This window comes from Oculina patagonica, chromosome 8 (genome assembly GCF_052425735.1).
Source record: "Oculina patagonica isolate OP01 chromosome 8, crgOcupat, whole genome shotgun sequence".
In the NCBI taxonomy this organism is placed as follows: domain Eukaryota; kingdom Metazoa; phylum Cnidaria; class Anthozoa; order Scleractinia; family Oculinidae; genus Oculina; species Oculina patagonica.
The window spans coordinates 28,885,452-29,007,347 of record NC_135765.1 but is presented as its reverse complement, the minus strand read 5'-3'; the positions used below and the strand labels follow the sequence as shown (position 1 = coordinate 29,007,347).

Genomic DNA, 121,896 nt, shown 5'->3' with positions numbered 1-121,896 from the left:
GGGTTACCACTGTGATGGACTAGCATCCCATCCAGGGGGGAGGTGAAATACTCCTAGTCGCTTCATGCTACTGAAACCGGGTAAAGCTCCGGCCTGTATGGGCCACTAGGCTCGACGCAGACTTTATGTTAAATTGCAAAAGTAATATTTCTAACCATTTTCTGATGCAATTTTATTGAAACAGAACTTGCTAAACTCACTTAAGGCTTTCTTTCACTGAGAAAATCGTAACTTAAACTTTTAAAGATACAATATCTTTCACATGTGAAGATAACGATGGCGTTACGTTTAATTTGCTGACGAGTCTGCAATGTTTTTTTCATGATAAATGAGCTAAAACTAGTTGATATTTAGTTGAGAAATAATCGGATCTTCCATGGAAGTTTTCAGCAAACTTCGGTAATCAGTCCCAACAATTCGGAAATGTTCGTATGGCCTTCGGGAAACATTCGGAAAACTTCCGAATATGGTAAGTGCAATTTAATACTTCTTCAAGGCGTGACAATGCAGTTAGTTTTGTACAGGGGGGGGGGGGGGGGGGGGAGGGAGAGGAGGGAACTTCGCATCTTGCAAAGTTTAGGTGAGAACTCAGAAGATCCGTTCGCGTTCCTTGCTGGAACCATCTTACACTCTAAAGACTCCCGTGCTTTTCACTTCAACTGTATTACAGAGCTTCCTAATGTTTAAACAACCTGATCCGCCATACATACCATATGTATTACTTTGAGTTGACAGACACAGTGATTATGGCATGAGCTTGCACTTTTATCTGTCACGGTTACAAAGCTGTTTAAAGCTAAAAATCTATGTGTGTGACAACATGTCACGCTTCAAAGAAAACTGTCAGAACAACGTGACTAAGATGCTCTTACATCCTCCAGGCCAGGAATACTAAGTTACAATACTGTATTAATTATAATTCCATGCTGATCTTTTATTTCCAGCTAAGAGATAATGTCTTCTTCACTCTCAGGGAACGCAACGTCACAGACTTTCTGCAGCTTGTAAGTCACACGATCTAAAAAACAAAGTAAGGTGAGTCACGAAAACTTCACTTCTGTTTGTATATCTGTCAGCCCCTTGTCGGCTTGGTGGATACGATAGGTAAGGTAAAGTCTGCGTCGAGTCAAGTGGCCCATACATTCGGAGCTTATCCCGGTTTCCGAGGCATTAAGCGACTAGGAGTATTTCTACTCCCCCCTGAATGGGATGCTAGTCCATCGCAGGGTTACCCAAAGCATTAAATTCGCTGGCACCCATTTATACACCTTGGTGGAGAGAGGTACCATGAGAGTTAAGTGTCTCGCCCATGAACACAAAACAATGACCGTCAGGCGTGGCCAGGCCCGAACTCGGACCGCTCGATCCGGAGTCCAGCGCGGTAACCATTTGTCCACTGCGTCTCCCATACGGATTGGTGCGAAAATCGTGACTCGAAGAGTACCACTAAAACAAATGATACGTGTCGAGTCGGTGTTGCATAGAAGTAGCACGCGCGAGGATGTACATTTCCTCTCGTGCGCTCCTTGAAAACTCTTGTCCCCAAATGACGCCCACCATGCAAGGTATCGTTTATATAGTTAAAATTTAAAATTCTGATTTGACATTTCTTTCGCCGAATGGGCTATCTGCAGCAGCATCGGGAGAAAGAGAAACAAGGGTCGAGCGTTACGTGGTAAGAAATAGTTAAATTTGTCAAAATTCATTCAAGTGCTTTTGTGTCTGTCACGCCCAGGGAAACAAGTAAAATATAATTGGGCGGGTCAAAAACAAGACCAGGGGAGAGGGGGTGAAGCATAATGAGGGAGGGGTGGCAAGAAGTAGGGGCGCTCCTATTTGCCTTATGATATGATAAAACTAACAAAAACAACCTCTAGCTCTACAACAACCCGAACTTGTCGGTGTGGTTTTTGTCAGTTTATATGCAAAATAACCATGAACTTACCAACAAAGCAAAGGAAACTTTGTGGTGCCACCTTAAACCGAACAAACACCAAGTAAAATGGAATCCCAGCAGAAACAAACAGCAGGCAGTAAAACGATTGAAGTGGTGCCTCGTAGAACGGTGCAAACACCAAGTACGCTGAAACCATGACCATAAAGATAGGAATTCCGATCCATACCTATAAAGAAAAGCAATCTTCAACATAAAACAAATTACTAACGTCATGCGTTTTCACTGTTATTTTGGTAATTACCGTATTTACTCGAATAAACGCCGCCCCCGAATAAGCGCCGCCCTCGAATAAGCGCCGCATTTGGGACAAAAAAGTTAATAAGCGTCGCCCCCGAATAAGCGCCGCAGTCCTGATGCGGCGCTTATTCGATGAACTTCGTTGAACTAGAAATTGGCACTGCAAAGCAACAAGCTTGAACATTTCTTTTCATCAAGAGCGATGTTTTGCAGTTCAAAGTTTTTCTACTCAACATTCTTGCAATACGTAGTTCTGTGAATGTTTTGAACGCCGCAAACTTTGTCAAGGCAGCTAGCGCCACTTCTGTTGACGAATACTGACAATCAAAAGACGCTTTTTACAATTACTGTAAAAGATAAGATTTTTTGTGCCGTCCAAATTTTAAACAAGCGCCGCCCTCGAATGAGCGCCGCACTTGAGGCGCGAAAAATTAAATAAGCGCCGTGGCGCTTATTCGAGTAAATACGGTAAAGAAAATCGCAAACACATTAGCAACAGCAACGAGAACGTCGCTAAACAGGAGTTTTAACGATCAGGACAGTGGCTTTGTTCGTGTGTATTGTATCTTTGATACATTTCTTTGCCGTCTCCCTGTGAATTATTTTGGATAACGCTAACTGCGAAGGTGAAAGTTCTTCATGTTTCCGTTGCGTGCTGGTGAAATTCAGCTAACTAACTGATTCCTAGTACGAAAAATTGTACAACCAGTGCCATGTGCGGAAAAATGCGCAACCAGCGCAAAGGGCGGGAAAATATGGTAAGCCAAGTCACGTGTTATTTTTCATTGCTCCTGATTGGTTGGAAAAAGAGCTCATACTCTCTGATTGGTCAGAACACGTGGCATGAGTTTAAAACTTCCTTTTTAATTGTTACCTTATATGGTCGATGGGCATCAGGTCTTTTGTACCTCAACCAAAGGATGCTGGAGATTGAAACCCCATAACCCAACCAACCAAAGAACGTGAAGTAATTCAATAACACTTCAAAGGTGGTGGAATCAGGAATTAACATCAGCCATGAAATAATACTCTGAAATAAAACCAAGGAAAAACCACGTAAAAACCAACCTTCATTTTTACAAAAGACTTCATGTCTCTTTTCCCGCAATTTCGATCAGTCCTTGTCACCCCTCGAATCGTTCCTGTATTTTCCTTTTTGTGCGTAGTTTCAAGCTTAGTAAGGCACCGAAAAAGTAATTCTCTCTTTCTATTAGACCCCAAATAGTAATTCATTTTCCTCATGGTCATTAAAGGAGGCAAGCACTCAAATACACGAGGAATCGCAAATCGCATTTCCTACTAGAGAGACGGAGCTTACCGAGAAAATCAGCCCTGGAAGCGGTGTTCTTCTCTTGGTGTGAATCATTGCGAGGAATCGCGGAAGTTGACCCTCCCGAGCAGCGGCGAATGTTAATCTTAAACGTAGAATAACAATGTATGCGTAGAACTCAGAAACACTGCTACAGACATAGGGCACTAGATAGATATTTGGAAGTTTGTTTGACCATTTTGAAATGAGTGCAATCTTTTGACCCTTAGCCTCGTTTTCGCTTTCAGATTTGACTTTCGGCGTTAAAAAACGGAAGACTGAAATTAAGGCTACATCGACTGCCTGTTGCATGTAATGTTGCAGCCTACTTACGGGCCTTTTAACAAACCTAATTTCTTGTTTTATCTCTAAACTCGGCTGAATTCCTGCTCAGGCTTCCTAAGGTTATGTTACCCACAGTTGCAATTATTGTATGTCACGTGACGTTATTATCTGTGGGTCTTTAACCTCTAGGGATTGTTTGCAAACAGTTAAATCTAGTTGCATACCTTCCTCCTGCAAAAGCATTTCCATTCGCAGTTCCAAACGTGGAACAAGCAACAAGTATTGGAATGGTCCATGCCATGACTCCATATAACCGGTTTGCCAAGGTCTGTTGAGAGAGAAAGGGCATGGAAAAATTGCGCAGAAAATGAGAGGGTTAGTAAGTAAGGTACTTTTTCCGTCGAGGCTATTTTAAAACCGCCATGAAGGGACAAAACAACCACTCAAACAGTATTCAGTATTAAGGTTAAGTCTGCTTCAAATTACATCATGTTTTTTCTTATCCTCGGATTTCAGAGTAGCTTGTACAGCTAATATCTCCGAGCACTTTCAACAGTACACACTTGCACATTGATTGGGCAAAGACCAGACCACAACACCGGGAACTCCATGCCCTACCCTTTACGATAAGTGTGTGGGTTCTTTTACGTCTTCCCTGTTGACCATAACACTAAAGATGCAGGAGACGGGGCCTACGGTTTATCGTCCTTATCCGAGAAGACTAGAATATCTAACCATTTGCAGATGCCATTGCATTGCTTCGAGCCAATTGGCCCATACCGCCGGAGCTTTAATATCCTGGTTTCTGTAGTATTAAGCTATTAGGAGTATTTCTACTCCACCTAGATGGAATGCCAGTCCATCCGGGGGTTAAGGCAAGGCATTTTAATTAAGAACCTTCGATTAACGTGTGCAAACCTTTAATCTTAATCTTAGCCATTGCTGACATAACACGGCCACAAAGCAGATTATATAGATGTCTCACAAAGTGACTTCGGGGGGAGGGGTACGCTTGGCTGTGCTTACCACCGCGACAGCATCAGAATCCAGAACTTCCTGTGGTGTAAGCACCGTGAAGTATCCAATATTACCAGCAAATAACATGACGTCACAAGGGGAATACCGATCCAGACAGTGAGAGGAAGATTTCTGAAAACAAAACATCCAAGGGGTTTTGAAACATTCATTTTTTTCTGTATTTGTTAATTCATTAATGTTTTCTGTCAGCCTCACCTGTTGGGATTCTTGATCTCCTCAGTAACAAAGTTCAACTGATTCCTGAGAAAATATGGTAGGAATAAAAAATTGTTATCCGTTGAATGCTTTGACGTTTTCTCAATTGATTGTCCGTTTTCTTAGCATTAGCTGCATTTTTTGCCTTCGTTTATGGACTGGTCAAGAGGGCCGTTAAGGGTTACTGTGTAGCAATGAGACAGTAATCTAACTTTTGTTTTGTAATATACCGAGGAAATTTTGCATGCTCTTTTAAAAGCAAAAGCGTCTAGGAGTAAAAAGAAATGGATGCGAACTTTTCGTGATGTGCACAGAGCGGGAGAGGAGAGAACGTACTCTAACCTAGTCAGAAAAAAAAGGAACAAAAAACCCGTCACTCTGTACATAACGCGAATTTTGCATTACGACTCAGGAAAATCCAGGAAAGTTGGATCTGGTGAAAACACGAAGAGTTTTCGACTCGTTAGCCAATCAGGACACAGTACGAACACCCCCGAAAGGTTTAATGATGGCTCATAGTTAGGGCACTCTGAGAGCGAATTACATGTAGCCGATAAAGCGGTTTTCACTTGGGCGTCGAAAGCAATTTTCGTTTGCTTTGGTTTTGCATTACTACGCTTAGTGATTGGCTCAAAAACATCGCGCCACTTTCTCAGCCAATCAGAAGTAACCAACTGAACCAATTGTGTTTCGCTGGCGTACGTTTTCCCGCGCTTCAAGCCGGCTTCATGTGTTCGCTTTTAGTTTTCATTGGCGCACTGGAATGTATGTGTCCTTTGTGATTGGCCAGAGTGAGTACCTTGGTTTGTTTTTACGACACTCATTTGAAAACTGCTCTAAACGCTACGCTGGTTCGCGCCTTGTGCTAAAAGTTGACGAGTAAAACTGCTTTGCTTTTTATCCACTTTCTACTCACCATCCATCGTACGGAAACAACCCATTGTAGAAAGCGTAGGCGAGTAGTCCAATCTTCGGACTGGTGCCAGCAAATCCGTTTTCTAAACTAGAAGTGTGGCCTGAAACAAACACAGATACACTATGGTTTTATGCGGGATACTGCCAGCCATTCAAAAAGCGCAGGGAACTATGTTACAGCCAACCGACGACAAGCTGGAGAACTAGAGAAAAACGCGGGAAACTATGTTAACGCCTACCAGCGACAAGTAGGGGAATCGGGGAAAGTAGAGAAAAGCGCGGGAAAACATGTTAGCGCGTGCCTACCGGCGACAAGTAGGGGAAAGTAGAGAAAAGCGCGGGAAAACATATCACCGCCTTCCGGCGACAAACTGGGCCGGAGAAAACGAGTAATTGGAGAAAGCGCGGGAAAGGTGTCAGAAGCCACGTATGTTTGGGGACTACCGTTACAGGCAGGGGAAAGTAGAGAAGAGCGCGGGAAAACATTTTAACGCCTACCGGCGACAAGTAGAGGGAGGTGTAGAAAAGCGCGGGAAAACATGTTACCTCCTACCGGCGACAAGCTGGGAAATTTAGAAATATATGTAAATATGGAAAAGCGCGGAAATAGTGTTAAAAGCTGCGTATGTTTGGAGACCACCGTTATTGGTAAATTGAAGTTTTTAATGCAGTCAATTTAAAATTATTATTTTCAGTAGTTTTTACCTTGTGCTAAGCGAACCAGCCCTGTGACTATCAGCATCACAATGGCGATCATCTTGGCAGCAGTGAAAACAATCTGCACTCTAGTGGCCCACTTCACGCTTGCGCAGTCAGTTGACGAATAAGATTACACCTGTGGATTTCAAGAATATTCTAAGAAATTATGTTAAACAGATATGCATGCCAAAGTAGCGATGTGCCTGTCAAGAATCCTCTTTTATAAGACTCTGGGCTCTTAGCAGGGGAGTAGCCAGTTTTCTATAGAGCTGTAGGCGTGGCTGCTTCTAGGGGGTGGGTGGGTATGTTCCCGATAAAGACCTTCAATAGTGCAATTCTTCAGCACCTAAATTTTGACATTTTATTACAAAGAAAGGGCCAGGTTTTCACTCATCGCTAAATATATAAACGCACTTGTCTTTAACAACTGTCACGTTCACCCTATTACTTTGCCTCTATAGAATTCTCCCGATTTTCTAGTTGCAAGAGACTTGATCAAGAGGGTCTCAATGGGGTTAACCGTTAGCCGTAAAACGGCCAAAAATTTAGCCGTTAGGCGTAAAAATTGGAAAATTTTAACCGTTAGCCGTAAAATATGTTAACCGTAAAAAATCGGCCAGTAATTATAAATAAAACAAACCAGATTACTTCATCGTCCCAGAATGGTCCTAAGGCCTAAAATATGTTTTTCAATAATGGAAATTAATTTTTAACTTTTAAAAACAATGGAAATCAATGGAAATTAATTTTTAACTTCTGTTAACCGTAATGGAAAAAATTAACCGTTAGCCGTAAAAAAGCCCAAATTTTAACCGTTAACCGTAAAAGCCACCACCCCATTGAGACCCTCGATCAACCGCGAAAGGATACTTATAATACATACTTTCTTCTTTCGCATCTTTAAAATGTTCCAGCCTTACCGGTAGTTACTTTCTATTGCGCATTTAAAAAATAAGAATGGGCTAAGCTGTAAGCCCGGGCATACGGGCCTATAGGCTAGCAACGCATCTGCTTAGGACTTTTTGTGACAGAGCACTCGTAGGACCCTTGCTGACAGGGCACTCGAAGACAGAACAATTTTTTAACCCTTCTTGGCAAGGCACTCTTAGGACCCGTCTTGAGAGGGCAGCTGAAGGGGCACTCTCATTCTTCTTCAGGGAGCTTTGCTCCTCCTATGAAGCGTTTTTCAATTTACTTGATCTCTACAACTTGCATGGTTAATTTATTCAGAATCATTTTCTTTTTTCCCCGCTCATGAACTCTTCTAGATCCACTATGACAAGCTGGATTCAGCACGCAGCCCTTGCACTGGTTTGAGTTTATATGGACAGGAGGGTTACCTCACCTACCCGGGGTCCCCCACCTCCATGTAAACAGGCCCTTAGGTAGTAAGCGAGATATTGCGTGACATGCGAGATTGTGCGTGAACGTACCAGATTATCTCAGGGCATTATAATTCACAAGCAGGGCGTACAACTGTTTTGAAAAGTTTAAATATAATCCTGCATGAGAATTTAACACAAAATCAACTTTTATTAAACCTACCCATTGCTGCTGCCACTATTAGCTTTACGAGTGGCATAAGGTCTTCTCGACCACCACAACCTGGAAAGAAAGGCTCGATGATATACGCGCCAAACACCAGTAGAATCATCACGCCAGACGGCTTCGAAAACAACACAAAAACCCAAGAGTAGAGAAATGCTGGAAGCGCTCCGTACGCCTCAAGGAGGTAGGGGTATTCGGCGCCTGATTTGGGAATCAGAGTTCCTAACTCGCAGTAGCACAAAGCACTAAATAAAGCAATCATTCCACAAAGAGTCCACATGACAAGAGACATTCCTACAGAACCGACGTACAGGAGAACCCATTTTGGAGTTGCGAAGATGCCTGAGCCGATTATTGTGCCAACGAGAAAGGAAATTGCTCCTGGGAGTCCCAGGGAACGTTTTAGGGAGATTGGCGTTGCCTGCGAATCGCCATCTTGGTTATCCGTTAGCATGTTTTGACGTTGTTCTTGCTCAGCCTCCGCCATGACCACAGCTGAAAATTAGTCAGCACTGTGTAGTCAGTGTAAATAGAAGCTTGTGAGTAGGTCACCTCTTGACTTCAGTCTCATTCCATGACATTCGCAGTCACGGAGGGCCACTACCCGAAATCTTCGTTGTATAAGGGTGAACCGGGTAGTCAGTTCTTATCCACAACCCAACGTAAATTTGAGTGAAATTTATAGTAATTTATAAAAGGAATAAAAGGAAGAAAATTATTATTAGGAACACCAACAGACAGTTGACCCCCACGCAAGAGCACTCGAGGTTGTCAGGGGACTGTTTGGTGTCCGTCTACTAATTTTAAACTTTAAATTCTAATGTTATATCAAATCTTCAATATTTCTTATTTCTCTAAATTTTACAACTCCTTTAAGAAAAACGATCTCCTCCCAAAAATCACCCAAATATTTACACAACAGCTCTAAACATAGTTTTATGGGACGAGCACAGACTTTTTGCATTGCTTAAAAAGCGAACTAGATATTTCCCAAAAACTCATGAAAAGCGGCAGAAAAAGAACCTTTATGTTTAAGTCCTCGCCTTAAAAGGGCTTTGTCACGAATTTGAACAGTCAAAATTTATACTCGTGATCTAGAAAACCTAACTGGGATGGAAATGGACTACAAGAAGAACTACAGGACCCTACAGCCAAGTATTGGTTTCAGTCCGGTTTCCAAATCGCGTCGTTGGTTGTTTTTCTTCTCCGTGCAAAATGATTTTATTTTTTCATGTATTTAATAATAATAATAATAATAATAATAATAATAATAATAATAATAATAATAATAATAATCATTTGTATAGCGCCCTTTCCATACGTTCAAGGGCGCTTGACAATGTTAAAAAGTAAAATATTAATTAAATAAATTACAATTTACTTTGAATTTAAAAAATAAAATATGATTAATATAAAAAGGCCTCTCTAAGACTTGATAATTTTAAAAAGCATTTCTTCATGGTCTCATGATAAAGATGGAATCTACAAAATAACCTGACTCATCGCTACATTCCAGGAGGGGGGTTACTTTCGTAACTTTTTACGGTTCTGCGTCATAACCTTTTGTTTTTGAGGGAGCGAAACTAACTTTTCGCGTGCTGTTCACAAAGTCTAATAATTAAAGCTCTAGACTTGCTAACAAGTCGAGCACACAGAGTACCAAACCGGAAACGAAAAGCGAACGCTCGATTTTTTTTTTTTTGCTCTAAAATTAATCCATTGCGTCACCACACGACAGACAATTTGAATATTCGGCTATACGGGTATTAACAGTATGTTAGTTGCTGGCAAGGGATTTTGACGTCCATTTATTTGACCGGTCATGAAGAAATATTTCCATTCCTTTGTTTTCACTTGGTGAAAAAGCGTATACTGCTTGCAGTCTAGTCTAGGTCCGAAAGGTTATGACAGGAGAAGTCAAAGAGGGAGGGGTTGCAAGATCAACAAGAAGTTGGAAAAGCAAAAAATCAAGGAATGAAAAAAGAATGTATTAAATATTAGTACATACTGTACGAGAAAAGTAGATAATAACACTAGGAACCCGAAAATGCCGAGGATATAAATAACTTCCGTTACCTCCTTCTTGTTGCTGATTTAACGCGTCAGTTACGTTTTCGTTTTCGTTTCATTGCACCGCTTAAGACTTAGCACAATAAAACAAGACGGGGAATCGTATCACAACCTACACTCATTGGTAAGCAACCATGCATTACTTAACAGATAAATGCACTCTGCAGCCGGCATTTTGTTAGATACAACAGCTTGCTGGCCACGCCGCTTTCGCAACAAGAATAGAGCTACTATGATGTCTGTGATGGATATTTATACTAGCTCTTTCTGTCAGTTTAGGATGTGCAAGTTGATATTTGTAAGCGTCCTTCTTTGCCAAACAATACTTTATATCCAGGGTGGTTTAGCGGATACACTATGGCCCAGAGATACTTATGGTGAGTTCAAGAAACTAAATTTATGCAGCAAAGGGGATTAGGAAAAATCAATGTGATCGATCATCCGTACTCTAAATGCTTCAAAAATGCGACGTTAAATCGATGTTATGTAAGTTTGTGAACAGCTCTAGAAAAAAGATTTTGTTAGTTGCGTGGGTTGCGTGTTCGGCAAGGTTGCCGTAAGCTCAGTAGCATATGGGAATTCGATCTGTTTCGTTATCCAGCGGTATAAAAGTCAGTGCTCGCAATTTTTCAAGAGCATTATCTCATATTTTATAAATATACGCGGCTGGTTGAAATATGAGTGATATATTTTGCTTTCCATAAACGCTAAAAGTAAATTTGAAACTTATCCGTCCTGAAGTGCGGTTATCCAGACCGCTAGACGTCTTTAATCGAGCGGGGAGTCCTACACTAAAAGGATCGAAAGGACGATTTCATTGCTTCTTAAACTATAATTGCCTTATGACAAATCATTTTATTTATTCTCAGATATAAATTAAGGTTTAGGAACCCTGTGTAACAAGCCGCTTTTAAAAAGACACAAACTTGAAGCTGAGTTTCCTTGTTGGTGAAAGATCATCAGACGTCTACTGAAAGATTTTTGTACACCCCCTTATTGACCGCCTTGACTGATTCCCCATTCGCCGATTCAGTTTCGATCCATCAGTTCGTTCACATTGATATAGCAGAGCGAGACAGAAAGTATAACTTGAACGTAAACGTTTTTAACTAGCGAAGCGCGCGAGCTCGAGGTTTAAAAATAGAATGCAAATGACTATACCCTAGGCGTTTTCTTTCGTTTCAAAAAAGTGTTTTAGGAACACCGGCTTCCAGTTTGTCTGTCTGAGTCTTGTATGAGTCATGACATCACTAGCACGCTTCGCTATTGGCTGAGACAAAACACAGTGCGGACCGGTAATTCTTTATTGCCAACGAGACAGCCGAGCCAAGAGGTGAGGCTGTCGAGGCGGCAGAATCATAGAGCCGTGTGCGTATGAGTGTATAGGCAGAGAAAATCTTACGTTCTGCGTAAGGGACTTTTTTTTTGACCATATTTGGGTGTAAGTAAACCCCATATTTGGGTTGTATTGTTCTTCCCAACTGGTTCCCAGTCTCTCACTCCTTGCTAAAGAGCAAATGACCAAAATGGCGTCCACGCGGCTCGCTGTTAAAATTTTCAATGTGGTCATTCATCCCTTTACCGATAAATACACCTTTAGGGAACTATAAATCGAAAGAGAATGCCCTACAGAATATTCGACTGCCGAAAAAATGGACATCAAGGTCTTCAAAGCGATGAAATAATCTTTCGACTTTGGAGTCCTTTGATTTACGATCGAAGAGAGACATGAAAATCAAAAGCGGACTGTTGACTTCAAATAGAGTTTTCTTGACTTATGAGAATGCTGAAGTCGGGTAAATGCTTCCTTTTAGTGTTGATTGTGTTAATAGTAATTTTTGACCGATGATTTATTCCAAATCAAATACCGTTTATATTTTATTTGGCACGCATTTCGCTCCGCGTAATAATAACAGCCAATTCAAAGCGACGCTCACTAAAATTACTGCATGTCATACACACAAGAAAGTCAAAAGTTGTTTGCTTCTAACAGCAAATGTAATGTTAACTTGAATAAAAATTTTGTCTCCAAATAATCCTTGACCATTCAAGTTAGCGTAGCAGACATCTGTGTACGTTTTTTAGTGTGTTTAAAAGAGCGCGCGATCGCGAGAATACGCGCGCTGGAAACTACGGCGCCTGCTACGCATGCTATCAAGCCTGTGTCATTTATGAACACCAGAGAAATAGCCCTTTTATTGTATATTACCTAAAATACAATGTAGTTCTATCAAAAACCATTCAATATCTGTTGTTATGAACAAACATGAGTATTTCGCTCATTGGCACTTACCGATAGGTACAACTAGTTTAGCTTGACAAACACCCAGTTCGTAACTCAGTATCCTCTTGGAACAAGGGGGGGGGGGGGGGGGAGAAACTTCCTTTGTTACACGACTCAAAAAGTAATCATAGCGGTGCCGGGCAACCGAGGCTGCGCAGTAGCTATCGAATGATTGCTAAGGGTGTAGTGAATAGCTTAAAAAAGGTCATTATTTAGTTCGCATGATTTGGTCTTGGCCGTGCACAAAACACAATAGTTATTTGCATTTTGATTGCTGCTTTGAAGTCTTCCGGACATCAAAACAACAAACAGTGATAACGGTGACCAGTCTGGCAAAAGTAAGGCTTGTGAATTATACTAAATCAAAAATAGCTCCAATGGTTCTGAAATTATTTCCCATTTTTGGTTGTTAACTTTCAACTGTGACAAATTTTTCGCTTTTTATTCCACGCCGCCAAAACATTATCAGTGATGTGAGACATTAGGTGAGAAATCTGGCTGAAAATGCCAAAAACATCTCAGCGGCGTAAAAAATCAAACGCAAACACCGCGACTGTATCAACTAAAATACAAAAGAATGCCATGCAACGCTGAATTCGCATACAGTCTCGTAATATAGCCTTATTTATTTCGGGCGTATTTATTTGCAACATACGCGTATAGCCGTCGCGTTTGCTCGTTGGAATTTTTTATTGTTTTTAGCTCGAAAACAATAAAAAATTCCAACGAGCAAATGCGACGGCTATATGCTTACGTTGCAAATAAATACGTCCTTTAGACTAGCTTCAAATCAATAATAATAATAATAATAATAATAATAATAATAATAATAATAATAATAAAAAATAAAAATAATAATAATAATAATAAATTATAATCTTCCAGATTTGCAACTGTTCCTGAACAACGACGGTCAAGACTGTTTGAAACGCGTTAATGGGACTGGGGCGTTTCTCATATACGATACTTCATTTACACCGGAACAAGAAAGACAAGTTCTACTCGACATCTTCTCATCAACAAATGGTCAACAGTGGTACGAGAGGCGCGGATGGAATAGTTCGACATCTCACTGTTCCTGGTATGGCATCACTTGCCACAACAACACATACATCAAAGCTATTGCTTTACCTTACAACAACTTGGATGGCATTCTTCCTTCGAATCTGTGGAAAATCCGTAACTTGTTTGCTCTGTGCATGCCTGGTAACCCAAAGCTACGGGGACACATTGGCGACTTTTTGTTTGGAAATATGAGCAAATTGCTGACCTTCGTATTCTCCGCTTCTTCTGTTGCTGGACATATTCCTCAAGATTTTGTAAACATGACAAGTCTCCAGGTCTTCATAGGCAGTCCCATGGACGGTGAAGGCTTCACTGGCCATTTACCAGAAGACTTGGGAAATATGGCAGAGTTGAGATTTCTGAGTCTTGGTGGAAATAATCTAACTGGTCAGATACCAAGAAGCATTTCTAGACTACAAAGGCTATGGTATCTTGACCTAAGAAATACGCCTGCTATGATGCAAGGACACCTAAGTGACTTATTCGCAATTCCTTCGTTATCCTATTTGTTCATATCCGGAGTTAAATTAATAGGAGAGATGCCTAACAATTTGCCAGAAAAATTAATGTATCTTGTTCTACCTGGAAATAACATTTCAGGAAAGTTTCCACAAACATTTCCGAACACTTCCCGTCTCTGGGTATTAGATCTTGCCAACAATCACCTGACAGGGGATATCCCAGGTCAATTGCTTCTTTTGCCAAGTATTGGTATCATAGACTTGTCACAAAACAAGTTTTCTTCAATTAACCGAAGGGAGGCCGTGGTCTAGCAAATGCCAACACAACTCTTAGATCATACGTTTCTTTGGCTGAAAATAGGAATTTGACAATTAATTTCACAAGTTTTATGAGTCTTTTCAAGGGAAGCGGAGCAACTCCATTAATTATCAATGTAAGTTTTTGTAACATAAAGACCCATTTTCTTCCAGACGTCTTCTACCTGCCAACACTTTCCACCTGCGATTTACGTGGTAACAATTTTTATGGCCCTATACCCGATATCCTTGCAGATTTGACAGTGCTGTCTTATCTCGATGTTTCTAAAAATAACTTGTCGGGTGGTCTTCCCGAAGGAACTCAAAACTTGATCGCCCTCCAATACCTGGATATTTCTGGAAATCCTCTTAATGCTCAAAGGAATCAGCATATCGTCCAACTTGTTTCTTCCTGACTTTTTAAGAATGACAAGACCGCCTGAAGGTAACAACTTTACTTGTCCTCAAGGACGACTCACATTCAACAATGGACGCATTCGCTTGGATCCAACATTTTACGAATACAGATATTGCGTCTGCGATGCAGATTTCTACGGAGGGAATGGCTTGTGCAAGAAATGCATGGATGGCGGCAATTGCCCTCAGTTTGCCTTCACTGAATCAGACGATCTCCGCCCAAACATCATGACATTGCGCAGTGGCTACTGGCCGTCACCTAATCCTAACAATGCCACTCATCTTGTCAAGTGTCCTGTATCAGCTGCATGCAATCCATCAGGTTCCTGCACCTGTCGCCTCGACACATCATCAACACACACCAACGTATCCCACAGGCCTTTAGTGTCGTCTCTTATCACAACATGCAATCACTCCTGCATCTGTCATCCAGGAAACACAGACAGATTTTGCTCTCGTTGTGAAGACGGATTTTACAAAATTGGTGGACTGTGCTTTAAGTGTAGCAAAGGCGATCACACATACTGGCTATGTGTTTATTCCTGTCTTTGCCGTGTCTTTTCTTGCTTTGCTTTGGTCATATTTTTATTTTAAATTGAAACCTGTCAAATGGTTTGCTGTTACCGCGGTTCATTTTCTCCTGATGTTAACCTTTATGTTGTTGGAATTCCTACCCGCTTGGATTTTCAAATTAAACCTGGTGGTTTTTGTGTTATGTATGACTAGCAGAGGAAAAGCTGCCCGATCTCTCATCAGCATCGCAGTGTTTTACATTCAGACTATGGATTTCATGGTATCCAGTGCCAACGTTTGGCCTCAACAGGTCGTAGCAGCTCAAAACTACTTGAGCAGCTACTGGAATCTGTATTTTCCTTCCCTTTCCTGCGATTTACCATCTCTTTTCACTCCCGTTGGTAAGTTTGCTTTTCTGTTTCTCCTCCCCGTTGCCTGCATGGCAACAGTGGGTCTGTATTTTATGATCTTGAGGACTTTCAACAAGTTCCGTCCACACGAACGACGCATGGAAAACGTTCGTTTCAAATGTCGCTAAAGTGCCTTCTTTTGTCTCAGCTTTAGTTACTTCCCCATTGTCAAGCAAACTCTATCCGTTCTACGCCCTTGCCACAGTGACCGTGACATCCTTTACATGCCTAACTCCCCCTGGATAGAATGCACCTCTCACACTTACAACATACTGACCGCACTTGGTGCCGTCTCTGTTGTGTTCTATGTGATTGGCTTTCCTTTGCTTCTCATCTCTATGATATTTGTTTTCTTTCGAAAGCGAAACATAATGAGTCCTGAAGAGCGCCAGAAACTTGATGCTTGGCTTGGCCCCGTCTATCTACCTTACAAACCAAAGTATCAGCGCTACTTTGAGATTTTCATGCTTCTTCGCCGCCTAATTCTCGCCATAGCGTTGTCTATAATTCCCTCTTCCTCCACTTTGCAAACCTTTGTGGTTTGGCTAATACTTATGGTTTCAGCCATGATTCATTTACGTTTACAGCCTTATAAGGAAAAACCCAGTAGACCATACGCTCAAGAGAATTTTTTCGAGCCCCTGGTGCTTTTTGTGTTGGCCATGTCTTTCATGCTGTTGAGGTTTTTAGACAATTCGTTCACAGGCGCATTTGTGTGGGTTGTAATGATTGTCAATACATGTGTTTTGGTTGTTCTAGTGGTAACTATTTTCTATGTCCTTATTTCTACTGGTAACGGTCGCGACAATGGTAATTTTGACCAAAGTGGTAATGGCGAATGCGATACGAGTGCAAGGGAAGATGAAAGTAGCGGTGATAACGATAGAAGCCATTTGCTACCAGTTGACGTACCTATGGATGATGCCGCTTAAAGTATTAACCTAAAAGACTGTTTCCCTTTTCAAAGTTAAACTTTAGATAACTGAACAGGGACTACATATTTACAAAATAGTTTTAAGGGTAGATATATTGCATATAAATTATGTACGTTATTCGGTATGGAACAGATTTTTCTACTCCTAGATACAACACTGTTACTTATGGAAAGCACTCTTTGCGTTATGTAGGACCCAAACTATGGGGAAAACTTTCTACGGCTGACAGATCAGCCAAGACACTGCAGGCTTTCACAAACCGTATTCGCAAAAAAGATATAACTCCCTTAATGGACAGCGGCTGTAAGGGATGCATCCTATGCTGCACATAGTGCCTCTCAAGTCAATTCATTATTATTAGATTTTAACATTTTTTACACCATAGATTATAATAACATTTTTATATGACTCATATATATTTTTATTGTATTTATATTTAGTATTAGTGTAGCTTTTAGTTTTTAGCAGTTTCCCCTAATTAGTATGGTATTTTTCCAGGCTATAAGGCTTTGACTCTTAAATAAAGTTTTCATTCATTCATTCATTCATTTTCGTATAAATGTTGTTTTATGCATGTGTAGCTTATACAGTGCAGGGCCGGGTTGTTCAAAAGACGATTAACGCTAACCCAGGATTAAAAGATGATCAAGATTTTATTTCTCTTGTTTTAAAGGGTTTCCCAAAGCTAATATTTTGTTAAGTTTGAGATTGGTCCATGTCAAAACTGTGGGACAGAAAATATTAACAAAAAACCTCAACGAAATTATCTAAAATTGAAATCAAATTTCACGCTATTTCTGGATTAGCTTAATCGTGCTTTAAACAACCGGGCCCAGGGGCGCAGGCAGCTTTCTGAAGAGTTGTAGGCCTGGCCGCTTCTAGATGGGAGTGGGGTTCGGGGAAACCTACCGATAAGGACCCGGACCCTCAAAAATGTAATTTCACAGCACCTAAATTTTGACATTTTATTACAGAGAATGGGCCAACTTTCACTCATTGCTAAATATGTAAACGCACTTGTCTTTATTACATAAATAAATAAAATGGGAATGGGAATTTACAGTGGGATCTTCCACTAGGTGGCTCTATTACTTGGCCAGTCTGGAAGTCTCCCGAGTTTCTACTTGCTTGAGACTTTACCAATCGCGAAAGTTATTTTCGATATTTATAATGCATATTGCTTTCTTTTTCATCTTGAAAGTACTTCGGCCTGAATTTCTCTCTGCTACGCATTTTAAAAATACGAGCGGGCTAAAACAATTTGTAGGCCCGGGCCTACTGGCCTATAGGCTAGCTACGCCCTTGCAGTCGCAAGTAGCCAATCAGAAGCGCGATCTAATGTCCTGATATCCTACGATATCAAGTCACTGACCTGATACGCCACGATATCACGGACACTTTTAAGTAAAGTAGTGTTACCATACGATAAATTAAAAAGAGGTTTTACCAATAAAGCAGACCCTCGTAAATTAAGATAAGCTAGTGTTTACCGCTCGTAAAAGAAGAAAAAACTTTCCCGCCAAAACTAAACTCGAGCGCGCTACACGTCGGCAAACATCGCGCAATTTTGGCGACAACTGAAACATTTAGACTGAAACAATAGAGTCGGTGTTCCCAAATTTTTCGCTAAACTTTGAATTTGGGTACGGTAAATACCTAATCGTACCTTTTTGGTAAGCTTCGGCGGCATATCAGGATCGTTTGGTCTCGGCATTGGGTATTTTGGCTCGACTGTCTCGTCAAAATACGAGCCATGGCTCAACCAAACTCGCCTGATATGCCGCCGAAGCGTACCAAAAAAGGTACGATTAGGTATAAAAACTTAAAAAAGTATAACACTCCTGCTCTTTCATTGATGTGTAAAATTGCGCTGGGTAAACTCTAAAATCTGTAGAGGCTTGCATGACCGTTTCGGAAGCCATGAATTGTTTTCGAGTTGGTACAAATTCGTTCAAGGTCAGTCGCTTCAACTACGTCAGACTGTGTATGAGAGCCCGAGTTTTCTATGAGCAAATTGCAATTGCTAATAGAAAACAAAGGCGAGTAGTCTAATTAAGTAGTCCCTCTAAAGGATTGCAGTACAAAACCAATTTGTATGCGTTTGTATGCTTATTCGTATGCTTTTGTATGCTTATAGATTTGTTTGCTTTTGTAAAAAAAAAATATAAGATGTAAAAAAAGCTTTGAAAATCCAAATTGTAAAGTTAAAATTCTATTGTAAATCTTCCACTTAAATTTCGTTAAGTGTTGATTTTCAATAAAAAAAACAACAACATTTTTATGGTAGTTTTTTCTTTTAGTTAAGGCAACATTTTCTTTCAACTTGTTTCGCAACATCGTTGCATTGCAAGTTGATTCGTGCTGTTGCACATATTACCACTCGTGTTGCAAGTTGCAGCAACATGTTGCACAAAGTTAAACTTGCTATCGCGCAACATGCAACACGGGGAGTAATACGCGCAACAACACGTTACAACTTGCAATCAACAATGTTGCGAGGCAAGTTGAAAGAGCTTAAACCGTGGGAGTTTTTTTTACACTTTATTTGAGGTTTTTAGCTATAACCAACAATTTTTTCAGGATTTTTGGACCGACCCCCCCCCCCCTCCCCCCCATCCAAAAAAAATAGGGCCCCAATGGGTCCATGTGTTTTGCTGCTAGAGCAAAGTCTTAGGGAACATGTTGATGAAAGACAAGTGAGTCGAGATTGAAATCCAACGTCTTTTATTGTCTGTCACTTGTGTGCAGGTTAATAATTGCACTATATTGTAGTCACTTTGTGTTAATTCAATCCTGATAATTTTACTGATCAAAATTCAGAAATTATAAATAATCGCACGCGCACCGGCGTACAACAACAGAAAGACGGCGTTGAACGTAACGCAAAGTTCATTTTGAAAGCGAAAGTTTACAAATAATTATTATCATTCGTCAGTCATCCCTTCACGCATGAACACTCGTCGAATTTCAGTGTCTTCACAACAAGATCGGAAGATCGATAAGGACCAATTTTTGATTCTGCGAAAGTTCGTTTTCTTAAAGTTTTAGAAATTTGTGAAGTTGGAGGATTCACTGAGGACTGCGTAGCCGAAGATGCAGTGGCTCGCTGGACATCAAATTCTATTTTTCACGGCGTTTAATTAATCTTCACAAAATAAACATGTGGCGCCAGCGCGTCTGGCAGTCAAAAATTCATTTTTCAAAAAACTTTCCCTTTCCAGCTATTTTAGCGGGGCTTATACTATAGTACCTACCTGTCAGTCGTAGAAAAGCTGAAATTTAAGGATAAACTGTTTATTAAATGAAGACCGTATTATTTTTTAATAACTAGTAAACAAACTGGTCGCCACGCATTTAAACACGAACTGACGAATGTTGCATCTGATGCAGTGAATCTGGTGAATGAGAACTTCCTTTAATATTTCTTTGTTTTCGACGGTGTGCACCACTGAATAAGTTTCTTTCCCATTGTGATGTTACTAGTATTAATTCGTTTCTAGCTGTCTTTTATATAGCTCGAATACAGCTACAATTAGCGGTGCAGCCTACCAGCTGTCTTTGCGTGACAAGTTACACGTTCATACATTTTATTTTAAAATATGAAGTTCAGAGTTAATACAGTACTAGTATGCTGTAGACAGTGTAGACAAGGTGAGGGTAAGTTTATTTTCAAAGCGAAAGTTTACAAACTGTGCACTAACCGGTCCTTTGGAGAAAATATTTATGACCTTCGGCGAGGTTCCAAGAAGTCTTCGCTCTTTTCGTAAATGATGAAAACTGCAGAATAATTTTCTCATAAAACTGGAGTGGTCGCGCCACAGTTTGTTTTCTTTCCCAATGCGATATACTTTTAAATCGGTTTTCTGTTTTCCAACGTGTCCAACGTGGTTTGCGTTCGAATACTTTGGCCCGTAACTTCGAATGCGATCAGCGCTACGGTTCATTGGTTTCGATTTTGTTTGTTCATGGATTTGATTGACATCGGTAGTTCAGATTTCTCCTCTGTTACGGCACTTACACCTTACACCTTACACCTTACGGTCCTTACGGCACAAACTTCAGCTCTCAATGTGTTTTGCTTGCAGCCATTGCGGCTGCAGCAAAACACAAAAATAATGGTCCGTCCCTGATATTATAAAACCGATCAGATCAGAGGCGCTGTTACTGCCGGTCAGCAGAAACACGAAAGCGCGTGTAGATACTTCATGTATGGTAAAGCGTGTGGTCGAAATTTGGCGTAAGGCGCGAACGCTACGAACGTTTCTTTGTAAACAGTGTTGTTTTTGACCATCGTTTTAGCATGTTCATGTAAGATGCGACAACGAAAACGATGTACAAGTAAGATGCTGACCGAAGGAGCAATTCAGGTATTTTGCTGCCTTCTTCATTTCACCTCACGTTGAAGTGTAGTAGCTTCGCCTTGTTTGAATATTTTCCGCGCGATTTTCAATTCTAAGGGCCTGTTTACATGGAGGGAGGGTGCCCCGGCTAACCGAGTTACCCGGCTAGAAAGGATAAAACCTAGCCCGCCTTTACATGCAGAATTCACAGCCCTTCTACCCAAGATGAGACAGCGTCATTGAAGCGTGTCACGGCGTGGGAAAACAATGTAGCTCCAAATGATTGAAGAAAAATATGACTTTTTACTGAATAATCAAGGCTTTTCGTCTTCTAACCTATTTTAATTTGATGTGCAAGTTCTCAGAAATTTATTGCGTTCATTTTTGGCGAAATTCAATCGAAATTCAACGGTATTTGGCCGCCAAATTGAAATTAAATTTGCTGTGTCGTGAATTAGGATAATCATTCCCACGAAAATTTCGAATTTGCTCAAAGAAATATTTCCAGCCGACCGATGAAACTAATTTTGATCAAATAGCACTGTTTGGGTCCAGAATTTATACATTTTATGCCATTAACTTCAAATTTAGTTTAAAAACCGCGCGAAAACTTATCCTGGCAAGCCGGGATAGCTCGGCCATAACCGTTTACATGGCAAAAAGCTATCCCGCCTAGAAGGGTGCCCCGGGCAAGTAGACCGAGTGCCCCGGCAAGGGGGGTTACCCTTCTAGCATGTAAAGGCTTCAGTACGTTTTCTTAAGAAACGTATGAAAAGTTGGCCCGCCCAGGGTAGCTCGGTTAGCCGGGTAACTCAGTTAGCCGGGGCACCCGCCTTCCATGTAAACAGGCCCTAACTTTAGCTTACCTCCAATACAGGACATTTTATCCAAACCAGCGGAACAGCATCCTCAAAAGCCTGTTTTTCAAATTCTGGTCGGTATATTTTTACTATTTTTTGTTCAAAGTTCAATACAATCCTCTTCATGTCCCTTCGTTTGCCCTTTTGTGTTGAGGATTGGAGACGGATTGGAGCACTAGTTTGTCCACAGGGCGCCCAGGCTCACGCTTTGACAACTCGGGGACTCGGGTCAAATGGCGGCGTCGAAATTCTAAGGATTTGTATGAAACTTTATAGCAAAAATTAATATCGAAAGAAAATATAATAAACAGTTACTAAAGTTCACAGTTAAATCATATGCTTTTTTCTTTTTTTTTTTTTACTTTTCTAAAGCATTTTAACCGATATTTTTAATTTTAGTTAACACTTTCCTAAATTTATTCAAGGGTGAACACTTCCGATGCCCGATAAACACCACTGCTTGACAAAAACAAGACAAAAATTGCTTTTAATTTCATCCTCTCACTCCAGAACTTCGCATGGGTATTGTTTGAAGACCATACTTTCGATACAGTAAATTTTTGACCCGGCTGCCTAGAGCTGTCCTTGATTTAAGAATTCGGAAGAAATAACCAAGGTGTGTACACTTCTGGCTTTCTCCAACACCTTGCCTCCAAAAGAGTGGACGCATTTTTAATTAGCCTTACCTTTCACGTGCAACCTCACGCTATAATTGGGCGATATTGTAAATATTGTAAATAATAATCTTCTGTATATGAGGGAGGTTAATAACTCTTTGCTAAATTTAGGGTGCTTTATTTGCGCAAGTACACCTGCCCAAGTAGCCACTCGGTGTGAAGCTCTTCCAATAAAGCCGTTATTATTATATATTATTATTATTATTATTATTATAGTAGCTGTTTATTTTCTTTTCTTTCGATATACATTTTTCAATATATATTTTAAGTTTCATACAAATCCTTATAATTTCGACGCTGCCATTTGACCGAGTTGTCAAAGTTGTCAAGCCTGGGCCTGGACTCCCTGTGGTTTGTTGTGGGATGTTCCATTTTTTATCCGCACCCCCTCCCCTAAGGCTGGCGTGTTTTTGCAAAGCGGGGTTCTGATTTTTTTCTTAAAGAAGCCAACAAAATTTGGACCCTTCGGACATTTTTCAAAGATGCTGACAACAAATCAACCCTTCGGTTTCATTTTACAACGGTCCCCAACAAAAACGTGAGGGTTTGGATTCTTGCCATCTTTGGGGGTGCCAGGTGCCGATAAAAAAATGGAATGTCCTTGTGTAAATAAGCTTCTTTGCTAGAACATGTGGATAAAAAAGCTTGTACATTCAAAATTGCCAGGCATAGTCCACCAATAAACTGATAATCATTCAATTATAACAATTAAAGCCAACCGATTGCCAATATCATTCAATATCAATCACTATTACATTGATATTGATTGTATCGGTTGATATCGAAAACTGATTCCTATTTCACCTGTCAGAGTCAAAAGCAGAATCAGAACTCTGCTTACAACTCCACTGGTTTGAGTTTCACTCAATCACTGCACTCTGTGGTGGGTGGGGACAAGGGGGTCTGGACCTCCCGCCTCCTGTACCTCTTACTCCCACTTCCCGTACCTTTCTGTAGTGGTTCCTTCCTCTTTGTCCCATATCTATTGCAAAATATAACGAACATTACTAAATTTTACTCGTCTTTCTCCCAGTTCCCGCCACCTTAGGAATCCCGCTTCCCGCCCTCTCTTCTCTTGCTTTCCGCCCCTTTTCTCCCAGTCTCCCGCCCCGCCTGGCCCCCTCCACTCCAGGCTTTTAGCCAGGTGGGAGTCCAGGAGTCCTGTGGACGCCACTTTTCAGAGAAAATTAATATGAATAACCTTATACAGAGTTTTTTTTTAAACAATTTTGGATATGTTTAGATACCTTTGCACTCATAACTGCAGAAAAACACCTTGAATGCTTCTCAGGCCCTCCTATGGGGACAAAGTCAGGCCTGATAAAAATTTTGGGACTCCCATTTTTTAAATCCTGGCTAAAAGCCTGCTCCACTCTCTGTTTCTGATTGTGACTCTGACTCCGACTTCATCACCAGTGAAAACCAGTCGTTAGAATTTGGCACAGCAGAAGCTAACATGCAGACTGATGCATGACCATTCAGCAAGGCATGAGATCCTTTGCGGTTAACCAAAATAGCACTTCGGTTTGCCTAAATGGCATTCTGTTTAGCCTAGAAAGCACTCTGGTTAACCTACAGTTAGCTTAGGTAGCTTGCGGTTAGCTTTCTTATTTGGAGTAGGGATTTTTGCCTTGCATGCCTCGCCTGACACGCCTCGCTGCTTCGCACATTTGTAAGACTTGTGTATGCCATTCCGCGCAGCGGCAAAGCCCTTCCACTCCAGTCTGTCATTCCTTTCTCTCTTGAACAATAACTCCCCATCTGCAATTATTTTAGGGTGTTCAGCTTAAAATACCAGATATGAATAAAGTAACTTAAAGAGATAACCAAACATTCAAACTAGTTAGTGATCTTAAGGGGGCAGTGTCACGAGAATCACTTCGAAAAGTCAAAGTCAAAAGAAATATTTATATTAATGGAATAAACTTTTTGCTCTCCTTTGAAATATTCATGTAATATCTTCACCTTCAGTTGGTGTTCTCTGCGCATCTTGTGAATGAGTGAAGCTATTGAGGCATAGTTTTAGCTCCGTTATGGCGAAAATGCATCAAAATCGCCATGATACTGCCCCTTTAAGTACTTTATATTCTAGACTTGTTAAACTAAGTGAAACCATCTGTTTTTGCAGGCAATAAAAAGAATCCAAACAAAAGGAGATGATGGAGCCACAAAAGATCGATACAGGTCTTGTGAACTGATTGACTTTATTTTGATTCATTGCTTGCACCTTTATTCACATTACTACAAGCACATGCTTCACTTGACATTAACCTATTGTATAAGAATTTATTATGCTGTGTTTGATTGCAATGAGTGGTCCATGTGTATTATAGTTTATAAAAGTTACAATAGAATACAAAAAAAATCCATTAGTCGTACTTATGTTTTATTCAATCACTGTTTTATACAGGGTTGCAATATCTGATGGAATCATTCTTTTTACATGTAAGTTTAAAATGATAATGTTTTGGTAAAAATGATAATAATTATTATTAATAATAATAATAATTTATAACTAATAACAAACTTTATTGAGTACTTTTCATACAAACTTGAATCTCTTAACCTACATAATAACACTCTGAAAGCTTTTACATGCTCTAAGCTTCTATGTACAAAACTTATAATAATAATAATAATAATAATAATAATATTAATAATAATAAGGGACTTCAGTGTGCGAACAGTCCATGAAATAGGGGCTAGGAGACCGTATTTGGTGATCATTGACAAGAGAGAGAAGAGCTGTCAGATTATAGATGTGGCAGTTGCAGAGGATGGTAGGGTGAGAGAGAAGGAAGATGAAAAAGTTGAAAAGTACCAAGATCTAGCGAGAGAAGTTCGAAAAATGTGGGGTGTGAGGACAAAGGTAATTATTCCAGTGATAGTGGGAGCATTGGGATCAATACCAGTGAGATTGAATGACAATCTAAGAGCCATTAAGGTGGGCATTCCTGTTGAACTGATCCAGGGATGTGCATTGTTGGGGTCGGCAAGAATTCTTAGGAAGGTGCTGGAGATGTAGAAAGAAGAGAAGAAAGCAAACAAGGGGTGTTTCTTGGCTTCCCTAGACAACTTGTTGTTACCCAGAACCAGTGAAGAAACCAGCTTCAATAGATCATCAATAGCTGTGTGAATCTACTACTACTAATAATAATAATAATAAAATTAATAATAATAATTGGACTGAGTGGATAACAACGATAACAAGTTTTGTGGCATGTTTACAATTCTCAGTATGCTTTAAAAAGTAATGTCTATTCATATTTATCCCATGAGAAAAAAACAACCTGTCAGTCTACATGTATTACACAGTACCCCTTGCATAAACACTGTTTTTATTTTTATATGTGAGTCCAAGTGATTTGCAAGATAAGAGACTTAATAATTGGAGCATATTTTTTTAATTTATTTTGTTGTTTTTAATGTTCTTAGCGGTCATGCTTGGTACCCCACTTAATTAATAGCTTAGTATTATCAAAACAGATCCAGGAGAAAGCTGTTGTTCAACTTAATAAGTATGTTTGTGTAGACACCACTCCAGAAACAAGGTAACTTATAAAGATTTATCAGAACAGTTAGATGTGTTGAAGGAAAATATAGTGTGGTGGTTGCAATAACATTACAGTTGAACCTCTATCAAGCAGCCATTAAAGTGCATATGAAGCGATTTTTTTTTTGCGTAATTTTACCCTCCAACATGTTAATAAAATGACTGCAAAGTTTAAACTTCTCAAAAATAAAATTTGGTCGTTATTTTGGTGCTGCAAAAAGCCTTATTTTCTGTTAAAAATGTCCAAGAGACTGGGGCGAGTTAATGTGCTTGCGACGTATTGTTGTGGATGGTGTTTGTTCACGCTATTGGTCGCTAAGAAGGTTTTCTAAGGCAAAGCAGCATATCGAGCGACTCCGACATTGAGAATCTTGTCCACAGCAATACGTCATCAGCCCAGGTGACTTGATATTTTGACCGTGCGATTTTAAGGACAGTTTTGAGGGCAAAATAGCACAACTTTCAGGCCTTATAAAATTGCGAGTTTTTTCTCGAAATGGTTCAAACTTTGGAATCGTGTCTTAAAACATACCCACCTTTCGAAATATACAAAAGTTGATTTCGCTTCATATGCACTTTAAGTGGCCACTCCCTATTGAATGGTCACTTGTCAAAGTCCAGGAAGTATTGCCAGTATAATACTGTTAATAGACTCCTTATTTAGCGGCCACCTTTATTTAAGCAGGTGTGGTCACCTTTTGGCCATCCCAATAATGATTCATCTATTAGCTTTTACCCAGGCTTTTAGCCAGGATTTAATAACTGGAAGTCCAAAATTTTTATAAGGCCTGACTTTGTCGCCATAGGAGGGCCTGAGGAGCATGCAAGGTGTTTTTCTGCAGTTATGGGTGCAAAGGTATCTTACGATTTCCAAATTTGCGAAAAAAACCCTCTGTATACAGTTATTCTGTTAATTTTCCTGAAAAGTGGCCGTCCATAGGACCTCTGGACTCCCACCTGGCTAAAAGCCTGCTTTTACCTCTATTAAGCAGGCACCAAGAATTTGATACAGTCACATAATTTGGCCTTGCTTTGAACAATCTAATGACTGATAAGTGATAAGAGTCCCAAACTTGAAGTGATGACTGATAAAAAACATTCAACACATGCTTATATTGTCTTGATGTGAATACATTTAGTAATAAGCTTTTGATTTCCTGGCTACAAAGTCATGTTTCTACAGTACAATACAATACAATGCAATTTTATTGTCCGTACGTGGGACGAGGTCTCCCTCAATGAGCCAGAGGCTCATGTATAGGCTTATGCTAATTTTTGACAAACCCCTATTAAGCAGCCAACCTCTTAGCAGCCACTTACCATTTCCTTTAAGGGTGGCTGCTAAATAGGGGTGCGACTGTGTTATTGAGCACTTATTAAGTTGGTATCCCATGTGGGATAAGAACAAGTGAGATAACATTCATGCCCCCCCCCCCTCCCTCCTTCCCCTTAAAAAAAAACTGCAAAGTGTTCAGAAATCTATTGTTGTCCATTTTATTCAATGTTGCATGCTCAACAATGTTGACTACTAACTTGGAGAAGAGATTCTTCAGACTCATCCTGTCAGAAAAAGTTTTCTTTTCCTTCTTCCCTTAGGGTGTTGAATGGTAAATGCGAGACTTTGCCAGATAGCGCGACTGCATGATATCTACTCTGCAAGCCCAGGAACTTTTTAGCCTTGCAAAAGAAATCAAGTCTCCGAGAAGGCGTCAAAGAAAAATTCGAAATGACGATACCCCTGAAATCTGGCTGAAATTTTGCTAGACACACATTTTTTGAAGGACCATTCACCACTCCTTAATTCCCTAAGTAACCCTTGTTTACTAGAACCACTGACTTGAAAATTACTTTGCTGCTTGCTAGGAAAGTCTTGATAGTGTTGGAGGTGACTGTAATAAAACTTGGAAGTGAAGTGTCTGTGAGGATTGGAAATCCCAAGAACATAAATGTAAATGAAATTTCCAACAGTGATCACCAACCACAGCAAAATGGTACAAGTGCTCAGCAGATTTTGTCAGGTAAATGCAGTGATTATTATCAAGTGCAAACACAAGTAATTAGTTATTGTTGAATTCAGGAAAAAGAATCGAGAGAGAACTGGATGGCAGTGCAAGATGAGAGGCGCTAAAGGGTGTGTGTGGGGGGGGGGGGTGTAGCAGCATGTGAAAGGCATGTGAAAATTGTTTATATATTTTAATGTTGGCAATATTAAACTACAATTTAAAACAGTATGGTCCTGTTGCCTTTGATTTGTATAACTAATTAATTTCCACTTACAGTCAGTCTGCCATGGGCCAAAACTTTCCAAATATATGCCTCTGCCAGGGTTAGGGCTTTCCACAAGTTGCTCGAGATTTCCCAAAAAGTTGCCCGTAAATTCTCAAAAAGTTGCTCAAAAGTTGCTTCAAAAATCCAAAAAAGTTGCTTCTGATAATAAAAGTTGCTCGAAAGTTGCTCCAAAAAATCCAAAACGCTGCTTCTAATTAAGAGAATTTCTCTAAATATATGCTAATTTCCCTTTGAGGGTAAGATTTCTAAGCAGTTTAATGCTTTTTTACAGCAAGTATCTAGATAACAAAATTTGTTAAATTACAAGGATTTCTTTAACTGAGAAAAATTGTGAAGATATCAATGACGTCATGTTTGCTGACGAGTTTTGTAACTCCTTAATGCAGAATGAGCCGAAAGTTGAAACGTCTTCAGATGTTCCTCGAAAGTCTTCGGCAAACTTCGTAAATCTTCGGAAACGTTCGTATTACCTTTAAACAACACTCGGAACACCTTCGGAGATCTTCCGTCTGGAAATTTCTCAAAATGCAACAAGTTGCTCGAGAGGAAAAAAGTTGCTCGAAGGGGAAAAAGTTGCTCGAATCATGAAAAGTTGCCAAAAAGTTGCCGAGCAACTTGTGGAAAGCCCTAGCCAGGGTGGGGTGGGAGTTTAAGACTTCTGATCAGAAAGAACCCAGAAACTTCAATCTTGGATAATTGAAATGAAAAATTATACAACCCCTCTTGTCATCATTTCAATGAGGGAAGAAATAGCACGTTTTAGTGCAAATTGTGTTGTTCCAGAAAATATCCATCCCCTCCCACAGAAGGTTTTTTGGTTAATTTGAACCACTACACCCCTCTGGAAATTCCAGTTAAGCCCCATACTTTTCTTTAAAAATTTTGGCTTGCAAGATCTAGACCACACCCCCTCAGAATTTTCCATTGACCTTCCATGGGGTGGGTATGGATATCTTCTGGGCATGGAACTGCATATTTCTGTTTTCTCTTTATATTTCGTCCAAGATTATAGGCTGGCTGTCAACAGCAACATAACAACACAAAAACAAAAACAACAACAAGAAAACCTTTATTAAAGTGTCGGGGGGGGGGGGGCAGTTTTAGCATTGCTGCTGATTGGGGACCCAATATAAAGGAAATACAATATCTTATTGTTACTTATTTTTGGGGGAACTTAATTTCGCGAAGATGGAACGGGTACATTTCACGGGACTTAATTTTCGCGATTTGGCCAAAAATACGAAATTAACATAAAAAATACAATAGAAAACGTTTTAAATAAATTTTCGCGGGTCTTTTATTTCGCGATTTTTTAAAAATTGCGAAAATTAAGTCCCGCAGAAATAAGTAACAATAAGGTAAGTAAATATGTAGAAATTGTACAAATATTTTAAAAATGTATCCTATAAACGCCTAGTGGATGGTGGAAACAGACAAGAGAAGATTTTCCTTTCCTTTCCACTCCTCCCTGCAGGAATACGCTTCTGCTCCCTGCCCTTTTGATCACTGGGGGTCATCACTCCCTTTTGTATACTTTTTCCCTTGGGTGGGGGGTCTGTGGTGTACAGTGAACCCCGGAGGGTGAACCTTTGACATAAAACCAGTTGAGCGGAAAATTGGTCTTGCGTGCACGTGTATTTCGTCGATAAGCATTTTTGTGTAAACGCAAACAATTTCCAGCACCTCTGCTGTCTAACCACTTGCTTTTTCCATGTCATAATAAGGTCATACGCATTTGAAACTTGATCTATCTGGTACTTTATGAATTTTCTTTCTTCGCGCGAGTGATTTTTAGGGTCACCGCAATCGAATCGACCAATCACAGAACAGTATCCATGACACGCCTTCCTCTCCCGGGTCCCCTTGAGCGAAAAAGTCCGCCATCTTGTCCATGTTGACACTACATTCTTGTGGCCATTTCGCATACGTGTAGCATGTTTTAAAGATTTATCCTTGATGTTGTATGATAATTTAGGCTTCAGCAACGATTATTACTGTTGAATTAAGGCCGTAGTGCTTCATTTGTTCATCAACATAGCCCTAACGCTTTGGTCGGTCGTTCGTTCGGTCAACAGTACGATGCCTAGTAATCCTCGCAAAGTCAACGGCCACAAAGGTAACCTTAGCTTAGATTTTTGGGGGAGCAAGAATTATGTGTACAGTGTCGTAGACTTTATAAAGTTTATCTGTGTTTAATTCCCCAATTTCTTGGTTATTTTAAATCCAGGCATGCCGAAAACAACAGTAAAAGCGAGCGACAGTGATGAAGATAGCGACGATTTACCAGACCTCGTTGACTGCACGGATGACGAGGTAACATTTTTTTTATCACATTTTTTTTCTCGTAAATCCATCGATGCTCTGTTGATAACAAGAGATATTTATTCTGTTGTACCAAAGGATTCTGATGAAGAGGAATACCGTAAAAAAACAACAACTAAAGCGAAGGGAAAAGGAAAAGATAAACCTGCACCCAAGGCAAAAAACAACGGTTAGTTTTATAACGAGGTCATATATTTGTTCGTTTTATATTGATAATGTCGCGAAATGAGTATAGAGGTGTAGAATTTGTTGTTTTTCTCATTGAGCTACTCAATCACGTCATTTAACATATACAATGCATTTAATTAAGAGTTCAATTAGTTGCGTTTTATGAATCAACCGCGTTTCAACTTGAGACAGTTTGGGAAGTGATTGAAAGAGGCCCTTTATAAGGTAGAGAGAGAAAGAGTGAGAGAGGGGGGGGGGAACTGTTGCAGATTAGTCGTTATATGTAAGTTCATGTTAAGTTTAGTGGTCGGTAGATAGTGGGGAGCACAATTTTTTCTTGCCCTACTGAATGAGAAAAGGTCAGAAGGGCAAGAAAAAATCGTGCCCCCCCCCCCCCACACACACACACACACACTATCTGCAGGACCCCTATCTGCCCTTGGGCTTTGAGGATGGGCAAATGAGGAAATATCCTTGAGGAAACATCCATGAATTTCAGTGTTTCTATGTTTGCTCATATGTACAACATTTGTTACTGAAGCAGAATTTCTTCAAAGAAGTCAAAAATGTTTTTGGTCTATAGTAGGGTATCAATTTTGGGGTCAGGTCTGAAATTGGGCATTAAGGTTTCAGGAAGCGTGCCCCACACCCCCACCTTGAATAGGAGGAGAGTACCCCCCTAACCAGCTTTACACTATAATGTCTAGGTTTTTCCACTTTCATTTACAAATAAAGAACCCTTAGCCATGTTTTATACTGTAATAAAACACGACGGGCGTTTGATAACACGAGGGAAATGTAGAAAACATGAGTCGCAGACGAATGTTTTCTACATTTCTCGAGTGTTCTCAAATGCCTGGAGTGTTTTTTTGACAGTATAAAACATGGCTTAGGCTTCTTTCTTTGCTTTATGATATAGATTTCAGACGCCGCGAGTGAAAAGCAAATTCAAAATACAGTACTTGTAAATGTTCAACAAGAGCGACTGAACGAAGATGTAAAGCAGCAAATAGTTTACGGGAAGACCAGAAAACTGACACAATTTCATTCAGTGTTTGACGTAAAATAAGGCTCAGATAAGTTTGTTACCTTTCAATCTTGATCTTGTCTTTTTGAACTTCACCGACTCTGAGTGCAATTTTGTCTCAGCATAACACATTAGTCTCGATGTCAGCCGTCCTATTGCTTCGTTCGACTTGCACAAGACGTATAATTTCCAGAAAAGCTATTGCTTCAAATCTTCCCGTAATATTAATTGTTGTCACAATTTTCCATTATGAATAGACGATTTAAGAGGAGATTTTCGAGGAAAATCTTCAAAAGAAAAGTCTCTCGCTTTCCTTGCGTGTTTCATTCAACTCAAGAAGTGAACACCGTGCCACAGTTTTTCCCGCTTCCTCATGCTATCACTTCGTTTACATCAAAATGAAATGTCCAGTGGATTTATACTTAAAAAGGAATTTAATAAAACAATAATTCCATTTGCCCTTGTTGGATATGAGTGGTTATAGCCAACAAACAGTCAATGATGTGCAAAGCACTCGAGGAAAGCTGACGAAAAACAATAAAACATGATTTTTCTGTGTTTTATACTCTGATAAAACATAGGTTTTTAGCCAATCAGAGCGCGTGCAGACTCCTATCTATATTATAATGTGTTGCTACGACATAACACTGTCAGTCACATGGTGTGAAAAAATCAATCAAAATCTTCAGATTCTTGCAGCACAGGAAGTGTGAATATAAAATAAAAGATTTGCAAAAAATATCACAGCTTGCAATTGCCATTGTGTAGTGTGTGCTAGACTACAACCATGACAAGATGTAAGTTATTATTTTTGAGTCCCCCTTGGTATTCCTACTTTTTCAGGCTGGTTACTAGGAATAATCGCCGCCAAGGAAATGGCCATGTGACTGGCAGCAAAAAATAGAAAGTCATGCATATGAGGCTAAATAAGAATTTTTTAACTTGGCAATCATGTTTGAGATTTTTTTAATTACAATCCAGCACTAAAGAACTTTTTCCATTTGTTTATGGCAGCTGAGTGTGCAGATATGTGGTATAAACTGAGTAAAGATGACAAAGAAAAGCACATCCATGTTATGAGGGTTTATTTGCTGTCGCCATTCCTGTTTGGTCAAGTCTATCAAGATGATAAGGTACAAAATTAATGATAGATTCTCCTGACTGTTAAAATCTTAAAATTAAGACATGGCTTAAGACACAGCTAAAATAAGACGCGAATTAGAACTATAAATTTATACATGCGCCTTGGTTTAGCCACTGTTCTAGTCACGAGGTGGGAAAATGTTTGTACATTTTGTACCTCCAGTTTGCATCTTATTTTAGCTGACTTATTTAGCTGTGTGTTATTTTTCCTCGTATGATTGTCCCTAATGTTTGTCTTCTTTTCTTGTTTTCAGTGGATAAACTGGGCATACGAGTCCAAGCTGTTACCCTCTAAAAGGTACAACATTGGATGTTAATTAATGTTTTTCTTTGCAGCCATCTATCATCGAATAACATCAATTTATTCATTACTTTTTAGCTCATTTGAGATAAAAGCTTTGGATGAAGAGCATTTTGATGCTGTGGATTTAGTTGAAACAGCATTTAACAAACTGGCTGAAAATGTGGTGAGTATATATCTTGTGTTTAATTTATCTTTGATTTAAAATTATTTTTTTCAAACTAGTTTAATTTTTATTTTTCATCAACTCATATTCATTATCATAATTCTGAAACAAAAGAAAATGAAAATTGTACTGGTTTAAAAAATTTAGACCAAAGATAAATTTAAACCACAATATACACACTGTTTACATAGAAGTTGTTTTATTTTTGTACACATGAACAATTCAGGAACTAGTTCTGATCATGAAACCTTTCAGTGTCAAGTATAAAGTATCCCTTTTGACTAAATTTAGCTTAAGATTTACTTGTGAGAGGTACAAATAAGTCAACAAAAAAGTACATCATATTTAAAATAATTTAGTGACACGGTCACTGAATATTTGTAGGTATAGTTTTTCAGAACAGGATTTAGCTGATCTAGAAAAGGCACCGACATTCATTTCAGTTTCATGACTTGTTGAATGATGATTTCTGTAAATACACATGTATATTTACATTTCATTGTTGTCTTGACAATGTCAAGACAAATGCCAAACTGAAACTGAAAATTCTTAGTGAGTAATTTGTTTCCAAACATTAAGATCAAAACCCTTGATTGCTTCAAATTATGGGTTTATAATTATATGAACTACTACACAACTACTTCATTATTATCATGATATTATAGCAATTAATCCAAACTATCTAACTGACTCTGCTTGCCATGGTCAAATGAAAAATCATCGTAATAAGCAGACTTATTATAATTCTTGAAAGGAAATCAAAGGATATGAATGTTGACTGAGTATAATGATCAGTCTGTAAATCAGATACAGAATTCTTCCAGATTTAGATTAGCTTTTGCTTTATTTTTCTTTGCTATAGTAGGTGGTATTTGAAAAGGGCCAAATATGTGGCTTGATACATGTTGATGTTTACATTACATGATTAACATAGACACTTTTCTGGTTTTTTTTTTAGCTTTTAAAGAATAAAGATGGATTAGTTAAAACTCTCGACATCATTGGAAATGCCAGAATGACAATGGTAAGGACAGGGTTGATTACAGTAGAAACCCGCGTCTAAGAACCTAGGGATTTAAGAACCTTCTGGCAGAAATTTGCTTTTTTAATACCCCAAAATATAAGAACCTGTTTAGCCAAACAAATTCCAACAGGTTCTTATATGTAGGGTTAAACTATTTAATTTATATACTTTTTTACCAAAAACCAGAAAGGTGATGTTACCGGGGTATATACAGTACATGTATGTTGTTGGACTTCTGGCAACATGGGTACATTAATAAATATTTATAATGAAGAACAGACCACTTTTTCTACTTTGTAGAAATTAAGAACCTGATTAAGAACCCACTTAGCCTAAACTGTCAATAAGTACCCCATGATACAAGAACCTGTTTTGCCAAACTCTGAAAAAAGTAGGTTCTTACACGCAGGTTTTTACTGTATGTGGTTCAATTTACCCTTGGTACAATTTTGTATTTTCCTATGTTTTGGTGTATGGTAGTAAAAGATAGTAAATATACAACTGTAAAACAAAGGAAAAAACCAGATTGTACCAATGGTAAAATTGAACCACGACATGGAAATTGTAAAACAGTGGTGTATAAAAATTACTGTCATTACCTGATCTTTTTGTTTGTGAAACAAAACTAAAATCATAAAATCAGTAATGTTAAAAATCTTCTACTGTTGTAACATGACATTTATTTGTACAACTGCACTTAATTAGTGTTTTTTTTTTAAATGCTCCCATTGCATAACCTACTTTATTTTTGTGAAACAAAACTGAAATCATGTAATGATGAAAAAAATGACTCTCATTACACGACCTTTCTTGTACAACAGAACTAAAATACATACTGTCTAAAACTAATGTCATTACAATGCACATGACCTATTTTTGTTCAACAAAACTGAAATCAGTAGTGTTTAAAAATGTTGCCATTACATGTATGACTGGTATATATTTTGCTGACTGTTTTTTTGTTTTTGTTTTATTAGTCCCAGCATCTTGACAAGGCTGTAACCTGTGCTGAGAGCTTTCTTGCCTTCACCAATTTAAGGTACACAAGAAAAACCTATTTCTCTGTGTTTTATTCTTTTACATGTAGAACAAAGTCTTGTGCTCCATGGTGTATAATCTGGAGGAATAATGATAGCTATTTAGCATACAACATAATTATCTTGATATTAATTTATACATCATGCAATAGTTACAGATTATTTTGTACATTCTGTAAAAGAGTCACACCAAAATTTGTAATATCTCATAATGAATTCTTGTCATTTCATCAAGCAAAAGTCAAATGTTTTGATATCTCATCAAGTCTCTACACCTTTTCATTTAAATCATATAAATTGCAGACAGTTGTGATCCTCTATGGGAAAACACGCATCAACAAACGTTGGGGGGGAGGTCCTCCCTGCCCGTTCGGGGTGACCCGACCCATTGGACCCTGACCTTGCCCATTGACCCTGACCCGTGACCTGGCCCTGACCCTGGCCCTGGCCCGTGACCCGACCGGTTCGGGGGGCCCCCGTCCTCAATGAGACGGTCGGAGGGTCAAATTTTGGGTGATGAGGGGAATGTAGATGAGGGGATGCAGGGGAATTAGTTACTCATTGTTGTGCTAATGTTAACTAAGTGTTTGTCAAGATCAGAGCTTCCACATAAATTAAAAGTTGCAATCTTTTCAGAGAATCTAAACTCTTGAAGACAGGTTATGTAAGAAATGTTAATTTGAGGTTAAGGGATCCATGATGGTTTTTTTAGGGATAAAATTAAACTGAAGCCAGGAATAAGCAAGAAACAAGGCGACGTGGCCTTGCTTTTAGCACATAATCAAGGTAGTGTTCTTGTCTTTGTTTAAAAATATTTAGAATCAGTTTGATTTTTATTTTCCTTTATGAGCTTGAAAAATGAATGTAAGACAGAAAAAATAACAAACTCATTTTAATTTACAGTTTCTGAACATATAAAACAACTAGCAGCAGGTGTGGATCTTCTTGAAAAATTTAACAAGAGGTGCAAACAGGAGGAGGACGTAAGTATCTATATATTTGAAGAGAGTTACGATGAATAAATGGATTAGATTCTTTGGAAAGAAAGCAGACCTTGCTTTTAACATCATTTCTTCATGTGTGGTCTCATACTGTCATTTTTGCTTTCCTCTGTTTCACAGCAAACGGCTGACAAAAAGAAAGAAGGGAACGACGCATTTTCAAGTGGAAAATTTACAGCTGCAATTTCGGTTTATACTAGAGCATTACATATGAGGTTTGTTTCAGTCTTCATATGTCAAATACCTTATTATAGGAATTAACGCTGTGGTGGCCCGCAGTCCCCCCGGGCCCCAACTGGAAACATGCGTATTCTGAGACGGACAGTTCCACTGGGTAGCGGGTCCCTCCCGTCCGCATTTCCTGGTGACGTCTGACTGTACAAGGGGCCAAAATAGGTCGTGGATTCGCTCCACTAAAACGCGTGGAAACGTACCACGCGACTAAAACGCAAATGATTCGCGAATTCATGAAGCGAATTCCTATAATAAGTAATGGTACAGTAATAACTCCCTCCCTACAGAAAGAGCCCAAAAAAGATAGGATTTCAGAATAATAAGTCCAAAAAGCCCTGTCCGGTTCAGGGATTTCAAAATGCTTTGAAGTAGGTGTCAGCAACAGACAAGCCAAGCCTGTTTCTCACAAGCTAATTCCTATAGCCAAGGTAACCGTTGACATAAAATCAAGTAGCCGGTGGAACTCTGTGCAGGTGCCAGCTTGTTTTGGAAAACCCTGCCGGTTGTCTAGGACAAGTAGATTTTCCTTGGGCTAGCTTCTTTGGGCATATTCTTGTGTTGTAGTTCAATGTTACCCTTCGTACAATCAAGTATTTTTCTTTGTTCTATATTCGTTATTATATACTACCATACACCAGAACAAAGGAAAATGCCAAATTGTACCAAGGGTAAAATTGGACCACAACACCTGCGGCAGTACTGCCATATATACTTTAGGTGGACCCTGGGGTTGGGGAGGGGGACTCCCACATGAAAGGGGCAGGGATGCTTGTTGGAGATTTTAAAAACAACCCCTAAAAGAGACCAATCTGGGTGTGGCTCAAGCTTTTTTTGACCCCTGTAAGATACCAAAAACCTAAGAATAGAATTTATTTTTGTATATTTCTTCGTGTGCACCCCCCTCCCCCCGCACCTGAATTAGAATTTAATTTTGACATCGTTTTATTTGCAGCCCCTACAATCACGTTCTTTATGGCAACCGTTCTCAAAGCTACCTGAAAACTAAAGATCTATGGTTAGTACATAATTTACTCCACTTTTACAGATCATAAGGCCCCTAAACCACTGGGCCATGCTCCTCCTTACAAAGCACTCAAATATTAGAAGGAATGAATGTTTAATTTGTTTGTCTCACGAGAGAATTGCTTTGAGGTGTTGATCCCGATGTTTCGACTGCAATACTGCTAGTCTCCTTTCCTGATGAAGACTAGCAGTATTGCAGTCGCAACATCGCGATCAACACCTCAAAGCGATTATATCATGAGACAAACATATAAACGATCATTCCTATCTTACAACACGATGAACAAGATTCACATCTTTAATGACATTACTCAAGTATTTTGCTGACAGATATAAATTTCTCTCATGCAGTGAAAGTAACTTGCAGTTGTTTGTTTTGTAGGGATGCTCTTACTGATGGCAGGAGAGCAGTGGTACTGAAGGCAGACTGGCACAAGGTAACCTTTACAGATATAATTCTACAGCTGTATTACCCAGCAGCGGCCTCTAATCAGTTAAACCTTTCTGGTTAACCCCCGAGTTATTTTCCATGAGGTGAAATCGTTCATTGTGATTGTCTCCTTGGTTTGGTTTATCCCTCCCACCTCACCCCAATAAACCTTTCTCCGCCACTCTGTTGTGTGACTGTGCTGGGCTGTGTCTGGTTGTGGCATACCACAACCAGTTCCCCAAGCACTGGGAGATTGTAGGTCCAAGCATAGCGCAGTTGCCAACAATACACAACATACGTGAAGAATCATTTTAACTAACAGTTGTAACAAATAGAACAAACAAACATTTCAGGTGTTGATGTGTTTATTTTCAGGCTCAATACAGATACGCACAAGCATTTTTTGAAATGGGAAATCTCACAAGAGCCAAGGAGGTGAACAGAGAGGCTTGTAAAATATGCTCAGACAAGAAGGACTTGGAGTCGCAATTTGAAAAGTTTGAAAAAGGTATGCATGTTATTATGGGTTGGTGCAGTGGCCATGTGGTTATAATAAGGGATTGTCCAAGCCATGCCATAGGGTCATTGTGATGTATTCTTGGGTAATGCATGTCCATGTTTCTTTTCACTCGCATGTAAAAATGAGAACAGGTGTACTGTTAAGGGTTGACCAGACAAATCCCTGAGGGAGGGGAGGGGGGCAATGCTGCAGTGGACTAGCTTCCTAACCAAGTCTGCATTCTAGCCTAGTGGCCCATCAGGCTGGAGCTCATCCCAGTTTCCGCAGCATCTAGCAACTAGGAGTATTACCAATCCTGCTGGATGGGATGCTAGTCCATCTTCGGGCTACCCCCAGCATTAAATGTGCCAGTACCAATTGCACGGCGAGAGTTAAGTGTCTTTCCAAGGAGACGGAGCTGAGCCTTGGCCAGGGCTCAAACCTGGACTGCTCAATCCAACGTCCAGTGCACTAACCATTAAACCACTCGTCCTCCCACTTATGTTTTATTGAGTAATATATGCATGCATAATTGCTTATTGCTTTCTTTTATCTGTTTACCATTGAACAGTTACTGGAGGAGCTAAAGGAAAAACCACTACAAGTAAGAAAGGATCCAAAGCAATAACAACTAAAAGAAAAGGTTCTGGGGGCAGGTGAGATTTCCAAATGTAGAATGATTTGTTATGTAGATTCATACTTATTGCGCTTATTGTGCTGTGCCCAATCAACTGGTTTATGGTTTTTGCTGCCATCAATCATTCAAGTCTAAAGCTGACCTCTCAGGGAATAGAAGTTCACTTCACCAGGTCAAAAGGTCACATCTGTCAGCTGTGATTGGTTGTCAAGGTTTGCTGGTTGTTGCCATAATTATAATTGTTGGCAGCAAAAAACAATGGAGTAGCAAATTTGAACAATTTCTGGTCTGTAATCCAAACATATCCATGAACTTTGCCTCCGCCAAGGGGGAGGGGGGGGGGGTGCAGGATTGCAGAAGATCATGCTGCAGAGACCAGATCTAAGTTCTGATGCTGTACATAATGTATACTATAGGCCAGTCAAGCCATTGGCAAACTTTCCTTTAGGTCCCAAGCCATTTGCCTTCTCTTCTTGTTTATGACACTTATGTTTGTCTTTCATAGTGAACTAGAAGACCTCCCAGACTTGGTAGATCCTGACTCTAGTGATACAAGTAGAAATTATTCTGACGATGATTGTGTCCCAGAGCTGGTTGAATTAGCTACCTCAGAAGATAGTGATGACTCTGACGATGAGGAAAGTGAGGTGAGAATTAAATGGGTTGTGAACACGACAGTATATGCTTGCTGTTTAGTGCAACCATTTGCAGGTTAGTGTTCTCAGATAATTAGTCGTAACTTTGCCTATAAGGTTAACAAATTAAAATTTATTATTTTCAGGATCCTCAATCTGACAGTATGGATGGTAAGTTAGCAACAACTTTTATTCACTTGTGAAACCATATGTGACCTTCCATAGGAAAACACATCTTATCGATCATTTCAATTTGGGCCAAACTGGGTTTCAAAGCCCAGCAAACCGGGTTTGCGAAGGGTTTGAAAAGGGTTTTCAAACCATTTGCAAAGGGATTGCAAAGGGTTTGTAAGGGGTTTTCAAAGGGTTTGAAACCCTCTCAAACCTGGTTGTTACGACGGCTCAAACCCCCCCCCCCTCCCCCCCCCAAAAAAAAAAAAAAGAAAAAGAAACGCTTTTTTCAATAGGACGTGTTTTCCTATGGAGGGTCACAATATAACAATATTCAGGGCTCGAGACTAACAGTAGCCAACTAGCCACAGGCTAGTAGAAATGCAGTTTTGGCTAGTAGGTTCTGGGCTTTCACTAGCCAAAATGGCTAGTTAAAATTTCAGGAATTTGATTGGAAGAAAACCATGGATTGAAATTGACTCTGAGAGAACAAAACTCACAAGAACACTGCTGTTACGTATGAAATATTATCAGACTGTGGACAAGCAGAAATTTTTAAAAAGTAACTAAAAATCAACACTAAAGATAATGATAACAGAGTCAGTGAAGAGACCAAAGTGCCTCTGCCCAAACCTAATTTAGCTTGAGGATTCTGGCTAGTAGAAAATTGGTTTTGGCTGGTTAAATCAAAGCTGTCACTAATCAATAAGCTTGCTAGCAAAAAAGTTAGTCTCGAGCCCTGAATATTATTGTAGTATTTTTTTTTCAAAATAACCTTTTAGCCTTAGTGTCAACTGTTAACATACATGTACTAATTCTCCTTACATCATCCTGCATTGCCTATTATAGGTAGTGATTTGCAAACTGATATCATATTTACGCTGATGAAGGGGTAATACCCAACATGTTTTGTTTTGTTCAGCATTTAAAGCACTCTGAAAATACCATTTACCACTTATTGTTTGTTAGGGGAATTATGTGCCAGCAAAGAGGCCTATGATTAAACAGTTTCAATTCCCAGTGCTTGAAAATGACAAGTCCTGTAAATGAAATTTTAATCGACTGACAACATCTTTGAAGAACTGTATCAGTTTGTTTGTATTGGACAACTATACATTCAGATCTATGTATGCAGGCTTTTAGCCAGGTGGGAGTCCAGGAGTCCTATGGACGGCTACTTTTCAGAGGAAATTAATATAAATAACTGTATACAGAGGTCTTTTAAGCAAATTTGGAAATCTTTTAGTACCTTTGAACTCATAACTGAAAAAAAAACACCTTGCATGCTCCTCAGGCCCTCCTATGAAGGCAAAGTCAGGCCTGCCTTATAAAAATTTTGGACTCCCACTTTTTAAATCCTGGCTAAAAGCCTGTATGTATGGTGTTAGTTTTGTTTGGTCTACAGCATGTGACTGTAACATGATAGCAACAATTAAACCAACATTTTGTAGGTACCAGTAAACCATTCTTGTTTGCTCATTGTGCATATTTTGTTTTGTTTGTTTCTTATTTTTCCAGGATGTGATTCAAGTGACTCAGCTGCTCGGTCAGTAACTGGTTGATTAACTGTGCTTAGAGCGGTTTTCACTTAAGTGTCAAAAGTAAATTGCGTTGGCTTAAAAATCTTGCGCCACTTTCTCGGCCAATCAGGAGTAAAACCAAAACCAATTGTGACTCACTCTCGCACAATTTCCCGCGCTTCCTGCCAGATACATGTATTTGCTTTGAGTTTTGATTGGTTCACTGGATTGTCTGTCTCCTTTGTGATTGGCCAGAGTAATTACTTTGGTTTTGGTTTTACGACACTCAATTGAAAACCGCTCTAATTGATTATGTTTAATAGGTTTAATTTGTGCTATAAAATGCTGTCGAAACACAAGCTTCATGTCAGCTATTTGGTGTCCTTAAAAACAATGCAATAAAAATTCTTGATATTTACAAAATTACAGGACTTAATTGCTAGGCATCTGCTATGTTGTTGTCCTGTATTAAGTTGTAACTTGTGTTAATTTATGGGAGTTACTCTAGGTCTAAGCTTTGTTGTGTTCGTTAGTATTAGACATATCATCTAAGGACTTTAATGAGACTTTACAGAAGCTAAAGTGCTAAATAATCTGCTACTTGTTACGACAAATTGGTGTTTTGTTGTTTGGTTATTTTGACTAATTGCATAATCTTGCATTGCAGGAAGAGGAGTTCTTCAGTTTCAGGGGTAAGAAAGTTAGAGGAAAATGTCCTGTTTATAGCATGAGTGATTTAGCGAGGCTGTTTTTAAACTGTTACTCTGATTGGCTGCTAAGGCACTGTCTAATTGTATTAATGAAGTCAAACCATGGGTTCAAAGCTACAATTTTAGGGGACAGACCATGAACGTAATGGTGCTCCTGAAATGTATATAAAAAAGTATAAAAACAAAAATACCTGTATCAATAAATAAAATTAAACTCTGTTCTATTTTTAATACAGCGCTTTAATGTTTAATAGAAAATAATAACAACTGGCTAATAACCGTTGACAAACTTTACATGAGTCTTACAGCCAATAACATCATGGCTAAACTGACCAATCAACTTCAATGGACCAGACTTAAAACATTATGGACTGACAGTCACTTTTCACATGACTCTGAAGATGATTTACGCTTACCGGTAGTTTATCAAACGTCAGTCACCAACAACAGTTCTTCTCAGAACTACTCTCACCTGGACGATCACACTATACAACCTAATAATAATTTTGTTACCTAGTCCTTGTATTTTCATCCTGAAATAATCACAAAGTATGTATAACTAATTGCAATTTCTTTGCAAACACAGTGTAAGTTTGCTGACACCTCCATGTTTAGCTTTTGATATTTATTGTCTCACCAGTCTAAAAAGCGTGAACCAAGTACAAAAGTAAAGCAACTTATTAGAGAATCGGTGCAGGATAAAGCTAAAAAGGAAGAAAAAGACAAGAAAACGGCAGAGCTGCCAGCTAAGAAGGAAATAAAAAAGCCAGAGAAAAAGAACAAAAATGTCAAGGTATGGCTCTTAATATTAAAAACCAACAGGTTCTTCTACAAAAATTAAAGGGCTTTCCTAAAAATGCAGTCCACTCTCTCTAAAACGGACACCGTTGGAACCAGCTGCAGCTGTCCATCTAAGACAGGTGTCCAGCTTATAGGGAGTTTAGTTACAGTAAAATGACTAAAAAACGGCAAGCGCTGGACCAACACCAGTTGTCTGTTTTATGGAGGTGTCGGTAAAGAGAGAATTGACTGTAACACTAATTCTTGAAAAGTATGGGCTTGTTATTACTGTGTAAGTGCCATTTAAATCCAAAGGAATAAAACAAGAATTACCACTGCACCCTACTGGAAAGCAGGGGTACAAGATGTTAATACCTGGTTTGAGCAACCTGCGAAGCAAAGAATGACGCATAAACCGCCGACCCAAAGTATTTCCTAAAAATTGGATTTTATTTTGATAGTTGAAAGCCGTTGAATTAACCAAGAGTGTGAATCATGTATTATTATAAATATTTATGTCTTTAAGTGTACATGTTAAAATGCTGACATATTTGCCAGCTGGTATATACTACTCCTTTGTGCCAAGAACAATGGAAAGACCTAAATACCAGACTAAACCAACACATTTTCAATACATTATGGCTATTTTATGGAGAGACATAAACACATAATGGATAACTTTTAATCTTAATAATAAGGGCACTATAGCCTTGGTTCTACCATGTAAATGGTAAAAAATAAATTAAAAATTATTCCTGAGGGATAACAACTGCAGTCAACTGCAATGGCCTTCTTGTGCTTTTACATCATGGCACAGGTAATGTGTAGGGTTTCCACAAACAATTAGAAGTTGTGTTGCATAAAACTGACTTTTTGTCTACATCTTTTGTTGATTAGCCCAAGGACTTCGGACAGTGTCCTTTTGTTATGTGATGGTTAAGACTTCAGTCAGCTGTTTCCACCTAAAACACCTTTAGCAAATAAACCATTATTTCTGCTGAATAATAACTGAGTTATGGTGAAAAATTGGGTTTTTATTCTTATTTACCTGGTTGAGTTATTTTTTTCAAAAATAACCTCTTAGTCAGTGTGATGGGCCATGTGTGGGTCAGTGGGTCAAGTATGTTTGTTTGTCACACCAATCAGGTTTGAGGTACTATCAGACCCTGATCAGAACCAATCAAATTGTAGTTTATAAAGGGGAAGCAATCAGACACAGTTGAAGTGAGCGATTTCGTTAGAAGATTTTAGATTTGTAGGAAGCGGAACTGGTGAGTTGTGAATAAACCCTAGATTAAAAATGTGTCTTTCAAAACGCTCGCCTGCTTATCAAATTGTAGTTAATAAAGGGGAAGCAATCTGACACAGTTGCAGTGAGCAATTTCGTTCGAAGATTTTAGATTTGGGGGAGGTGAAACTGGTGAGTTGTGAATTAACCCTAGATTAAAAACGTGTTTTTCGTATCGCTCGCCTGCTTACAACGCACACGCCGTCAGCAAAAAGGGCAACACAAAATTGTTATTCATCTTATTCGAGCGTTCGTAATTAAGCTCGAAATTAGCGGTTGTCCGCAACCAGGGAACTTAGATAATAATAAACAAAAGAAGTTATAAATTTAAAACACGAAAATAGCTAATAGCTCTCTTCTAATGGATGGAATCCATCCACAATTTTTATAAAAAAGAAATTGAAGGTTGTCAAGTTTATAAGCTTGCCGAGTTGTCTTCTAACACGTACAGATCTCGTCAAAATATTTTGTTGCACGCGTGTTGGAAGTGACTTATTAATTATGCATGCAGATTTGCATGACTACAAAATTCACAATACCTTGGCGCTTTTAAATGCATTGCTTGCCTTCATCTTTAATGGGATTCAATTCTTAGCAAAGTTTAATTGAAGTTTCTCTCATATTTCAATCTTTAGTTTCATTGGAATTTTTGGCTTTTTTAAGCAAACAGATTTGTGTAATCCGATACGCATCTTGTCTGGGAATAATTGAGTTATTTTTTTTTTCAAAAATAGCTCTTAGTCGTCATGCTGGTTCGTGTGTGGGTCAGTGGGTCAGTAAACTATGTTTGTTTGTCACACCAATCAGATTTCAGGTACTATCCTGGGTACTATCAGAACCAATCAAATTGTAGTTTATAAAGGGGAAGCCATCTGACACAGTTGTTGTGAGCGATTTCAATAGAAGATTTTAGATTTGTAGAAGGCGGAACTGGTGAGTTGTGAATTAACCCTGGATTAAAAACGTGTTTTTCGTGACACTTGCTTGCTTACAACACACGCAGAAGGCCAAACACAAAATTGTTATTCGTCTTATTCGAGCGTTCGTTTTGGAGAGGCTAGCTTTCCTGACCGTAGTAAAAATTACATAAAACATTTGCACAAAGCAGAATTGAAGAATAATGTTGTCATTATGATGTTACAGCTGATTTCAGTTTACTTTGGCTGCCCGCTTTGCGAAGTTCGTGGCGAAATTGGAAACTTAATTAATTGGTTGCAAAATTTGCGAATTAAATTGCCAACTTCAATACAAAGTTCGGCCCGAAAGTCATGGCGATATCTGAACTCGATGATTTTAGAACTGGTCAAGAAAAGTTGAAGTGTTTAAGACAACGTTTCGCATCAGTGATCATGCAAGTGATTTGCCGATAAATAAATTCTGTTCATACAGATATTTGATCAAATTTCAACTTTTTGTATGAAAATACGTATTTAACGATTTTTGTGAGGCATAATCTTCAATTTCAAGTCACCTTCGTTTGTAAGCCGGAGAAAACTGAATGGTTTACCCATCTAAATGTAAAATTGATTTAAATCAAAACCGACGCGACACGAAAGGGAAGACTTATTTGTCGAGATGTTTACGGCTCGCTGAACATTGAAGTTTTTTAACCTTTTATATTTTTATTTCGCAACGAACTTCGCAAAGCGGGCTGCCAAAGAAAACTGAAATCAACTGTAATACTGTGGGTATGTTTACAAAGAGTCGAAGAAACTGAAGAAATGGAAAGGAATTTTCTTTAGATTGCTAAATGTTACTGGAGACTTGCAATTAATTTATTTAGTTAGTCTCTTGAGCTTTTTGCTAAATTCACCAAAGTGGCATTTGTGTTTTTACCTTTAAAACATCTCGTTCAAACATTTATGAACCGGTATAGGTATTAACTTTGCTGTTAAAAGCAACTACGATCGATAGCAAGAACAGAATAAGAGCGTGCCATTCCATGATAATTTGATAACTCAATTAGTTCTTGTTTGCTGAATGAAAATTTATGTTGTGAATAAACCAAAATCTTTGTTGAACAGTTCTGAAAGGAAACAAATACTCCAGGTGTACTGCACTTTAAAGAACTATCCCGAAGAGATGGTTTTTGATTTGATTCGTTTATTACTTCATTTATTACTTTTCGTTGAATGACTATTGAGCGTGTTAAATGGAGACATGGCTTTTTTGAGAAAAACATAAGTATCGTGTTACGTTTCTTTTAAAGAAAAACAAAGGTATCATGTTACAAAAGTGTAAAAAAAACAGTATCATGTTACAGTGTTTGGCAAAAAGCCAAAAGTATACTGTAACAAACAAAAGTGTCATGTTACAGTTGTTAAAAAGCTAGCAACAAAATGAGCACTTTAAACAGAATAAGAACGTGTCATTTCGTGCAATTTGATAATTAAATTAGTTCTTGTTTTTCAATTAAATGATGAAAATTTACGTATTGAATAAAACTGTTCTGAACTATCAAAGTGCACATAAAAATTATTTTGTTTGCAACAAATTCGGCAAAAAAGTGACTCAGTGGGTCGCCATACACAAATAGCTGAACCATGACATACATGTAAACCATCCCAGCAGGACAATCACTCAGTCTCAACCCAAGCTACCCCATAAATTGAAATTGTCAAAATGACATCAAGAAGAATTGCACAAAAAAGGATCATGGATAGGTGGCAGAAAGATTAGGTGAAAACAAAAAAAACCTTGTATACAGTTGAACCCCGCTATGTTGTCAACAGTTTAACTTTCAAGTCTTGATGTCAAAATGCAAGTTCTTCTCACTTGTCTTCATATATTTCATGTAACAGCAGTAGAGAGAATTTGATTTGATCGGTATTTTACTTCCAGTGGAAATGGTGTTACGGGTATTTGTTTTTTCTCTTCCCAAGTTATTCCAGTCTAAGTGATTGTTTTTTTTCCTTTCCATACAGAGTGGAAAATTGGCTAATGTGGAATCTGATAAGCCAAAGCGTGCTCCTACAGCTTATTTCATATTCCTTGCTGAGTTCCGAAAGGAAATGTCAGGTAAAAAACTCGATGGTGATCAGAAAATTCCTGCCCTTGCTGGAGAGAAATGGCGAAGCATGACTGACAAAGACAAAGAGAAATACAAGCAGTTGGAGTCTATTGCGAAAAAGAAGCATGAAGTTGAAATGGAAGAGTGGAGAAAGAAGGTCAGTAGAAAGTTGGACAGCGATATTCAAAACCTTATAAAAAGCAGACCTTTTTGGCTTAATTTAAAATTGTCACAAACAACTCCAAATTTGGCATGCAAGTTCGTTTACGCGTGCTTAACATTGTTCAGTATTCTTGGTTTTCATGACTTTGTTACGTCATAAAATTCTGAAATCAAAATTCACTAGGCCTGCTAAATTTTCGTTGTCATTAGGCGAAAGATAAACTTAAAATATATGTTAATATTTTTTGCAAATTTCCAGATCGATAGTGTCATTCGTTTTTAAAACAGAGCATTTTGAATATTTGAGTTCTCCGTCGTATGTGACATCAAGCTGAGTGCCGCGACAAAGCTGTTTTGTTTGAAAAAAGGCCTTTCCTTTCCATTTTGTGCAGAATGAACATTTCAGATATAATAAGTGGTGTTTATGTGAAAGTGTACTAGCTCTTAAGCCAAGGATGGCCGCTGTTGTAAAAAGAATTGAGTTCCAGATGGTTTCTCTGACATCACGGCGGCCATTACTGTGTCCCTCGGCAGGACACAGTTATGGCGGCTCCATACTAAGCTTTATAAATTTGCGTGGAAAGGTTCGGAAAATAACTCGCGAACGGTACACCGTACAGACCCGAAACTTGGAGAAATTGTTTATCTATTTATCATCTATAGTATTTAAAATTCATAGCTTCTGTAGTTGAATGGTTTCGAATTTATTTTTTGATTGCGTGACAGTGAAAACCAAACAATTTTACTTCGCTGGAATTTTTTTCGTTTTTCAGAATAATGTATGCAAAAAGGCATTTTGCAAGCTTACGTTCTCCCAGTCAGCCAGCAGTCTGAGTTTTCCAATGCATCGCGTGCAAATCAGCATTCTAAAAGCCTGTCTTAACTTGCGGCCATGTTGTCTTGTTGATTTGAGTAGAGTAGGACTGGATACTGCATTGTGACGAAAGGGGTCACATGTTAGAGGCGGTAGAGTTCGAATTGAACAAAATGGCGCCTTTGAAAATAAAATGTTGGTGTTTATAGTTTTAGCACAAGTGCGACCGCTTGGCGGTTGAAGGACATCATTAAGTCTGGAAACCCGTAAGTCCCACAGCATTTTTCGAAGAAATGAGCGATGTTCGGCCGTTTGCTTTGTACAATAGTGCTTTTTAGCGCTCGATGATTGAAAGTTGTCTGACGAAGGCTGGCGGTGCCAAGTGGTAACAAAATCTAAGACCGTTGTTTGTATGCTAACTTTCGCTAATTAAATTTCAACAAGGCAAGGAAAATGTTTATGCTCTCACTACGGTCTGGTGAACACGTCACACGCTCACTCAAGCATGAAGCCGAGAAGGACGTAGTGTGAAGATTTCTTTCAAGAAATGTCGAAACCATCACGAAAGCATGTTCGAACACTAAAGAGTTTTTCGCTTCCACACGAAGCCCCTCTCAGGCAGAGGTTTTTTCAAAATAATACGGAAGTTAGTTCAACCGATGGAGAACAAATCAAAGTAATGGAAGTGACGGATGTAACATGACACTTTTGTTTTTCTCTTAGATCACCGTGATGCCTTTAAAGTCTAATTAAATTAACGCCACGGATTCTACAAGAATTCTACCGCATTGAAAAGCACACCATGTTAGGCTTAATACAAAATTTCTAAACACGTCTCTGCTATTTTAAGTTTCGTTAGTTTGAATTTTAGTTTTATATTGAAACAACAAGCGAGATAATTTTGTGTAAAAAAGTGACTCCATGGGCCGCCATACACAATCCATGACATAAACCATCCCAAAAGGACAATCACCCAGTCTCACCCCAAGGCCCCCCCCCCCCCCATAAATTGAAAAAATAACTCCCGCACGCTTAGCGTGCCTATGTTTTATTTCTTACATGCTGATTTAATCTCTGACAGGCTACACAAATGGACCAGAATGGCAATTCTCAACGGTTAAAAGAATTCAATTCCTACCTTAAACAAGTGAGTAAGCCAATACAGTGGTTTTAATAAAGCTGGGTAAATAAATATAAACATGTCTTGCAAACTAAAAGTTGTTGTACATTTTTTAAATATAAATATGTATTTATCTTTAATCTGTAGTACTTATGTAATTAGTGTTGCGTGTAAATAAAGTTGCATTATTAAAAAATAAAAAAAAAATAAAAAAAGCTGGGTATCTAGTTTTTTAAAAACACTTCCCAGCTGCCAGGTATCTAGACACAGCATTTGAAGCTCGCATCAACAAACTTGCCATGATTTGTTGGTGCATGTTCAATGATTTGTCTGCAAACATTGGAAGTTTTGTCAGCAAAATCAAAGAAAGTCACACATACATGTAGCTTAAAACTTTTCAATATGACAATGAATCATTGAATATTAGTTGCCAACAAATGTAATTTTGTTCACTGTTTACCGTGTAATGAAAAGATACATGCATTAGCCAAAAGCAGAACACTCCAAAGTTCCAGACAAGATTAGCATTAAAGCAATTTTAAATCCAGTATCGTAAAACAAAAACCAAAAGTTATCACTCTGTCCAGTCACAAATACAAAAAAAACAGTGAACCAATCAAAACTCGCGGCAAATACATGTAGCTGGCACAAAGCACGAGCAAACATGTATGAGTAAATCATGATTGGTTTTGGTTTAACTTGTGATTGATTGAGAAAGTGTCATGAATTTTTTAAACCAATCACTAAGCAACGAAATGCAAATTAAAGTAAAGCAAATGCATTTACTCCCAACAGTCAAGTGAAAATCTCTCTAAGTGCCCAATGTAGAGGAACATGTCTGCCTTGTCTCAACAAAAGGTGTCCAGCAGGCAGACAGAAAGGCCTGAAATTCACTAACAGCCACCCCCCTCCCCCCTGAGGGCACCTGACTTGACCAGGGGCTAGGTGGAGTGCCTAGTTACCCCCGATGGCAGCCAAGCTGCCGCAGGACTGCAGCCGGCTGCCAAAAATATGACAATCATGAGTAAAATACCATGACATTGCTCTGACTGGCAAAGTCTGTTGAAATTGACCCAAAACTTGACTATGCCCACCCTCCAATGCCTGACCCTGGGCTCCCTGTTAAGTCAGCTACCCGGCACAACCTTCCATGACGGAGCCCCCCTCAATTTTCACGCGTGGGACTGGCTTGTAGGCCTTCCTACCGTCGGCCTTCAAGCAAGGATCCCGGAGTCTACCTTTTGTCAAATCAGTGTAGATGTATATGTTAGGTGACGAAGCTAGTCTTCATGCAATTTCAGAAGTGCACATGACATGTTGGATCAAACCACAGAGATAATTACCATCTTATGTCTAATAAGTTCTCCCTTGTGAAACAATAATGCATGATAGTAACAGTGCTTTATTCATTTTGTAACAGGGCAGCAAAGCCATTTTGGAAGAGAAGTTTGAGATGGCTGTTAACAGCTATGGAGAGGCAGTCACTGAATTAAAACACCTTCAATATCAATATCAGGTGGGCAGGGCAGATTTATGCAATAGCATGTGTGACCATGTGTGTAATTTATACTGGATTACACTTTGTTGTCCCCCCCCCCCCTCCCCTTAAAGAAAAAATATCCATACCCTCCCCGAGGAAATTCTCTTGGGGTTAAAACCCCTCCCCCCTCCCCTCCAGAAATTACCGTAGGGCGAGTACAAATCACGGATTTGTACTCCTCTTACCCCCGATGACAGCTAAGCTGCCGCAGGACTGCAGCAGGCTGCCAAAAATATGACAATCATGAGTAAAATACCATGATATTGCTCTGACTGGCAAAGTCTGTTGAAATTTGGATTTGGAATGTTGGATTTGTTCTCCTCTCCAGAAATTATATGTTGGGCGAGTACAAATCACGGATCACTCGCCCGGTTTGGCGAGTAAGATTTTCATATCCAAAATATATTATTCAAAATAAGTGTAAATTTTCTTTTCACTTCAAAATAATCTACACTGTCCACAAGACGATAGCTTACCAACATTTTAAAATCTCCAACAAAGCTGCGTTTCGAGTTTGTAAACAGACAAAAATGGCTTCCGTTTGGTGATTGTTACATGATGGACGTACTTGTACAAAGTAATACCTCTGGTCATAAATACACTGCCTCGTCCACCGAGCCGCGAAACGCGGTAAGATCACTATTTCCCGAATTTAGCGCCTCTTTTTTTGTACAATTTCGACACTTTGCCTGCAAACTACAGGAATTTGGGAAGACGTATCAAATTAAAAACTGTGTTTCAACTTTTGAAGTAAGCATGCTCGTGGTTCATTTTTGGCGATTTTCCGTTAAAGAAATAGATTGCAGTCTGTATCGCGATAGACCACCACGGTGGCATGATGACTATTAACATGATTAAAAATTTTGGTGATTTACTTATTGGAGTATTAATTTGTTTGTTCCCAACAGATCTATGAAATGAAGGAAATTGATTTTGTTATATTACTGTATAGTTTTGGTGCAGCCTGTTTGGAACTTGGTAGTTTTGAGGTATACATAGATATAGATTACTTCATAGAAAGTGCGACGTACAGATTTTTATTCACGAGTTGCAAGACTTTGGAAAACGAACGAATGAGCGTAGCGAATGAGTGAGTTTTCCAAAGTTTTGCAAGGAGTGAATAAAATACGTACAAAGCACTTTCTTTGCTGTATTTTGTTTATTATATATATCGAGAATTAAACCATTGTAAACTTTACACGATTTTTCTTGTTTGTTACAGTTAGTAAAATTTCCCAGCAGTGCGAGGAAAAATAAAGCTGTAAAATGAACAACGCTTTCCAAGCGAATTCGCTATTTATCAAATTGGGTTATCCCAGAAAAAATACACACCTCCCCGTTGGATGGCAAACTGGAAATTCTCGCGAGAGAGGGGGTTAATGCCTTGGGAAATCCGGGCGGGAGGGGTGGTCTGAACCTAAAAATTCTTCCTCGGGGGTCACTTTTAACTTAAACCCGATCGATATGTTTTACCACTTAAAAGAAGAAGTTTGCATCGGAAAGTCTTGTAGTCTTCTAGTTTATGGTGTTCTTACCTCATATGCTTCAAGTTTACCTTCATAGGTCCTTTTATTCCTGAAGAACCAGCACCTTAAAATGGATAACAACAACTTTACGATCAGAAAAAACACTTTCGACCGAGCATGCAACGCCTGGAACATTTTTACGGTACCCAGGCCACCCGAGCCCGTGCTTTGCAACATCCTCGAGAAATGTGAAGAAAAGACAATCGGTCCGGCTGCAGGTTGTACTTTTCTGTTTATTTTAGCCAACCGAGAACTGGTTTTGCTGGCTAACATGCGTATACACAATTAATTTTGTGCATTATTTGGCTTCTTCCACTTTATTAATCCATGCCTTGCGATCGATATGTAAACAAGTTTAGGGACGGGAGGGGGGTCCTTGAGCTTGGAAATCCGGGCCCGAGGGGGGTCTAGCGATCTGGGAAATCCGGGCGGGAGGGGGGTCAAAAATTTTTGCCATCCGTCGGGGGGTGTGTATTTTTTCTGGAATAACCCATTAAAAAGAAAAAGTTACTGGCGACAAACTCTCCTAGACAAAAACTTTATTTAAATAAACACACTGCGTTATATTTCAAAAGAAGAACCTTTTGTATCGCATCGAGGAAACTTCGCCACAGGCGAATGAACTACTGGCGGATCAATTGGCGAATTTTGAACAAATTGTGATAACACAAGGAGTCAGTGATTTAAACAGTAACTACGACGTAAATGCACATTCAAAAATGCAATTTACTTTACCAGGGTGTTCCCAAGAGTGCTTGAATATTCTTAGAAAGTCCGCTGATGCGTTGTCCGAAGAAAGTCTTGCTTCCGCTTCCGCTTTAATATCGACACTTGTTTTTCTTCACTTCGCCTTTGCGGATCGATTCAGTATCATTACTGTATTTTTTAGGTTTTCTGAGCATGCCAATGGAAGCTTGAATTGCCTTTCCATAAAGTTCTTTATAAAAGTAAGTTTTGCAAAGAAATGGAAACGTGTAGCCATGTTTTCAAAACATAAACTGCCTTCGAGATCAAACTTACTGCTCGCTGTTTCCTCAACCTCGTTGGAAACCATTTGAGTTCTCGCGAATTCTCGCGCTTTAATAGCCCAATTTCGATATTTTAAAATTCAGCCTAAAACAATACACTTCACAACGAGGCTCTGGGGAATAAACCCCACAAACTCTATAGTTTAGTCCCCGGAGCCTCTTCCTTAGGCCTTTGGTTAAGGCTGAATTCTATCGAAATTGGGCTATTGGTCGAGTCGTTCTACTCTAGATGCTGATTGGTTATATTTTTCACATGTGAAGAAAGCTATACGTGAAGCCGATGGGACGTATCGCTTTTCTCGCATGTGAATTAAAGCAAATATAGAATTCTATTTGAAAGGTTTATTCCCCAAAATTCTCGCTATATATGTGATAAATACTGGTATCTTCTTTGCATGAGTTGAATTAAAAAGAACAAACATGTTGGTTGTATTAGAACTAGGAAAATAGTGTCAAATTACTAAGATCCATGGTGAAGTGAAATCTTATTGCATTGCTGTAAGTTGTTTTACTGGAAGTCTGTTTAATTACTTTTAACAGTTTCACAGTGAACTCTTTCGTTAAGACACGCTCCGGGTAAAATATAATACCGAAATTCTCGCATGTAAACAAAAACAAAGGTGAGGCTGACGAGGGTCCTTTAACAAGCTCAGCTGGCTTTTCTGGCCTGTGTACCTTCAAAATTACTCCAAGCCTTTGTTTGCAAGTGAAATTTCAGCCAGTGATAGCTTTTTTCACCTGGTGAAATAAGCCGGCAGCTGGCTGCAAAAGTCTACAAAAGGAGACTGATAATTCAGAGAAATAATATTATCATTTAAGGTGGCTCCATAGGGTTTCTTGACCGCGCGAAGACTGGGTACGAAAGGGCGAGCTTGAAATGCCGGCAAATCAAAACAAACATGGCGGCTTCACGCGAGCGTGAAATTTTCGGCGTGAAAACGCGAGACTTGCTTCCTGCCAATGAAATAACACCTGTACTTTCCTGTGTTGAGCAGATTAAAGAGTTTACAACACCCTAAAAAGGTTTTTACAACGTCCGCGGTGCTTCTGGCCGCTTTTGCGAAGTTCGTGCGATCGAAAGCAAAAGACAAAATAAAAAATAGTCTCCGCGATTGTGGGATACTTTGAGCAGAATTTCAGAGATTCTGCTACATAAAGGATTAGGGTATGTCTCTAACTAACCTTGGGGTTAACAGATATTCGCACAAAAACCGACAACAACGGGAAACGCTCGTCTTTACACATCAACCCGTATGGTTCGAAAGTTCGCGCATGCTCAAATAGCGATCTTGGACAATTTCTATTCTGATGACGTAATTATTTCGGGGCGAAAATAGAAAATTTCGCCTGGGATTTACTAGAGTTTCCTTCGGTGAAAATCCTTAAAATTTGGCAGAGATGTGATACCTTTTTAACTGCCCATTTTGCCGTTTTTTTAAAAAAATTTGTAAGCCAGTTTTTTTGCTTGGTCAAAAAAACACAAAATAACCAAAAATGAAAAAACGACCTGGACAACCCCCACTTTTTTTGTTTTTAAAAGTTACTTCTCATCAGATTCAATTAGTTGGGAGATTTTCAAAACTTTTCACCGAAGAAAATTAAAGAAAATTAAGATCAAAGCCACAAAAACACCAAAAATAGGACTTTTTAGGAAGATGTAGCTCAAGAGCAAAGGCTGTTATTTTAAAAAAGAATAATGCACAACATATTTTAGTCCTTGTTTTTAATATTTCATCAGCTTTTATTAAGCTAGTTTAAAAAATAACGCGAAAATGATCTCTTGATGGGTATCACTTGTGCGCGCGCCGTAATATCTCAAAACCCTACGGAGCCACCTTAAGATAAAATTAATGTTTATAAAGCCTATGGGCTTAAGGTACTTACTTATCCTCATCGGGCCCATGAGGACTCTTGAGGCCGGATGGGCTTAAGTTAGAGGGAGAGTATTACTAGAGTGCTGTTAGCACTCTTTTTTGTGGGGAAGGCAGAGAGTAAGCTTATCGTTTGTTTTAGTATCTTAGACTTGGGGGAATATTTTTCTTGGTAGCTGACAGAAGTCTTGTCAGAATTTTATAGTATTTTAACAAGGTGAATTTTACCTGTCTTTTTCTTCAGGAACTTATAGCAGCCAAGAAACACTTTGAGATCATCGTAGTAGAACATAAAAATGTAGTATTCCCTTTAGCATACTTGGGCACTGGAAGAGTGTTCTATAAACAGAACAGGTAGGAGATTGAAGTTTTAATTTGTTTATTAGAGCAGTTTTCAATTGAGTGTCGTAAAACCAAAACCAAAGTAATCACTGTGGCTTATCACAAAGGACACAGACAATCCAGTAAACCAATCAAAACTCAAAGTAAATATGTGTAGCAAGTTTTACTTCTGATTGGTTGAAAAATGGCACAAGATTTTTAAACCAATCACTAAGCATAGTAATGCAAAACCAAAGCAGCTTGTAGCTCTTGAGGGGGGCTGAAAAGAGAGAAGGAGAGCTTAAAAGAGGGGAAGTTAGTATCGGAGTGGGGGCAGGGAGCTTATTAGAGACATGTCACGGATTTTACCAGATTTTTGAACAGCCAAAGTTTATGTTTGTGTCACATTGAAACCTAAAAATACATTTTTATTTAAAATTGCTATAATAATAAGAGCACTGGTAGATTGTTTGTTTTGTATGCAGGTTCACTGAAGCCTTAGAGCCCTTAGAAGAAGGCCTTGCATTAGTCAACAAATTGGGTGATGAGAAACTGGCTGCATATAGATGGCCTGGCTCACAAGTTATTATTGATGACACCAAACCTGGAAAGTTATTGGTAATGATATTTCTAACTTATTGTAAAATTATGCTTGAGGTGTTACGCCAATATTTTTAGCCATAATGGTCTCGTTTAGGGCTACACACGAAGAAATATACTAATATAAATTCTATTCTTAGTTTTTTGTTATCTTTTAGGGGTCAAGAAAAGCTTGAGCCACACCCAGATTGGTCTCTTTTGGGGTTCTTTTCAAAATTTCCGACCAGCATCCCCGTCCGTTACATATAGGAGTTCCCCCCCCCCCCCTGGGTTTGATATACTTTGCAATGGAGTTTGTAGTGTAGTTTAAAGTGCCTGTTTTGTATTTCCATAGCCTGGCAAATCTCCTGAGTTAGGAAGAACTTAGCTAAACCCCTGAGTATGCTGTCTCCTAACACATGTCCATTCCTGCCTGTCCTGGAGAATACTGCTACAAAATTGTTGTGTTATTTCTGTTTATACAAAGTTGAGTCAATCAACTGTTATTTCATTTACCATACTTTCTTTGTTCTCTTTTCAGAGTGCCCTTCAGACGTTAATTAGAATTTGTCGTCATCCTCCTCGGCCTGACGCCAATTGTAGATATTCTGATTGTTCAAATAAACCGCAGATCTACCTTACAGACCCTGGTAAATACTCGTTATTGCCTGATTAATAACACTAATAGGAAAGCTATCCAAGTTACCTATATTCTGCCAAGTCAGTTTAAACACTGCAATCATTCCCTTTCAGTTTCTGTAGTTTTATGTACATGTATTTCTTTTTAGTAAACTTTGTTTTGACAATATAAGTTGTACAGTTGCTTGTGAAAAACATAAACTACCTGGTCTGACGCATTGTTTTGTCAAAGCCAAGGTAATCTTCAGAGACCTTTCTCAAAGCTGTGCTCTAAGAACAATCGCAGGGTGCCGAAGGCTCTTATGAAAGAAATCTTGGGTGCCCAGCTCAGTTGTTCTCAGCTCAGTTGTTCAGCTGTTTGTTTCATGTTTTCTTTTTTTTAACAGACTACAAAGGATATATACGGCTGATCTGCGATGAAAACTGTAAAGTAGACTTCCACCCAGTTTGTTGGAAAAAGCAAAAGAGCAATGAAGAAGAAGGAAAGACTGGAGACAAGGTAACTTAAAATTGAAAATTTTCTGAACTGGATTATGTTTGTGAATCAACTTGCATATTTGAGTATTCAGCTAGTTTCCTTCAGTCTGTGGTGTAATAAAGAAGCTCTTGCGATCTCAAATTCTTGTAAGCTGTATTTAATGTGAGTAGTTTTACCAGCAGCATTGAAACTGGGAAATTGGGATGAGCTCTGGCAAGATAGGCCACTAGGCTCAGTGCAGACTTTACTTAACGACAGATAACCTGAAGTTACAAAGGCAAGATGTTGATCATGCAAACAGTTTCTCAAAGGTTGAATTGAGCAGATGCGGGAAGTTGCAAAATGAAATAGCGTGAGCTTGCAAGATACACAAGTTTCAAACAAGTTTTTTTTTTCAGTATTTTGTTGTTAATGACAACTTCAACCTCTGCAGGCATGTGGATTATTAATAGATACATGTATGATGATGCCTTAGACAAAAATAAATAAATAAACAGACAGACAGAATGTTTGGGCATATTGTGCTATTTTGCTTCTCATTACTGATTGATTTGTATTTTTCTCTCCTGCTAGGACTTCCTTGATGACACGTGCATGACTCCTGACTGTGTAGGCTCTGTTATCAATGTTCAGATCTATGACTCTGAAGGTCTTAAAACAGAGGTACAGTAATTTGCACAGTTTACCTTTGTCTGAAGGGTGAAAATTTCTTATCGACTCACCAGTATGTTGCATGGGCCATTCCATTTTATATCCACCCCCCCCCCCCCCCTCTGTTGAGGCGGTGAGTCAAAATCCCCCCAAGAAAAAAAGAAGGTCAAAGTGCCGACATGATGCCCCCCTCAGAAAAAACTCGATTTTTTTTGTTTACCGATTAGAAAAAAGCCCACTTTTTCCATAACCCCTTCAGAAATATTCAAAAGAAATGATTTTCAAAGCCCCTTCAGAAAATCTTGTAAACGGGGTGGAGGGGGGGGGGGTGGTGGATATAAAATGGAATGGCCCTATACATGTGACCTTTTAGCCCTGGCCCCAGTTGCATTAGCAAACCAGTTGGGTTTGCTAACGCTGATTTTCCAAAGAAATCGATATCCACTTAACAGTGGTACTTCCATTGCACAGTGTTATCTATCCTTTGAACAAGTATTGATTTATCAACTGGTGGGTCCTACTGCTAATCTTTTAAAAACAGTTTTTGTCATGGGTTTGATTCCTGTAGGGAAATCGGGTTGTTCTTTGTGCCATGCTCTTTCCAACAGAAAATTGTATTGTTCTCTTTCTTAATTTATTCCTTCTTATTTGTTTCAGTTTAAAACTGAGAAGCCAACTGCAAAGCTGGAAACAAAGCCCAAAGCTCCAAAGCAATATAAAGTCAAAGCAAGGTAGCCACACTTGTGATTTCCCTGTTTATATCATGCAAATATATCATTTATTGTATCAGGCTTCTAAATAAAGTCCGATTTACACAGTACAACTTTTTCGAATGCGACAAGCTTACAACAGGCCTATGATAGGACTTAGGACCATTTTAATGTACACGTCTGTTGTAAGGATGTGGTAGGTTGATTTACACAGCACGATTGGCGTAAGTGTGCCACATGCATAAAAAACTTGTACTGTCTAATTCGGTTTTGGGGTAATAACTACTGATAGTTGAATGGGTTTTTTTTATTCATTGTTAGTGCTGCTGGAATTAAACAGAAGAAGAAAAAAGAAAAAGATGAACTTAAGATAGAAGAAGAAGCAAAAGCTTCAGATTCCGGGGAAGAAAAGGTGGTCAAGAACCCCCCACCCCCTCCTCCCTTACCAGGTAGGTTCATGCTTTAGTGTACCATGGCTGAAATGCAGCCACCTATGTATCTTAATCATTGCCTAGCAAGGGAGCTCCATGCCAAAATTTCCCTCTCGCACACAAAAAAAATAAATTGCAATGCAATGATAGTTGAACATTGAAGTTGCTAATAGATCCTTATCTGTCTTACTGATTCTTTTTTCAGCCTTTTTGCGGCGACCTTTCATGTATTTAATTTTTTACCCTCAGTGCTAATATTAAATTTTTTCACTCCCAAATCTCAAGATTGTCTTCTGAAATCTGCCTCAATCTTGTTGAATTTTTTTACATTGCACCCATGTTTTGCTTTTGATTTTGATGTTGCAGTGCAAAGAGAAGAGAAGCCATCCAAGGAAGACCACAGTCTTGTGGAGAAAGTAAGAATGAGTTTGACAGCTAATGAAAGTTTTTAAGCAGGTTGTTATATATTGAAATTATATTAAGGTTGTTGTTACTTTACATGATTTAGTGAAATCGTGTTATCTGTTCTTTTTACCCCAGGGAGGATATAACCCATCAGATTCCAGCATTGCACAAGGTAGGTAACAGGTGCTTAATGACTGAGTGGGCAGGCCAAAGGGTTTTGACATGCGAAATTTTGTTTAATCCCCTTTATGTTCTGTTATTGCAGTGTTGGTTAAAGTGCAGTGTTGCCAGTGTCTTTCCTTTCAACCTTGTTGAGGTTTAGAAATAGCTGACTGAGCACTTAATAATAATAAAAAATAAATAAAAAAATTTATGTGTTTATAGTGGTCATACACTTAGCTTCATATCTCAACGAGATAGCTAGTTTACAGGCATGCCACTGAAACAGAGGAAACAAATAATTTATGAATGAACATAACAAGGTTAAAAATCCCAGCTGGCAGGAGGCAGACCAGTTGGCTATATACAAAGCGGGGTCGAGGATTTGGCAAGGGCAGGCCTCGAACCGGTGACCTCCGGATTACAACACCAGCGCCCTAAACCACTCGGCCACGCTTGCCTCCGTAATGTTTTAAACATGATTTAAAATAATGTTTTAAACAAGATTAGTGTGAACACCATAGAGCTTGTAATCACCAAAGGGAACAAATGCAAAATAATACACTTTATAATTATTATTCTGTTTTCAAGGCGAAGGCGTTTTCATCTTGAAGAAAGAGGAAGACGAAGAATCAAACAAGGTACGAAGACATGCTGGAAGTTGTTTTCTTTTTGAAGAAAAGAAAGTAAAAAGACAAACAAAAACAAAACAGATGTTTGTTAGCAATGTTTCTAATAATAATATAATAATTGATTGCCTGTTCCTTTCTTTTTTTTAAGGGGTTGCCACTAAAAGGAGTAGGCAAAGTTAAAACCAAAAAGAAGAAATTAAAGGTATACATTTACTGCTTTGTTATCTTTAACGCACTAGATATGAATGTGATGAGATGATTCTTTACTGGCAGGGTAAAAAAATACTCCAAGTTGCTTCATTCCTGGGGGGGGGGGAGGGGTAGACTCCCATGTGAAAGGGCAGGGGATGCTTGATTTTGGTCTTCCCTAGGGTTTTCAGAACAGAATCCCGAGGTTTAAGTTGTCAAGGTCTCCTTTAGGGTTGCCCATGAAGAAATAAAAACGCCATTGTATTATGTTGACAGTCTATGATCAGGCATGAGAAAAGGGTCCCTTCTAGGGGTCAAAAAAGTTTAAGCAATGCCCAGATTGGTCACCTCTGGGGCTTAAATTCAAATTCCCCCACCCCCTCACAGGGCTTCATTGTGCATAAAATGATATTAGATACTGGCGCTGAGTAAGTCCTAGAATTGGAAAAGATTTTTGCATTACGCTAGATACCAAGATAGTTTTGAAAATTAAACAATCTTGCCCTTGTTAAGCAGTTATTCTCTACTATCCAAGGTTATACATCAATGGCGAAGTAATTATTGTTTGTATTTGTTCATGTAGAATACACAGACCTTGGATGAATTCCTCAAGGATCGTGGTGGACAGCAAACATTCAGACCAGCCTTGGGTGAAGATGGTGAAGACTTGGGTGAAATTCCACATCCTAAATGGTGATTACTGCTAAACTACCTGTAGTTAGAATATTTATACTAGTCGATAAGAGTCAATCACCAGCCATAATCTTGGAGGGAGGGGGAGGAAGGACAAGTCTAAACCTCAGAGCACAGTGCAAATAAAACCTGTTAATCTGGGTTTGGAAGCTTGTTTTCTGGGAGGCACGGTGGCCTTATGGTTGGTGTCAGGAGGTAACTATTTGTTTTCTCTTTCTTTGTAGTAAATTTGACCTGGTTCCTCCACCGCCTGGCTGGAGTCAGCAGGAGATGGAAGCACCGTTCGCCATCCCTCCACATTTACAGGGTGACGCAGCTGAGTTTGAAGCAAGCTACAGAGCTATGGATTCAAATGTGTTTTCATTTTCTCCAGGCACAGCTCCTGTGCCAAACATTGACTTGAAAGCAGTCACGGAATACGTAAGCTCGTAAGTAGTTCAAATTGTGAGGACACTAGATGCTGCTTCCCCCCATTATTTGGTAACTGATATGGGAGAAATGCGTTGAATATTGAGCAGACACATGAGATATTATCTAGATAGGTGAAGGTTTATTCATTTGTGACACAATGGAATCAATCTGAGTATTGATTACGAGGTTTCAGTTTCTATACTTCATTCTTTTAAAAATGGTCAATTTTTCACGTTGTATGCATGGCTGTTCAGCTGTGGCCACGGCAAAACATACGCCTGCAAGTTTTGAATTGATCGTTTGAAGAAGGCTGGGTCAGGTAGCAGTTCTCCCAGAGTCTATTGCTATCCTTTGAGGAACAATAGAACAACAAAAAGATTGCACCTAGTCCCAAAAACAATTATAGCAACTGTTAAAATAGAGGACCAGACAGTAGAATTACAAGTTTACGAGAACGGCTACATTACCGAACAGGTTTGGTCCCCTTAGGTTCAAACCTGACACAATAGCTAAATTTTGTATCCTCTTTAGTAATGCCGTACAGTTGAATAGCCGCTTACACCTTTCAACTTTGGGTCCATGGCTAAGTGTCCGCTTAGTAGGTGTCTGCTTATGGAAAATTAAAAATGTAGCGTTTGTATATGGATGAGGACCTGACAGAGTGTCCTCTTAATTAAGAGAGGTGTCCACTTATGGGAGGTTAAAAATGTAGTGTTTGTATGTGGCTGAAAGCATGCAAAGTGTCCACTTAGGAGAGGTGTTCTCTTATGGGAGGTTAAATGTGTAGTGTTAGTATGTGATTGGGGCAATGACTTAGTACCCACTTGAGATAAGTAAATAGCAATGGTAAATAGCAATAGAAATAGCAATGGTAAATCACATGTGTATAACTGACCAATAAGAAAAGCCAGTGGTAAACCATGTGATACTAAACTGGCCAATAGGAATAGCAATGGTAAATCATATGTTAATAACTGACCAATAAGAAAAGCCAGTGGTAAGCCACGCGATACTAAACTGGCCAATAGGAATAGCAATGGTAAATCACATGATTATCATGTCGTCTACCGCTCCTATTCCCACTGGACAGTTTGAACTGACCAATAACAAAAGCCACTGGAGTGGTAAACTACAATTTTGACAAATTTGATCTTACTGAGACTAAACACACAAAAGATGTTTTAGAAATAAGGTCCCTACCTTACTTAGGAGAGGTGTTCACTTATGGGAGGTTAAACATGTAGTCTTAGTATGTGATTGGAGCAATGACTTAGTGCCCACTTGAGATACTCACTAGGTGTCTGCTTATGGGAGATTAAACATGTAGTATTTGAATGTGATTGGGCCGATGAGGGGAGAGGTGTCTGTATATAGGGAGGTTAAAAAATAATGTAGTGTTTGTATGTGACTGGGACAATGACTAAGAGTCTGCTTACGGGAGGTGACCATTAGCGACAGTTCAGCTGCATTTTTTTATGGGGTCAATTCAGAAATGCTAGTTGTGAACCAATGACACGAGCAAAGATAGCCCAATTGACGTTGTTTGTGCTCTTTTCCCATACAGAATGTTGCACGAGATTTTACGAGCCAATGGAGCTCTGGAGCTGGCGGACCCCAACATCATGCAGCCTTTAAGCATGTTACCGGACAGTTATCAGGACATTATTTCAAATGCAGGAGGACTTAGGCCAATCCTGGAACAATCTGGGAAATTTTTGTTTGACGGAAACAGGGTTATGCTTCCAGAAGACAAAGAATTTGAAGACTTTGTAAAAACTTTTAAACCTACACAGAGTAACAATCCTTTCCTTGACAGAACGATAAGCGGATCTAAGAACAACGATGAAAAGTTGCAAAATGGAAATCATGATGGTAAATCGATCTGGGACAATGATAATCTTGTGGATGAGAAAAGTGAGAACGGAGTGGCAGACAAATTGTGTGTTTCTTCTTCGTCTACTCCGATTAATCCCAGTGCAAAGGAATTTGTTTGCTCGCCTCAGTCGGATTCACTTACAGCTTGCTCTTCAAAGACATCTTTAGCCAGCGACGCCACTTTAAAGGACGTTGAATTAGTCGATGATGAAATTGAGGACGAAAAAGATGCGATTAATGAACAATCTAAGCAAACTTCAAACGGGAAAATTGATGTTGAAAGCGCTTTGGCAAGTGCCCTTATTGAAACTATGAAATCAACCCTTGAAAGGGAACAGGAAACTTATGCGGATATGTCACCCAGTGATTTCAAAAGTCAGCCAGCCACTTTAAAAGTCGAATTTTCCTTTTTTAATGGCAAAAATTTCGAAGATTCGAGCGGCGATCTCAGTCAGGCTATTTCTACCAAGTTGTCTGAACAAGTTGAAAAGGGGACAGTCGCGCCAGCTGTGCGTGAGGACATTGCCCCGGTACAAACTAGTCACAAACGCAACAGCAGTGACCCAGTGATTACTAGCAAGACCAAGTCAGTTCAGACACAGCCTAATGTGAAAAGCAAAGGCGTGGGAACGGAACCCGTCCCTGAACCTTTTAAAGCTGAATATCAGAGAGCCGTGTCTGAAAAGGACGCATTGCAAGCCCGGTTACAGGAGAACACTGAAAGGCATAGCGCTTTACTTAATAAAAACAATGCAGAAGTTGAGAAAGTTAAGAAGAAGTTGGCAGATGCACTGCAGGAGAAAGAGGTAAAAGTTTGAATGGTCATTACAGCAAAATCGCGTGGGTAGCAGCTCTTGCGAGGTCTGGCATAAATGGCTCGTAACCCTTCGAGAGAACAATAAAACAAACAACAGGAACAATGTCATTAAAGATTTGAATATTGTTCATCGTGGTGTAAGATAGGTAATGAACGTTTATTCGTTTGTCTCACGATAGAATCGCTTTGAGATGTTGATCGCGACGTTTCGACTGCAATACTGCTAGTCTTCATCGGCTTTTTTGCTTTCTGATCGTAGGTATCCATGCTTCAGGAATTTCAATTCCGCTATCTCTATTGATGTTATTAGAATGAAGTCTTATTTGGATAGCCTCTTTGACCCTGCGTGTGTATCGGTGAGGGTCACGATCGATAAACTTGACTTGATTCCATAAAGGAATATGCCCTGTTTCGTTTGCGTGCTCCGAAACTGCGAAGGTTTGTGTATCACGACAGAGACATAAGGCTTGCTTACATACGTGAGACAAACGAATAAACGTTCATTACCTAACAGGAACAATGTCGCTGGCCCAAAAAAACTAGCAAGTTCTACACTAGAGATCCCGCAGAATTACAAGCTTACGAGAGCTGCTACACTATTTCAAAATATCTTTGCTGATCAAACCTTGTCTTAGTGGCCACGATGAAAGGGGACCTCCCAAATATAGTATGGTGCCACACGAACAACATCCTGCTTCCGTGGAAATTCGTTTCTGGGATTTGACTGAGTGCACGGGCACGAGGCCTGCGCAAAGCAACGCTACTGGGCAGACTTGTGACTAAGTATTATGTTGTTCTTTTTTGCAGAAATATTCCAAAGAAGTGCAAGAAGTAAAACAGAAGAATCAGGAGGAAATACGTAAACTCCGTCAGACGTGTGAAGACAAGGACGATAAGATCAAAACCTTGAACCATAAACTGCTACAAGACGCACAGGAAAAGTGAGTTCGTGTGAAGTGAACGTTAATATTGAACATGTGAAGGCCGGAAACATTTTGCTCCTTGTCTTGAGTGCACCATAGAAGTTTGACTGTATAAACTCTGGCTCCGAGTGGACTTAATCAAGATTTTAGCTTTACGTGAATTGACTTCTTTGTATTATCGTGCGCTCTCGCGCGCGCGGAAACGTGCGCGAGCATTTATTTAAATGCGCGTGTGATACAACAAACTTTTTAACGGCTAAATAGTTTTGTCCCCCTGAAGAAGGCAGCATTGCCGAAACGTTGGGAATAGTTTTTTTGACTACAGCGTAGTATTTACATTTTTTTTCATTTATACATTCAGCACCTACGCTGCGCAGGGTTTCAAATTTTTATCACATAGAAGTTTGACTGATTCATTGAGTGATCTGCATTGATTGGCCACACATGATTTCTGTACTGCTGCTGTCTTTAGAAAGCCACTGTCTCACAAATTAAGTTGTCTGCCATGCCATCACAGTGGCTTGTCGTTTCCTGTCTTGTCGTCTCACAAAAAAAAAACAATGCTATGTTTGCATCGGACAAACAAAGTTGGAAGGTCAAGACTCTTCAAGTAGCTCTCTGATTCTATTCTTAGCCGAAAATGTACTTGAACGTGTATTTTGATGTTGTTGCAGATCCAACGTGGTTAGCAACCTTAAAAAGGAACTCTCAGCTTGTAAAGGACAGTTCACATCAGAGAAGTAAGTTGATCACTGATGCATTACAACATAAGTAGTGGGAGGTGCAGTGGCCTAATGTTTTGTGTGCTGGACTTCAGGTCAAGCGGTCCGGGTTCAAGCCCTGGCCAGGGTCATTGTGTTGTGTTCTTGGGCAAGACACTTTACTCTCTTAGTGCCCTCTTCACCCCAGGTGTATAAATGGGTACCGACGAATTTAATGCTGTGGGTAACTCTGTGATGAAGTAGTTGCTTAATGCTACGAAAACCGGGATAAGCTCCGGCCTGTTGGGCCACCAGGCCCGAACATTAACTTTACAGGATGAGTAAGTGGACAAAACGAATGCACATAACTTAGTCGAATGTAATGTTGGAGGTAACCTTGTGATGGACTAGCAACCCATACAGGGGGGCATAGCTCCATCACAGACCTGACAGGAGAAGTAAGATGGCCAAACAAATGCATGTGACTGAAGAAGTTATGCTGTTCTGTCTCAGGCTACGTTTACATGGGACCGGTCTGGAACAGATCCGGTCTGATTTTTGGTCCGGATAGGCCTTCTGTTTACACGGGACCGTTCTGGAACCAGTCTGGAACGGATCAATAGCAGGTCCAGTTATGGATCCGTTCCGGACCGGTTCCGGAACGGCCCCGTGTAAACACCTGGATCGGTTCCAAATGGTTCCATGTAAACAGGTCCGGTTCGGTTCGGAACAGTTCCGAACTGGTCCCGTGTAAACGTAGCCTCAAAAAGCTAAATTGTAAAGCTTTAAACTGTTTTCTCTCTGTCTTATCGTCTGTTAGGGACTCTTGGAATAAAGAACGCGCTGAGAAAGATGAGTTGGTAAAAAATACCAAACTTCAACATTTACAGCAACAGGCAAGAGCACAGGATGCAGAGGTAAATAATGATTGCATTTTCGTCTCTTTTTCTGGAACTGCAATATTCAACAACGACGGCCGGCCTTGGACTCTTAGCAAAAATAAATATGATCTCCCACAGAAAACGGTAGAAGTAGTGCCACGAGACAAACAAGTCATGATGTAAAGCTGTTTTGCCTTCTTTTTGCAGATCAAACTGCTAGAACTTCGTCGTGATGTTGGGTTAAGATTTTTGGAAAGAGCTTACCAAGAATCACACATAACGATCAACAACTTGATACAAGCTGTAAATGCCAGGTTTGATAAGTGATTGTTGTCTGTCTGATGTTAATTGTGTGCTTGCATAACTTAAATTCACGATCATACTGATTGTTTATCACAGTCTAGGCTTAAAACTTTTCAAGGTAACATGCTTAAGGCTTAGTCATCTGCTTTGAAAGGCAGAATCCTTTTTTTTATACCAACTTTGTCAGGGTATAGTACGAACAACACTTACACCATTGTCTGTCTTAACACAGGATTGCAGGCCCCAAAGTGGAGGAGTTGATTACCACATGGAAGAACTATGCTTCTGAGTGCCATCAAAGAGTCCTGCAGTGCAAGGTAGATAGCACCACATGATTCTAAACTGTCCAATAGGAATAGCAATGGTAAATCACATGATAATGAACTGACCAATTAGAAAAGCCAGTGGTAGACCACGAGATACTAAACTGGCCAATAGGAATAGCAATAGTAAATCACATGATAATGAACTGATCAACAAGAAAAGCCAGTGGTAAACCATGTGATACTGAACTGACCAATAGGAATAGCAATAGTAAATCACATGATTATGAACTGACCAATAAGAAAGCCAGTGGTAAACCATGTGATACTGAACTGACCAATAGGAATAGCAATGGTAAACCACATGTTAATGAACTGACCAATAAGAAAGCCAGTGGTAACCACGGGATACTAAACTGGCCAATAGGAATCGCAATGGTAAATCACATGATTATCATGTTGCCCACCGCTCCTATTACCATTGGACAGTTTGAACTGACCAGTAACAAAAACTCCTATTTTGACAAATCTGTTCTTACTGAGGCTTAACACACAAAAGGAATAGGAATAGCAATGGTAAACCTGTCCAATAAGAAAAACCAGTGGTAAACCACGTGATACTGAACTATCCAATAGGAATAGCAATAGTAAATCACATGTTAATGAACTGTCCAATAAGAAAAGCCAGTGGTAAACCACACGATACTTAACTGGCCAATAGGAATAGCAATGGTAAATCACATGTTAATGAACTGACCAATAAGAAAAGCCAGTGGTAAACCACATGATACTAAACTGGCCAATAGGAATAGCAATGGTAAATCACATGATTATGAACTGACCAATAAGAAAGCCAGTGGTAAACCATGTGATACTGAACTGACCAATAGGAATAGCAATGGTAAACCACATGTTAATGAACTGACCAATAAGAAAGCCAGTGGTAACCATGGGATACTAAACTGGCCAATAGGAATCGCAATGGTAAATCACATGATTATCATGTTGCCCACCGCTCCTATTACCATTGGACAGTTTGAACTGACCAGTAACAAAAACTCCTATTTTGACAAATCTGTTCTTACTGAGGCTTAACACACAAAAGGAATAGGAATAGCAATGGTAAACCTGTCCAATAAGAAAAACCAGTGGTAAACCACGTGATACTGAACTATCCAATAGGAATAGCAATAGTAAATCACATGTTAATGAACTGTCCAATAAGAAAAGCCAGTGGTAAACCACACGATACTTAACTGGCCAATAGGAATAGCAATGGTAAATCACATGTTAATGAACTGACCAATAAGAAAAGCCAGTGGTAAACCACATGATACTAAACTGGCCAATAGGAATAGCAATGGTAAATCACATGTTAATGAACTGACCAATAAGAAAAGCCAGTGGTAAACCACATGATACTAAACTGGCCAATAGGAATAGCAATGGTAAATCACATGATAATGAACTGACCAATAAGAAAGCCAGTGGTAAACCACATGATACTAAACTGGCAAATAGGAATAGCAATGGTAAACCACATGTTAATGAACTGACTAATACGAAAAGCCAGTGGTAAACCACGTGATACTAAACTGGTCAATAGGAATAGCAATGGTAGACCACGTGATTATCCTATCATCCACCACTCCTATTCCCACTGGACAGTTTGAACTGACCAATAACAAAAGCCACTGGAGTGGTTAACAACAATTTTGACAAATCTGTTCTTACTGAGGCTAAACACAAAAAAGGAATAGGAATAGCAATGGTAAACCACATGCTGATTTTGAACTGACAAAAAGGACAAGCCAGTGGTAAACCACGTGATAATAAACTATCTCATAGGAATAGCGATGATAAATCACATGTGAATGAACTGACCAAAAAGAAAAGCTATTGGTAAATCACGTGATACTAAACTGGCCAATAGGAATAGCAATGGTAAATCACATGTTAATGAACTGACCAATAAGAAAAGCCAGTGGTAAACCACATGATACTAAACTGGCCAATAGGAATAGCAATGGTAAATCACATGTTAATGAACTGACTGACCAATAAGAAAAGCCAGTGGTAAACCACGTGATACTTAACTGCCCAATAGGAATAGCAGTGGTAAATCACATGTTAATGAACTGACCAATAAGAAAAGCCAGTGGTAAATCACGTGATACTGAACTGGCCAATAGGAATAGCAATGGTAGACCACGTGATTATCATGTCATCCACCACTCCTATTCCCACTGGACAGTTTGAACTGACCAATAACAAAAGCCACTGGAGTGGTAAACTACAATTTTGACAAATCTGTTCTTACTAAGAGTAAACACAATGGATTTTTTAGAATTAAGGTCCCCTTCCCTACAACATACAATTGCAACGGCTATAATAGCCTGCGTAGCTGACGGGATTAGCACGGGGGTGAGATGTTAGATGAGCGCTTGGGGCGAAAGAAAAATCGCGGGCAAAGCCGGCGTGCGTGAGCGACTCCGCTCCAATCTGCTCGGAGCTCCGCGGCTCCGTCTCTTCCATTCGCCATAAACAAAGCACTCGCACTCGGTCGCGAATCCCGCCAGTTACGCAGGCTATGGCTTTAAAAGGTGGTAAAGGTCCTGGTTTCTGCAGCATTAAGTGGCTAGGAAAGGTAAGTAGGAATATTTTTTACTCCCCCCTGGATGGGATGATTGTCCATTGCAGAGTTACCCCCCAGCAGTAAATTTGCTGGTAACCATTTATTCACCAGGGTGGAGAGAGGCACTATGAGAGTTAAGTGTCTTGCCTAAGAACACAACGCAGTGCCCCGACCAAGTCTCGAACCCAGACCACTCAATCTGAAGTTGACGCACTAACCATTAGGCCAAAAGGGGACTGGAGTGAAAGTCTACGCTCTCATGACTTCTTGTCGTGACTGGCCCAAGTGCGTGTAGCGTGACATTAGTACGTCTCAGTGTTCCTCGCTCAGAAGCTTTTGTACAGCTAGAAGATCTTTAAGTCAATGAAATGAGTCCGTTTCGCCAGTGGCGGAACGCGTTTATGGAGCGTTTTATAAGTTTGCAAGGTTGTTTTACTTGTTGCGTGACACGACCTGGGTAGCGTGACTATAATTAATTGGGCGTGATCTTGACTGAGTTTTGATTGTTTGCAGCAAACGTTTAATGAACAGATTGAGCTGCTGAAAACTGGCAGGACTCTGGCAAGTGTGCCTCAGTTGACCATCCCTGGACCACCACCATATCCAGCCATCCCAGTTTTACAATCTGTGGTGAGTAAAAATACCTGATCGATGCTGCCAGCTTATTCTCACTAACAACTTGTTCTGTTCAAATAAATTCATCTTTCGCAATGATACAACTAGTAATAGATTTTTAAGACTAGGTTAAGTAATTTCAGATAAGAGTGAGACACGGCATCCGTGAAAAGCAGTACCTTTTTGTTTCTTTGATTTTATTTGAATAGCTAGGTAGTTAGTTTAGTTTGGGTCATTTTTCTTGTAATTTACGTTTATATCATAATAGTTTTAATTTTTATATTTATTAATAGATTTTTTGCTAAGAGGAACTACCGTTGATAAATGAAGTCATCTATCTATCATTATTGACGTTTTATTCTCTCGCTTGTTTACCAGGTACCAGGACAGCCACAAAACCAACCCCAGCCCTCTGCAGAAAGCAGTAGTTCAGCACCCAGGACAACCGAGCCTCCTGTCCCTACCACCTCTGCTGGAGCTAGCGCAGGGGGCTCTTCTGCTGTGGCTCCGCCTACAGGAGTTGCTGCTTCAGTTAACGGAGACAAGCCTCCAGTTGCCGGGCTTCCTCCCCCTGCTGCTGCTGTATCTTCAGCTGCTGCGGCGGCCATAGCCCCTGATAAGGCACGGCCCTCTAACAGCTTTGAGAAGATCATGCTGCGCCTCTCAACCATGTACCCGAATTTTACCAGGTAAGCCTTTTAAGTACCAAGATTGACCAACATCAAATTTCTCCTCACAATATCAATATGAAATTAAGAGAAACGGTTTTAAGAATTTATAAAATGATCACCAAAGTATATACGAAAGTATGGAGATCAGTCAGCAGAATTTGTATGTGGATATTGGGGCTTAGAAAGATGATAATCAGTCAGTGATCCAAGCTACTAGAAAAAAATCCAAGTTCTCCCAATAGGAGTCGAACCTATGACCTTTAGGGACGAACCATTATTTTCTTGGAGGGGGGGGGGGGGTGAAAAATGTTCCTCTGAAAACTTTTTTTTTTTTGGTTTATGCACCTCTGCAAACATTTTTTTTTCGAAATTCTTACTATTTTTTGTTATACATATCGTTTTTGCAAACAATTAATTTTGTCTTTCCAGGCCCTGCAAACAATTTTTTTCAATATTTTTCATCCCCCCCCCCCCCCTCCAAAAAAATAATGGTCCGTCCCTTAGCACACCAGTCGGACGCTCTACCACTGAACTACAGAATACTCGTGGATCTAGCCAGGGTTGAGATGTGCCAAACTTTTTTCATAGTATAACATTATTGTCTCGAGGTCTTGCTCGAAGGTGTCGTTTTGTACAGACCTTATATATCTTGGTTTGTTTTTATGTTAGGTTGGAACTGACTGGGTTTATCAAGGAAGTGCGACATAATAAACATGGCTCCCTGACTGGGCTCTCGCTGGAGGATATCGTTGCTAGTGTATCGGAGCTCGTGGAACAGAAAAAGAAGGTATGGAACTTAATATCTTTGCTTGCGTATTAAAACTCAGTTAAATCAGTTCGAATTGTTTTTTCTATTTTTAATTTCCCTTGGTGTCAGAAGTCTCATTAAGCTGCGTTATCCACACTAAATTGTTTTCAGAAACTGTCCGAACGTTTTGCAGAGTATTTCTCCATCCACGGCAATCCGACATTCATTATCAGGTCCTTCTCTCGGTGGGAAATAAGACAGATAAAGCGCGAGGGAAGAGGGGGTGGGGACTGACTATACTTGCGTCACTGTGCAGCGAACAACGATTCACGAGGGTTTGCCGAAAGTCTCTCTCCTCTTTCGTGGACATAAGTTATAGTTGTGTTTCTCCGTTTTCCATGAGAGTAATAGGGGTTTTCACCTTTTAGGATAGACCACTCAGTTTGTGTTTTTTCCATTTCAAGGCTGGTTTATTGCGTACCGCCCCAGTGACACCAGCCAACAGCAGTCCCACCATACAGCGAGCAGCCAATGCCACCGTGCCACAGAAGACCCAGCCCATGCTGTCTGCCAAGCCTGCAGTGGACGCGTCCAAGATGGCGGCGATTGCAAGCGGCAGCTACGAGGAAGATCCGTGCGTTATTTGTCACGAGGACATGAATGCATCCTATGACATTGTTACATTGGAGTGTGGACACAGATATCATTCAGGGGTAAGATATTTTGACAGTTACGAGAACCGCTTTTGACAAATTCATCGGAAAACCGATTCTTTTTATCCAATTGGAACACTGCACGGGCACTGCGAAAGTTGTTTGGCAGCATGGTGCGGTCAGCGGTCTTGTTGCTAAGCAACTTCCCTTCTGAAAACCGCTGCCTCAGTCAATTGTTGAAGCCTATATTTTGACCAAAAATTTACTTGTTTCTGATTCTGCGGGGAAAAAAATTAAGATTTGCTCAGTGATAACTTTTTGCCTCCTGCGAGGCCAATCCTGAAAGATAACGTCGACTGAAATAGTAATAGAGTGTTAACGCTTGACATGAGTAAATCGAAATTCTAACGTGAGACAAACGAATAAACGTTCATTCCTATCTTACACCACGATGAACAATATTCACATCTTTAATGACAACATCAGAAACAGTTATACTTAACCCGGTGACTAATTCTGTGTTTGTCGTAAGAAAACAAGATTCGCTTTTGAGAGCAAAGAGTAGAGACTGAAACACCATAACAATGTAGAATGTTTATGTATTGACTGATTCAACAGGACAATTTGACTAATAGAGAATTCTGTTCTCGAACAGAGCGGTTTTCACTCGAGTGTCGAAAGTTATGCGTTTGCTTTGGTTTTGCATTACTACGCTTAGTGATTGGCTTAAAAATCTCGCGCCACTTTCTCAGCCAATCAGGAGTAAAACCAAAACCAATCGTGACTCGCTCGCGCACGTTTTCCCGCGCTTCGTGTCGGCTACATGTATTTGCTTCGAGTTTTGATTGGTTCACTGGATTGTCTGGAGTAATTACTTTGGTTTTGGTTTTACGACACTAATTGAAAACTGCTCTAATATTTATGTATTGACTGATTTGACAGGACAAATCTGACTAACAGAATTCTGTTCTCGAATATACCGGTCTGGCCGGCCAGTTCTGACAAAAGGAAAGCGCCCTAAGTTGTAAAAGAGCATAATTTTCTAATGTGTATTTTTGTTGTTCCAGTGCATCCGAAAGTGGCTGATGGGAGAACAGAGCACCTGTCCAACTTGTCGTGTACACGCCCTGCTTCCAGACGAGTTCCCCCGCCTCAAGTGAAGATCATCGCCATTTTCAGCCTGAAAAGTCCGTTTCGATGTACAGAACAGACGACCTAACTTTGTTTAAACCACACTTTGCATCGAAGATTTTTGCATATACACACGATAGAACATTATGAAGTTAATTTATCTTGACGGCTTAAGCCAGTTGATTTACGCCACACCATAAACCATTTATGGATTATTATCATTACACCATTTACTGTTGGATTATCGTTAAGTCATTTAACAATACAGGGAAATTATAGTTGTTGTGGAACAGTTTTATGTTGAGCTTATCTTCGCCGGGACTCTGGTACCTTGCCTGCGAACGCTGACGGAATTTGGCCGCAGTAACAGGTGAAAAGCCATCTGCGTTTGTAAGCTAAGAGGCAGGGGTAATTGGACTGAACGAAAGACTGCCCGCTCGCTTGCCTCGACTCTACACCCCCTGGGCCGCCGAAGATCTGCTTGGACAAGTTTATAAGATATTCCCAGATTAGAGAGCTATATTTTTTTCTTTTTATATTGATTTACTAGATCGATATGTGGCCTTCTTATCGGTTTATTAAAACTTAAATTATTGTGTGAATATTAGTGTTTACTTTAAAGCTGAAGACCATGTTAATTACTTTTTTAGAAATCATTTTTTTAATTAATAAAACGTAGAAACAATTTGTTTGCAAAGAGGTGTGCGATAACAATAGTCAAAAGTTGCCGCTTGTCGCAGAGTTAGTGCCGAATAATAATTGAAACACTGGATCATTGCGTAAACTGAGAAGGCGGATAATGGAAAGATTTTATTATAATGAGATTAACTTTTTATAGTCTTTATGAACAGTATAAAAAGCTTTCGGCGCTATTACGCTTTGTCACACTCTTAGTTCCTCTCTGAAGCTAATAACGCGCTTAAGTCCTGCTGAGCAAACAACCGACCTTTATTTGAAAATGTTGTAATTTTGTTATTGGGGGGGGGGGGGGCAAAGTAGCTCCTTTCTTTTCCCTCCTCTACACTCAACGCTAGCCTTTCGATTAATCTTAGTTGCCTTTGATCGTTTGTCTTAGCTTCTCGACATTTCTTTCAAATAATTTACTTACTTCAAGTGACTAGTCCGCCTCCCCAATTGGAGAAAGGTTCCGCCGTCCCTACCCCCGCCCCTCCCTCGCTTCAAACGCGGGGGGAATAGGGCCTGGCTGCGACTGTGAAAAAGGTATACACCTCCCCACCCCCGCAAAAGAAAATGAACACTCCACTTTGAAAAGATCCGCAATATTTTTCTTTGGTTCAAGGATGGCTGGTTTTGACCCCCTTCCGTTTTAAATATTCACACAAAACTTCTAGTCCGAAATAAACCAAATCCAATAGAAAAAACCTCGAAAGCAGATTGTTGCTGAGCTTACAACGGGAAAACACTCCTTTTTGAGTGCGGTGTTGTTGATGCATTTCCGCCATAAATAATTAGTTTTGATTCATGCAATTGTAGAAATCCACAATCACCGTCTTGCTTTCTTGCGGGCAGGAAGTGAAAAATCTATGCCCATTTTTTGCCCGACTTCCGGTCAAAAAAGTTTGAAAGAACAATTTAGTTCCAAAAAATTTAGATCACTAATTACTTTTTGCGTCGAAAAATGCCAAAACACCTAGTTTTAGCGAATTGAATTTCATTTTTTTCGCTCTTCCTAAAGTTCAAGTGTTTTTAACAACAACAGCAACTTAAAGACGCAAGTGTGTGACACACGAATCGTTCAAATTTTGATTAATTATTCCATTGTAACATGAAACCAGACGGAAAAGGCAGGTACAAGGTGTCCCATCGTGTCTGGTTAACGCTATTCTAAGGGTATCTCATCTATCTAACCGACCTCCATTCTTTAAATGTTTTCTTTTTCCCTCCCGAAAATTCCAAAGCGAAGCCCGCTTTTGATGGTCGCTTCCGGCTAGTTGTTTGTTTTGTGTCTTTGAATCTTAGCTTTCTGCATGTATTAAATGTATCAGAGCTGCTCGTAAAGTGCACTGAATCTGTTAATTCGCAGTCAAAACAACTTCCTTCATTGCAGATGGTTTGTTTGTGAATTATCTTTTTAACAAGTGATCAGATTTCAATTACTCAGTCACGCTATGGGTTTGAGGCGCTAAAACCGAAAACTATTGACCGTAAAACCACTAAGTTTTACTAATTAGATTTCCATCGACCTCATGTTCTCTGATTTTCTGCCAAATGATGCATTTCTAAACAGTGGAATAAATTTTTGCAGCATTCGGACCCGAGTAAATATAAATCACGTGCACACGGATAAATTCCCAATAGGATCATTGATAGCGCTTCTAATTATTCCAAAGAATGTTAATAAATTAAAACCGACCAATCAGGTGGTCCCATGGGAGTCGCTCTTGAGAAAGAGGTCTTGAAAGTGACATGAATAGCGTTCCGACAGAACGTGAGCTTTTGAAATTCATTGTGTGTGATTGAGGCTTCGAACGAGCGCCAAAGATCTTCCACTTCGCGCTACAACCACTCGAGAGAGAAGGCGTATATCTGTTGAAGGGTCGCTGTAGAAGCTAAAGGCATTTTATGCCGAAGAACTGCTTGTTAATCAGTGATTTTGTTGTTAATTTTAACCATGCCGAGAGGTGAACACCACAGATCTGATCGTGATAGAGACCGAGACCACAATCATAGGGACCGAAGGGACCGCGAAGAAACGGGCAGCCAAGAAATATTAGATGAAGGAATTATACAAGTGCAGGTTATTCCACAAGACGATAACTGGGGCGAAACAGCGACTTCTATTACCGAAACTGCAACATCGATCGTAACACTTAGCGAGACAGACTTGAGCGATGTTGTCAAAGAACGACGTCGAATCTCATGCGGTAGCTTCGGGCGCCATGTTAAGCTCGTACCGCAAGCGTTTTTGAGCTTGTTTGCTGTCGTTTCGCCGGTTCTTTTCGTGGTTTTTCCCGTTGTAACATGGAAACCTACACCGTGCGGCTCAAACTGTGACGGTCTATTCATCAGCTTTACTGTCAAAGAGCTGTTGTTAGCGATCGGAATATGGGCTTTATATTTTCGAAAGTCGCGGGTCACCTTGCCTCGAGTGTTTGTTCTTCGAGTCGGGATGAATGTGCTTGTTTTTGTGGTTCTAGTTTGCTACTGGCTGTTCTACGGTTTGAGAATCATCGAAAAGAAGACTGAACAGTTTTCTAACATCCTTCATTTTGCGGTTACTCTGATTGATACGTTGCTGTTTTTGCATTACGCGTCTCTGGTTGTGTTATGGATCAGGCAGACCGATCCTTTGTTTACACTGAAAGTCATTCGCAGCGCCGACGGAATCAGTCGATTTTACAACATTGGCCCTCTGTCGATCCAGCGGGCGGCCGTGTTTGTCTTGGAGCAGTATTATAAGGATTTTCCCGAGTTTAATCCCTATCTAACGCAGACGCCAGCGAGGTCATCGCACAAGCAGTTCTCGAGTCTCAAGTTTTATGACATAGACGGCAAGCAAAATGACAAAGTAAACCCGCGGGCTAAAGCAATCTTAACGGCGGCTTCTACTCGCCGACGCGATCCAGCGAGAAATGACCGCTTTTACGAAGAAGCAGAGTTCGATCGAAAGGTGAAACGGCGAAAGGCTCGTTTGTATAACGCCTGCGAAGAGGCGTTTGGACACATCAAACGCGTCCAACTCGAACGCGGTCCGTGTGTTCCTATGGATCCCGAAGAAACCGCTCAATCTCTGTTTCCGTCATTTGCGAGGCCGCTTCAGAAGTACTTGAGAACAGTTAGACTTCATCATCGTTTCACAATGGATGGAATTATCAAGCATCTTGCACATTGCCTTACTTTTGATATGACCCCAAAAGCCTTTCTGGAACGTTATATGAGCGACCAGCCCTGCGTGGAATTTACCACCAAAAAGCGAACTCAAAGCTGGAGTTTAGTCTGCGAGGAACAGGTTACGAAATCACTTTCCTCTTCAACAGTGTTTCAACTTAAATGCGAGGATCTTTCCCTGGTAGTTACGATCCGTAGACTCCCCTATTTTGATATTTCAGAGGACGAGTTTGACTTTGAAAGCAACAAGTTTGTTTTGAGGCTCAACTCCGAGACCTCGGTTTGAGCAAGCGACAAACAATGTGGACTATATATTTTGTAAATATAATTACTACCTATACCGTTGTATTTCTCAAGTGTGTGCTCTCAAAGAGAAACAAACTTTAAGTTAAGGACAATTTTCAAGAACCTGGATATTACAGTTGAATGTTTATTTCAACATGAAATGTACAAATTATATTGTTTTCCCGTTCGTACTAGCGTTTAAGTGGCTTCGAATACAATCATTATTGTATAGAATTTCTTTAGAAAATGTTACAAGCAAAGAACATTGTTCATTCTTTTGCACTCGCTAAGGTAATCGTGTACAAAGAACAACATTTGAATTGAACGCTACAACATTTTCGAATGGATTGGTAGTTTAATTGCAATAGATTGGATCGTAGGTCGTGCAAAATAAGTTTGATCTTCGTTTATTATATTTTGCCTTAAGACACGACCGAAATTCCAGCTTAATTTATAAACTGCAAAATAATTAAATCTTCTGCAGCTGATTTTGATAGTTACTTGCGGGTTGAAGTTGCACGCCATTAAATCCAATAACACAAACAGAATTTTCTGTTCTTGTGTTATCTGTGCTTGTTTGTTTGATATTGTTGTAACATCTTGCAGAGGTAATTTGCGCCCTGGAATCTGTACCGGTTTGCGAGACAGAAAAAATCATGCGACTTTACCCTGTGTTAATGGAATTAAGACCTCAGTTAATTTTCTCGAGAGTAGAAATCGGCGGGGAGCACAAGTGTTTGATGGACGTGGCGTTCTCTTTTAATCCTTCCTGGGTTGTAGATCTTTTATTTATTGCGGTCGCAAATGGGCCGAAAGGTATGCATGATTAACTCTCTATTTCAATATGTTTAACAAACGATCGAATATCGTCTGCTGTTTGCTGCGAGATCAGAACTAAACCACATTGAGAGAGAAGCTGGGAAGATTGTTTACATTTTACAGAGCTGTTAAAAGCTGGACATAAATCTGTTTAGAAGAGAATTTACAAATTCCACGCAGTTGAATTGCTTTGTTTGAATAGAATTCTTTCGCAGATGCGCCTTCCAGCCCCCTTCGGCAAACTTCTTAATAGAGCCCTTTACAATACTTTTCCGTTTTGACTGCATGAGATATCGGCCTGAATTGTCTTTTATAGTTTAACATATGAGATTTAATCAATATGCTTCTCCTGTGATTGTCTATCTTGGATTTTACCGCCTTGCGAACGTTAAATCATTAGATCTTGCACAAAAGAGCTGTCACGGAGCGTTTGAAACGTTTAAGTTTCGTGATCGAAGATAGCGGTTAACAAAGCCCCTACTTTGACCCTTCGGAGATTAGCAATTTTAATAACACGAACCAGACTTACTGATTATAAATCGCTAAGATCAAAATATCTTCGCGTATCAACGATTCTTTAAATGATTCGGCCATAAACGGTGAATGAACGTGATTCGGATGTGCTAGCCAACGTGTTTGTAATAATTGATAGTGTGAAATGGGTGTGAAATGCCTAAAGGGCTGGTTTTCGTCACAGCGGGAATGTAAACAAATCTACCATGTCCGGAATAATAATTAGCCTACTTCAACGGAGCTTTACAAATAATCTTCGATGACTTTCAGCTTTCTCGAGAGTACGTGACAACAGAAATGGGAAAACTTAATTTTGTAAATCCTTAATCTTGTAACTACCGTATTTTAAGCAGCTCCTAAGCGATTTTCACGCGGGCAACGAACAGCCGATTGCGAACTTATCGTCTTCGGTATTGTTCGGGTATTCGTGGCACGCTCGGAAGAAATCGTTCTGTTAATTAATCTGTCGTGTCCATATCGGAAATAATAAATTACTTGGGTGGTTGAAGAAAATGAGTGAAATGTTCATTGACTTTTGATAAATATTTATTATGGTTTATTCCTTCTATAAAATTGATATTACTCCGGTCGCAAATTGTCATTCATTTTGAACATTTCATGATCATCTTTCATTCCTTTAAACGGCCGCTTTTTTTAAAAAAAAATATAAGGTCATACTAGCACAGCATTGATCGAAGTTTGTTTAAGTCTTTCAGTTCCGGAACCAGAGTATTTCTATCTCCTGCAGATAGTATGTGGAAGTGTTAATTCGTACTTAGAAAGACCCTCCGCTAACAGACTTGGTGGAACCTTGATGTTCCGGCTTGGTATTCGATAAAACCCTTACCAGGGCAGCGGTTCTTGACCCCGAAAAATAGACGACCAAAAAAATAGAACATGGCCGAAAGGTAAAAGCCTTTGAATTTCATGGTTTCATTTGTTTCCGCATACACCACCCTCCAGGGTGAAATGAACCCGATTAGGGAATCTTTTCATAATCTACGAGGAATAGGAAGGTAAAACATTTCGCGCACCAGGGGTGGGAGGAGGGGGTGTAAATAGCTCTTTAGTCCACGGGAAGGTACCGAAAAGTTTTCGCACCCGGAAACCCAAAGCAAAGTCTCAAAGCACTTGTGATTATACAGAGCAGTTTATTCAAATATTTAAGGTTCCCTTCATACAAAGTTTCAGGACTATACACCTTTCTGTTTTTAATATACAGATAACTAAATACCGTATTTTCTCAATTAAACGTCCCCGGCGTTTATTTCAAACTTGGTCTGGTGGACCCGGCGTTTATTTGAAGCCGGCGTTTAAATCGGGCCCGGCGTTTATTAACGAAGTGAAACTTTCTGTTATTTTTCAAGTTGATTTATTATCACCCATCCTTCGATACCTAGGGCCAGTTTGTCAAAGCAGAACAATTTTTCCCTTTGTCCCGCCCGGACAAACTGTCTCTGGGTCCCCGAAGAAAACTATTACCAAGGGTTTCAGTACTGCATACGGCACGTTGCAATCAAGATTTTAGACAAATAGAATCGAAACACTATATGAACAAATGGGAACAACTAAATGTTACGGATATAAAGTTTTAAAAAAAGTCCATAAACGGCAACGCCTAGCCTGGACCTCGATCAAACGTCCCCGGCGTTTATTTAAAAATTAGCAGTTTTGACCCGGCGTTTAAACGAGGCCGGCGTTTAAACGGGGTCCGGCGTTTAATCGAGTAAATACGGTATATAAATATGTCTTTGCATGCCCGAAAAGTTTTCGGGACTTTCGAGAAATTAAACGGGCCCCAGGTTTCATCAAGCTCTGAGTATAAAACAGGCCAAATGAAATTATTTCAGACTAACACTTCCGAACCAGCTGAAACAATATTTTGCACAAAAAACAATTTCTTTTTTTTTTTCAGATGGGTCAAGAGTCTTAATTCCAATCTAAATTTTTTTTTCTTAAATTGAAAAGAGTACTTTAATATCATGCTTATACAGCCAGTTAAAGGCTGGTAGCCATGGGACGACCTGTGACAACTGGGAAATTTGTTTCAAAGCTGAGAAAAGAAGTGAAGTAATCCCAACCATATGGTGTACGATGAGTATCATGCGTTAAAATCTTGAAAAAATACATAAAATCTTGAAAAGCTACGTGAAATCTTGAAAAAATACATAAAATCTTGAAAAGTGACATGAAATCTTGAAAAACGCGAAAAAATTTTGAAAACGCGAAAAACAACTCTGAGCCAGTCTTGTCAGATGAGATTTAATTAATATTTTAACTCTTTTATCTCAAGAGTCAAGTTGAATTTTGACAGATCGGAAATGACCCATTGAAGTGGTCTAAATTTAATTTATTAGTTACAATAGACAGAGCATTTCTTGTACTAAACAAAGAAGTAGACTTGACAGAAGTACAAAAATAACCCAAGGAAACGATGTAACCACAACGGATGTTGTTGAATCCTAAAACACAGCAGGCGTCCCCTCCTTCTCCGTACCGCAATCATGATAATGATTCGATTACAGCAAGGCGCCTAAAAGTGTGACCACTTTTAATTTATTCACATTCTTTCGTGCAGATTTAATCCAATCAAAAGCCGTGGACAGCTTGCAGTTGACTTCTGATTGGATTAAATCTGCACGAAAGAATGCGAATAAATTAAAAGTGGTCACACTTTTGGGCGCCTTGCTGTAAGCCCTAAAAAAAAAAAAAGCTCCTTGTGAAAGGAGCAATGTTACGGTATATTAAGTCATTTTTCTGATTCCTTATAAATTGAAAGAAACCTCAAAATAATAGTTTTCTAACATAGAAAAACAACAAAGGAGTAATAAAAAAGCGAAAATAATCAAGGATGGTTTTGGCTGATCAAGATTAAAACAAATTTCGAACGACAAATTTGAAAAACTTTCCCGATTTTTTATTTATTTATTTATTTTATTTATTTATTTAACAATTCTTTATACACGGTAAAAACATCGGGTAATACTAGTAAGTTATAATAAAAATTAATACAAAATAAACTATTAATTAACAATCCATGCAAAATACTAATTAATTATAATAAAATTAAAGAAATTCTAATTTAAATATTAAACTAATCCTGTTTTCCATGAATGCTGTGTCTAACTTTGCTTTTAAATTGATTCAAGGAGTTTATCATTCTGAGTTTGCTGTTCTAGAGAGTTGCATCACTGTAACTAAAGCTATTTTTCATATAGTTAGTTCGTGGATGAGGTACAACCAGTTAACGTTTGTTTTCGGAATCCCTTTATAGAGAATAATGCGTTCCATTACGTTTTAGAAATTTAGACGGATAGGTATTCAGGAACCAAGCCATTAAAAGATTTATATACCATTAAGGCTTTCTGAATTTGACGCTGGGTACATAAATCTTTCCAACCCAGTTGTCGTATTAGACCTTTGGCATCGGCTAAGAGGGACAAGCGGCGCTGGAGACGAGAATGGCGCTCCACTGAGGTATGAAAGACTCGTGGTGAGCTGGAGCATTTACTAGGTTCATATATGACACGCGTCATGCATATTGTTAGGATCAGCAATGTCGAAAGCATCATGTGTGTAATAAATCAAAGTCTCTTCGAGATATCGACGTTTTTGCATGAAGTATGAGTCGAAGGTTTATCCTGTGCATTGTTCTTCGAACTTATCATTACAGTTTCTTTGTAGTTTAGTTTAACAATTTCCTATCTTCGCGGAGGAAATGCAGCCATATAATTTTGTCAAAAATGGCTCGTCCGCGCCGGGTATTTATACACATATTCCTTAACATTACACAAATAAACAGTGCAAATTTCACCGAGATCTGACAATTCTATACTTTAAAATTGCAAGGACCTTTCGAGGCAGTCGATTACGGCAGCGAAATTAGCAAATGAAACAGCAAAATATGCGTTCCACGCTTTGTTTTTGCGACGCCCTTCCTCTCTCTATCTTTTCTTCTCCTCTCTTCTCTCTCTCTCCTCTCTCCCCCCCTCTTCTTTTCTTTTCTCTCTTCCCCTCCCACTCCCTCTTCCCTCCCCTCCCCTTCCTCCCCTTCCCCTACCCACCTCCCCTCCCTCTTTCCTTCTTCCCCCCCCCTTCCTCCTCCTCCTCCCCCCCCTCCTCCCCTCCCCCATCCCTCCACTCCCACCCTTCTCCCCCCTCCTTACCCTTTCCCTACCCACCTACCTTTCCCGTCCCTCCTCCACCCTCCCTCCCCCTCTCCCCCTCCCACATTCCTCCCCCCCCCCCCCCTTCCCACCCACCCCTCCCCCACCCTCACTCCCCCCCCCCCCCTACTCTCCCCACCCCCCCCCCTCCCCTTCCCCCCCTCCCCACCCCCCCCCCTCACCAACCACCCCCCCTCCCCCCACACCTCACCCCCCCCCTCCGCATCCCACTCCCCCTCCCCACTCCCCCCCCCCCCCTCCCCCCCGCCACTCCTACATCACACTCACCCCCCCCCCCCACTCCCCCCCCCCCTCCATCACCCCCCCCTCCACCACTTCCCCCCCCCTCCACAACTCCTCCCCCCCCTCCCCCCCCCCACTCCACAACCTCCCCCCCCTCCCCTCCCCCCCCCCTCCTCTCCCCCCTCTCCCCATTCTCCCCCCCCCTCTCCCCTCCCTTCTCTCCTCAACACCTCCCCCCTTCTCCCCCTCCCTCTCCCTATCTCTTCCCTCTCCCTCTCCTTCCTTCTCCCTCTCCCCACTTTCTCTCCTCTCTCTCCTCCTCCCCCCTTCTCCCCTCTTCCCCCCCTCTCCCTCCCCTCCCTCCCTCTCTCCCCCCCTCCCTCTCCCTCCCTCCCTTTCCCTTCCTTCTTCCCCTCTCCTCCCTCAATTCTTCCTCCCTTCCACTTTTTTGCCTTTTCCCCTCCCTCTTACCTTTCTCCTTCATCTTCTTCTCTCTTCTCTTCTTTTCTTTTTTTCTCTCCCCCCCCTCCCTCCTCCCTAATCACACACAGCCCCACTCCTCCACTCCTGTAGGCGGGCCCGGGGCCCCCCTCAGGGGTGGTGGGACGGCTCGGTTGTCCTGGGTGCTGACTACTGCTTTCTGGGGCGGGGTGGGCTGTCTGCTGGCGCGTCTTTGTTGCTCTTCTTTTCTATTTTGCTACTTTTTCCTCTCTCTTTGTTTTTGTTATTGGTTTTCTCGTTTTCTGGGTGGCTGGTTGGTGGCGGGGGTCCTGAGGCCCTGGTCGCTTTCTCCTCTGCCTCCTATCGTCCCCCATTTTTCCCTCTCCCGCCAATAACCTTCAACTATCGTCTCCTTCCGCCACTGCGACGGACTCATTTCTTGACTTGATCTTCTAGCTGTACGCTTCTGGCGGGAACATGCCTATTCCCTACACCACTGGGCCAGTCACGACATCTGGGCGTGGCTTTCTCGTCCCCTTTTGGCCTTGTTGTCGTCAACTTCATTGGGTCTGGGTTCGACTTGGTCGGGGCACTGCGTTGTTCTTCGCCTCTTAGTCCTCTCTCCACCCTGGTGATTGTTCCACTTTACTCTGGGGGGTACTCTGCTGGACATCTCCTCGGGGGGAGTATATTCCTACTTCCTTTCCTACCACTTTCTGAACGACCTTTACCACCTTTTAAACCTCCTGCGTGCTGGCGGGATTCGCCCGGTGCGGTGCTTTGTTGCGTGGCGGCCGCGGGCTCCCGGCGGTCGCTCGCCGCTCCCCGATTTTCTTTCCCCCCTCTCTCATCTCCCCCTTTCCCTCTCGCTGGTTTTTTTGTGGGGGGGATATTTACTTTTTTCTTAGTTCGTCTCGTGGCTTTTTTGTGTTCCTTCGTGGGATAGGGTGGTGGATGACTGTCGTGGTCTACCTTCTTCCTTTGCCAGTTCATTCCGTGATTTACCTGGCTTTTCTTATTGGTCAGTTCATTACATTGATTTCCACTGCTATTCCTATTCGTTAGTATCCGTGGTTTACCCTGGCTTTTCTTTTGTCGTCATTCTTCTTTTTCTCTATTCCTATTGGCAGTTTAGTATCGTGATTTCTTTTCTTTTGTTTCTTCTTGATTTATTCTATTCCTTGTATTTTTATCTGGTTTACCTGGCTTGTCTTTTGTCATTCAATCACTTGGTTTACCATTTATTCTATTCCTTTTTTGTGTTTACTAGTAAGAACAGATTTGTCAAAATTTTCCCTCATCTTTTTCTCCTTCTTGTGTCTCCTCCTCTCTCTCCTCCCTTCTCTCTTTCTTTCCTTCCTTTTTCTTCTTTTCCTCTTCGGGGGCATTTACCCTCATTCTGTACCACTCTCTGTTCTTTTTTTTCTTTTCATATCTCTCCTGCTTTTTTTGACCTTCTTCCTTTTATTTGCTCCCTTACTTTTTCTGTCCTGTATGTTTTTCGCTACCTATTGTCTCGTTTTTGTGTTTGTGTTCTTCTTTTTTTTTTTTCCTTTCCCTTCTTTCTCCTTTTCTTGAACTTTCTCTTCTTTTTTTCCTTTTTCTCTAGACTTTATCTTTTTTTTTACCGTACAGCTATTCTTCCCCGTCCGTGCCACCTCTTTTTCGGTTTTTACTTCGCAATCTGGCCTACCGCAAACACCACACGTCACACCTTTGTCGTTGCGGTAGTACACAGAGAGCAAGGTTCTGAAAATATGCGTTGATCCCGAGTGCTCAGTCTAGGGGTCGGTCTGCTCCCCCCCACCCCTCAATTTCTCCTGGTCCGCCCACTCCATCCTTCACATGTCGGCACTCTTTCCCGTCGCACCTCTCTCTCCTCCCTCCCCTTTATCTCGCCTGGGGGCCCCTCCTATCATTCTCACTAGATTCTCCTCCGTCCCTTTACCTCTATTTACTCTTTCTTTCGCTCTCCTCCTCCCTCTACTTTTTTTCCCCCTCTCGTCTCTTTCTTCTCTCTCTGTTCCTTTCGCTGTCCCTACAGACATCTCTTTGCTCGCGACTCGACTCACTGCACATCATCAGTGTGCCGTTCCGGACCGGTCCGAACATCAACTACTCTTCCGTTCAACTTCAACTCCCTCCACCATCTTCCTCCCCTGACCTCTTCCTCTTCCATCCTCTTCGTCTGCTCCTCTCCTGCTCTTTCCACTCTCCTCCTGTGCCACCCTCCCCACTAGTCATCCGAGCCAAGCTCACCCTTTACCTGGCCGGTTCCCCAGAGGCCTTTTGTTTGTCCTTCCTGGGACAGAAGCTCAAGTGTATCGCCCCCTGGTAGAGGTAGCAGATGCTCCTCTGGTCCCGTCACCCCTGTCCAGTCCATCCCCTGGCTTTGACGCCGTTAAGCAAGCAACACCCTATATCACAGGGAGGGTGGGTGACCTCACCTCTCCTTCTTGGCCGCTGCGGCCTTCTCCTCGTACCACTCTTCGCAGAGACCTCATCTCCTGCATCTACCTCCTCTAGTCTGATGTCTTCGCCTATCATGTAGATACTGCGCTGCTATAGCACACTAACTATCTGTCTTCTCTGCCTTCCATCCTGGGCAGTCTTTAACATAGATGTATTCCTGCTGCTTTGGGCTCCTTCCGGGCAAATGCTTCTTTTCTTGCCTGAATCCCTCAACCCCACTCCGTTAGGAGATGAGTCTTGAGATGTACTCGGGAGAACAACTTCCTGGCTGGGTGACTTGGGCAGAGCTTAATGCGTGTACACCGCCCAACCCTTCGCGGTTTGCTCGGCGATTTCGCCAAACTCCACGCGCGGCGGATCTGACTACGTCTGCCGCGGCAGGCCGCGGGCGCCGGGCTAGCCTCCCGTTGCCGTCGGCCTTTTCCCCCTTCGCCTCTTCTTCGCCCCCCGCGCGGCCGCCGGCTGCTTGGGCACGTCGCAACCGGCGGTCCCGTCTCTCCGCCGCCGCCGGTCGTCTCCCGGTCGCCGGCTCCCCGCGGGGGGGGGCCGCGCCTGCCCGCTCCGCGGGGCTGCTCCTCTCGCGCGCCGCGGCAGTGGCCGCCCCGCTGTGGGGGCTCCGCCTCCCCGGGCGCCCCCCGCCCCTCCTCGCCCGGCGCGGCGGCCGCGGGGCGTGCGGCGGGCGGGCGTGCCTGGGGCGGGCGTTCGGCTCTGTGCCCGCTCTGCCTGTGCCTGGCGGTTGGGCGTGCCTCTCTTGGGTGCTGGCCCCCACGCGCGTCCTCGGTCGCCAGTCCGCCGGTCCTTTTGCTGCTGTTCGGTCCCTCGGCTCTCGGCGGGGTCTCCGAGAGTCGTCTCCGGGGTCCGTCGGGCGGACTCCGCGGAGACGCGACAGTTCGGCGGGGATGGCGCGCACGGTCCTTCGCTGGGCTGTTCTTCGCGATGCTCTGGGCGACTTCGCGCCGTGTCCCGAGGATGCCTGAGGTGCACGATGGGCATACCGTGGGTGGCACGGAGCAGCGAGGATCATGGGTCCGCGGGACGGCACGGGCCGGGGCGGCCCGTGCTGGGGTACCGCGAGTGGTGGCCTGGGTCTACCATTTGTTTCTTCCGGGGGTTTGTTCGCTTCCTGGATGCTTCTGCTTGCACTGGGCCCTGGGGTGGGGGCACTGGAGTCCCTGGCAGGGCTCCCGGACCACTATCTGAGTCCAGCACCCAGGCCACTGCAGCTCCCACTACTTGTTGTTCTAGTGATCACCTTCTTCTGGTGCTGTCCCGCTGGGTTCCTGGTTGCTCCACGTGATCTGCCACACACATGTTTGTCATTTTCGGCGCAGTCGGAGCTACTGGAGTCTTGACCTTCCTGTGTCCGGCGCTGCATTGTTTTGAGATGGGCGATGACTGGCAGGGACAGATCTGAGTTCCCTGCGGGTCGACCCATGGCCTTCCGTCGGTTGGGCGCTCTACCAACTGAGCTACGGCTTGTGTGAGCTGGGCCATACTGATGTCTGCACGCATCCTGCATACTGCTAGGATCAGCATGTCAGTCAGTGTGTAATGATGGTAATTTGTCGTGCTCAGTATACCATCTTTTGCATTGTTTCTCTTCGTGACACATAGGTAGACCGCTGTTCAATGTGTTCAAGGCCGTATCGTTACGATTGCTCCACGAAAAAGCACGAAAAAAAATACGGATATTTCCGACTACTGTCGGAGAAAACATTGCGCATATAATTGGGGCGTAAACAAATCGTTACAATCAAGCTGCGTTTTGTCTAGGCTCTGCGAGGGTCGGATATAAAGCCATATATACAGTTAATGTTTCAGTGAATGCTTTCGAATTATATTTGAAGATGAAATACGAAAGAATTTTGCTGTCTTTGACTGAAATTCCACTCGAACTGCGTAGATACGATCGCATGTCGTAAAGCCGATTCATGCAACATTGCTGTCAAGCGAAATCTCGTCCCTAACGACCTAGGCTGATGACGAAGTTTTAACCGCTCCGAAGCTTAAAGAAGCCCCCATCTCTTGCATTTGTTTTAACTTCAATAATATCTTTGAAAAGAGCGAGTTTTTTGGTATGGTTTATTTTTGACGTTTGTAATTTTTAAACGATGTAAGTGCTAGTGATTATTTATTCGTGTTTTAGTTACGCGATCCATTGTTTGTGCGACGCTTTTTATAGATCGCCTTTTAGACACACGTGCGTTGAGATAAGAAAGCTGACATGTCACTTTTAAAATTGTTATATAACGTTTGTAAATGTGACAAGTCACGTTTTTTCCCACGAGATCGCAAGTGATCACCCACAGCGGAAAGTAATCCCTTGAGAAATTAAAACAGTCCCTTGAGAAATTAAAAAAGTCCCTTGAGAGTTTACAAATATGTGGTTCCAAATTTTGTTCACATAACCCCTATTCTACGTTTTTAGCTTGTAAACAAGCAAAAACGTCGAAAAAATGAAGACTTTTTTAGTGTGTAATAAATACCGTATTTACTCAAATAAGCGCCGCGGCGCTTATTAAATTTTTCGCACCTGAAGTGCGGCGCTTATTCGAGTGCGGCGCTTATTTTAAATTTGGCCTGCGTAGCTGGCGGTATTTTGGGGTTTTAAAACGCGTCCAAGCAAACGGCGAAGCCGCGACAACGAGCGGCGCAGCCGCGAGTGGCTTGGGGACGAGGAGTTGACTTGCTTGGACGCGCTTTAAAACCCAAAAATACCGCCAGCTACGCAGGCTATTTAAATTTGGACACCACAAAGAATCTAATATTTTGCAGTTATCGAAAATAGCGTCTTCTGATGTTCAGTTTTCGTCTCTTGCTGAAGAGAGAAGTGGCGCTAGCTCTCCTGGCAAAGTTCGCGGCCTTCATACTTCATAGTGCATTTACAAAACTACGTATTGTAAGAATGTTGGATAAAAAAACTAATGGGCGAGCAGTAAAACCATCACTGTGAACTGCAAAACATCGCTTTTGATGAAAAGAAACGTCCAAGTTTGTTTTAGAGTTGCTTTATAGTGCTGTTTTTAGTAAAACAGAATTCCTCGAATGAGCGCTGCATCTAGGCCTTTCTCGATTATGCTAGTAAAACTGGCATTTAATGCTACTAGAAATTCTCGCATAAAGCCAAAAAAAATGCTAAAATAATGCCTGATTTCTTTAAAAAATGCCACTTTAATTCCAAAGAATGCTTTGTTTTATTAAAAAAAACCCTACGAACTCTTACATTATATGCTCATATCAACAACAGGTGTAGCCTGAATTTCAGACATCCCTCCTTGGTCGCCTACTCCCAGAAGAGACGTCTGAACACATTTGGCTCTAATGCCGTCCGGTGACGTCACTACACTTTGGTTTTAATTCATGCGGAAAAGTTTCTGTCGAGGCCATGAAATTGTGAAAGAAAAATCGCTTCAATAAAGGATTACAGGGCAACAAATTGTTTTAATAGTAAACTATTGAAGACTTGCGACAAATGAATGAGATTTTAATCGACTGCAGGCTATATTCTTTTACGGAACCGATTTAATCTGAACTGACTTGCTTTATCTCAGTTATCTAGCGATCAAAATATAATATGTGACGCAGCGGACAAATACAACACACTCGTGAGTACTTGAATGAATCAATTTAGACGGTTACAGAGGCATCAAGAAACGGAATTCAATACAAAAATATCCTACTTGACCGTGGGAACTGAGTTCTGAAATCACTGGCTCATCGAGGCTGCAGGACATAGGCGTCGAGTGGCTTTGTTGACAAAACAAGAATACATGTACGTATAAATTTGGCAAATTTATCGTAGATAAACTAATAAAGTAATAAACTTAAGGTAAATGACTAGTAAATTCATTTCTGGGAAGGTGAAATCTTTCGAGCTCTTTCCAAACGTTTTCAAATTACTATTCTCGCGCGGTAAAATTCAGTCATAATTTCACATAATTATGCAAATAATTTTTAAATCAACCAATCAAAATCACTACCCGGTTTTCGGGTAGTGACGTCACCGGACGGCATTAGAGCCAAATGTGTTCAGACGTCTCTTCTGGGAGTAGGCGACCAAGGAGGGATGTCTGAAATTCAGGCTACAACAGGTGATACTTAATAATTCTTTGTTTATAAAAATAAGAAATAAAAAAAAAATATATTAAAAAATTTGTAAAAAAAAAAAATAAAAAACACACACGTGAATAACACAACACAAGTACACAAGTAACACAACGCACAAACAGTCTAAACAGACAGAAAACTATCAAATAAAGTAATCAAAACTGTGAAACTTTAGGATTATTTATCCTTCTGAGTTCTGAGTGCTGAAATCTGGATCACAGTCATGAAAAATGACAGAAAATGCTAGCAATTCTTTTTCAAGAAAAAACGAAAAAAAAGGCTCGTTTTCCCAAAAAATGCCGAAAAAAATGCTAGCATAATCGAGAAAGGCCTAGCTGCATCAGGACTGCGGCGCTTATTTGAGGGCGGCGCTTATTCGGGGGCGGCGCTTATTCGAGTAAATACGGTAGTGAAGATGGTAAATTTTAATCGATTTAAGCTCGTGATTAAAAATAAAGACGTAATGTTCATTGAGCAGCGTCATAATGTACATTTATAGGATTTGTTGCGTCAAAATTAACCCTTGGACGTACAAGCAAACTCAAACCACCATTGTTGTACAAGAAGTGGGGGGGGGGGGGTGGAGTGGATGGAACCCGTTCTCAGGGTTTTCGTTCTATTCTCGGGGAGGGGGGTACTCCCTATAATGGCCTATACGTGCATATACGTGGAGACTCCGCCCGAAAGGGGTACCTTTTTTAGGCTTCAGGCCCAGAGGGGTACTCCGGGATCCAAGTGACGGGGATGTGCGAAGGATTTTTTTGGGGTCGAAATTTTCGATTCCGGGATTTTTTTGGGTAGGGGAATTTGGCAGGTATTTTTTTGGGTATTAAAATCAAACTTTAGTGCCTTGGCGCGGCCTTGGCAATTTAGGGGTAATTTGACTAGGAATTTTTTGGGCGTTTTTTTGGTCCAGGGATTTTTTGGGGTAATGTCGGGAGACTTAGGGATTTTTTTGGGTCCTGAGTTTTGCCTCCATTCGATCATCCCCGTCACTTTGATCCCGGAGTACCCCCCCTGGGGCTTCAGGCATATAAGAGGGTAAGGATTTCACAAGTTTAGGTATACGAAAGGGTATGGAAATCTGTCATTTAGGTTTTTAAAAGGGCCTTAAATTAAAATATTTCGGACTGTTGCAATTTATGGCTGTATTTTTTTTATTTATTAAGCACTACATGAAAATGACAAGAAAACGTCAAAGTCATGTCAGGTCTTTTAGGTATATAAAAGGGGTACCTTTTTAATCGGGCGTGGCCGATTTATAGTTTACCCTTTGGTCGTCCTAGAGCGTAGTCTCCTGGCGCGGCCAAAAAGACGGGGATAGCTTGGGGTTGCTACAAAACCGCTACGGGTGACGCATACCGCAATGGTTTTCATTTTAGTTTTGACAGGAAATCGTTGCAGGCACACTTGGTCGACTTTTGGGTTAATGTGTAATCAGGTTGTGTTTTTTTGCTTCGGCGGAAGGACAGAGAAAAAAGCTTACGGGGCAAAGTACGGTATGGGGCCCAGTTCTCGGCCACTTTTGACGTAAACTTGTATTTCTTACCTCAGAAGAACCGCAGGAACTTGAAATTTCTCCCAGAGCTAGCTACATTATTCAGCTTTTTGGTGTAAAGCTATCGACCGGTCAAAAATTAATTTGTCCGAGCAATAATAAAAATAAAAGCTCCATTTGTGGGCCCAGTTCTCGGCCACCTTGGCCCAGTTCTCGGCCACTTTTGACGTAAACTTGTATTTCTTACCTCAGAAGAACCGCAGGAACTTGAAATTTCTCCCAGAGCTAGCTACATTATTCAGCTTTTTGGTGTAAAGCTATCGACTGGTCAAAAATTAATTTGCCCGAGCAATAATAAAAATAAAAGCTCCATTTGTGGGCCCAGTTCTCGGCCACCTTGGCCCAGTTCTCGGCCACTTTTGACGTAAACTTGTATTTCTTACCTCAGAAGAACCGCAGGAACTTGAAATTTCTCCCAGAGCTAGCTACATTATTCAGCTTTTTGGTGTAATTTTTTATCGACCGGTCAAATATTAATTTGCCGGAGCAATAATAAAAAAAATCTCGATGATTTGGTAAGTGCAGAATGCAATATGGAACAATTGAAAGTATGATGTTTTATATATGTTCGTGTTTATTTGCTTTACTTTACTTTCGGAAAAACTGTTCACAGGCTACTTGTATTCTTTCCTAGGTGTTCCTTACGTTAATCTTTGCAAACGTAACACGACACTTTTGTTCGTTTGTAACAAAATACTTTTGTTTTCCTTGAAAATGCCGTAACATGAAACTCTTGTTTTTTGTTTGTTTTACGGCGACATCGATGACATTTGTTTAATTTAATTAAGTTACGGTTTAAACTGCACGAAAGACGATTCTCAAAACTAAAGAACAAATCTATTAAAAAAACATCTTTTTCGAAAGGGTTTTTAAAACGCAGTACAGCTAGGATATTTGTTTCCTGGTTATCAGGTGTTCACGCCGAAAATCCCGGTGCAAGTTTTTGCATACCTAATTACGATTTACGAAAGCGCTGTGAACACGTCACACGCTCACTCAAGCATGAAGCCGAGAAGCACGTAGTGTGAAGATTTCTTTCAAGAAATGTCGGAACCGTCACGAAAGCATGTTCAAACACTAAAGCGGCAGAGGTTTTACAAAATAAAACGGAGGTTAGTTCAACTGATGGAGAACAAATGAAAGGAAAGGAAGTGACGGATGTAACATGATATTCTTGTTTTTTTCTCGCAGATCGCTGTGATGCCTTTTAAGTCTAATTAAATTAACGCCACGGATTCTACAGGAATTCAACCGCATTGAAAAGCACACCACGTTAGGCTTTAATACAAAATTTCTAAACACGTCACTGTTATTTTAATTTTCGATAGCTTGAATTTCAGTTTGTTATTGAAACAGCAAACGAGATACTTTTGTTTTTGTCAAAAACATGTAACATACTTTTGTTTTTGTCGAAAACGGATGTAACATGATGTCTATGGTAACGTGATTTATTTTCTGCAAAGAAGGCGACATTGATTATAACACAGATGTTATCAGGTTATCAATTAATTATGAGATGCTAGATCACCTTTTCTAAGAAAACAGCATTGCCATATCAAGAATTATTTCACATGATCTGCTATGACGCCTTACTGTCTAATTCAATTAATTTGTGGTTTTAACTTGGGGCCACGGAGTCTACACGAATCCTTCTGCAGAAGAAAAACGCAATGTTCGTGATGAAGACTGATCTGCGCATGCGTTTAGCACAAAGTATTTTTTTCCAGAAAGAATTGTACCACAAGGAGAGCATAGTGCTTTCTGAAACAAATATATACCTTGAGTTCTTCAATTGTAAGTATCGTAATGGACTCCCCGATTTACCAAGGGCACACGGTCAGGTGCTCTCCATCCCCTCCCCCCTTTACAGAAATAATTAATTAATTGATATTAATTAATTAATTAATTGGTGATTAAAAGTTTACACCGCGTTAGCGGTTTAGTGGCTTAGTGGTTTAGTGGTTTAGTGGTTTAGTGGTTTAGGGGTTTAGCAAACGCCAACCCACCAAACCATCACAATAGTGCATTCTGCACTAATAAAAGCTCCATTTGTGGGCCCAGTTCTCGGCCACCTAGGCCCAGTTCTCGGCCACTAAAAAGCTTGTGCGTAATTATCTGTAAAAGAATGCTCAATTAATTTTCACAGTCATAAAATCACTCTGTAAACCTATTTATACTATATCGATCCCAAATTATTTTTATGATGCTTTGTTTTACTTTAGAAAAGAAGGATTTTAACGCGCCTAGTTGCCTATGTGCAGGTTCTGGCAAAACCGCATTGTGTGACCCGTGCATTTAGATGGTTTATTTTGCAGTGAAAAGGTCTTGAAAGATTTAGGTGTTGTAGAAATAATAGACAAGACAAGAGTCAGCTCAAAACTTAGAGATAAGATTGAACTTTATTTTTAAAACATTTATTTCTTTCATTCTGGCAGCAGCAGATGAAATTATATTAAAAACCAAGCGCTAAGCTGTGATAGCGAGCAGGGTGGCCGAGAACTGGCAAATACGCAAACGTCGCAAGAAAAAATTTCGAAGTAAATTAAGACCAAAAAATACAACGGTTCAACGAAAAGTTAACTAAAGCAGAAAGCTGAATTATTCTACGTTTCACATGCCAAAAATTAGCTCGTATGGTGGGGGCTTTTGGATAAAATACGAATTTAACTACATCCATGAATTTGGAGCCGTAAACAAACAACTTTTTCGGGAATGCAAATTCACCTACCTCCGCGTAAACTCGACGTGTGAGCTTTCTATATCGAATTGAACGATCAAACTCAAGATACTTAAAGCACATGAATCAGTCTATCGTTTGAAGGAAATACCTTTTTCTTTTGATTCAACTGGAGTGTGAAAAAACGCGTTAAACACAAAGTGGCCGAGAACTGGACCCGGCCGAGAACTGGGCCCCATACTGTACTGATATTCACCATTGTGAAATTGCACTTACTTTGACAAGTTAAAGTTATTTTTGTAAATGAAAAAGGTAACGTCATTGATGTCACGCAGTGTTTTTTTTAGCAAACTAGATGGTTTGCTGGTTTCTGACTATGAATGGGGGTGTGATCTTGCGGTATATTTTTTGAGCCTGACTCCGCCGTAAAACTTTTTTTTTATTTAGCAAGAACTGTGTCGATTTTCATTTCTGAACAATTGGTTGTCAAGTCGTTTGTCACAAAGAGTAGAATGTTTGTACAGCATGTTTTGGAATTATTTTAGATTTGGTTAGTAAGACGCTTCTGAAGACCTGAGCAAAACATTGGGAATGTACAGTATTAATAGGAACTTGAATGGAATTTTTCACAAGTTGGATAAAGGTATCAACTGAAAAAAATGGACTTCAAAATGAGAACTTGGATTTTGTTGTAATTAAATTTTATCGCGGATTGGATGCATAATATCACGGCTTTGAAAGTCTTCAAATAATTAGAAAGGTTCCTTTCTTCCTTTTGATCTTATTGTTATTTTCATGTATTGATTATTCGAAAGTGGTTTTCGTTGATACGAAAAAAAAAACGGGTTTTCACTGAATTGCTTGAAGTATTTTTAGACGTGATAATATTGGCTTAATCAAATTACATTGTGCACGAAATATTTGTTATTCTTTTGTCTTGAAACTTTGAGGAAATTGAAATTTTTGTTTGACAGTAGTGTATGAAAGGCATTTTATAGAACTGAATAAAAAATAAGAAACATTGATAAAGGTTATTTCAAAGATTTATTTTGCCTGATTTTGAAGGGTTTCAGGAGTTTGAAAGAGTGCTGGTAAACGGCTGTATGTTGTTTGTGATTACGGATCTTATTTAGTTTCGAACGCTCTAATTTTTGAAAGGTTAAAACAGGTTAAAACCGGGCGGTTTCATGAGTTTTTTGGGTAGAAAGGTACGGTGGTGGTCAAAAAAAAATGTTTAGAAAGGAATGACTGTAGTAGCACGTAAGTCGGAGGTTTGCGTGAGTCACGGGGTATAGTATGCGTGAGCTGGATTTCCGGCGTCATAACGGCATGTTTTGTTTACTGAAAGATACACTCGACGTTTAGTTAGCTTAGTCGGCTTGGGAAACTATTTTAAAAATGAATGTTGTAATAGTTAATTAATAGTAATCTAGAATTAACCCACTCTCGATTGGAGTCTGTTCTGGATTCGCGCTACCTTTTCGCCGCGAAGGAATTTTGTAAAATTTCGCTAGTGGAAAGAGGTACTGTAAGAACAGTATCAATAACTCAAAAGGAGGAACTTCTTTGTAGCTCTGAATTAAGACGTATGATAAAATTTTAGAATAAGAAACTTTCGATATATGGTTTTCATATTGTTTTTGTCAATTTCCTTTTGTGGCAGATTTTTTGAGAATCAGCTTTTCTTTCGTGTGATGACAGACACAGGACAGAACGAGAGGTGGATGAGAAAGATGCCGAAGATGAATAGGCACCGAAAAACGACAAGAACCGTCAAGGACTTATCTTTAGAGGGCGGGGAGTTTTGGCATACTGTATTTCGAGGACTGGACTGGACTAGTAAAACGCGGACTAGTAAAACGCGGACTTGTAAAACGAGGACTAGTATAACGCGGACTAGTAAAACGCGGACTAGTAAAACGCGGACTCAGGTAAAACGCGGACTTGTAAAAGGCGGACTAGTAAAACGCGGACTAGTAAAACGCGGACTTGTAAAACGAGGACTAGTAAAACGCAGACTTGTAAAACGCGGACTTGTAAAACGAGGGCTTGTTAAGCACGGACTTGTAGAACGCGGACTTGTAAAACAAGCGCTTGTAAATCGGATAAAACTAAACGGTTTAGCGAGCGAAACAATTTGTGTTTGAAGCTCTTGTGTGTTTCTTCGACGGCATATTTCTAGCTTTTTTGAGCACTCTATGGTCTGTTTTAGCGTGGAGATGTTTTTGCAGTATAGCACATGTTCGTTCTGCAAACCCCTACTAAAACAACGGGATTGATGCTATGAGTTGTGTGCATATGTTTCTTTCTTTCCACTACTTGACGTCTGTTGAGTGCAGTCGTTTGTATTGCTCGCACGAGGTAGAACGGGGCCCGTCCAGAAATCAACAGTCAATCGTAAATAAAGGTGACGGGCCTACACGACTCCTACGTTCGTGACATTAGAATATTTGCCGTTATATGTTCAAATTCGGTCTTTCGACCTTATTTGCTTCTGACTTCTTTCTGAGGGTACTGTTTTAATTTGGGGGCAGTATGTGGTAAATAAAGGTAACGGGCCTACACGACTCCTACGTTCGTGACATTAGAACATTTGCCGTTATATGTTCAAATTCGGTCTTTCGACCTTATTTGCTTCTGACTTCTTTCTGAGGTTACTGTTTTTTTGAGACATTATGTATTGAAGAGAGCCGTAAGATGATTGTGGCCAAGGAATTCGAAGTGTCTAGAGGCGTTTTACAAGTCCGCGTTTTACTAGTCCGCGTTTTACTAGTCCAGTCCAGTCCACAAGTTAAAGACACATCAAGACCACCCCACTGTGAATTGCCATAGCACAGACAAAATTATAGTCAACATCTTATGTGTTTTTAAGAGAATTACATAAGAACCAAGGCATGTCTTGTCTTGCCTTACATTGACATGCAATAATTTGGAAATACTAAGCTCGTAACAGTTTAAGACAGAATCCATCAGGAATTTGAGTAACATTAATTTTAGTTACGCAAAAATTGAGCACCAGAATAATTTAAATCCTTGTGTTCTTTCATACCTTGTTAAAGGCTTGACATGTGATAACACCAACATAACACCAACAACAGTTCTTTATCAGTGGGGATTGAAGAAAAAAATGGAAACATCATCACACAGTTGACCCCCATGCAAAAACACTCCAGGATGTCACGGGACTGTTTGGTGTCCGTCTGCCAATTTCTAACTTCAAATTCCAATGTTAAATTCACATTAAATTTTCAATATTTCTTAGTTGTCTAAATTTTACTAATTCTTTTAAAAAAACTATCACCTGCCAAACATCCCCAAAAATCACTCAAAAAATTACAAAATACCGCAATACATAGATACATGGGATGAGTGAAGTTTCCTTGGATTCCTTGAAACACCAACAAGATATTTCCGTTTAAGGTGGCTGATAATGGGTTTCAGTATTTCCCAGTCCTTATACTTTGGTTCAGGACTAAAAGCCTTCATCAATTGCTCTTACAGCAATGGTATGAAACAAATGTTCAATCATTCATCAACAAGTTGTGATCATTTTCTTGACAATAGTAGTTCCCCGGTAAACAGTTGTAGTACTGTCCCATCAAAGTGCAATGCCTGGAAAATACCGAAAAGCACACGACCTTCAGGTGAAACCGCACCTTACAGTATTACCAATACACTGCACTTTGCTAAGTCTTAAAACTTTACATTGTCTAGTCGTCTACTTCAATCGTTTATTTGTATTGTGTGAGATACATTTATAAATTGAAACCATCATGTCATTAAGTAATAATGCAATCTCGACAACGTTCTAGATATTATATTATGCACACTAATACAGCTCGTGCAAGCCCTGTGACTTACACAAACACAGTCGGACTGAGTGCTACTTAAGTAACTGCTTCGTGGTTTCTGCTGTACTGAACCCTGCCTTTCAAGGCAAAGCGCCCGATTTTAAGCTTCTCAAGCTTCTCAATGTTCTTGTTCAGTAAAAGGTACACGAAAGGGGTTCCATTTCTGTCAAAATGGTATATAAAAGGGCAAGGGCTTAGAGCTCGGGGCGGAGCCTCCCCGTATAAAATTTTTTTGGGTACCTCCCCCCCGGGGGGGGGGGGTTCTATTGAGGCACAGCAAAATTATTTTGTACCGAGTAATAAGTAGGGCTTTCCACAAGTTGCTCGAGATTTCCCCAAAAATTGCCCGTGATTTTTTAAAAAAGTTTCTCAAAAGTTGCTCCAAAAATCCAAAAAAGTTGCTTCTGATAATAAAAGTTGCTCGAAAGTTGCTCCAAAAAATCTAAAACGCTGCTTTTAATCAAGAGATTTTCTCTAAATATATGCTTATGACCCTTTGAAGTTAAGATTTCTAAACAATTTTATGCAATTTTACAGCAAAAGGAGTATCTAAATAACATATTAAGGGGAACTTTGTTAAATAACATGGATTTCTTTATTAAACTGAGAAAAATCGTAAAGTTATCGGTGACGTCATTTTTGATGACGAGTTTTCAAATGTTTTAATGCAGAATGAGCCGAAAGTTAAAACGTCTTCAGCTGTTCCCGGAAATCGTCGGCAAACTTCGTAAATCTTCGGAAACGTTCGTATTGCCTTTGAACAACACTCGGATAATCTTCGGAGATCTTCAGTATGGAAATTGCTCAAAACATATTGATGAGTATTTGATTCCTTGCGCCTAGGTTTCAGTTGGCGATTTCTTACGTTTCGTTAAAAAAATTTTACGCAACTGTTCTCAAGAGTCTCTCCATTTGAACTGGTTCGGTAAGAGAAAGTGCCCAGGAGCTCTCCCACTTTTGGTGTAAACTTTCGCCGGGAATCCGTCGTCCCGATAGGCTGCCCGTCGTCCCGACTAACTGCCCCTGGGATTCCGAGGATGGAGAAATAGAGGCTTATTAAAATTAATTACATAAGCATTCAAATTAATAAATACCTTTAAACCAAAAATGTACAATGTAGCTATAAATAATTAACTTGTATCGGTAGATTTCTGTCAAGGTAAGCCTACATTTGTCAGCGTTTGCATTTGCAACATGTCTTCTAGCGTGCGAGCAGGCTCTCTATTCGGGGGCAACGTGAATTAAACTCTTCGAGCGCCGAAGGCGCGATCCCCTGAGTGCCGAAGGCGCAAGTCGGCGAACGACGCGATCCGAGATCGCGCCTTCGGCGCTCGAAGAGTTCAATTCACGTTGCCCCGGAATAGAGAGCCTGCTTGCACGCTACATGCATGTCTTCTCTCTGTTGTATGTTTCGGAGAAAAAGAGCGTGAAAAACGCGCTTAGCAATATACAATTAGAACTCTTTTGAATTTAGATAGCACAGTCAGCTACAATCTCTGCCGATCTATGGCTTTATTGAATTCACTTGAGCAAAGACGTGCTCAACAATCACTTATTTTTTGATTTTTATATTTCTATTTTTTACACTTTTAAAACAAATTATGTCTAGTGTCCTCTCTTAATGCACTGTAACCTTCATTTAATAACCCTCTTAAGCATAATATTCCTTTTTATGTTACTTTCCCTATATGGAACAGTAAGAATTACATCTAATTTTAAACGTTTTATTCTAATTTTTTATTGACTTGCACGCGTGCCATGACACGCGTGTAATGACACGCGTGCGATGACACGCATGCGATGACACGCGTGCGATGACACGCATGCGATGACACGCGTGCCATGACACGCGTGCGATGACACGCGTGCCATGACACGCGTGCCATGACACGCGTGCGATGACACGAGTGCCATGACACGCGTGCGATGACACGCGTGCCATGACACGCGTGCGATGACACGCGTGCGATGACACGCGTGCGATGACACGCGTGCGATGACACGCGTGCGATGACACGCGTGCCATGACACGCCTGCCATGACACGCGTGCCATGACACGCCTGCCATGACACGCGTGCCATGACACGCCTGCCATGACACGCGTGCCATGACACGCGTGTTATGACACGCGTGCAATGACACGCGTGCCATGACACGCGTGCCATGACACGCGTGCGATGACTCGCGTGCGATGACACGCGTGCCATGACTCGCGTGCGATGACACGCGTGCCATGACTCGCGTGTTATGACACGCGTGCGATGACACGCGTGCCATGACACGCATGCGATGACACGCGTGCCATGACACGCGTGTTATGACACGCGTGCCATGACACGCGTGTAATGACACTCGTGCGATGACACGCGTGCGATGACAGGCGTGCGATGACACGCGTGCCATGACACGCGTGCGATGACACGTGCGATGACACGCGTGCGAAGGCACGCGTGCGATGACACGCGTGCCATGACACGCGTGTTATGACACGCGTGCCATGACACGCGTGTAATGACACTCGTGCGATGACACGTGCGATGACACGCGTGCGAAGACACGCGTGCGATGACACGCGTGCGATGACACGCGTGCCATGACACGCCTGCCATGACACGCGTGCCATGACACGCCTGCCATGACACGCGTGCCATGACACGCGTGTTATGACACTCGTGCGATGACACGCGTGCCATGGCACACGTGCGATGACACCCGTGCGATGACACGCGTGTTATGACACGAGTGCGATATGACACGCGTGCGATGACACGCATGCGATGACACGCTTGCGATGACACGCATGCGATGACACGCTTGCGATGACACGCGTGTCATGACACGAGAGGAAAAAAGTTGCTTGAAACATGAAAAGTTACCAAAAAGTTGCCGAGCAAGTTTTACTTGTGGAAAGCCCTAGTAGAAAACCCCTTAGCTAACTCAACAAGATTACATAATTTTTGCGATGACACGCGTGCGATGACACGCGTGCCATGACACGCGTGCGATGACACGCGTGCCATGACACGCGTGCGATGACACGCGTGCCATGACACGCGTGCGATGACACGCGTGCGATGACACGCGTGCGATGACACGCGTGCCATGACACGCCTGCCATGACACGCGTGCCATGACACGCCTGCCATGACACGCGTGCCATGACACGCGTGTTATGACACGCGTGCGATGACACGCGTGCCATGACACGCGTGCGATGACACGCGTGCCATGACACGCGTGCCATGACACGCGTGCGATGACTCGCGTGCGATGACACGCGTGCCATGACTCGCGTGCGATGACACGCGTGCCATGACTCGCGTGTTATGACACGCGTGCGATGACACGCGTGCCATGACACGCGTGCGATGACACGCGTGCCATGACACGCGTGTTATGACACGCGTGCCATGACACGCGTGTAATGACACTCGTGCGATGACACGCGTGCGATGACACGCGTGCGATGACAGGCGTGCGATGACACGCGTGCCATGACACGCGTGCGATGACACGTGCGATGACACGCGTGCGAAGACACGCGTGCGATGACACGCGTGTCATGACACGCCTGCCATGACACGCGTGCCATGACACGCGTGTCATGACACGCGTGTTATGACACTCGTGCGATGACACGCGTGCCATGACACACGTGCGATGACACCCGTGCGATGACACGCGTGTTATGACACGAGTGCGATATGACACGCGTGCGATGACACGCATGCGATGACACGCTTGCGATGACACGCATGCGATGACACGCTTGCGATGACACGCGTGTCATGACACGAGAGGAAAAAAGTTGCTTGAAACATGAAAAGTTACCAAAAAGTTGCCGAGCAACTTTTACTTGTTGAAAGCCCTAGTAGAAAACCCCTTAGCTAACTCAACAAGATTACATAATTTTTGGTAGCTGTGACGTTATATGACGTCACATGACGTCATTAGAGTCGCCAACATGGATTTTACCATTTTCTTAGTAGACTGTTCACAGTCCCCTATTTTTCCGTGGAGTCGTAGAGATCGATCGTTCAGTCCGATGGGCCGCCATCTTGGTTCACGAACGCGAGCGAAAACTGGGGAGAGTGCAAAAACCCCGTGGGTTGGGGGGGGGGGGGGGGGAAAGGATGCTCATAGCGCGAAGGTAGGAGAGCGGAAAAATAGGGAAAAAATAATCCCTGATTTTTCCGCCCCCCTTCCCCCCTCCCACCCACGGGGTTTTTGCACACTTGTACAATCTTGTACAACTGGGAATTATTTTCCCAACTAAACGCATAAACGCCTTTTGTTTTTAATTTTGGGTAAAAATGTAGACGAGGCAAGTGCCTCGTCTTGCCTCTTGCTAGATACGGCCCTGATTTAAAACGGCGTAAGTTTGAAAAATAAAGCTACAACAGAGTACATCTAAGAAATGTACAAAGTCGCAAAAAATAGTCACGCAGAATAAGAATTTTGGAAGCGGCGGTCGAGTTTTTTCATGCCGTTCGCGTTTCAACTATTCTCACTTTTTTTGAAGGAAACGATCAAAAACTGAACCGTGCAAAAATGTATATTTTCTAGAGCATAATAAACACAAGTATGGGTTTTGTTTCTCGCTTCCTGACAAATTGCACTTAAACAGTTCTTCGATGAAATAGTTGATTTAGTAACAAAATTAGGGGTCGGGAATGGTCCATCAATATTTGTAATGCAAAATTGGACTTCTGCTCGGAATGCTCGAAAACCTCGCAAAGTGTTAGTGAATGCTCGCTTGCTCGTGGTCGCATAATTTTACATGCAAGTGCTCACATGCTAGGTTTTCAGTGAAGGCAGCTTTTCCAAAAGTGCTCGTTGTTTGCGCTAACTTTTGTCAATGCTTGTGCTCGCAAAGAAAAACGCTCTGCTCGCATGCTCGCAAAGACCATTCGATGTGCCTAAAATTACTGCTTCATATTCACCCGGGATATTGCCCTGCTTTTTTACTGCAAAGTGAAACGATGTTTCAGAGTTGCTGCTTCAGTTTTAAAGTGTTCCAAGCCTTTGAAGAATGAATATACGAATGATTAGCTAGAAAACATGAACATATCTTGCAGTCAACAGGACACAGAATAAATATACAAAAGCAAGAAAACATACCTCGTCTTTGGTCTCCCAAACACAAAGTACTCTTTTGACAATAAGTTCGGGCAATTAAAAGAAGAAGTTCAACTGGATGACAGGTAGCTTTTCTATTGGTTGCCGATGACCTCATTGATTGCCCTGAAATGCCGAGATGGTGGAAATCATCTCCAAGGAATGAAATCGACATGTCAAAATTGTGATCCTTGCGCAGTTGAACACGGTAGTTTTCTGCCTTAAAAAGTCTGAAATTAAACGCTGGTATAGACAAGTGCGGAACTAAAGTTGTACGAAGAGATTAATGCAATGTCATACGTGCATATCACTTATCGTTATAAATATATCGTTTGACTTTATATTTTATTTTTTGCATCCATGCAGCTTGAAAAAGTGATCTGTAATTTGGGCATTGTTGTTGCCGAGCATTCATTTGTTCTTTCAAATGCTGATGCTTTCGAAAGTGACGTTGCATAGATACAACTATTCTGCTCTTACTGAGTTTGCTCTAAATTCTCAGGGGCACCCATCGAGAATATAGTTCAAAACCACTTAAGGATAGCACCGTTGAACGTATTTTAGTATTTAAACGGTAGATATAGGCATATTTTTATCTCCTAAAATTTTTTTATCTGTTCGGATTTCCTAGCTGAAAGTCTAGTGATCCGAAAGTTATAGGGATCAAAACTTACCTTTTCGAAAAAATTCCAGCCAGAGAAGGGCTCCCGAAAATTCTAGGTGACCTTTTTAGAGTAAAAATCCGTTAAAAATGAACAATTATACTATTTTTTAGATATTCGAAAATCCTAGGAAAGGCAGGCAAGCAAAAAAATTTACAATGAATGTTCCGAAAATTCTAGATCTCAAATCGTCTTCCGAACAGATATTTTAACGAAATATTCCGTTGGGGGCCCATGAATTCTGCTTAGAGATGAACGATTCCGCTGGAAATTAATAAATATTCTGCTCAGTTATAGCTGCTCTGCAGGTAAAACTGCTCAAATATAGCTATTCTCTTCTTTATTCGGCTTAAATTGGTCTATTCTGCTCTCAACTCTCTGAAGAGATATTCGTCCTGCATGGCCGGAATTCTGCTTGGAGATAGCTATTATGTTTGACATGTTTTCTGCTCGGATAAAGCATTCTGCTGTAAATTCTGCTCAGGTCATGTTTGATCTATTCTGCTGTTAACAGAACATCGCAAATCGCTAAGCATATTTTTTTAAATAACATAGAGTACAAAAACCATTCTACACTAGCGGAGTTATAATCGAGAGAAGCTACGTACAGCGTTCAGCGTTCCTTCAAAGGCCTAATCTACATATAAGCCCATCCAATGGGCATATTTTCGGGCGGTTACTTAGTATCGTAATTTTAAAATACTTAACCATACTTCACCTCACTTCATCTGACTTTGCCTGTTTGCTTTGTCTTGCTTTTCCTTACTTTACTATATACTTTGCCTTAGTGCAAATCCGGAAAACGAAGTAGATTAAAACTTAACGTTGGCGGTCATGGATAGCTGTTTCGGCCAGAGTTTCGGTCTGGCTTATAAGTGCCAATACCGCCGCAGACTTATCTTAACCTCCTTGGATTTTAAGCCATAAAAAAACAGTCCCGTGAGGAGCGGTTTCGTGGGAACATAGCCTTAGATTGTGAAAGCAATACAGCATTTGGGGAACGAAAAATTCCACTAATCTACAACCTCACAATTGATATTTCGCAATAAGTTCTTTAAAACTTAACACCAGGGACGGCGGAGCAGTTTTCCAGGTGGGGGGCTGACTAGTGACTTTAAGTGGGGGGACTTAAGAGACTCTTCTTAATAAGTCTTTATTTTTTCGGAAAAAGTGGGGGGGGGGGCTAAAGCCCCCCCCCCAGCCCCCCCGGCTCCGCCGTCCCTGAACACTCAGTAGCGAGGACAGCAGGCAGCTGAGCTGACGGCCAGAGGCAGTCGAGACAAGCAAGTAGTCATATGGGTTAACATAGATCCTAAAACCTCGCTTTCATGTTGCATATATAATGAGGGATGACGTCATCCGAGTTGGACCGGAAGTGAAAAGACCGGAAGTAACCTAATTTGCATAAAATGCGCGAAAAGGGTATCGGCAGTAGCCAATCAGATTGCAGGAGTATTGGAATGGACCAATCACAGAGCAGCATGTCTGCGCATGCGTAAACGGTCAAACCACGTGACTTAGGGGGGTGATGACGTAATAGGAGTCGGTCCCAGGGTCGTCCGAGTGTCGGTCCCAGTCCCCGGACGGTGGGAATAAACTCGGCCCCAGTCCGCGCGGAAAAAACAGAAAATAGGTGTAAAATACCAATCACAGAGCAGCAGTGGTGCGCATGCGTTGAGAGAGAAAATCACGTGACAGAAGGGTGATGACGTCATGAGAGTAGGTCCCAGGGTCGTCCGAGTGTCGGTCCCAGACCCCAACGGTCATAAACTCGGTCCCAGGCCGTCCTCAGCCACAGTGTCGTCCCAGACCTTTTTCAAGACATGTCGCCTCCTACGTCATCGGTCCCAGACCCACCCGACCACGCCCTAACTCGCTCCCAGTCCACCTCGGTCACACTCTCGTTCGTCCCCAGACCCCTGCAAAGACAACACACGCAGTTTCTAGTTTCACATTTTAATAACTGGATTAAAAAAAACCTGTTGTTTACAAACGAGACGGGTGCGAAGCCCTAGTGGCCGCGCACCCTGGGAATGAACGTGTACAAAGTTAGCAAGACCACCATCCTATAGATATGGTTCACAAAGTGCCATACTGTCCTTGTGGTATCTGGAACTCAATACTTTGCACTAAACGCATGCGCAGATGAGTCTACATTGCTTTTTCTAGGTCGGCGATTCTGAGAAAACGCACGCTTGTGAAGTATTAAAAAAAAAGAAACACGTCAGAGAGGGGGTGGGGGTATCCCCTTTCTCGGGTGTACTGGGAACGAGTACGAGAGTTTTGTTTGTTTGCTCAAGTGGGTGATCGAATGCAAATATGACTCGGCCCTTGTCACGCAACAGCGTGACTACCTCTCGTAAGTATAAAAATACCGGAAATAAACTGTTCAAAAATATTTATTCCCTAAACATCTTACATTGCGGGACGAGTCCTATTGACCGGCGCCCGACTTACAGAAATTTTAACACTGTGTGTGTGTCTATCTGGGGATCACGAGGGAAGCCAAGTGTGTTTTGGTTACCGTTCGTATGCAAGTGACGTGTGTTTTGTAGGGGGATTACAAGTCACACAAGATTTCTAACATCTCTTCGTCTTGGGCATCCCATTGGCTGTAACCGTACGGGTACGTATAAAACGTTTCCGTGTCGATCACGCGTTTGCTGAAGACCATCTGGTACTTTTTGGTCTGTGGCACCGTTTCGATGGCGTACTGTTTGGCATTGCGTACGATGTGGTACGGTTTCACGACATCGGTTTGACGGATTCCGCTTTCCAAGGGTTGCTGGATGTCGTCGATCACGTTCTGGCGCAACACGCGGTAATTCAATTGTTTAGCGCCTTCACTGTTCAACGAGATGCCGCGGACTTTACACTCTTCTTTGCCATTTTTTGTCAAGTACCCGTAGTTCTTGGGTCCCCCACTGGCAAACTCGACGATGTAGTCTCCCGTGAGCTCGTCTTTGAAGTCTCCCAGATAGTCTCCTAGGTTGGGATTCGCTTCTCCTGGGCGACTGACAAAAACGACACTGTCGGTGTCAAAGTAGAGGCATCGATCTTGCAGGAGGTCGAGGGCTTCGTACAAGCGCAAGCGGGCCCAACAGGTGGTAAAAGCTGCCACGAAGATGTTAAGATTAGGTGAGACAGGATCATCCTCGAGTTCGTGCTTAAAGTGGATCTCGACCCGCTTTTCCGTCAACACGCTGACGTAGCGGATGTCGTACTTGTCGCTCTCGTGAAACGCACTAAATGCTACGGGATCGTCAAATTCTCGCACCTGGGTCTTGTTGGGTTTCTGCCCGAATTTTCCCCACATGGAGTTGAGCATCATCTTCGCTAGGGCTCTCAGACCCGGATTCTTTCTGATGTTGTTGGGGTCCAGACGAATCCCCTCTCGAGCATAATAGTCTTCTACGTACTGGCGTTGTTTCTCCGGATCGTCCCCCACGTGGGATGGCCAACCGCTGGCTTCTTCTTTGACCTTCAGCCAGGTGTTGACATAATTGGCGAACAGCCCCTCTTGTTTCTCGGGAAAATTCCACACCTCGTGAATGTGTAAGATCTCGTACCCCTTTTCCACGGCCACTTCCAATTCGGGGGTGCACCACGTTCCCGTAATCGTACGCTGCTCGACGGTGTGACTGCAGACAAAGGTTCGGTCCAGCATGGGTTTGGCCATTTCTTCTTCGACGCAGGTGCGGCACAGCGGAAAGGTCAGCTTGTCGTTCTGCCTCAGAGGTAACACGGGATGATACAATCCGTATGGGGGAAGAACGGTGCACTTGGCGATGCCGAAGAAGCGAGAGATGTCGGTGTGGCCCGGCTGAGAGATGATGTCGGGATGACCGATGGGGTAGGTGGAATTCTTGTTCACGTACGGGTAGAGTGACGTATAATCGTAGTACTTGATTTCTTCCTCATTCTCCTCGTCCGCCCGATGGTACAATTTAACGGCATTGGTGCGACCACCACAGAACGCGTCGCGGGGATTCAGGGGTTCCACAATGTCTAAATCGTTCACAAACGCTTTGATCTCCTCTCTCTCCTTCTTCATCCGCTCCCACTCGCATTCCCACATCGTCACCACGTTGTAGCCCTTGTCTCTCAGAAATTGGATTTTCTTCTGGGTACAGCGGTACACGTCATCAGCGCAGCGATCTTCGAGACGTTTGTGAAACTCGGTTCGGTTGGGGTAACACTCGGGACACCCGTGCCAGAAACAGCCCTGGAACTCGTACACGGTGTTGGTCTCCTCGTCGTACCCGTCCACGGTGTAGCGGCTGTTGGGGATGCGGTATTCCCCCTGGTTGGCTGCGTGCTGAATGCGAATCCCTACAGACTCGTGATGAAGATCGTCTGGAGACTCCAGCAAACAGTGTTCCTTCCAATGCAACCATTCCAGGGCGACTTTGGAGTGGTTGGTCTTCATGCGCCATCCGTGCAGTGGCTCCGAGGCGATGGTATTGGGCGCCATGCGGTTCTGTCGGAGATCTCTGTTGCAGGCCGAGGCGATCGTCATGTTGTCGAATGGGTTGAACTCGGATTGTTTCTCAAACAGACGTTTGAAGGTCAGACAACCCTCTTTCAGCAGTTTGACATCAGACTCGCAGTACTCTTTTAGTTCTTTTTGGAAATCGAATTCTACGTTTTCTGCCACTTGCTCGTCGTGCCAAGTCTGAAAGTTTTTACGACCGCCCACAGACATGGTTTCGGGCATGTAATGCTGCTTGTCGGGAATTGGACCCACGTACTCTTGGTTTATGGCAGTGTTAAATAGATGAGGGAAGTACCCCTTCTTGAGCTCCGTGAGGCCAAAGGTTTTCGGAAAAGCAGAGAGTGGCATCTGAAAAAAGGAGAGAGAGTCGATGAAGCGTATCCTGTCAAACGTTACTTGCATCAACTTGGCACCGTTACGTATCTGTTTGATGATCCGATTTTGACGATGGTATTCGTCCACCACGAAGTACCCATCGTAGCCCTGCAGGTTGTGGGCTATCACCGTGACGGGTCGGGTGTCACCCTCGGTCAACGTGTCGAGCCACTCGAGAAAGTCTCGTACACAACGCTCTCCTTTGAAACGAACCGGTCTGTCGTCGTTCTCCGTTTCGGCAACCAGCAAGTTGGGGACGTGACGCCCGGTGTCCTGTCTGGCTTCGATGTCGAAGAACACATGAACAGGTGGCTTGTCGTCATCGTCTTGCTCGATGTCCATCCCTTCATCATTGGCCTCTAATCTGGCAAGACCAGCGGCAGCACCACGCTTTGCTTTCTTCTTTTTCTTTTTTTCTTCTTGAGGGGATTTGGCCACCTGGACAAAACACTTGTGCGTGGCCACTTCCACGTACTCGCGACAGGATCGGCATTCCACATAGCCGCATTTGTGCTCCTTCTGCTCCTTGAGCCCCACTAACAATTTCATGCATTCGAGACACTTGCGGCGATGGGTGCACACGCTGAGATTCTGGACATCGGCCACTTTACCGTTGTAAGACTGCGTCAGATGTTGTTGCAAACAAGCGTCCCCGTGAAAGAGCCGTTTACAGGACCCGCACGGTAAAGAGGCCCGTTGTCGTCGACACTTGGCTTCCATGTAATCCGGACAATGATTTTGCAGACACGCGGGACAGTGGTCCGGGTTGTTGGTGCACGCGTGTTGTCCTTCGTTGTTATAAGGTTTGAGACATCGCCAACAGAAGTAGCTGTTCGCAAAGTACCCTGGCAGACTGGTGATGACGTCATAATGGTTGCCATCGTACACCAGAACAATTTTCTTGTCTTGGGGCGGTCCGAAGGTAAGAACTATGTAACCACGGGGTTCATCCACTAGAAGTAACTGGTACGCGTTGAGGGATGGGGCCAGTGAAAACTTCTGCAATTCCTCGTAGCCACACGGACCAAAGGGTACGTCTGCCTCATGATGTAATAATAGAGCCTGCTCGTACTGGATCCTTGTACCCTTTTGGAAGCCCTGCCAATTCGGATGATTGTCCACCTTGGCTTTGGCTGTCACGATGGCACGCGCACAACAGAGGTCATCTTTGTTCTTGACGGTCACGACAGTATGTTTCAAACGCTTGTGCGTCACAGGATTCGAATGACCCGGTTTCAGGTTTCTTTTTCCGCTACCGCGCGGTGGAGCCCGGACGTGCGTAAAGGACAACTGGAACGTATCGTCCATCTCAAAAGACTCGTTGGAGTTTAATACGCGGGCCATTTGATCCAGAATACCATCCACGCGGGAACTGCCTGCCAACCACTCAGAGGCTGGCAGACGTCTGTAACCATAGACATGATTTATTCTGTTGCTGGCTAGGTTGAAATAGACGTGATCCCTGTCCAGTATTCCTTCGCGCCGGATCAAGTTCTGCAAGGCCTCGTACACGGCATCCCTCAGTTCGGCGTTGAGGTTTTGACGGGTGATGAACTGCCCCCTCTGGCGTAGGTTGGCCGTGTATTGACGTTCGTGCACACCCATGCTTTCACTTACGCGGTCCACATAGGGATTGAGGTTAAACTCGAACCTCCCCGGTTCACTAGCGGCGGCACTTCCGCCCAACTGTTCCTGGTAGGTCAATTGACGCTCTGTCTGATCAACTGAGTCCGCCAATAGATCTTCTTCACCCACATCGTTCCACTCCTACGATTCAAACATTTTGAAGAATGAAAAACAACACGCTTCTTTTTTAATTTATTCTATCAACGAGATTACATGTTATCGACCTAACCGATCACAACGTTTATATTCGGACAATTACATACCGGCTCGAGATGCTAGCTATTTCACAGGTTTGACATATTTTGATTGATTCCAGATATGATTGATGAGTTGCTTTTTGTAATCAAACATCTTCATAAACTCATGTGCAAGCAGGGAGGGAGGAACGTAGTCGGCGCCTAAACCATGAAATGACTACGACCTTGTCGATCAGTAATCGACTACTTGCACAGACAATCACTTAAAATTTACTTACCGCAATGTCTTTAATTGAATCATTTTCTCCCATGTTAGACGGGTCCAACTACAAAAACGAAAACATTACACATTAATATGTCAAAGGCATTTATCAGTCACACAATTAATTTTATGACGAACGACAAAAATCCAATTTTCAAATCCGAAAACCCAAGACACTCATTGCTCCAAAAAATAAAAATAAAATTCAGGACTGAAAGGTTCTCTTACCACGATGTCCTCTTCTTGCTTGTCTTCTTTCTTGCTTGCTTTTTTCTTGCTTGTCTTCTTTCTTGCTTGCTTCTTCTGGCTTCTTCCTGTTCGGCCCCATGGGCCAGCAAAACTGAAGTTTTCTAGCAGTGCAGCGCGTTTTATACAACTTTCCCATCCCAGAAGAACTGGGCTCTAGTATTCCCATTGGTCAATCGAGGTGACCTGATACAGAATGAACCAATGAGATCTCATGATCAATGTCACCCAAGGTGACGGGATTTTCCCCACAAGGGTAAAATCCCAAGCTGACGGGATTTTCCCCAAGGGAAAAATCCCGACGCACGCGCGTGGAGAATCTTTCTCGGAATTCTCGGAATTCTAGGAACCCGCGTGTGCTCATTCTCGGAAAAGTACAGTAAAACGGACAAAGTTTTCTTGTCGGATTACAGCTCTTTTCAAGAAGGATATAAGCTTTAAGGTGAGCTAATGTCTCCATACTCTACTGTACAAGACGAAGAGCGTTTGATAAATTGTATTTACTGCGAAAAATAAATTTGGTTACGTTGTAAATTTTGACGAGTGGTTTGTTTTTGTTCGTGCGGCCATCATGAACCGTGCATAGTAAAGAAGAAGAAGGTTTTAGACCCGTTCATTTCGTTCAAGGTTTTTTGGTCTGGTTGTGTTTATGGTCAAAAAAAAAAAAAAAGAAGAAACCGAACTTTACGAATAAACAAGTCGTTTTTGGTGGACTGAATTATTCTTTTAAGCGAAATTGCTCGCGCAGTTGTCGTTGTCTTTCGTAAACAACAACAACTTCAAACGCCTTCATCTTATCTTTTTGCAGTCCTAAAAATATCGAAGGAACCTTCAACTAGGATTCAGAAAAAATAAAACCTAGCCACCTAGAAGTGAAGCTTTAACGTTTTTTAAAAATCCTAAACAAGTGTGTCAACGACTTTGTTGTGATTTTTCACCGGTCGCGAAAAAAATATAATTGTAGCGCGCAGTTCATTTGGCCTTTGTTCAAATGCATTATTCTCGAGGAAAATTTTTGTTTCGGCCCTTAAATCAAAGAGATGTCCAACCATGAACGATATCAGTTCAGTGAAACGCAAAGCAAGTCATTGAGCCGACTCTTTCACATTTTTAGACTCTAAACAAGTGTGTCAACGACTTTGTTGTGATTTTTCACCGGTCGCGAAAAAATATAATTTTAGCGTGCGGTTCGTTTGGCCGTTGTTCAAATGCATTTTTCTCGAAGAAAAATTTTTTTTTTGCGGCCCTTATATCAAAGGGACGTCTAACCATGAATGATATTATTTCGATGAATGTTATTGAGCCGAAAATTTTATATTTTTGGACTCTAAGCACAAGTGTCATCGACTTTGTTGTGATTTTCACCGTTCGCGAAAAAATATAATTTAGCGTACGGTATTTGTTGTTGTTTAAATGCGTTTGTTTGTTTGTTTGTTTTTGCGGCCCTGAAATGAAAGGGACGTCCAACCATGAATGATATTATTTTAGTGAATCTCAAAGCAAGTCATTGAGCCGGATCTTCACATTTTTACACCCTAAACAAGTGTGTCAACGAGTTTGTTGTGATTTTTTCACCGGCCGCTTAAAATATAATTGTTGTAGGTGGTTCATTCGGCCGTGGTTCAAATGTTTTTTCTCGAAGAAAAATTATTTTTTTCGGCCCTTAAATCAAAAAGGACGTCCAACCATAAAAGATATTATTTCGATGAATGTTTTTGAGCCGAAAATTTCATATTTTTGGACTCTAAGCACAAGTGTCATCAACTTTGTTGTGATTTTCTCCGTTCGCGAAAAAATATAATTTAGCGTGCGGTATTTGTTGTTGTTGTTGTTTAAGCGATTGAATCCCATACTCTCGTAATTCAGTTTCGGCATGGAGCAATTTTTAAATTTATTTAACAACAAAAGTCTGGTACCATAACCAGAAAGCATGACATTCAGTCATTGGACAATGTCCTTCGTATAGATGAAAACCGCAACTAGGTAAAGGTTCTACAATGGTCTCTTTCAACACGTCGTATTTCGGACATCCGTACAGTTCTAAATTCACGCTAGGAATGTTCAGTTTGTTCAACAAGTCTCTTTCGACGTGTCCTCCCTTGTAAGCCACTACGGTTCTCTCGGGGGTTTTGGTTTCCTCGTACAAATCCCACATCACCTCCTCCACCCTGTCATACTCGTAGGCCTTTTCTTCCTTTCTGGGTTGATACGTCAGTCCGTGCACGTTGTATTTGACGTAAGACACGGTTTTCCTGTCTCTGGAAGATAAGTTGCACCACGACATTCTCATGTAGAAAGCATGGCGTCCGAACTTTTCTTGCCAAGTGTAATAACCCAACTCGCGTACTCGAAACGTCTTCTCCACAAAGTAACCTTCCAAGTCCAAGATCATGCACACGTTTTCCGGAGTCATGCCAGAGCCAACTGCACTCTGATGCTTGACGTAGAAAATATATGAAAATGTTTAAACTGTAAATCTCAATGATCCAAATTAGGATATTGTTTCTGGGAAATGCATCTTAGATACAGTTGATTTCTCAGCATTTTCTCTTCATCCGAGTCGTACTTCACGCCAGCCAATTCCGGGGGGAGAATAATTTTCCCTTCCCCATCCACCCAAAACTTTTGCTCTTGACACTGTTTGACCAATGACTCGTCCAAGGGAAGATCACCAATCCAATCCTTGACCGGGGGTGGGTAGTGTTGTACTTTGAAGGCGGGTCTCCCATCCAGAATTCGTTGCGGTCTATCCACCACGTCTTGTCCTCTTCTGGGGTATCCAAATTCGTCCCTAGAGTCCAGTCCAGACCTTCTCGAGTACACGGGGTCTTCGTTTCCTACATATTCCTTTCCTTCCAGCCAGGCTTTGATCTTGCCAAACGGAACACTGTCTGCCCATTGGAAGAACCGGCATTTCCCTTTTCTGCACTTGAGGTAGATCCTGTTCGGGTTGCTCTCTGATTTCGACATGCTGAGAATGAGACTCTCGTTGCAGTAACATTTCATCTTATCCATGTTCCAATAATAGTAAGCCGGTAATTGTTGATTGACCGCCTTCACGTACTGGTCAATGTGGGCGCTACCGGTGCAAATGAAACAGATGGTGCCTTCGCTCGTGTGGGGGCAAAAGTAGAACTCCCATCCCCCGTCCGTCATTTTCTTGGTCAGCGGTTCTTTGTGTATGGGGCAAAGGGGATCTCCCTGCGCGTTATCAAAGGTCTGCTGCAGGAACTGGTCGGGGTCGAAAATTTCACCCTCCTCCAACACTTCCTCTTTCAACTCCATCTTCTTCTTTGTAGGATGTCTCTTTTTACGGGGGACTTTGGGTTTCTTGGGGTTTCCAGTCCCTCTCTTCTGTCGCTTTTTTCGGGGTTCTACCAAGTCCATGGTGCGTCAACTGAGGTCTAGTAGAGGTCGGCGCTAGGCTTTTATACTCTACCCTCGGATGACGTCAATGCCTAAGCACCAACCACGGACAACACACGTGACCTCTTCCGACCAACCGGCAATGACCCAGGTGACGTCATCCAACGTATAAAAAGAGCTGCGCGTCCATTTGTCGACTCACTTGCAGCGATGGAAAGCACTGAGAGCGATTCCAGCCAAACTCAAACTCAAACCCCACAAGTCAACGGTGTCTTTGTACAAGGAGATCCCAAGGACTGGGAACCATTGCCTTACTATAGGGATCTAAAAAGGGGCGATTATCAGTCAGACGAAGATTACCTATTGGCGCGCGCCCAGCGGGGCATGGAAGCAGGCTACACGTTTATGCAGTGTCAAGAGCATTGGATGTGCGATCTGGAGAGTGCATTACACAAAGGTTCGGCCGAAGCAAGCCAAGAGCAGTGACATGGGTACGAGAGAAAACTGGATGGACCTGGAACAACGACTCTTCTACACGAATTGTACAAAGCTAGAAAAAAAGATCCAGACCGACACGGGAATCACTGTGTTGTCGTTAGACTTTCCCACCACCACTATACCCGAAAACATTCCAAGGAGAGTCTATGTCTTCGAGGACATGGTGAAAGAGCGCGGGTGTGCCAAGAACCGCGTCACCGAAAGTGAATGGCTCAAAGAGAACCCTCACTGGAAGGGAGCCGTCCTAACGACCCTCAAAGACATTGGGCACGGTTATCTCTGGGATAGACATTGGAATGAATTTGTCTACGTGCCATTGCAGCGAGCCTTTTTCTTCGTGACGTCTCGCAAACCGCCGCCCATTGGCAACGGCGTCTCGTTCTGGTTGAACGCGAACGTCTGCGACTTTGACGAACGGAGTGGTTTAGACGATCTCATCGCCCCGTTGAGAGCGAGTGTAGCCCTAAGCCAGACATTGTCTGCCTACTTGAAACAACCTATCACGGTCGACGCAAACACGTACGAAGAACTGTGCAAACAACTGGCAACTCAAGTAAAATTGCAACGCCTAGAAAGCAATCGCTGGCAAGAAATAGCGGATAGACTGTTAGACAGAGATCTCTGCAACCGTTGCGCCATGGATAAAGACGAAGCTTACCTGGGCGACGACTACCAAAAAGCCAAACTGTGGAGACCTAGAAGTTGCGAAACTTGTACAAAATCTTTTGATAACATATTTATTGATGCAGGCTATTTAAATTGACGTTGTATAAATAAAAGTTCATTTGTCATGGATCTGTATGGAAAGTGGGAGTGGTTGAAAAGATTGTGCGAGAAAGCGTATGCTGAATTTGGGAGGGGTATAGATATACCGGAAGATACAAGTGACTCCCCCTTGAGAGTGTTCGAAGCCACTCACATAGAAAACAACTATTTCAGATTGATACCGTTTATATTATGGTTGAGACATTTCAAGGATCCAGCCGAGCTGTTTGCTTCTATTTACAAACTTCATCCGACCACGATCGAAGAAGCAGCTCATAAATTACACGGCACTTATATGAGGGTGGTCAGAGCGTCGTCGACATGCCAAAGAAGCTGAAAAAGGATGAGAAGATACTTTTGGACTACCACGATCCCAGTCAACCGGGTAGCTTGGGCGGGATAACAAGATTCGCCAAAACGCACAAGATATCTGTCGACACAGCCAAAAAAGTATTGGAGCGCGATTTGGGTTATACCCTTCACAAACCGCGCAGACGTCGTTTCGCCACGTTACCGGTCCTGGTGTTTAACGTCGACCAACAGTGGGTAGCCGATTTAGTGGAAACGCAACCGTTGTCCAAATACAACAAGGGTCACAGATATCTACTCAACGTGATCGACGTCTTGTCTAAATATGCCTGGGTGGAACCCCTAAAAGACAAGACGGGAAAAACGGTGTCGGACGCCTTTGCCAAGATTTTGAAACGAGCCGATGGACGCAAACCTCAGAACCTACAGACCGACGACGGGAAAGAATTTTACAACAAGACGTTTGCCGCGTTGATGAAACGGGAAGGCATCCACCACTTTTCCACGGCCGGAGATACCAAAGCCAGCACCGTGGAACGCTTCAACCGCACTCTCAAGGAACGCATGTACCGATACTTTACCGCCAAGAACACGCTCAGTTACCTACCTGTACTCCAGGCCTTGGTGAGAGGTTACAACGGATCCCACCATCGTAGCATCGGCACTAGCCCCGAGAAAGTGAATGCGAGCAACGAAGGAAAAGTGTGGGAACGTCTGTACGCGAAGAGATTGTCGTCGGGTAAAAGAGAACGAAAAACCCCGCTAAAAGTAGGAGAACGCGTGAGATTGAACAAGAAATTTCGCACGTTCGAGAAAGGGTATTTACCCGGCTGGACCGAAGAAGTGTTTGTGATACGAGAGGTGCGTCGGGGACCACCCGTCACGACTTACAAGATCCAAGAGTTGGACGACACCCCTCTTCGCGGTACGTTTTACAAGGAAGATCTACAAAAAGTCGCAGTGTCCGACGACGATGTCTTCAGGGTGGACAAGATCGTCAAACGAAAAGGAAATAAAGTCTTGGTGCACTGGAAAGGCTGGCCAGACAAGTACGACAGCTGGATCGAGAAGACGGCTCTAAAAAAATCATGAGCCACGAGGAAGGATTTTACGTCACGTTACCCAGTCACAGCAGCGGAACCGAGTTTCCAGAGAATAGAGCAAACTCTTTCAAGGTGCGATTACCTCACCCGCTACGATTGGAAGGAACCGGTTGGAAAGTGGGATTGAGTAGCATTTCCGTGCCAGATGCCAGCATCGACTTAACTCGCTTTAAGTCGTTCAAGTTTCCTCTCTTGAGTGCCCAGTGGATGCTCAAGCGCAAAGACAATGAGGGTCGCGTGCAAAGCAAGTCGGTGACCACCGATCTGACGTTCCAGGACATTCTATATGACGACAACATCGTGGATGGCCTCAGTTTCATGAAAGCCCTGGTCTTCAAGTTCGATCAAGTCAAAGAATACAAGCGTATCGTGGGAGACTTGACCAAGTCGCCCGATAATGGAAAGCAGTGGGAATATACGTTCAAGTGGGAAGGTGAAGAACTAGTCCTCGACAACTCGAACTTGGACGTCTCGGAAGTGAAAACTGAAGGCGTCCCATATTACATGTCTTTCAACGAGGATTTGGCCTTTGACATGGGATGGGTAAAAAAGGACGAGAAAGAAAACGTGTTTCTCGGGCCGAACCTGAAGCCGGAATGCCACCACGCTACGATACCCGATCCCATAGACGTGGATGATTTTGGAGAGGGCAAGAAAAATTTCTGGGTTGTTGAGAATGGACAGCTTTTCTTGAGTTGCTATTGTAACTGGCGCTTTGTGAAACTCAACAGAGCCTTCCAAAAAGTGATTGGAGATGCATCGCGTACGCTTTTCGTTTACTCAGATGTGGGTGGTAGTTCCGTTGTGGGAAATCAAGTCACGGATCTGTTGCGGGAAATTCACTTTCAACGTGAAGGAAAAGGGATCAAGTACTTTGAACCTCTCCACATACAATATATTCCACTCCGCAACCAGATCGTGGACATTATTGAAACGCAAGTGAGCGAGACTACAGGTAAACTGGTGGATTTTGGCGAAGGCAACACGATCGTGACCTTACATATCAAGCGAACATGAGAGGCGGTGCCCTGACGCGTTTCACACCCGATCCTCCACCTCAAGAGGGGAACGGATTTTTGGCCGACATCGTGAGAGAGTCTCTCAGTGGAGCCGTGAGAGGATTTAAGAGTGGGCGCGGCGTCGCGGACCGCATTCTTAAAGCGGGTCAAGGAGCCAAGAGTGGTCCTAAACGAGTCGTGAAACGCAAACTGAAAAACGTCATAGAACGAAACGTCAAGAGAAAACTGAACGACATCTTTGGCGAAAAATGAATCCCGTTTACTCGCGCTCGTCCAGACTGGTCCGATCCAAACGCGCCCCCGTCAGACAACGGGGAGAAGGATTCTCACTGGCACTTTTGAACCAGGCCTTGTTGGGACAAAAGAGGCGACGACGAAAAGTACAAAAGGGCGGGTGGATAGGTCCCGAGGTCAGAAAGCCTCCTGGCTACGACTGGATACAGACCTTACGGAAGCGCAGTGGAAGAAGGAAGAGAAGACGATGACCGAAACCATCTCAAGCGCCTACCCGCAGTCGAGACGCGAGGCCAATCCTCGATTGGATCTATTCGCCGTACCACCGACAGACGTCAGCGTCTCGTCGTATCGGATGGTCCCCGTTCAGACCTATACCACAGGCATCAATCCGGTGGAGTTTCAGATCGACCCCCAAGAAGATTACATCGATCTCAGCCGTAGCTTTTTCGAGGTAGAATTGCAACTGAAGAAAGACAACGATGAGAACGTGGCAGCTGCCGACAAGCTGTGGCCCGTCAACAATCTAGCCCATTCTCTGTTCAAGCAAATCAGCGTGCGTCTCAACGGTACTCTCATCAGTCCCCAGACGGACACGTACCATTACAGAGCCTTCTTGGAAACGTTGCTGAATTACGACAGACGTGATGGAGAAACCATCTTGAAACCTCAAGGCTGGTACAATCATATCGATTTCCCAGCCACGTGGACGGACAATAACACGAACACTGCAGCCAACGCTGGAGCTGGACACGCAGACTATGTAGCCCTGACCGCCAATCACAAGGAGGCTCTCAAGAACTGTAAAGCAGAACAAGCCAATTACACGGAAGGCAAGCGACACGTGTTGCGTTTCAAGCCCCTCATCGAAGTGTTTCATCTGAGCAAGTTGTTGGTACCCAGAGTGCAAATAGGAATACAGATGTACTTCAATTCTCCCGACGTGTTCTTGAACGGAGTGGGTCTGGCAGGAAAGTTGACGGCCGAGGAAGTCAAAGTTCGAATGTACCTGTGTCAAGTGCGTCTCAATCCCACGACGTACAGGAGACTGATGGATGAGATGACCACCAAGAGTCAAGTGGTGAGTTACCCGACCGTGAGAAGCGAGATTCGGACCTTCAACATGCAGGGAGATCAACGACGGTACGAATGCACCAACTTGTTCCAAGGAAGAATTCCCAACCGCGTGATCGTGGGTATGGTACTGTCCACAGCCTTCACCGGGAACGTGGTCAACGATCCCTTCTGTTTTCAGAAGTTTGGAATGAGCAGCATAAAACAACTCGTGGGAGGAGAAGAGTATCCTTACGAGACGCTAGAGTTGGTCCACAACGATGCCACCAAAGATCTCAGAGGGTACCACCGCTTCTTGCAAGCCACCGGTTGCCTGTGCAAGCAGCAAGGAAACATGGTGAGAGGTGACGATTGGGGACAAGGAAAGAATTGCACGTTGTTCGTGTTCGACAACGTGGCCAATGGATGCGTGGACAGTTACAGGATGAACCCCAAGCAAGCCGGAAATCTACTAATAGAATTGAACTTTGGAGCCAACCCAGCTGTGAACTTGACCATCATCGTGTACGGAGAGTTTGAGAATCTCTTAGAGATAGACAAGAACAAAGCCGTGTTGTACGACGTGTACCAGCGTTAGTGATGGAGAAAGTGACTTTGAATAACGTGCAATTGGATCAGTTGGCCAGACATCACCCGTCGTTGAAGCCTTATTTTTACGGGACAGTGGCCTGCGATCGATTACCTCGCAAACCATTCAAGACGGAAGCCCGCGGGTACATCGTCAACACCGATCCTCACTACATGCGCGGTCGGCATTGGATCGCGCTGTGGACGAATGGAAACGTGTGCGAAGTATTGGACAGTTACGCCTTACCCCTAGAAGTGTACCAGACGGCGCAACCGTTGCAAGATTGGTTGGACGCTCATTGGAAGTACGTGGAGCGCAACGGACAGAGTCTACAATCGTTGTACAGTCAGAGCTGCGGCGATTACGCGTTGATGTATCTCATCGATAGGGCCGAAGGACGTAGCATGAGTCAATTCGAAGCGAGATTCAAGAAACACGATTACGTGTACAATGATCATAAAGTTGGGCAAATGTTGAAGCAATTGATCTCGAAGGAAAGGTCGTGGCACAAAATTTGTAAGATGGAATACCATCAGGATTGTGAACCGTCTCTCTGCGGTGTAAGACACTTGTTGTTGGGAGATGACAAATAAAAACGTTGAAATAAATAAGGTGTGTGTCGTCTGTCGCTCGGGAGATCGGGATTCGTTGCAGACTTTTTTTCTGCAACATGCTTATATCATTGCTCGTTTTTTGACGAATGTCATTTCGCCATGGAGCGCGGTGAAGCCTTTAGCTTTCGGATGCCCTCTAGCATTTTGATCGTGGGCCCCTCTAGCTGCGGAAAGACTTGTTTTACCGAGTCGGTACTTTTGAATCACTCAAAAGAGTTGTTTAGTACACCCCCTGAGACCATTCATTATTGTTTTGGGGCTTGGCAAGACGGTTTCGCGAACATGAAAAAGCGAGGCGTGAAATTTCACGAAGGGATTCCCGAAGAAG

The 121,896-nt window shown here is 41.6% G+C and overlaps 5 protein-coding genes, 1 long non-coding RNA gene and 2 pseudogenes across 11 annotated transcripts in view; 5 read left to right on the top strand and 3 right to left on the bottom strand.

Moving 5' to 3' along the window:
• Window positions 1-208: 208 nt before the first annotated feature.
• LOC144664079 (b(0,+)-type amino acid transporter 1-like) lies at window positions 209-8,763 on the bottom strand (annotated as a pseudogene). The gene is made up of 10 exons (XR_013572747.1): window positions 8,181-8,763; window positions 6,642-6,771; window positions 5,938-6,037; window positions 5,022-5,066; window positions 4,815-4,937; window positions 4,013-4,116; window positions 3,513-3,609; window positions 3,069-3,224; window positions 1,946-2,123; window positions 209-1,018 (listed from the first exon to the last, which is right to left on the bottom strand). The product of XR_013572747.1 is annotated as a b(0,+)-type amino acid transporter 1-like (transcript).
• Window positions 8,764-10,215: 1,452 nt separating this feature from the next.
• Window positions 10,216-16,757, top strand: LOC144662928 (uncharacterized; annotated as a pseudogene). The gene is made up of 2 exons (XR_013572561.1): window positions 10,216-10,630; window positions 13,423-16,757. The product of XR_013572561.1 is annotated as an uncharacterized LOC144662928 (transcript).
• A 4,103-nt stretch (window positions 16,758-20,860) lies between these two features.
• Window positions 20,861-74,752, top strand: LOC144664036 (uncharacterized). Of its 4 annotated transcripts, none has more exons than XM_078525148.1 (53): window positions 20,861-21,002; window positions 21,853-21,909; window positions 24,641-24,696; window positions 24,923-24,957; window positions 25,999-26,063; window positions 27,929-28,083; window positions 30,582-30,667; window positions 30,755-30,845; window positions 32,886-33,004; window positions 33,269-33,312; window positions 33,394-33,481; window positions 34,440-34,505; window positions 35,483-35,544; window positions 36,255-36,328; window positions 36,446-36,525; window positions 36,664-36,758; window positions 37,730-37,792; window positions 38,183-38,237; window positions 38,606-38,738; window positions 39,301-39,385; window positions 39,872-40,013; window positions 40,148-40,172; window positions 41,691-41,718; window positions 42,360-42,384; window positions 43,043-43,195; window positions 47,395-47,637; window positions 49,538-49,603; window positions 50,997-51,092; window positions 52,025-52,105; window positions 55,786-55,895; window positions 56,348-56,480; window positions 56,983-57,091; window positions 57,467-57,579; window positions 58,132-58,221; window positions 58,867-58,940; window positions 59,241-59,368; window positions 59,717-59,766; window positions 59,891-59,927; window positions 60,506-60,555; window positions 60,695-60,748; window positions 61,319-61,428; window positions 61,653-61,856; window positions 63,404-64,520; window positions 65,339-65,472; window positions 66,129-66,194; window positions 66,976-67,072; window positions 67,244-67,350; window positions 67,572-67,656; window positions 70,751-70,867; window positions 71,231-71,541; window positions 72,193-72,310; window positions 72,736-72,984; window positions 73,992-74,752. In XM_078525148.1, exons 3-53 carry the CDS (start codon window positions 24,669-24,671, stop codon window positions 74,082-74,084), a joined length of 6,039 nt encoding a protein of 2,012 aa, XP_078381274.1. In that variant the 5' UTR covers window positions 20,861-21,002; window positions 21,853-21,909; window positions 24,641-24,668; the 3' UTR covers window positions 74,085-74,752. The 4 variants fall into 4 exon arrangements, with proteins under 4 accessions (XP_078381274.1, XP_078381273.1, XP_078381272.1 ...); XM_078525147.1 differs by having other exon boundaries at window positions 25,948-26,063; window positions 47,395-47,634; XM_078525146.1 differs by having other exon boundaries at window positions 25,948-26,063.
• Window positions 74,753-76,477: 1,725 nt separating this feature from the next.
• LOC144662256 (vang-like protein 1) lies at window positions 76,478-78,761 on the top strand. Its single transcript, XM_078523025.1, has one exon. The coding sequence runs from the start codon at window positions 76,688-76,690 to the stop codon at window positions 78,188-78,190; it is 1,503 nt and encodes a 500-aa protein (XP_078379151.1). The 5' UTR covers window positions 76,478-76,687; the 3' UTR covers window positions 78,191-78,761.
• A 28,616-nt stretch (window positions 78,762-107,377) lies between these two features.
• Window positions 107,378-111,821, bottom strand: LOC144664279 (uncharacterized). Its single transcript, XM_078525384.1, has 2 exons — window positions 111,789-111,821; window positions 107,378-111,454 (listed from the first exon to the last, which is right to left on the bottom strand). Exons 1-2 carry the CDS (start codon window positions 111,819-111,821, stop codon window positions 107,378-107,380), a joined length of 4,110 nt encoding a protein of 1,369 aa, XP_078381510.1.
• LOC144662206 (uncharacterized) lies at window positions 111,438-112,594 on the bottom strand. Its single transcript, XR_013572416.1, has 3 exons — window positions 112,001-112,594; window positions 111,789-111,836; window positions 111,438-111,454 (listed from the first exon to the last, which is right to left on the bottom strand). It is a non-coding gene; the product is annotated as an uncharacterized LOC144662206 (long non-coding RNA).
• A 6,928-nt stretch (window positions 112,595-119,522) lies between these two features.
• On the top strand, window positions 119,523-120,975 carry LOC144662325 (uncharacterized protein F54H12.2-like). The gene has a single exon (XM_078523110.1). The coding sequence runs from the start codon at window positions 119,560-119,562 to the stop codon at window positions 120,961-120,963; it is 1,404 nt and encodes a 467-aa protein (XP_078379236.1). The 5' UTR covers window positions 119,523-119,559; the 3' UTR covers window positions 120,964-120,975.
• A 664-nt stretch (window positions 120,976-121,639) lies between these two features.
• The window catches only part of LOC144662326 (uncharacterized), a 1,772-nt gene continuing 1,515 nt past the window's right edge, over window positions 121,640-121,896 (top strand). The window contains exon 1 of the mRNA XM_078523112.1: window positions 121,640-121,896. This exon is cut by the window's right edge and continues 1,515 nt beyond it. Coding sequence (XP_078379238.1) covers window positions 121,668-121,896 — 229 coding nt within the window. The 5' untranslated portion in view covers window positions 121,640-121,667.

What these genes read in the sequence shown, in the direction of transcription:
- LOC144664036 (XM_078525146.1), top strand. Translation starts at nt 24,669, where the DNA reads ATGATGGAGCCACAAAAGATCGATACAG. An exon ending in GCCACAAAAGATCGATACAG is followed by an intron (nt 24,697 to 24,922) that starts GTCTTGTGAACT and finishes TGTTTTATACAG; the next exon opens with GGTTGCAATATCTGATGGAA. An exon ending in GACACAGATATCATTCAGGG is followed by an intron (nt 72,985 to 73,991) that starts GTAAGATATTTT and finishes TTGTTGTTCCAG; the next exon opens with TGCATCCGAAAGTGGCTGAT.
- LOC144662256 (XM_078523025.1), top strand. Translation starts at nt 76,688, where the DNA reads ATGCCGAGAGGTGAACACCACAGATCTGATCGTGATAGAGACCGAGAC.
- LOC144664279 (XM_078525384.1), bottom strand. Translation starts at nt 111,821, where the DNA reads ATGGGAGAAAATGATTCAATTAAAGACATTGCG. An exon ending in ATTCAATTAAAGACATTGCG is followed by an intron (nt 111,455 to 111,788) that starts GTAAGTAAATTT and finishes TTTGAATCGTAG; the next exon opens with GAGTGGAACGATGTGGGTGA.
- LOC144662325 (XM_078523110.1), top strand. Translation starts at nt 119,560, where the DNA reads ATGACCGAAACCATCTCAAGCGCCTACCCGCAGTCGAGACGCGAGGCC.